The sequence below is a fragment of the Acipenser ruthenus genome, chromosome 14 (genome assembly GCF_902713425.1).
Source record: "Acipenser ruthenus chromosome 14, fAciRut3.2 maternal haplotype, whole genome shotgun sequence".
NCBI lineage: Eukaryota > Metazoa > Chordata > Actinopteri > Acipenseriformes > Acipenseridae > Acipenser > Acipenser ruthenus.
In genome coordinates this window covers 26,870,348-27,014,526 of record NC_081202.1, presented here as the reverse complement: position 1 = coordinate 27,014,526, position 144,179 = coordinate 26,870,348, and the positions used below count along the sequence as shown (strand labels likewise).

Here is a 144,179-nt window from a genome sequence, read left to right as displayed (position 1 = left end):
AAAAAGTTCAAACACTTCATGAAGGGGCGGGAAAGCATACATGCAGGAAAATCAAGAAAAGTAAATACTTGAACACTTTAGTTTGTTTCCCCCCCATCTTAAGGACACCTTCATTAGACATGCTGTTTATTACACATGGCAGTATGAATTACACCACCCACTCGATATATCGCAGGTGTCAGGGTCCAATACAAATCCACTATATATCGAGGGCCACGATATAGCGAGAGACCCATAGAAAAACAAATAGGCTGACAAATACTGTACAACCACTCCCTCGTTTTATTGAGGACGTCAGGGTCCAATATAAGTCCTCTACGCAACCCTCTTTTTCTCATTTTTCGTATAAAAAGCAGCACACTGTTTTAATTTGTACTGCAGAAGGTAATTGCTTCTCATCAACTTCAGTCGCCAATTAATTTCATGAGTATTTCTCTCCTTTCTCAAATGCACAAATCCGCTGCATTGAAAGAATCCATTCCCAACATAGGAGGCTTGTTGCTAGGGAGCTGACGTCACTGCCCTGTGACTTCTGCTAGTGCATTGCTGCCACAAGTGAACGCCTCGTTGGCTACAATAAAAACCGCTTCAGCAAGTAGATATTTAATTTGCTTTGTGCTATTGTGCAATATGTGTGTATATGCTAACAGTACGATATTAATGTTTTGTTTTTAATTGTTTTGTATATTTTTGTGCAGTATGAAGTAAAAACGAACAGTAATTCTAAGTGCCTATGTACAGACGTGCTCAAATTTGTTGGTACCCTTACAGCTCATTGAAATAATGCTTCATTCCTCCTGAAAAGTGATGAAATTAAAAGCTATTTTATCATGTATACTTGCATGCCTTTGGTATGTCATAGAATAAAGCAAAGAAGCTGTGAAAAGAGATGAATTATTGCTTATTCTACAAAGATATTCTAAAATGGCCTGGACACATTTGTTGGTACCCCTTAGAAAAGATAATAAATAATTGGATTATAGTGATATTTCAAACTAATTAGTTTCTTTAATTAGTATTACACATGTCTCCAATCTTGTAATCAATCATTCAGCCTATTTAAATGGAGAAAAGTAGTCACTGTGCTGTTTGGTATCATTGTGTGCACCACACTGAACATGGACCAGAGAAAGCAAAGGAGAGAGTTGTCTTAGGAGATCAGAAAGAAAATAAGACAAGCATGGTAAAGGTAAAGGCTACAAGACCATCTCCAAGCAGCTTGATGTTCCTGTGACAACAGTTGCAAATATTATTAAGAAGTTTAAGGTCCATGGAACTGTAGCCAACCTCCCTGGGCGCGGCCGCAAGAGGAAAATCGACCCCAGATTGAACAGAAGGATAGTGCGAATGGTAGAAAAAGAACCAAGGATAACTGCCAAAGAAATACAAGCTGAACTCCAAGGTGAAGGTACGTCAGTTTCTGATCGCACCATCCGTTGCTTTTTGAGTGAAAGTGGGCTACATGGAAGAAGACCCAGGAGGACTCCACTTTTGAAAGAAAAACATAAAAAAGCCAGACTGGAATTTGCTAAAATGCATATTGACAAGCCACAATCCTTCTGGGAGAATGTCCTTTGGACAGATGAGTCAAAACTGGAGCTTTTTGGCAAGTCACATCAGCTCTATGTTCACAGATGAAAAAATGAAGCGTTCAAAGAAAAGAACACCATACCTACAGTGAAACATGGAGGAGGCTTGGTTATGTTTTGGGGCTGCTTTGCTGCGCCTGGCACAGGGTGCCTTGAATCTGTTCAGGGCACAATGAAATCTCAAGACTATCAAGTCATTCTGGAGCGAAACGTACTGCCCAGTGTCAAAGCTCTGTCTCAGTCGCAGGTCATGGGTCCTCCAACAGGATAATGACCCAAAACACACAACTAAAAGCACCCAAGAATGGATAAGAACAAAACATTGGACTATTCTGAAGTGGTCTTCTATATGAGTCCTGATCTGAATCCTATCGAACATCAATGGACAGTGCTGAAACTTGCAGTCTGGAGAAGGCACCCATCAAACCTGAGACAGCTGGAGCAGTTTGCTCAGGAAGAGTGGGCCAAACTACCTGTGCAGAAGTCTCATTGAGAGCTACAGAAAACGTTTGATTGCAGTGATTGCCTCTAAAGGTTGTGCAACAAAATATTAGGTTAGCGGTCCCATCATTTTTGTCCATGCCATTTTCATTTGTTTTATTATTTACAATATTATGTTGAATAAAAAATCAAAAGCAAAGTCTGATTTCTATTAAATATGGAATAAACAATGGTGGATGCCAATTACTTTTGTCAGTTTCAAGTTATTTCAGAGAAAATTGTGCATTCTTCGTTTTTTGTGGAGGGGTACCAACAAATTTGAGCACGTCTGTATATTGCAGCTAAGGCATACGCAGTTAGATTGTAAAAATGGAGAGCCAACTTCAGGACCGCGATATATCCAAATCCGCAGTATAGCAAGGGGCGATATAACGAGGGATGGGTGTATTACAGTACGGTAATAGAATATGCTTCAGAGATTGAACCCAGTGTGACAGTCATTGGGTATGAGAGATGATGATCCACTTCTTTCCTGTTTTTTGTCAAGGCTGTGCATTAAAACACTGCGTCAAAAGTGGAAACTATTTTTTTTTACTTAAAGGGAACTGCTCGCACCACACTGGTTAGAATAACCACATTGACTAATAACAGCTCTCCTGTGTTCTGGATGATACAGAATTTTAGATGGGTTTTAACATGGGAGCTTCCACATGATGACAGTGACTCGCAGGTCTGATGCTGGCTGTACACAGGAAGCTGCCACCCTGCTGCTGCTCTTTTGGAGCAGACTGCAGGCTGCATGTGGCCTTTTCAAGCATTCCTGGCTACTGGACACTTAACACAACACTGCAACATAGCACTCTAATTATTCTACAATAAAATCTCTTTAGTCCACGCAACACCCCAAATAATCTCTTTTACATAAAGCAATTTCATTTGACTTTTGTTTTTTTGCAATATGTGATTTGGACACCAAATTAAGTCACAATGTACTGATGTTTTGGCAATAGGCCAACTTGCAGCACAAAAATAGAAAAGCAATTGTGTTTTCTAAAAGTGTTCTTTTTTTTTTTTGCATACTGGGGACTGTTGATAGCTGGAATGTGTGATGTCTGTGTAACAAAAAGGAGTTTTGTGTGGCACTGGCCACTAGGCCCTACATCTCCTGTGTAGCTCTATTCAAGTCAGGTAAACATCAAGTACTGATGTCATGTTCTAACCCTGGATTTTGGATGGCATTTGCTTTCTATATAAGGTAGACCAGACACTAAATGGGTGAGAGAGTCCTGAAACTATTTGACTGCCTTCAAAGAGATGCAGCAGCAGCGAAAACTATAAGTAGCATGAATGACTAGTTGATGTTTTTATTCAGTCTGTCAGCTAGATGGAATATGTCTGGCATTGGTTTCTGTCTTGTAGAGTTTTGATCTCTGACTTCTGAGAGATCAAAAGTGTATTGAACAGCATACAGCACTAAATATGTTGTAGCTGTCCTGATATTGATTTAAAAAATATATATATATATATATAATATATATATATATATATATATATATATATATATATATATATATATATGGCTAAAAGAATAAAACTCTAAAGCAAGTCAAATAGTGAGTGATATATGATACAGTTGTTGCAGAACACATGTTTTTGGGGTATTCATTTGGTCAGTTTGAATTGGTACCTTTCTTTGGTGGTATTGTGACAGGCTTCAGATATTACACACAATGTCAAAAGCCCTCCTCCTACTGTAAACAACTAGATTTTTGTAATGCGAATGTTATTAAATTTAAATACCACGTTGCGAGTTGGGACAGCTGCACACATAAAGGTAAGAATTAACGTTGACCTGCCATAGGAATGTATGTACTTGGCTTTTGGGGAATCAAGACTTGGAGGTTAATGGCTGTATGCCTGAGCTAGTGTATGATAGTATAGAGGGAGCTGTGTACAATTCCAAAGGTTCTAAATGGGCTCAGTACCTGGCATGGTAAGCAGTAAGATTTATTTCAAAGAATTGCTTGGGGAACTATTGGAGCCAACAAATTCAATACAGGACTCAGTATTAAGCTGTAAGAGCCATTATACAGTACTGTAGACTTTTCAGCACAAGAGATATTAGAGCTGGGAATTTTCATACAGTACATTTATTATCATATTGGGACCTTGTATGCAGCAGATTCAGTAAAGAAGACTCCATTCAGTTATTTATGAACGCTGGAAATTTAATACAGGGGACTTGGCAGAGAACTACTGCAAATATGTCTTCATGCACTGCAAATATGTCTTCATGCACTGCAAATGTGTCTTCTTGGCATGATTTTGTGTGTGCGGTTTAGTAGAAAGCTTTAGTTTTAAATGGTAAAATACTTGTTGGTAACTGACAGACAAACTAGTCAATGATGCACCTTTTTCGCTCTTGCAGTTTTATGGGGTGGTAATTGACCTTTATAGTTTAATAAAGCAGTAAAAATAGCTCCTGAATCCCTCATTTGCACTATTATGACCTCGCCAGATTAGAATTGTAAATCAGGAGCCTCAGGAGAGGCTTAATGTTTTATTCCACTATCACAAGGCAAGTCTATGATTTTCTCCCCCTAAGTTGTTAAGAAGGCAATCAGGCTGCTATCGTAAAGTAAAAGCAAAGAACGGCAAAAGAATAAGTGCATTGGTCAAATCCTGTCCAGCACGGAGATGTAACCTGTGTTGTGCTGGACTGGTGATCTTCCTAAGTGATCTGCTGAAGAAAACAAATTAACATTCAGCATCTCTCACTGGGTAAATCTCAGTTTGGACTTCACTTACATAGCTTTGGATACGGTTTTGAAAAAAAAAACAATCAAATCTGATTGTAGCTTAAAAGCTGGTGGTTTAAATGCCGTAATCCTTGATAACATTTCTGTCAAGCTGGTATCAAGTCAGATTTTAAAACAAATGTTCATGCAGAGGGAATTTTACTGGTTCTGAAGTCTCTCCAAAATAATAGGATTACAGGACTGGAAACCAGAGCTACCTGTAGTTTGAAGTCTAAAGCAACCTGGCATGCAAACACACCAGAGTCCCTGTCTTTATCTATTTCATTCCATAAGGCTTAAGGATACACCAGGTAGTGAAAGGTGACTACATGGAAACAGTATATCCTTGTGTAAAATGCCATCTCTTCCACAGCTGTCATACTGTGTAACCAGATCTTCAGTGCTGTTTACATAAAAACCTGTAGTAATAAGGTGATACTGTTTCGCGTACTGTGAAGACTGCCTCGAAAGTGGGAATGAATGACCTTAATAGTCATCATGACCATATTAATATTGTAGACAACAAAGCCTAGATGTTTTATGAAAAGTCTCTGTGATGTTCATGAATGTTCCTATTGCCAATTCCTGCTGTAGGTCACAGGGTCTAATTGTAGCTTGACCACTGGAGTAAGTTTGAAATACAACACATGACGTGATTAGGTACCAGGGAGTAGCAGCAGCTTCTCATCATTAACGTCATATTTCACATCTTCAAATATGACAAATTTAAAGTATATAAAACAAGCTAAGAACTAAACAAAATAATAAATCAGCTATTTGCCCTTCTTATTTTTGGGAAAGGAGACCAAAGTAATTTAGTCATGGGATTCCCTAACTTTTTTACCTGAGGCCCACTTGTTCAGCTGCATTAGGCATTAAGAAAAATGACAAATTTAAAAACATTTTTAAACCTGTAACACTGTAAATAAACTTAATCTAAATAGTTTTTTTCTTCATTAGTATTTTATTGTTGCTTTTCTTTATATATACCGTATTCCTTTGAATTTAAGGTGCAGCCCAAATTTACCACCCTCAATTTAAAGAAAAAATAAAACATCAAATAAATATGCATTTACAAAGATACAACCTCAGTTACGCTGTTGTATTGTACAAAACTGACACGAAACAGGGTTGTTTGTAGATTAACCACAGAGCTTGTTTATTGTGCTGCGTACTATAGTACTTAAGATGGCGTCTCTGTCGTACACACACCTGTATGTCATGTTTTGCATAATCTTTTCTCAGCAGTCAGTCACGTTGCTGTTTGCATACTCGGGTAATCACGTCTTTTGTTGGCGATTTTTAATACACTACACTGTACTCGAATTTAAGACGCAGGCTATTTTTGAGAAGCAAAAAGTGTGTCTTAAATACGGTCGTCTGGGAACCCCTGATTTAGTCCCACCTTCGTATTTCTTTTCAGTAACTTCTTTTGAACAGGAAAGAGGAGAATATTGCAGCCTATTAGTTTTATGAGCTATTATCATCCAACAAGGTGCTCTAGTGGCTGGATTTGGAGGCAGGTCACTGAATGTAATCCGCACTGGGCTTTTAGACTTTTAGACTGCTGCCCACCACAGCCCCGCCTTGTCCCTATGTGGCTTTTTCAGGAAGGTAACAAGCCTCATGCCTCTGCTTTTACAAAGGGCAGGGCACCATAAGGAATTAGTGGTTGTTGCAAAACCATCTCCTAGTGAAAGTAAATAGCAATGTTTAGTAGGCTAGTTCCCTGTCATCTAGCATGTGTTCTTCTACCCACTTCTGTGCTTGCTTACTAATTATAGCACACCCCTGCCTCCTATAATATAGGGCTATTTTAAGGTTCTGCCAAGGAATAAGGAGTAACCTGAGTCTATAACTGGAAAATTGATGATTGTGCTTTGTGAAGTCGTAGAGTACAAAGAGAGGCAGCAGGAATCATGTTGTCCTGCTTTTTAACAAAAAGCAAGCCTATTCTCTGCCAAGGTTATTTCTGTTTTCAGTATTAATGTCAATGAAAAGCTACTGAACAGCTCTTCACTTTCTTGTAGATGTAAGCAGTATTCTAAGCGTCTGGTCATATTAAGCAAAACATCCTTTAGCCTTGCTAAAGATTTTTTTAACCAGTGGTGGATAGCAAAGCTGCAGGATAATTCCGATACAATCCTCTCCCCCTCAGGGGCAGTGTCAGAAAAATATTTTGTAGCAAGAGGACCGAGTTTTATGTATTGACATTCTCAGTGATAGACCCTGCAGTTGTGGTGTGGGCCAACAGAAATTCTGTTCTCATATTGATTGTTACCAATTTACCCTTGTAAACAATAAACCAGTTGCCTGATAAAGAATAAATTCAATGTTTCTATTATGCAACAGTTGCTGTACTATCAATATCACCCCTTGTTTACTACCAAAGCAATAAAAAATGTCTTCTTCTCTATGTCTAGTCTGCATTAACTTGGTCTATTTGCATATTTATAACCATGTAGTGTGGCCACAAATGGAGCTACTCTGTTAGAAATGCTATCAAAAGCCAGTGATTTTTACAGACAATTCTTGCCAATTTCCAGCCCATTAGAAAACTGTTGAGTTGCACTTCCCACCTACAGAGCACAAGACTGTCCATGCTTTGTAATCCTCCTTCTCGGGGTCTAACAGTGACAGCTTGTCAGTTCAATTCATATCCTCACCTGTGGGATGGCCTCCATGGAGCAGCTCTGCACCAGCACCTTGTTGTAATTAGTTTTTGGTTAGTCTGCAAAGAGATGGATAATTAAAATCTCAGAGATCCATCTGGGGGGTCTGTGTTCTACAGCAGAGTAGCGATCGGAGAATTGATTTGAAGATTAGAATGGAAGTTTATAAAACATAGGGTGATAGTGTGTGTTTTGGTGTACTCAGCAATATTGCTTGAGAGCTAAAATACAGGGCTTCCATAGTTTCCAAGGTCAAAAAAACCATACAGTGAACTTGTGAATGGAGGTGAACAGTGCTTAAGAGTTGATTCCATTTGCATAGTTGAATGAAGTTTACTAAAAGGGTACCGATCCAACCCAAAAGTTGTTAGGGTTTTTTTTTTTTTTTTTTTTTTTTTTAAAACGCCTGAATACTCCCGTCATAGACGTAGAATCCATGGGAACGCACACATGTTTCTCCACCTCCCTCTCAAATACGCAATATATACAGATACCAGCCTTCTCTTTTAAACCCATTTCTGATGTAAAACTCCCAAGAAGATAAATCAATCACACCAGTAATTCTTAATCTTTTAGTTTCTTTTACATTTCTCGATAAGCATGTGGCAACCAAACATCTGTATTCCAATGGAATTGAGTGCTGTGCCCCTCTGTTCTCCAGACCTGTTATACTGTCACCTCAGTCATAGTACTTTGCATATTCAGGAAGAATACTATATGCTAGTTCTAAACTCAATCCAGTTCTTGCATTAATCAAAATAATGTGTTAGGTCTGCTAAGAATGAACAGGATCTTCACTGAATCATTCTCCATCTTGCATGTCTTCCTTTTTTCTGGCTACCCACTTGGTACTATAGACGCCATTTTATGGTAAAAGATGGCAACAGAACAAATGTTCCACCAAAAGCTTTAATCAAACCCTCCGTTTTTGAATTGTTACCAAGCTGTGCATGCAGAAAGCTTAAATGTGTTCCTACTGGTTTGTAAAATGGAAGTATACTACAACCCCATTCATGTAGTTACCAGTACTTTTGTTCCCTTTTTAGCTGAAAGGAGCCCCTAATGCAAACATGGAGATGCACAAATAAGCTAAGTCAGTGCATGTTGCAGTCTTATAACTCTCCTGGTTCCCAATGGGAGGGTGAGATGGAAGGCAGCTGTGCATTGATGGTTCAGGCCAAGCCAGAGGTGTTGGAAACCGTACATTAATAGGACATGACAAGTAGAGCGGAGACTCCAGCAGAGGCAGTGCTTTGATTTGAAAGAAAAAAATGAGAGCCGAGAGGGTGCTGGGGGTCTAAGAAGAGCAGGGAGTTGTTTTAATCGAAAGCTGGCAGAAGACTGAAAACAGATGTCTCAGCTCCCACAAGTCTTGGCAGGAGAAACAGACGTGTGAGAAGAAAGCAGTGGAGTTCCATATTTTAATTACATTTGGCTTGGAGGACATCTTCCCTCGGTGACAGGACACCCCACTGATAAAAGAACAAGCCCTGGGAGGCAGTAACTGAACTGCTCCTTTGCTGTTCTAAACTATTAAAGAAGCCAACCAAAGTCTGTTTCATGAATGTCTAACAGCACTTCATTCATAAAAACACACTTTCTTTAAGTAACTCATGAGTTAAAGCCTTCCCAAAAGGGCCTAGGTTTGCATGCAGGGATAAGGACAAATGACCTGTTTTAGCTAATAATCTAGGATAGTAAGTTTTCTGAGATGGAAAATATAAGGGTGGAGTGGATAGTTAAACATCAGTTTGTAAATATTAAGACACATGTGTTGCTTGTGACAAATCCAATAACTTTTATATAATCTCATTGAGTTCTAACAGAAAATGAATTTTATTTTGCTAGTACAAAGAGTTTGAATATAGAATGCTGGTGTGCAGATTGACAGCTTTAAAAGGCTGGTGACCTGAAATGAACCTAAAACCATACACATGACCCTAACTCTGAATGTACTATTTTGTGTGTTGTGTGTGTTGGTGGTGGTGGTGGTGGGTTGTCTGTGCACGGGTGGATGTATTCCTCAGTGAAAGTTTTAAAAAGAGTCAAACTCACAATCCTACCTCCACTCCCCTGCCAGAACTCACTACCCCTTTACCCCAATCCATTCCCCCTGTAAATTTGTATTTGTAGACACCATGGGGAATTGTGAATCATTTCATTTCCATATTTCCACTTATTTTCTGTCAGCTGGGTGCCATTTGCAGTAAGCAGATTGGGCAGGCAGTGAAAAGTGTTTCACAGTTCTCTGTCACTGCAGGATGTGAATTGCCTGCTGTAGCCGAACAAAGAAACAGCACACAATTTTATAATGTCGTTTTTTCGAAGAAGCAAGATTAACTGACCTGGCAGTGTTGCTTTCAAAGAATGGCTAAGCTATGTATATTTCAGCATTACAAGAGCCAATCAAATCACCGCGTGAAAGTCGCCTAAAGCCTTCTACATTCACAGCGTTTCAAGTCAAAGCACAGTATCTGCAGACATGTTTCGCCCTGTTTGGGGCTCATCAGTGCAGTGCAACTGTACTGTAAAAACAAGTAGCTTTCGAGTTAAGGGGACTGAATAGAGAACAACGGGTAATTGGGAAATATGAAATACACCATTTGATTGGCTCTTGTTATGCTGAAATCTGCATATTTCCTGATTACCCATTGTTCTCTATTCATTGCTTTCATTCCCCTTAACTTGAAAGCTACTTGTTTTTATATATGTATGAAGCAATACACACAATATTATAAAAATTCCATAACACAATCTATTTATTTATTTTTTTCATTTTATTTATTAGCTATAAAACCACTGCAACAAAATGAGTGACATTCCACCCATTTTCTTGAATATATTTGGGGATGAAACTCCAGAGAACCGGTACAGCACCAACTTTCTAATTGAAGACAGTAATCCACCTGAAAACAAGTAAGTGCTACAGAAACTGTCAACAGTAGGCACATAAGATTAAATGAGGCACAGCTAAATGAAGTAGAAGAAAACAGATGAAAAATAAATACATAAAGACTACAACATGGGCTGTTAATGTATTTAAAGACTGGCTTAAAAAAAAAATATGGACATTAATTTTAAGGAAATAAGTCCAGAAAACCCCAGCGACATTCTGAGGGAATTGTATGCCAGTGCAAGAAGTTAAACTGGCTACCACTGTTCAGTCTCTAGTTTTTTAACACTGCTGATGTAACCGCCTTTTACCTGCACCCACTCAGAGCTGCTCGGCTAACCCGGAACACAAGACCCTACTGGTACTCCTGTGAACTGATGGGAATACATTTACACTGAAAAATGAAGCCTAAACTAAGCAACAAAGCCAGTCTCTTGCAACGCTATAACACCACTGCTTGAGAAGTACAGCAGTGCGCCTACTTTCAGAAGCCAGGCTGACATCAAGGGAAATAATGTCTGTAACTGAAAGTAGTTTGCTAAGCTACTGGACTCCAACACTGTAAAACAGCAAACCGCAAAGTTCGATTTTATCCTCACAATCACATCTAAATCCCCATTCAGCCTCCATTGCAACTGCGCCACTTTATATATTTTACCTTTTTAAAAAAGCGAGTTCAATAGATGAAGACATGTTACAGTCCTGCAAGTATATCGCTTACAGCGAGAGCCATAGAGAAGTAAAAAAAAACAAAAAAAAAAACAGCAGAACAAGAAATGCTACATAATGACACTACATAAAAAAAACTATTTCCTTGCCCCCCTGCTGAGAGAAAAGGCTGTGTGATATACAGCATATAGTGTTGACTGACACATTTGTCAGTCAACAACCCAGCTGCTTATTAGTATGAAATAAAGGCAATTGAAACCAACTGCTCTTGCTGATACAAAATTGTATATCTTTTAGATAACTCTTTCCCTAGGGAAACTAAGGGTGGGTTTAGCTTTTTACAGTAAGTGTAGCAATAACCATAACTTGGTTCCTGCTTGTACAGTTTACAGCAAAACTCTGAAAAGCAGAACATTGTGTTTAGGAGTTCACATCTGTTTTCAGAATTTGACTATGGTCTAACCACTGTCCTCCCTTTTTTCTGGAATTTCTGTACAGTGTTCTACATAAGATTAAGGGTACAGAGTTTATATTCAAACTTCTTGAAATTAATTTTTGGAAATGCCTTATTAACAATTTCACAGTAAGAATTTGATTCTCTAAAAATATATTTTACAATCATCTCCTGGCCCAGTAATGGAGGATGTACTGCATTGAATGTATTTTTTCCTCTTAATTATGGAACAGTGTATTCTATTTAAATGCAGTAAACATTTTATGCTATGATCTCTGTAGTGTCGGTATCTTCCTCTGTCACACTGCAGTACAAGATCTGTTCAGATTTGAGTAATAGTGCCCATCTTTTGTCCAGTAGCAGTTCTGTAGCTGTGGGACTGGTGCTGTGGTGTTAAATTCTAGCATTAGATACTGATACCAGATATTTTTCATTTTGAATGCCTTTATGAGGTTTCCATTTCTGTGGTCCTGCAACTAGAGCACAGCGACACTTCAGTTCTGGGTGTTTACTAGGATAATGACTTCCCAGAGGTTTTATTAAAAAGATTACTCGTATATCGGCAGTACACCACCGATTTTAAAACGACACAGATTGTCAGTATAACAACTATTTCTAAAGAGGGATTTCTGCAGTCAGTGAGGTGAAAATCGTCTGCTAAGAAAGAAAGAAATACTTGATGTCCTGAAACTATTTCCTGATAAACATTTATTTTGCTACTGCATCACTGTTGCTGGTATGTAGTAATTAGGGTATCCCAGAGGAGATTCTCCTAACGCTACATCTGTGCTCAAGTTCACGTGGTATAAAAGCATTTGTTGCACTCATTAGTAAGACCCATTGCTCTGCACAATGAGCCTGTACTCCAAACTTATCCTTATCCTAAATGAAGTACTGCCAGTCCATTGGAATTTAAAATGGCTGAAATGCATACTTTACCCCTTATAAAAGTTTCCCATAGTAAAAGCATAGCAAAGTGTCATAAAGCATAGTGAAATCAGCACAGGTAAGCATTGTAAAGACCATCAAACTAGAGTAAACTATGGTAAATGCATAATACAAAATAACATGCAAAAATACCATGGTAAACCTTTAGAAGGGACCAATCTGTACTATAAATATTTAACAACACAAACAGTGCCTTTGTTTTCTGTATTTATTTATTTAATGAGTGAAATCCACAGGACAAATATTTAAAAAGTTCAGCTTTAAAATCCCCTACACATTGAATTTAGGTAATCATACTGGGACGTTCTTTTCATTTTTTTTTTTTCCAAACATAACATTTGTTTGGTCAGATTATGTATTTGTAAGAAGATTTCCAAATGTGAACAGGATAGCTTGTGGATGACCTCAGACCAGGATGTGTAGAGTTTTATTATAAAGTAAATAATTAAACAAAACACAGAACAAACAAAATGGCATAGTGGCCAAAAATAAACAGACAAAACAGACACGGAACAAACAAGTATCGTGTAGCAATTGTTTTCTCTCTTTCAGTTCTCTTTACTCATGACTCATAGCTAGATAGGAAGACAAGTCAATACAAAGTATTCATAAATAACTTCTTAAGGATATTAAGGGTCAATGCAGAACAATTCTTGACAGCTGTTATGAAATATGAACTCTACTTTGTGTTCTTGATCATGGCTCTCCAAAAGCCGGCTCTGGTGTATATTTCAAGTGTTTTTACAATTCTTACTGAAACTCCCTGCTCCCTGGAACATCTGTGGTTGATCTCGAGGGCAGCTGAATTGGGAATGAGATTACACAACCCATTCCTTCTCATACACACATACACAATAATGCATGAGGGGGCCCATTGTAATGCACCATTTATTGCTGTTTCTTTGTGCAGTACAAGGCACTGGCAATGCATTCAGCTTTACGCATCCATCCCATAAATAAAATCTCATGATATCAAGTGACTTCCCAATGAATCTTCATTAAAGGAATGTCCATTACTACTTTTTTGTATGTTAAAAACAAAATTCAAGGAGACTGAACAAAAACTTAAAGTAGTTGTAGCCCTGTTTTCCCTTCTAGATTTTAGATTATTTTTGGTTAATTCTTATTGTACATTGTATAGCTACCCTTTACCCTGGTCCTTTTTCATGAGCAGTAGTATGTCTGTTAGCCAGAGTTAGTAAATGCTTGGAGGTCATGGGTTCAGACTGATGCTAACTCACCAAATGACCCTCTGAGTCACTTGACCTCCTGTCAGGGAATCCCCCCCCCCCCCCCCCCCCCCCCAAAATACCACTTTTTCCAGGTTCTTGAGGTGCTGATTAATTCAACTGGAATGTTGAGAGATTTGAGTTCAGACGGAGCCTTCAACCCAGCTGCATTTTATTACTTCCTTTTGACATTATTGTTCCAAATCTGAATTTCAATTGTGTTGCTCCCCTCTTCTTGAATACTGAAAAGTCATGTCTGTAGAAAAAAAAAAAAAAAAAGTTTTCAGTTGGTTAATGAGCAAAACAGAACAACCCTTTCTCTGTTCTCCACATATATATTATCAATAATAATGCCGTCATTGACCCATCATTAAGAAAATAGTTTTGAAAAACGTAAATACTGTGCAGACATTTTGGTGTTGTGAGTGTGTGGGAGGCTACATAAAGGCTTTGTGGAGAGCAGCTGGTGGATGGTTAGGATTAACTTGCAGTTCCCAGATAATCCCTGCAGATGGATGCTTACAAATACCGGCACTCTCCGATAACAGAGTATGAAGCAGACTTGAATGCAGAGGTGGCTGTTAGTGAGCAAAGTGGAGCCTGCTGAGAGATACGGTAGACTCTAGCAATACAAATATTTGAATGATAAACCTCATTTATCGTCTTGGCCAGGGATGTTCAGGGTACAGTGGTCATTATCATACGGTACAGATGCCCTCTAGATGACTTTAGAATCTTGAAACTCACCTGATACAGCGACATGAAGCGACCTAGTCCAAAATGTAACCTAAAAACACATTTAAAAAATGTCCTCATACACAAAAACTTTACTTTGGTTTACCTGTAGATAAATTACCCTTTTTTTTAACTGCCATTTTGTTCTCTCATGTCAGTTATCAAGAGAAGAAACCTCAGGTTGAAGGTCTGCAACCTAGACACTCTTCATGGAAAGATGAGGGATTACAAGCAGATTTGATTTACATTCCTCTGTTAAGAGACCCTGGTCCATTCTCTTGCTGTGGCACATGGGTTGTTATGCTAACCAGTGAACCATTTTCAAAGCCAAAAAGCGTTGGGTGTAAAATTCTATTCCTAGGTATTTGGTTTGAAACTGATCTATTATAATGTGACAGAGATAAAATCCGAGTGCTGAGTCTAAAAAATAAGTCTTTGTTACCACTTTTTGGCTCACAGCTATTATAATCTCATCTTCTTAAAGCAACACTATTCTGAGTTTTCAGAAACTACAGGGTGTTTGACTGGACTACGTCCTATTTAGGGCTTCTCAGTTTTAACTGATAATAACCACAAACAAACACACACATTTAGAAAAATTGGATTCAAGCCCTAATCATCTCCACTACTCCGCTCGCTCCACTGGCTCCCGATCACCGCTCGCATCCAGTTCAAGACTCTTGTACTAGCCTACAGATGCCTTGATCAGACTGCACCCAGCTACCTCCAGACCCTCATCTCTCCCTACAGCCCCACTCGACCTCTCCGCTCCGCCTGCACTAGAAGACTGGCTCTACCTCCGCTACGCTCCCCTGCCTCCCGATCCCGCTCCTTCTCCACCCTTGCTCCGCAGTGGTGGAACGACCTTCCTACAGATGTCAGGACTGCCCAGTCCCTGACCACATTCCGGCGCCTCCTTAAGACTCACCTCTTCAAACAGCACCTGTAGAACTCCTCTGTTGTATCCTGGGACACTATCACCCTTCATTTAAATATGCTTTATTTTGCTCTTATCTGCCCCCTAATTTACTGCATTTAATCCTGTACCTCAGAATATTGTAATCTGCCAAGTGTTTAATCTGTAGTATTTTGTACTTAATCATATCCTGATGTAACTATCACTATTTAATCATATCCTGATGCAACTTTCACTATTTAATCATATCCTGATGCAACTTTCACTATTATCTGCTGTATTATTGAATTGTGGTTTGTCACACTTGAGAATGATTGTATTTCTTGTTCTTATTGTATGACTTATATTGTAACACTTGAATGTATTTGTATTTGCTCGCGATTGTAAGTCGCCCTGGATAAGGGCGTCTGCTAAGAAATAAATAATAATAATAATAATAATCATATTCTACGTATACAGAGTAATCGGGCACTAGTTGTAGTAGACCCTCACCTTTCACAATACCTCCCTTATTTAATTGGTATATTTAATTACCTTGCTTTTCACAGGCACAGCATTTTCCACAGGCTGCTGCACGGGGAGTAGTACTGCATTCAGTTCATTACCTTTTATAAATGCTAAATTGATTACTGTTATGAAACCCTCATCACTGGCTGCGGTTTCAGTATCTTTAGTCACCAATGTTCTTCCTTCACCCTTCCCAAATGGATGATTTATCAATCTGTACTGGTGTGTGGAAAGGTGTAGGACTTGAGGCACATTAGTTTGTGTCAGTCTTTCACTTCTGTGCTACAGAGACTAAGTACAGTATACCAGCTCCTAGTCTAGCTGACCCTCCTCACCTGTAGTTAGGCAAATCTGAGCAGCATGGAAACAGGGAATAATTATCTCTTAACTTTTCTAAGTAAGCCGTAGAATAGCCTCTTGACCCCATAGCTCCTGCAGGTACAGGAGACCACCCCATTGAGAGCTGAGGGCTGGTGAGCTGTTGTATGAAAGGCAAGCAGTGGGAGACAAAAGAGCAAGGGAGAATTGTGTGAGACGCTTAATAATAATCAGTGCAACAGCATGTCTGTTCCAGTGTGTAGCACCCTGGCTTCTCTGGTTTTAACAATATGACAAAACTGAGTCGGCTGCTGAAACTAATTTCCGCTTAACTGGGCTCTGCAGGATAGGGGGCAATCAGGCTTCTGAGAGGTTCTGCTTCAATTACTTTTAGCTTTGGAGGGTAATTGTCAGAGATGATCTCTTACTGAAGAGCAATGCAAGCCCGTATTGGCAGAAGACTGGCAATGCATGGCATTCTAATTAAGCTGATAACTATGCCATGCTCTTGAAGGCTTTTTTTCTTAATAAGGTAAGGTATTATTCTAAGGCAGGAGATATCCCACAGATAATTGCTTTCAATTATTTTAGTTTGTGTTGCCTTGTGGAGGGTCTGCGTCTGTTGATCGTTCATTTTCGGTCAATGTAAGCCATCTCCACCTTTTCACAATAAGCCACTGACCATATTTTATATCACATTGGTCACGGGTAAGTCTTAGACATTATCATGCACATTAAGTTATCTCTCACAATACATGTAGTGTGCACGCTATGGAATGTAAATTAGCCAAATAGTGTGCACTATTTGTAAATGGGCAAGTCAATTTTAGATTTGTGCACTACTACATTTAGTGCCCTTTGGTAAATGAGACCCTACAGGTGTAAAAGAACAATTCGTTTTTAGAGTGCTACAGGTATTATCTCTGCTATGTGGGCTTCCCATTCAAATGCTTCTGCACTGCATACTCTTGTAACACAAGCTCATTAGCTGTGAGCTGCTGGCAGCCCACTTCAGTTTGGTGTTTATCTTCTGTTGATATGATTAGGTCCAAGACAAATGGATTGAAGTATTGAAAACCTGCTTCTATGAAGATGTAATCCATCAAATGGGTTGCTAATTTCTTAATTCCTGGTAGCTTTAATATTGTATCAGTGAAGGTCAGGAATAAATCATGCTGCTTGTTCTCATTAGTTCAGTAATGGCTTGGTTGATTAGGGGTGCCAGTGTGGAAATCAGTAATTATAAGTAATTTAAACATCATTTTTTTCTATTTAATGATCCGGTTAGTACTGATGAGCACTTTTTGTTTTTAACTTTTGTCTTTGTCCTTGGCTTGGTGGGATAGGCAGATTCACAGTTAAAAATAGTGTGGACACAAATTTGTATTATGGCATGTCTGCAGAGAATTATTATGCTCCATAGCCCAGTAAGCAAACAAATCGTACTTTTACCACTTCATTACCACACAGTTTTTTGTTGTTTTTGGATCAATGTTTTGCTGAAAGTGGAGGCTGCTTTTATCTGTCCTTTTGAAAACAGTGACAACTAGGGAATGGATGCAGGGCCTAAAATAGTCTGCCCTAGACAGGCTCATGCATCAACTGTATCGTGATGATTTCTGTTTTGAAATAAACAAAAACAAAAAATCTGGGATGTTTTAACCAGGGATCTGGGTTCAAATCTATAGTTCCTGCAATCGTTTCATTGGTAACTCTTTGTATGTAAAACCTTAGCTGAATGTTTACCTTTGTATAGGGTTACCTTGAGCTTTGCTGTGGAATCTTGTTCAGTAATAACTCTGGATTTGTGTTGTTTGTGGGCATCACAGATTCCAGTTTTGAGGGACAAATGATCCAGTACTGTAATTGCATAGTGCTCCCACACTTGCTTGTATTGTGATTTACAGGTACATACAGTGTTTGGTGTTTTGTGTGAAGGTAGATTCTGTAGTTTGCAGCTACTCAAAACAAGCACAATAACAAATTTGTTCTGTACCATAATTAAATGAACACATGACAGTTATCATCCGTACACTGCTTGCAAGACTGTGATTACTGTTTTGAAGCTTGTCTAACCCCAGCACTGTAGCTCGAATATTGTGATTTGTGATAAGGGTATTAACAGTGAGGTGTTGGTAGGCACAATTTCTAACTGCTCTTAGTATCTGTAATGTCTGCTTGTGCAATAGAATAGTAAAGCTGGTAAAACAGGATGAAAAAAAACTAGTCACAGTTAGGCCTTCCCACCTAGATACCTATGGATATGTAGAGAGTTAGCTGGCATTTTATATATACATACACATACCGCTTTGTAGTTTTCCATATACTTAATGAAAAACTAACAAAAATTAAAAATGTGACATTTCTAATCTAACATAAAATACTGTACTACTAGTATGGTTTCCGGTAGACTTGCTATATCATTTTGTAGTTTCTTCGATGACATAATGGTAAATAAAAAGATATAAATTGTGTTCATATATATTTTTCTTGTCTCAAACCTAAAATTGTAGGCGATGCAAAACCTTTGGCCATAGCTGCAAAATCTTGGGACAAAATGGCTTAGACTTGTTACATTTTGAAATAGTTACTACACAGCAAAGCCTTCCTGTTGCGGGTGCTAATGTAAGGCAGTGGTGAAAGAGCCAGTGTGTGTGCCTGTGTGTGTGTGTGTCTGTGTGTGTGTGTGTGTTCCCTGACATGTCTCAATAGAAAAGCATCCAAGACTAAAGGTTTGATTTCATTTAAATGTTATTTTTGGGTCATTTTTATATATTTCAATTTTCCCCAAAAAGTGGCTTCATTACTTTTCTGGAATATTTCAATGTAATTCTATGTACCTACAGTAGATACTGTTCAAACCCCTTGTTCTTGTTTTAGTCTACAAAAGTACTGTAAGTAATTTCAGACATTTACAGTATCAGTTTCATAGATTCCAATAAGTTTATTTATTATCAAGAAAACACATCCTTATTTGAAATGTATTGATATTGATATACAGCTTTATTTATTCTCAACAAAAAAGTGCACAGCCAGATGTAAACATTTAAAAAATTGAGACCATTTGAGTGCCAATGAATAAATACTTTAAAATGTATACATATTGGTACACAATACATTTATAAATACAAAATAAGCCTTACAAAAATAACTGATCAATTATAACCAATTCACCATAAACAAAGAAGCTGAAAATACTGAAAGCTTTGTACCCTCTGCTTGTATCACTGTCATGTACTGTAATATAACACTTAAGATAAACCTTAAACGACAAGCATTAAGAAATATTATACTATTCAGTAACTGCTGTAGAGAGGGAGTTTTGTTTCAAGATATCCTGAAAAGGGGATGATGTTTTAAAAAATGGCATAAAAAAATAACTGTGCTATGAAAAAATGATACAAAAAGGTCTAAGTCAAACCAGTGCACAACAGGGGCTAAAATACCCCTCAAATACTACTACTAGTGATGTAGTTGGCCATTTTAATCTCCACAGTATTCTCATATCCCATTCTCATATTCACATCATATCCCCCAAACTAATCTTTCTTTTACAAAATCTTGTCTAATCTAAGAAGACTATTTCTTTAACATTGTTTGCCTTTACCGTTACTGGCACTGTTTTTTTTTTTTAGTGAGTTACAGGCAAGCTGTTGTATCGTGTCTCCTAAGACAACCTTTGATTCAGATTGGCCCTAGGGAGTCTTTCTCAGTAAATCCTGAACCATCTGAGTAACTGCATAAATAAATCAGTACATGGAAAGTGCACTAGGGTCAAAGCTGATCTTCGTGGGTTTTTTTTGTTTGTTACATGCTTAAGCAATGTCTAAGAAAGGGAGACCTTTAGCCTCATTAGGTTTATAGAGAAAGGACTGAAATCTCACAAAATATAAGCAAGCCCACACTTTTTCGTTTATTTGAGCAAGAGGATTTCCATTGCTCAATTTCCAGAGGAATGGTACATTTAATGAGGTTGTAAATATTCAGGAAATAAAAATGTATGTCTGTGACGAGTTGACAACAGAGGCCTCAGCACAATAAACCAAACTACCATCCACGTTCAGATGTGTTCAGGCCTTCACAAGGGGGCTAATTATAATTATAATGGGGGTGTAATAAAAAAGTGATGGTTGTCTATATTGTTTGTTTTTATTAATATAAAACTGATGGTCTCCTGCTCTCGTCAGGTTTTTAAATGACAATTGAGCCAACAGTAAAATCAATCCAGTTTAAATTAGAAACCCATATCTGTTATGTTTGCGGATTAAGGACGGCACAGTGACCTCTGTTAACTTTTTTTAATTGATTTTCATTGTTGTTTTTCCCCCTTTTCCCTCTTTCAGTAATCCATAGGAATCCATTTGCACCTGACGTCTGTTGTAGGAAAGGCTCACGGAACGCCCTGCAGGAGCTATACAATCCCACCCAGGTAGGTGTTCAATTCACACTTCATCCTGTGTTGATCTATGACCACAACAAAAAACCTAGAATTTGCCACCAAAAGTTAAAAACCTACTGTAAAACAAATGTGTAAATGTGTGACAGGGCAGGGGCCCTGCAGAAGCAAAATGTGTGTTTTGTGGCTGCCTTTGCACAGCCACTTGTTTAATTATATAATTGTTTTATTTGATAATTGAAAACTGGTATGTGGCCAGGTGATTTATTGATTGTCCAATCACCCCTGGCCACACCCTGTGTGTGTGTGTGTGTGTGTGTGTGTGTAGCACATGGACAGCACATCTTTCTGCCCTGCACTGTAGTAGTTTTCATTGTCGTCGTAGCTTGGGGCAGTTTTGTAATAGTTCTGTTTTAAACATTTTTCACACAGACAATTAAAGTGTTGCCTGCAGTGGGGTCTTCTTTGCCACTTTCGGGACTTTTAACAGTCTTGTTCTAAAATGAAGGACTCTCAAAACAGATTAAATGAAAACAGTATGGTGCCTGTGTATTTATTGAGTGAGCAAAATAAACAAAACACAATCCTAACTCCTACAAGGAGTGTTTAGCTAAACATTAACCATTTCTAAGTAATAAACTGGACGGCTAAGCCGTTTACTGGTAACATAACACACATTTTGCTTGTGCAGGGCCTCTGCCCTGTCACTCCCTGGTTATTCTTAATGTGCAGTGTTGTCTTTTGTACGATATGTGAGTGAAAGAAGAGAATACTGTTTTTTATTTATTGTAACACTTTTTGGTCATGTAGTTCATAATTTCATAATGTAGTTCATCTCTAGGCAAGTTTACAGAAGGTAACCCCATTGTAAACATGAATGGTTCTTAATGTAATAATAATAATCCTCTCGGCTGATCTTTTACAGCTGTATCCCTGGGTATGCAAAGAAACCTTTTTTCCTAAAGCCACTATTACTTTAATAATGAGCAGACAACTTTGTTGCATGGTGGCAAAATTAGGAGCATTAGATTGAGAGGATGGAGGGGGGGAAAGTAATGTGGGAAGTCTGGGTCACATAATGTCCTTACTCCTACTTATCCTATCAGCTCTGGAGAGGTTTTATTTAGTTTGATGTTTTTAATGAGAAATATTTTTAGTTTTCTGATATGGTAGCAGTCAACTGAAAAACTAAAAGATACAATTACCAGTGTCAAAAGGTCTGACTTTGTGTAGAAAGACTTTTATCACTGTTTTGTGACCAATGGTAGCCTTAGGAGAAATCCTTTCAATGCCGTGAATCTGACACTGATTTCTCCATCACTTCACATTTCTCCATCAAACACATTCCAGCTTGTAGGGTTCCAGCGTGTAGCCAGGCTAGATAATAGAATCGATCTAATGGGACCCCCCCCAACACACACACACACAGACCTTTTGATTCTGGGGGGTTTAGCCAATACAGCAACAAACTTAAACCTACAATTACCATGTTGCATTAAAGTCCCAGATATTTTCATTTCTCTATGTATGTTTGTAGTAATTAATATTAGCTGGGAGCTGTAAAGGACAGTGTTTAATTAACTCTGCACTGTGTGGCTTTTCATAGGGGTAGCTTGTGGGGCTAGGGGAGATGAATAAATGCAGTGTACCTACACCCCTGTAGCTTTTTTTTTATTCTAAATAAAAAATAGGCTCAGCTGTTTTCAGGTCCCTGCTTTCCTTCTGGGTTTAGCAAAACGAGTGGATAGAATCCGACTTGTTTAACTGAATGCTGTTCTAGTCGCACAGGCTATATTGTGTTTGATATATGAGTTATGATGTATGAAGTTTTCGCTCTGCACTGCCATGTGAAATATGTGTGATGGATTCCTGGAATTGATGCGGGTGGCTGCTTAGTAAGCTCCATTCATGCCTTTAACCCACCTGCTTGATAATACCTAACTACTGCCACTTTCTGCATGTACTGTCATCCTAGACTGGTGATGTCAAGCTAAGGCCTATAACACACAACTCTGGCTACTACTATATCTCCACAGGAGGGCTTCTAGCAGTTAACTTCTGTACAGTATTCTATAACCCAGACCAACTCCATTTTCCAACAGCTCAGCTTGATGGTGTTTTAGAGACATACTAACTGCAAGTACCTGCCCTGTGGGGTGTACAAGCCAGGAATAAGGCACTGATCAATCAATCACTCATTTTCTAAAACATAAATTAAAGGATCAATTGATTAAAGACAGATACAGATATGGTTCCTGAATATAATCAGAGTGCATGTACACATGGGAACAGACATCGAGAGGAAGAACGCTACGGTACACAGCTTGTTTTAGGTAATCAGGTAGCACATGTTTGAAATGCTGGTCATCAGGAAGGAGCTCTGATAAAATCCTGCATTTTTTGGGGAAAAAAGTTTATTCCCAGGTTAATCTCATGTAGGTTGGGCAGTAGCCTGTCTGACTGCTTATTATAACTGCATGCTAACCACGGATCCTGTGTTAGTGCAGTGCCCAGCACTCACCGTGGGATCAGTAAAAAGTAACTTGTCATTCAATGAAGACATTTTTCATTGAGCTTCTCTATGGGACAATGTAGCTCTTGGAAGGGTTCCAACATATCCATACATGAGTTACAGCACTACAGATTTAAATGCAGCTACCCTTTCTCCGTTTCTCCCTCCTTTTCACCACTCAGGAGCGATTCTCAGCAGAAGCCCAGTCCACAATCAGTTCATTCTTTCTACTCAACTTGGTATTTATAGCCTGTTTAATCATATACCCTATTGTAGGACCCCACTGCTTAATAAGGGTTAATAAGGGTGCCTGCTGGGGGGAATTGAGGCTGTCACAGAGCTGGTTCTGTGAGCTCACCCTGAGGCTGTCAATCTCTCCCCCCGGGTCACGCACAATGTGCCTGCTTAACTGGTGCAGGTTAGGTGCAGTTTTTTTGTTTTTTTTTTTGTTTTTTTGTTTTAGCCTTTTTAAACACCTGGTGGTCAACTGTTGACATCACAAAACTAGACAAACAGCTTAAGAATTTAACAACTTATGTGTCCTTCCGATTTTGTAACTTCGTTAGGTGTCATTCTTATTTTTAGGTAAGGCTGACATTTTCACAACACAAAACTGTCTCTGTAAGGTCTCTGTTTATTGTTAAATGTGTAAGTGATACACCATGGTGAACTTAGTAATATATACGGGTGTATTTGAATAAGCATGCAAAATACCACCATTGTACCATTCTGGCTCTTTACACAATTCTGTTCATTGTACTGTATCCCCTGTAGCAGCTTTTCATCCAAGTACCAATTAACTACAATGTGTTACTTTGGTTACCATAATGGGAACAGTAGGAGAACATGGAGTTAATGTTTTGATTGGAGATCCAGCTGAGTTTGTGGCTGACTAGATTGTCCATAAATGGAGAGACTGCTGTCGTTTCTCTTTCATAATTGCCCCTAAATATAGATTTTAAATATAGTTAATTCAAAGGGTGGCAAACACTTCTTTTAGGGAATGAATGCCTAATGATTCTGCATTTTAAACTCGTCTGAGACTAGTCTTTAAAAGAACACCAAAAAAAGGCATAATCTTCTGTGTTGGTATGCTGGCAGATATAATTGAATACTTTTTAATGAAACGCTCTTATTTAAGCACACGCCCCGTTGTAGTTGTTGTGTGTGTGTGTTTTTTTTTTCTGGAAAAGCACTGTGCCTATGCTAAAATGAAAAAAAAATTGCTATTCTCAAAAGAGGAACCGGATGAGGAGAATATAATGAGTATCCTCTAAAGGATACAAAATGTAATTTTATTTTGCTTTGTAACAGAATCCAGCCTTTTAATGTGAGTGATAAACCAAATAACAGCTTGCAAACGGTATATTTAGGAAGCAGGCAGCGTAATGAATGCCAGTTTGTGACTGCAGTCTCTGCATGTTAAGTGAGGGTTAGTTAAACACCAGGGGGTCTTTTAATTATCTACATATACAGCAGTGGATCTAAATAAATCTCCCTGGTGTTTTACCCTAGAGATGATTCACTGACCCTCTTGGAGGTTGTGATTTGGGAGTTTTAGGGCAGTATTTAGACCCACCCAGATTCCCAGAAGTCTGTCTTTTTCAATTTAAAAATGAACTTTTGAGATATATTTTTAATTTTCTGATTAGCGACAGATTATTTTTTGTTTGTTTTAAAAAAAAAAAAAAAAAAAAAAAGTTTTTTGTATTTTAAAACAAGTCTTTTTCTCCTGTTCTGTATAGAAGTTAGTGTGTTACAAAGGCTTTGAACTTGATGAATATTTGCCTCTACATTTCCCATGAACTCTCCACAGATCAAATTAATATGGAAACTGCAATAAAAAGGAGACTGCAGTATGAACTACTAGTTTGTCATTCAGTGCATTTATTACCCACATTGTAAAACTTTTTAGTACAAAATTCCTTTTTTTGTATCAACTTATTTATATTTATTGATTTATGCCCCTACCATTTTAGTCCCAGTCCTAAACTTGATCACTAAGCAACAAAATGCATCATCTTACACTTTAGAATTGCAACCTGAGCACCTATTTGCAGTTAGGTTCAGTAATCAATTTATTACACGTCCACTGTATTTTAAACAACACTTTTTATGGATTGAGTGATGTGAAATGTGCTGTTATGTACTACATCTTATTTTCATGGTTAGAACTTTCAAGTAGAAAGAACAAAACCTTGGTTAAAAGCCCTGCTCCATAACCTTAACAAAAAAAAGAAACATTTTTAAAAAACTAGGCTGGCTTAGTATCCATTTCCCAAACTCCTCAATCAATTTTGAGTTTGAAAAGTAAACTTTTCCCACTTAAAAAACATTTTTATTCCAACAAATTACCCAGGGAGAGTTTCCATGGTGGCTCCCACTGCGATTTGCACTGACCGCTTCAGTAAACACTTACGGACTGATAAGCACTTAGCACCTCATTCATATTCAAGTGTCCTTCCTCGGCCCCCCTAAACACTGTACGCCCAGCTGCTAACAGCCATAGCAAAGGGAGCGCGGGCAGCATTGCTGAGAGGAAGGTGGCTGTGGACATATATACAAGGGGGGGTGGGAGGCAGAGGCGGTGGAAACTTGGGAGTGCTAGATGAGTGTGTGAGTCTCTGGTCTGCATAGTTAGTGTAAACTTTAAATGCAGAAGTATTTAGTTTAGCCTCAACTTTTAAGATTGTAATGATCTACTTTCAGTTTTGGAATATAATGTGCAGCCTGTGTATAATGTGCATGATTGAGCTGCCTTGGGTTACACCAGGTCCAGTTTAAGGTTGTGACTGTAAAATGTCAAGACACCTAAGAACATAGATAATAATGAGTAATGGTATATTTCAATATGTAAAATTCAGTGTTAATGTAATATATCACCAATCACATTCTGCATACAACCTGGTTGGGTAGGGGGTGGAAGCAAATAAAATCTGTAGAGTCAGTTGAAGAGGAAACCTAATAAAGATTAATAGTTGTTGTTAGTCAAATGCACCTAACGAACACTGATGCGTGCACTCAGGAGCCTAGTAATCAACAGATAACACTGAAATGGAGCAGCCTGTCATCCTCAGCATGGGAAGGATTTGTCCCAAAATAGAATTGCTTTTGTCTGTGTCCTTTGTCTAGGTCTATAAAGACTCACCACAGCCCTGTGTCTCAAACATGGTACTCCACTAACAGGAAGTGGTCAAGACACAACCATGCAAATAACACTGGGAATATGTTGTATATTTGGTTGAAGCTCAGTGTTACAGTTCCCCTTTTGTACAATGTATAGGGGCAGAAGTCATTTTTTGTTGTTTTCTGTATCTGTATTATTAAACATAGGCCTAAAGGGTTATTTGTCATGTCTGTTGGGCCTATTAAGCCCTCTAATTGTAGTTAACACCACCATGCAGGTAGAGGTCCTTATTGATCCTGCGATTGCTTCTTGCACACTTTTGCAGCGGAAAGAAATCCATGCAATGTTCATCACACTGAGAAGCTCAAAATAATGGGGTTTTAAAGCTATACACCATATTCAGCAGCTCCTAACCACTCCCAGCTTCTTATATCTGCAGGTTCCCAGCAGCAACGCTTACAGCACAGTTATTGTGCAGAAGTGCAGTCTCTGCTGCTTCGTTAGGGAGAGACGATGCTTGTTAATAGTCTCTTGTGTTTTGGTTGATGCTTGTGTGGCATACAGCATAAGTATATAGTGACTTTGTAAATATTACTTTCTGTACTTAACTGGCCAGCTGCCAAAAGAGTGTAAAATATTGGATTCCTCCTATATGAATTCTAAAATGAACTAAACAGAGCATCGATTCCTCCACAAGCACAGCAGGTTATTGAATGTGACTGTGGGGGAGATCACTCAAATCACAATTTACAAATGCAGGTGGTTCATGGACCCCCACTGCTTTCAAGAGAATCAGACCCTTGATTGTCCCACTGCAAAGCAAAGATTCATAATAACGTTTTTGGTAGATATGAATTCCCCTTTTAAAGTACATTCCTTTGTTCAAGAGTTGAGCTGAACTTCAAAGTGAACATCAATGTCTGATCTTACAGAACCTGGAGGAACTAAGAGCATTTATTATGGGCACTCAAAATGACATTCTCAAAGTATTTAGTTGCTGTGCTGTATTCATAATTGGACAAACGTTTCTGCTAATGTGTTTGTTAGTGTTGTTTTAAAGACACTTGCTGTAATGTTTGCCTTCCTGACTCTGTTGTCAATCCACACATTTAAGATGTATATGTAAAAATGATTTTAAAGACCGTTTGAGACAGTTTCCTGAAGACATGGAATATCCTCTACATTATCGAATGAAACCACTTGACCTGTGACTGTTCAATATCTATATTGGGATTTGTTGTAAAAAAAAAAAAAAAAAAATGCCCCTCAGATACACTCATGATCCATATTTTATACCACTGAGGATGTTCATCCATTTTTTTTTTTTTTTAAACAGATTTCACTTCAGTAGTTTCCTACATACAGCTGGCGATTTTTATTTTTTATTATATATTTTTTTACCCAGCTCATGTATACAACATAGAAATTCTGGTTAGTTGTCCATACACTTCTGAGCTTTGAACCATGCAAGACTGAAAGTGGCGACAGGACTGTAATTAACTGTCATAGCTAGAGCTAGACAATGTGTGATTGTGACAGTTTCAAGTACATCTTCATCCTGTATTTTTATATGTGGTATTGTTATGCATTGGAAAGATCACATGGATTTATACTGCTTGCTATGTGGTGTTTTATGTTTTTGTAAAGCAAGTCCGGGGTCATGCTTTATCATTGTGCTATGTATAAGGTCACAGGCTATGAAGAATGGACAGGTTGCTTAACATGAGAATGCAGGTTGGATCTAAATGTGTATTGATACAGAGGAGCTCTTTGGTTTCACCTACTGACCATTAGTAGGGGTTTACTTCCATGTTGATTTCTCTCTGCTTTCTAGAAGTTATGTTTAATGTATGGATTATTTAAGCAACTACACATTGTCTGCCCTCTTCAAATCTCTGTTCATTCTGTTACATTGATGAAGAGGATGAAGAAGACACCATGGCACAAGAACCATTTCTCCTGGCACGTGTCTCTTTTAGGTAAAGTTGGGAGAGTGGTTGGAAAATGTGCAGCACCTTAAAGGAAAAAACTGCCTACAAAACGGGATTAAAAACAGGATGTGACAAGGAAAGCAAACAGAAATGAAAGGCGCCCCCTTTCCACTGGGAAGCACAGAGCCAGTGGAAATTTCCCCTGGGCCACAGTGCATCCATTCATTGGTGTGTCTCTCTCTTCTCTCTCTCTCTCTCTCTCTGTCTCTCTCTCTCTCTCTCTCTCTCTCTCTCTCTCTCTCTCTCTCTCTCTCTCTCTCTCTCTCTCTCTCTCTCTCTCCTGAAGTGACCTGCTCATTCGCTCCCACGTCTCTTGGTCCAATTCCAATTACGCACCTAGAAGCACAGTGTGTTTTCACACAGAGTGGTGAGATGAAGAAAAAAAGGCATCCTCAGTTTGCAGCCCTGGAGAATGGTCCTTTGCTGCTAACACTTCTATTCAGCAGTGCCAAATACAGTATGACCCTGTATTAGGTCCAGTTACCAGCCAAGTCCAGCTTCATTAGAATTTAGGCCAAAAGAGTTCTAAGAATCATGATTCTGTAAGTGTTGAATCGGTAAAATAATCCACCGTTTCGAGTGCCTTTAAGCACGGGACACTGTGGATTATTTTACCTATTCAACACTTACCGTGGTTTATCCCATCTTCCTAATTGACAATTGTTCAATAATGAGAGTAATTGAACTCTAATTTGGTAATTGACATTTATATTAATAGGCTACATTGTGTATGAGTTTGCTGGTGTGCATGAGTTCCGAGTCTGAACCTGAAATCCCATTGACACAGACAACAATATTGTGTAATAAGTGAAGATAGCAACGAGGACTTTTGTTGTAAATTTAGACCATGAAGGTGGCATTAGAAAAATAAAAAGAATGAAAAAAACAAAGGAGAAAGCGGAAAGTAAGCGTTTTGCTGCACCTAAAACGGATGAAGTTAATATCTTTGCAAGCGATCGATTTTCTGGAAGTACTCGCGCAAAATGTAAATGGGCTGTGAATCTGTTTTGAAGTTAGGTTAAATGAAAGGAATTCAAAAGCTGACTTTAAATCTGAGATACATGTAATTTAGTGGAGAGTTAGTCAATATGGATAATGCTGCTTTGTCATACAGCCTTAGCTGTTTTGTGACAGAAGAAAGCAAATGTAACGGAGAGGAGTACTGTGGTAATGCACTATACAAACTTGTAATGTGCATACAGCATTATGCACATTACATTCAATTATGTTTAAACGGTATAAAAGTTTAGCTAATTGTTATTATAATTGCTGCTTATTAAAAAGACATGCACTTTTTTGTGAATTGTTTGTGACTGGTTTGTTAACGAATCCACAGTTTTCTGTGGATTCGTAGCTCAAAGTGTGGATTCGTTTCTCAACAATACATCTGCCCCACACTCCCCTTCTCTTCAATGCCACACTGCCACTTTAGTTAGACGATTCGTAGATATAATCCACTGGAAGCTCTGCAGAAGATGTGAATTTTATTGACAGACATGTTGTGGTTTATTTAGCCAACTGGAGAGCCCTTTATTTCTAGTTGCATAGCAGTCTGAGCAAAACTCTTTTTTTTATTACTGTAAAATGTACATTATTATATAGACAATGCATATTGCATAGCATTAAAAGGTGAAGCTTATAATGAAACCGTGGCTGAGCTGCTATCAGAATGTGGATTCTCCAGGACCTAGACCAGTGACTTACCCCAAAAGGGAACACGTGGCCCACTCCTTTCCTTGATTTGCTTAGCTGTAATTCCATCCCTGTATATTCTTGAATTGCTGCTTGTGTGGTTAAAGGCCCCGGTGCACAGGCAGCCCTCAGTCCTTCTGCAGAAGTTGGCAGCGTGGGGCCAGCAACACACAGGCCAATTCAGGCTGTCAGAGTCACTGACAAACTCTCCGAAGACACAGGGATTTAGCAAGCTGCCAAAACCTGGGCCCATGTCCCATTTGCAGAGTAAACAGAGTAGTCAGTTGGCGTGTGCGCGGCTGGCCAGGGACTTGAAATGTGCCCTTGTTTCACTGCAGGCTGCCGGGTCGCCTGCCTGCTCAATGCACTGAGGGTGCACTTGTAAATGCTGCGCCTGCACGCACCATTTTCATGAATTCTGTTTCCTTCAGTGGCGTCTGCTACGGGTGGGGGTGGGGGGAGAGATAGTGTGCCAGTTGGGTTGTACTCCAAGCTCCAGAACAATGGAAAGGGACTCTCCCTCTTAGGCATTCCGGCTCTGGGAATCTCATTGGCGCCTACCTAAGGTTGTCTGCAAGGATGTCTGCAGGCAGCCAGACACACCTTGTCCATGTGTTAAACAGGAAGTTCACACATCCTCACAAACTCTCCACATTCACACCTTAGGTGTATATTACTGTTGCTTTATTTAAAAACAAAAAAAACACACCAAAATGTTGATTGTGTCAAACCCTCTAAGCCTATTTGTAAGTGTGTGTTTACTTTCAAAAGGCTTGCTGGTAAACAGAAGTTACAGAGGTTCTTTCCCTTGCTTTTCACTGACAGAGTTTCCACTCTTTGAAAACCAGATTTGTCTTGTAGCAGTTTTATCATTGCGGGAATCTGGGTTCTCCAGAAGGGATGGACAACATATACACAAGTCCTCACACATGTATGCTAAAAGAGTGCCAGCTAAGAGATTCAGTGTGAATCGCAGATCCTAGGATTTTATCTTCTGTCTTATTCAATCGACTCAGAAGAGCCACGTTTTGAATTTTCTTCTCAAAGTAAAATGTATACTATTTTATTTTATTTTAATTACAAAATAAAATCATATGACGATATATAATATGCATCTGTATACATAGGGGGTCAGTTCTATTAACGAGATCAAAAAATAGGCCACGTTTTACTAAACATTTTCACATTATCGTCAGCATATTTTAAGCGATTGGAAGCTGAAATAACTTCTTTTTTTAAAACACATTTTTCTTATACCAATACAGTACTGGTGAGCGATAATTATTTTGTTTGAAAACCGGGCTTTAATCGCTGGTAATACAAATAGGTGCATAGGTGGTGATTCCATGAGTGCTCCGTGGCTCAAGCACCAATGGGCGAAAAATAAGCTCTGGCATAGTACAAGTAAATCACCTGTGATTGTAGTGTGGATGCTTCACAATCAGAACTGTGCTATTGCAGCGTTTATTAAAAAGTAAAAACTTCACTGCTGGCTCTGACAAAACGGAAGGTAATCTTTCACATATTAAAATCCATTTATACAAAGTCCCCCAGCTTTCTTGAAAAGATCTGCATTTCCCTCATATTTCTTTTGTATTTTGTATGCTCTTATTAGTATCCAACCTAGTAAGTTCAGCGTCTGTCAGTTCTGGCAGATTCTACCAGTAGCCACCAAGCTAACAATTTCATCCCGAGGACTACAGTGAAACGTACTGTCTTTAGATTGGGACTTTAGTGAAGACCGCGTGTGTATGTGAGTACATTAATTATTGTAGGTAGTAATTCATAGTTATTTAATCACTCACAGGCTGTAACCCAAAATCCACCAACCAGCTAGCATTTTTGTAAATAGCAACACATGTAATGAACAATAAAATAAACATTTTATTTATGTCATCGGTGTCATTTTCAGGCAGAGCTTCGCAATCGGCAAGATAACGCGGCTGAGAGAATTTATTTCCCCTGTCATCCCATCTGGTGCTGTCAGTGTCAGTTTCTCAGCACACAGTACAGTAGTCGAGGTGCAAACAGGTGATTGATTGATCTGTAGGAGCGTTTACTAAGGTGCCTTTGTTAAAAAAAAAAAAAAAAAAAAAATCTACATTTATAACAGTGTTTATTTTTTAGGAAAATAAAATGTAAGCCTATTTTTAGGGACTAGTAAAGTACCTTAATATTGTTAGTTTCTAACCCTTTTATACCCTGTGACGGTTTTTGAACACTGTGTAGTTTTAATATGCTAAGACTCTTGCTATTCATTAGACCATTTGCTTGTCATTAAACAATTAAGCCCCTAAACTACAACCCTCTTCTCTGGTTCATTTCCATTCTCAGCCTTGCCCCGGGTAGGCAGTTAACCGACGGGGTTCCCCACAGATTTACTACTGCCTCCACTGCCACCCTGTACATAGAATTCATAACATAATATGGCGGCAGCGGTGGTAGACTACACGATTTCAGTGGGTGGGTGTGTGTGTGTGTGATTTGTACCTAATTTTTTTTTTTTTTCCTTTTCATTTTTTACATAACATAGGATGATCTGTCCTTTGAGAATTGTATTATACTATGTATTATACTATGTATTATCTGTTGATAGCTACAATGCAATTGTCATTTAATTAACATTGATTACTAAAATGCAGTGACTAAAGCAATTTCCACTTAATTGCAGTAAATGTTAATTAATGGAAATAAAAAGCTTTCTTAAATGTTTTTGGCATATCTATGCATCACAGACAATAGAGCAGTCATAGACTGTATGGCTTGTATATTTAACAGTGGTTCCTTTTTGAGATTTATTCAGTAAGAAGGTCAGGTTCAATTTGAATTCTTGGCATTTGTAGTAAAATGGCTGGTTGGACATCATTCAGTAACAATGACGTGGGTAATACTCCATATCACCCCAATGGCAGTACATGTATTTTCAACTAAAGGTTTTCTGATGACTGATTTTCAAATAAACGAGTTCTAGACCCCCAGGGGAATATATTTCTGCTGAGAGTCATGCTTGGGAATATCAATCAGCCACTGCTGCATGTACAGATTCACCCTACACTTACAATCCCACACTCTGTCCTTCAGTGTGCCACTGACAGCTGGCTTGCGTTTATCGTTTCCAGGTTTTTAAGAAAGGCATCTTTGATTGAGCAGCAGTATTACAGCTATGTTTCCCATGTTACATTAGGGCAGTGACACAACTGTCTAATGAATGAACTATTTTTATACTTTTATATTTCATTCTTTCCCCATTGTCGCATGAACCATCTTTGAAGAGGGGAAGGGGGTGTTTGTGTTAACTGGCTCACATGACTAATTAATCTGCCATGCAAATGGTATCCATGGAAATGGCATCCTGTTATATGACAAGTGGAATATCGCTGATATTCACTTCCCAATCCTGACACAGTGCAGTTTGGATAAACAAAAAGGGTCTGTAGCAACAGAAAATTGATGTTGAATCACTGATTCGATTAAAGTCTGACTCAGAGAAGATCCAGAAATTAACTAATGTTTTTATTAAAAACCAACATGCGGTGCACCCTATACTTGCTTAATTATATAAATTACATCTCCCTGTTCCAAAAGAGCTCATTGTAATAGCTGTCTGTTTACTGCAGCATCTTCACAAAGAGTATTCATAGAAGTGGTTGTCCTTTTGTGTGATATTTTTATTCTTATGTGGTAAATGTGTTCAGTTCCAAGAAACTCTGCAAGCCAAGCAACTATTTTCACAATTGCAGGGTTGTGATTCTGGTTTTGGGTAAAGGATCCATACCAAGGCCATCACATACAATATGACTGCTCTTGCTTCTCTTGGAGATGGTGTGTCGAGGGTGAGACAGTAAACAGTCCTGTGTCCTCTATAAATGTTCAGTTTCAAAGAGGGTCAGATCTTGGTATCTTGGCTAAATTTCAATAAAACTGTTCTGAAAAATAAAACATTCTGAATAAATGTGTTTTGTTTTTACTGCAGGATTGGACCTGAAAACTAGCTGAAGATCTCTTAATGTATACAAGCAGTACTAACTAGTCTCTCTTGAACCATTTCGTATCCTTATGTTCAGCAAAATTAAACTGCATGACCTTCTTTAAAAGAGGTTTCCTGAATAGTACCAACCAGACTTTGTGTGTTTACTGTCTGTGCCGCTTGCCACAGAAGAAACCCACAGCTATCTCAGAAAGAAAAACACTTCTTTCATAACAAACCGATATCCGGTTACCCTAAGTACACCAACACTCACACTTACCATTGAGTTACAGAATCTATATTGTCCAGGCCCTGTCTTGAAATAGAGCAGGGTCACAGAGCAAGCTTTGTTCAAGGGTTCTATTTCTGTGTATCTCTAACTAAAGGAAGTGTTATGGCCTGTATCACACCTCAGCAATTAGGCATTCCCAATTCTACAGTGGAAAACCAATGCAAATCTTGCTATTGCCTGTGGTAGCACAGCACCTTTACCAAAACTCAGGGTTTTCTTAGGTACTCCTTTTAAATAGGTCTTAGCTGATTTGGTTTTAAATGAACTGTAGCAGTATAAAAGTCTAGTATATTTGCTGCTCTCTGAAAACCCTGTGCAATTATTTAATGCTAACACTGCATGCAATGCCAAAAACTCAATTATCTTCATCTCAGATGTTGCTTGTTTTATTTGTACTTTTTTAAAAGCCACTTACAAGATCTTCTGGAAAATGAAAAAATACTTCAACAGGAATCCTGTATGGTATAATAGATTCATATGAAATTGAACAGGACATGGCTTCTGCATTTGTGATGTTTCAGGTTGCAGTTGAGTAGCAGACACTTCCTCTCTGTACAGAACACCTGTGGCCTCCCTGAAATTAGGGCAGCCAAATAACACAGCAGAGGTTGTGTTCAGCTTGAAGTGATTTTGACAAACACCAAAAATATAACTGGGCTTGCTTTAAAGGTGTTTACAGTAAAAAGATAATCTGATAATCAACCATCCTGTGTTTCAATTAGATAGATCACGTTTGTCCAACTCCAGAGCATCCAGAAATATCTACAAAATATCCAACAGTTTGAGTTCTTGGTTCAAGTCTAATCTCAGAGATATCCTTAGTCAATAGGTATTTGTATATTTTTACTGTAAAGAAATCAATTTTCCACAAGACTGTTACAGTGAGCTAAACTTTGGTTCACACTAATGTACAGTACAAAGCTTACATTCACCAAATTATATGTGTTAATAAACATATACAGTACAGTATATTAAAGGAACATACTGTACAGATACACTTGCATGAACCTATTTATTGTTGCTCTTCAACAAACCACAAGTCTGTCCAAAGAATGAATCTGCCACATGTGGCTATTTCAACACTTTGCAGCCCATTTTCTGAGAGAAACCACAGGGCCTGCTTGTAGCCCACTAGGATATGAGGGAGGCAGGACTCCATTCTGAGTGGCTTTTGAGGCTACAGCTGTAAACAAAGTCCTCCCACATATAACCACTCCACCCTTTCATGTAGGATTTCTTTTTAGATATCTTGTTTTGTATGTGTGCCCATGTGTGTCTCTGGCTGTACTGGGTTCAACGGCATAATGTAGCTAGTTTCAGCATACATACATACATACACACACACACACATACATAAACATGCGTACAGTGTACATATTGTGCTTGATTAATGTCATGCTTGGAGGGAGAAATGTCATGTTTATATACACTTGCATATGTTGATAAACATTGGGGAAAAAAATTATGAAGAAATAGACAAAAATGCAACTGAATGTACAAGGGAAAAAGTTGTGTAGCCTACAACCTGAATTTTCTTCATACTGTAACTCTCAAGTGTTGGTATGGAATTTACACAGTATTACTAATACAGTGATCTGCAGTACAAGTGTTTTGGAGGCGCTAACTATGTAAGGCTCTTGAAATTCAGCATCTGAGTAAAAATGACTTTTGGTCTTGAGATGTTTGGTCTGGTTGAAACGATTTTCTGCTTGACTACAGTTAGTTTGTTTTTGGTCAGATGTTCTGATCGAGTGCTTAAAGGTATGGAACACCTACTGAAACAACTACTCCTCCAATTATGTGTCTGAAAGAGCTTCAATTACGTGCAAACCAGGATGAGAAACTGACGTGTGGAAAGTTTTATAATGTGCTGGGATATTAAACCTACAGAATATTCAGCTGGATTTTGTATTTAGTTTCACAGTAGGACCATAATGTTAGTGTTCTAGTAATTTCAGACTTAAAGCTAGTACTGTATGCGTCCTTGCCTTTAAACCATATGGTTACTGTTGGAGATATTAATAATGAGTATGTAAGGCACTGAAGCATGCTGCAGTGTGTGAGATAGAGGTAGACTGAGGAGTGTGTGAGCTCTTGAATAAAGTAATGCACACAGGTAAGTAGCTGGAGGGGGCATATCTTCACACAACAGCAGTGGAATGGAGCTTTGGAAGCAATGGGCTTCATACAATCTGTTCTGTCATTGTTCCAAAACAGCCTGCTTCTTTTAGTTCCCTTAGTGGGGGAGGCCATCTGTTTTCTGCTGAAGGTGGCCACGGGGAGCCAATGTGGTGGCACTGCTATAACAGAATATCTCCTATTCACTGTTAACCACTTTCAGGTTCCTGCCAGCGCCAAAAATGCCAGATTGGTGCTCATGAGCTCTCCAGCAGGAGCTAGCTTCAGTCTCCTTGGCAATTAACTTTCTAACTGAAAGCCCAACATTAGAAGGACAAGATGCACAGTGATGGCTAGTCACCTGGATGTTTGTATCACAGTGATGGCTAGTCACCTGGATGTTTGTATAACAGTGATGGCTAGTCACCTGGATGTTTGTATCACAGTGATGGCTAGTCACCTGGATGTTTGTATCGCAGTGATGGCTAGTCACCTGGATGTTTTTATCTGGCCTGTAGTTGTCCGTTAGTCGGTCTGGTTTTGTGAATTATAACTTTAATGCAAAGTTGTTGTTGCTGTGCCTCAGCTAAATTGATTGCCAAGCATTTAAGACAATGACAGCTTGCCATTTCAGTTGCTTAATTCCTCCCTACCACTTGATCAAAAAGATAGCTTTTTTTTTTCATCAACAGTCGTTTTATTTATTTGGGTGAGACGCTTTGATTATGAGGCTTTGTTTAGGGTTTCTTGCTTTTCTTGATAGATGTGAGGCATGGAATGATTTTCATTTTGAATTCATATGCTGCCAGTAGGGCAGGTTAAATGACACCTTGTTGTTTTTTTTACAGGAACAAATTAAAGGGTTGTTAGTTCTAAAACCTCTGTAAACTATCACCCATTATAGCCTGTGTTGTCTGGTATTTGGTGGCTGGTACTGTAATTAGGAGCAGATGGCGAAGCTCCCGGATCGAGATGAGGACAATAAAACTGCTAAATGCATGTGGTAGGAGATAGAATATCGTTGTTGTTTTTTTTAATTTAATTGTTTCTTTTTAATAGCTTGGCAATGAATTTAGGTCAAGGACAGCAACATCATGATACATACATTTCCAAAGAGGAAATGGGGTTTCATTCTTCAGCTAGATTTCAACCGCCCTGGATCTCATTTCATTTAGTTGAGGAAAAGGAGCCATGAGATCTTGGGATCCAATCCACGTTCAGACAGTGCTTCACTCACTGCGTGACCTTGTGCATGCCCCCCACTTCCTTGTGTCTCAGGATGGTGCTGCCATTAATCGAGGGCAGACAGCTGAGGTTATATCCTTGGGCCTGACAGTCTTTGGAATACAGATGTGAGGTCTGACAAAGCCATCAATTAAACAGACCCTCTATATTTTATAGGACTCTAATGAACCGGGTCCGCTAATGCCTTCATCAGTGGTAAAGTTGAATTTGTAATCTAGACTATAAAATTTTGTGACAAGCAGGGATTAAATTGCAGAATACTGCTTGTCACAAAAGCAGAATTGAGAAGCAGAATTCCAAGCTGCTCCACTAATTATTTCTGAGAACCGTATTCCACAGCAGTGTAAATGTTAAGAGCTCTGATCAGTATGACACATATTAAAAATCACGAGAGATACTGTTATTGGCCAGTTAGCTACTAAATGAATTCCTAATACTTGGACCAGTAAACAGTTACTCATGAAAAAAAACTGACAGTTTGTAGCTATCCAGTTTTAGTTAATGTTTTTATAGTATTAATTGCATCCCATTCTCTTATTGTTTAGATCTATTCAGTCATGCAGCCAACAGAAGTAACAATGTTCTGCCAATAAGAAGTATGAAAACTAATATTTAGGCCATTATCTTTTTGGGGGTTTGAATAAGAAACTCGAGTAGACAGGCATTTCTGCTGTTTTGTCCCCATCACACCTGCAGTAAATCACAGGTCGTCAATTTGAAAAAGCTCATGCTTTAAGATTCGGATCTGCCACTGTCATCTCGCACTCCTTTTTAATGTCAGTTCTCTCAACTTAACACTGTGCTCAGCTGTATGAACAGTGGTGGTGTTCCTTAATTCCCTTGGAAGGGTGCTCTGTTTCAGTGCCAGTCACTGACACATCTGGAGCTTATTAGCAGCCGAGGGTATGGGGGAATCCAGCAGCATGCTTGAGGGGGAACCTAATGAGGATTTGGTGTAAATCCACAGTGGAAGGGAAATGTCACTTAGAATGAACTGCCGTTTCTCCTTATAAGTTACACCCGTTTTTGTATTGCTTTTATTATTTATTTTTTAGCTATTTTAGCTTACGTGTCATTTGCAACATTTACACAAACTCCATTTCAAGGGGATTATACTACTGGAGGCTCCAACAGTATTGCCGATGCACTGTGGGAATGGCACTCACTACTACTCTGGTAGCTTGCTTCTGTTTGTCTAAAAACTGCACATCAGAACAAATTGCATACCTGTTTTTAAGATAAAAGGGATTTTATTCAAATCTGATACTGGTGGGAAATGTTGTGTGTTTGGAATATGATTCAGGTAGAGAGGGTACACCAGTACTGTTAATAAAACGGCAGTTTTAATAACAAAGATACACATATTTAGGCCTAGACCCTAAAATAGTTACAGTTTCTATTCAAATAGCTAAAATAATTAAAAGTCTGAGTGCTTTAAAAGGAGCTTCAGGAAACTGAAGACATTTTATAAACATTAATTAAAAAGAGGTTAAGCCCTTGTTAATAGGCAGTGACTCGCTAGTGAGAAGCATTAGCTGGGTGTTGAATTAGCACTAGAAAAACACAATGAAAAATAAAGGTAAAATAATGTTAGTTATCCAATCAGTTTTCACGATTTAAAATGTGCTTCTTGAGTAATTGCAGTCTATATATGCTTCTGTTTGTAAGGGGTGTGTGTTTTCATGTACTTCTAACTGTATCTGTGATTTGGGCTATATTTACTGTGCTATAAGTAGTTACTTCCAGGGAGTTTTGACTCATCAAAGCGAAACAGAGGGAAATTAAATTGAATTCCTCACAGTCTCCGAGACAAGAATAGAAAACAGCTAATATATCATTCTATTGTGTTCCCTACAGACTATTTCACAATCCCAGCCCCTTGCTATTACCATAACCACTGCCATTATAAACCAAGGCATGGGCTATTTTATCAGTTCATGTTTCATTTTCTATCTACAGATTAAGGCTCACTGCATGTGAATTTTAATGCTTTATTTCATGATAATTGACGAGCAGTTTTGTATAGGTTGACAGCCATTGTGAACATGATGCATTTCTGGGTTTAGTTAAGGTAATTTGTTTTACAAATTTAGTTCAACAAAATGCAACATATTGAGAATCAAAAATGTCCAGTCATGTTTTGACAGTGTTATGTTACAAAACTGTAATTGCACAAAAAAAACGCCACGTCAGGAATTGCAAGGGGTTACAGACTAGACAGGGATCAAACACTTATCAAACCAGATTGATATCATGTGCCATTGTGTTGTTATAAATGCCTGCACCATTGTCTTAGCATTTCTGACGAAATTTATTTTTGTAACCGATACACAACTATATCCTTGTTGATTGTGCTCTCACAATCTTGAACTACCTGTAAGTTATTTCTATTTCTAAAAACCCACAAACTCTAATGTCTGTTATTTTAATTTCTTTTCCCCAGCTGGAGTATTCAAGCACTGCCATCCTTCACCAGATGCGGAGAGAACAGGTATCGGATACCTGCAGAGCCTACAGCGCCTCCAGCCGCAAGCGGCGTGTTCTGACTCCCAGCGACCTCAAGCACTTGGTGGTGGACGAGGAGCACGAGATGATCTATTGTTACGTGCCCAAGGTGGCCTGTACCAACTGGAAGCGGGTGATGATGGTGTTGACTGGGCGTGGCAAGTACAGTGACCCCATGGATATTGCGCCCAATGAGGCACACATCCCCTCCAACCTCAAGACACTCAACCAGTACACCATCCCAGAGATCAACCACCGCCTGAAGAGCTATCTCAAGTTTCTCTTTGTGCGGGAGCCCTTCGAGAGGCTGGTGTCAGCCTACCGCAACAAGTTCACCCGCAAGTACAACACCTCTTTCCACAAGCGCTTCGGCACCAAGATCGTGCGCCGGCATCGCAAGAACGCCACGCAGGAGGCCCTGCACAGCGGCAGCGACGTCAAGTTCGAGGAGTTTGTGGACTACCTCATCCACCCCACCACGCAGAAGGAGGAGCCCTTCAACGAGCACTGGCAGACTGTCTACTCCCTCTGCCACCCCTGTCACATCCGCTACGACCTGGTGGGTAAGTATGAAACCCTGGAGCAGGACTCCAACTACATTCTCCGGCTGGCCGGGGTCATCGACTACCTTCGTTTCCCAACTTATGCCAAGTCCACCCGTACAACCGATGAAATGGCTGCCGAATTCTTCCAGAACATCAGCTCCCATCACCAGACGCAGCTCTTCGAACTCTACAAATTCGATTTCCTGATGTTCAACTACACCACACCAAGCTACCTGAAACTGGATTGAGGACTCAAGGGACTGGCTGTGTTTGAAATTCTCACGTTGTCATGGGGGCAGGGGTTTGAATGCAGTGTATTTGGCTTAAAGGGACTTGTTTTGTTCTGCTTGAGGAGCTCTTAGGCTCTTGATATGGTTTGTCCCGATAACCCAAATCCGTTGGAGATAGTGAAGATGGCTAAAGTAACTTTTTAGTAATCTGGAGGTGAGGATCATTACTTTGGTCCTGGTTGCCCCAGGAAACCAGTGATGGTTAGTCAGTCGCATTTTCTGTGAAGCAAAGGACGTTGAGTCCATTGTGGCATTAAAACATCCACAGTAGCAGCAGGTATGTTTAATAAAAAAAACAGAATCCCTTTGTGAAATAGGCAACACCTAAAGAGGCCATAAATATGTCTAACCAAGAAGTCATATTTTGCAGTTAAATCCATAAAAAAAAATAACCATACAGGATTTAAAATTAGAACTCCACCCCAGCTGAATGTAAAACGGCTGGGTTTGCCGTTGATGCATCATTTCTTGGATCAGCCAACTGAAAAGAGAGAACTCAGTGTTGGAAAAAACCAAAGGGCAAATCTCAGCTAGAACTGTAGCAATAGAAATTCCATGGTTAGAATCAGACATGCTGAGTAAAGCACCTAACTCAGTTCTCCAGTTAAGATATTTTCTGCTGTATGGTAATAACTCTGTTTTTATTTAGTTCTCACGTGTAATTAACAAACCACCCTCCTTATTAAACATACCTTTAGGCACTCTGGTGAGGATTTTTTTTGTAAATGAAATAATTTAACAGAAATATTTATCCCCTCATTCCTTCAGTCAGGACACATATTGTGGTCCCCAAGGAACACTTGGTAAGAATAGGTAAAGTAAATGAAGCACCTTAATCCTACTACTGTTAGGCTATTTCCATTTCATCTGCTCCTGTGGCACAAGGCCACAGCCATGCTGAACATACTGTACAATAATAATTCCTAAATAAGGATGCTGAAAGTGGACTTTAGTACATGGTGAAAACAATGGCCCCACATATATGTACAGATTTGGGGAGTCCCCTTAGAACAAAATGGAAAGTGGAAGGTGGCAGAGGCTCCCCCCTCCCTCCAGAAAGCCTTTAGCACCCTCCTGTTCCTCCACTAAATATATCTTTCATTGCTGGTACACAAGAGATAAAGCACATGCCCTTGTCTACAGTTAGAACATTTCTCTGATGACTGAAGGAAGGTGCTGAGGGACAGCGATTTGAACCCCTGCTTGTATGACTACGCATTTGTTTTTGTAAATGAATAATTATTATTTTTGTTGGTTTTAAAAAGAGATGCTGCGAGCAGCACACTCCAGAATTATTTAAATGACTTTAAATGTGAGAAAGGACAGATTGCTTTTTTATTTTTATTTTCAGTGACAGAATTAATGGAATTTTGTTTTTAAAATAACTTCTGGTACACTGTTTTAAAGTTGTTGTTTTTTTTTTTTAAGTAAAGTTCTTTTATGATGCGTTCTCTGGAACATGCTGTAATTAATGTTATTTATTTTACTCATAATGGGTCTGGTTTAACTGATGTTACTGCCACAACGTATCACAGTCATTAGGCTCTGTCCCAATGAAACAATATCTGTGGGTCTAAGGAGATCCCAGTCTTATTTGGGACAAACATTTAAAAAAATTAAAAAGCAGCACAGTGATCACGAATAGAAACATTTGGTGACTGTAGAAAAACAATTAAAACCTGCAAAGACAATTGTCCTGCAGAGCTGCAACATGTCCAGACTGTTCCAACACCAAATCATGCTACACAATATCCTGTTCCTGATTAAAAAGTGCTATACTTAAGATATCACAGCACAGAGAGCTTGCAGTATTCTCAACGCTTGCCTCCTCAGTGCTGTTTTGAGACAGGGCCTTTTTAGAATAAAAGACTGATGCTCATAAGCAACTATATTGACAAAATATGCCCATCTTCACCACATCCCAGTATAATGTTCAACAGCTTATACAATTTGGGTGGAGTGGTGGTCCAACAAGCCAAAAGGTGTTCAGGTGTAAAGTACACTTGTAAATACACAACTTAGCTATGGTTTGTGAATTATATCCTTTCGTTCTAATATTATCATAAATGAGTCAAACACTATCATCCCGAGGGAAAATATATGATAATACAGCAAACAACTTCATTTGAGGACAGCCCCATGTTAAAGGAAGTTAGGTGGAACAGCAGTTTAACTCACTGGTCCCCTATGGAGACCGGTTTATGTGAAATAAGTTTGGTTGTCTAAACCTAGCCTGGGTCCACATCTCAGGAACTACCACCACACACCCACACACTTGAGAGACATGATTTAATTTCAAAGGATTTTCTTCTGGTGAAAGATTTCAATGATAGGATTGAGGTGCACTTCCGAGCTATTAACTGAAGCCCTCATGACTGTCCCTTGTCTGTCGTGAGCACTGAGCTTGCACTAAAAACAAAATAGTTTGAGCTGAAAAATGATTGTCAAAATACCGCTGTGTCTCATTTCTCCTCCATGGATTTCTATATTTGGAGACAACACCAACTAGCAGTTAAATCTGGGGAAAAAAAAAACAAAAAGGAAAAAACATGCAGTTGATGTCTTTGGGTACAACAACATAAACACATTTTCAGCACATTTTATGTACAAAAAAAAAAAAAGGCTGGTTGGGTAAATCCCACGCACAAACATTTAAATAGACATTCAAATTAACAGCCACACACAGAATCCTGTAATAAATCATTCCAGTGTTTTGTTTTTCTATTCAGATTTAAAGAGCAACTTGTTATGGGTATGAACTGTCAGATGTTTACTTGGTCTCCGTTTCTGTCTACACATCCTGGTTACTTTGTAAAACGCAGAAGTTTAAACCTCCCAGGTGTCCTCAATAGATCGTGTCTGAACTCGTACAGTGTAACCATTAACCTGTCCCCCTGCCCTTGTGTATGTAATATATACCACATTTGCTCCAAGAGTAGGAAATACCAAGTGTTGCAGGACGACAGATTAATGCACTTCATTCTGAAAGAGCGTTGTGGCAGATAATCTCACTGAACACAGCCCTGTATCATCTGCTAAGGGTGTGTCCTCCTCAATCTTTACCAAACATGTTTCTCTTTTAATTTGTTTTATGTTTGTCTGTAATAGAACATGGTCATGTGATCAGCAGTGGTGAAATCAAATCAATGTTCTCAATTGTTCTGCCTTTCAATTGTATTGTAGTGGGTTTGATCACAAGCCAGTGTTGATGCGAAGTGTCATAAAAAGTTACTACACAGGGTACATTTGTTTCCAGATTTGCTGGAAAGTTAACAAGCAAGTAGTTAGTAGTTTAAACCCAAAGAAACATGCTGCCTATTGAGTAATTAGGGTATGCATTAGTTATGGTTTTTAAGCAAGGAACTGGGATTTAGTATGGGAAACACAGGGACAAACTGGCCATTAACCAGCTCCATTTTCTTACTGCACCTTCCAGTCCTCTTGGCTCTCTTAGCACTGTGCAATTCCAAACCCACTAGGCTCCAAATTGTCTCAGTACAATGTGGGTATTGATATCCATGGATCTTTGTGGGTTTTAGGTATGGTATTACAGTAGTTGTGATAGTTTAAGCTTTTTGCTGAAATTAACTAATGTTACACAGGGAACAAATACCAACATTGACTGAAGAACATACTGCAAAAGTGGGTGGTGGGGGGGGTAGTAGGGTCCTGTCCTCTCAGTTTTTAACTCTTAATCAGCCAGAAAGTCTCTCTGAAGTGCCACACCTTCCCGGCTTTTGCTATGACTGTTCAAGTCCTGCTTTGAGTATTTCTGGAACTGCAGGTTTCCAATAATAAAGCATTTAAAAGCAAAATATTAATTTTTTGATATTTATTTTGTTTGAATGCCACTTATTTAAATTCAAATTTCTGTCTTTTCTATTTATTTATTTATATAAAAAAACACTATGATCTTGAGCATATTTATTTATAAGAAACCTTTATGCACTCCATTTTGGCAGCATGCACGTTAATAATGATGTCATTGCTGTACACATTCTTTTATAAGAGGAAGAAAATGGTGAGTTGAGTAAGGACGGATGTTAGCATTCTTTTCAGGGGGGGTAATTAACAATTATTTGAGGCTGAATTGGGAATGACACTTCTGTGTGACTCAAAGGCAAATTTAAGAGTTAATTTTAGAAATACTTAAAGAAACTTGGCAATATTCAATGACAAACAATTTGACTTGAAGTCATTGCGATAGATGTTTTGTCATTGAGTTTTACAAAGCTTCTTTCAGTATTTCTGAATTTACCACTATTGAGTTTTTTTACAGTAATTGCTCAAACTAAGAGTTAACTGTTTGGTGGCATTGACCTGAGAGGGGCCACAGAGCCTGTGCCTTGTACCCGCTAAAGATTATACACCTTTGGGCCATGTACAGAAAACACTTGCACCAATTTGAAATAAAATAATAAACTTTCTTTAACAACCATGTCTCCAATTGTATTTGTCTTTGTAACTTACAAATAAAAGTGAAGAGGTCCTTGAGGCCTACATTGTGGGCTGTGTGATCTGATAAACATGAAAACCTGGGGATGGTGGCCATAGCATCTCATTACAGTAATGATCTTCTGTTCATTAGGTTGAATGGTAAATAGTACTCCAGAATAAGGTTGTGAATATGTACATTTATTTAATCATGCCTTTAATAATTAAGGCATATTTCTTTCATTATATGTATAAAAACTTTTTTTTTTTAACTAACATACAGTAAGCCCTTAATAATAAAAAAAATAAAAGAAACACTGGCTTTTCATGAAGAAAAGCGTCTCATTGGAAATCCTACAGTAAACCAGTAGTACACACTTGTGACTGTTTCTGTCAAATACAATCTAGAACTTTTATCCAGCCAGGTCCTAAATTACTTAATTAGACAACTAGGTTCAATTAAACAACTACAACCCTAATTGGAACAAGGTTAGGGGCAAGTTTGGAACAAACCCGTTACTGGAATGGACTGAAAAGCATCATGTGAGTCCCATGTCTAAACTCCCTTTTTCCCAATTAACAAATTAGTGCTGTAGTATACAGATATTGTGAGAATTCAACTCTTCCTAAATGTATTTCTGTTAAGATGCAGATGCGGAATGCATTGTGATATTACAGGTGTGGTTTCAAAAAATGATTTGATATTTTCCTTAAATGTTATCAGACCATCCCCAGGGCCTGCTATTTTAAACAGACTTTAAGTAGGAGAGCAGCAGATACATAACCCAATTAAAGTTAATCAGGTATGTGTGTGGACAGCAGCTTGCAGAGGTGTGGGTCAAGGGCTGATAAACTAAACATTGTGCTCAGTCCGTTTAGAGAATTGTTCCACAGGCTGCTTCTGTTTTTTGGGATGGCCTAAATACATGTCATTTGACTTTATAAAAGCACCATACATTACATGACTGGCATGTTTAATCTGGGTTTCAGCAACTTCTAGGTTTCTTAATTATTAATTATTTTCATTTTTCTTAATAAATAATTTGCAGGTGTTACAAAAGCTTTAAAATGTAATATTTGTTTTAGTGCAATAGATCTGTCTCTTTAATGTAGGCTACAGTAGTACCAATACAGCTGCCAGCGCATTTTTTTGTCTGTTTCTTGTATTGTCTGTGTTTTAATATGCACACATCACAGTCATTCTAATCCTGATGCAGCGCTTAATCGCACACTGCCTCTGAACCTTTACTGCATTCCTCATAGACAGACAGACAGACAGACATGGATAGTTGGAGACTCAATACCCATTATTATAAAGTAAGCCTTGTTATGACATTTTTTTCCAGTGATCGGTAAAACAAAATCCACATGTAAACTTGTAGCATTTCATTGCAAAACATGTAGTACTCCTTTGTACAAATGGCTCTTAAATGCATAATTGAGGTTTTATCTTTGTACATGCACCTTTATTTGATATTTTATTTTTTCCTCAAATTGACGGTGCGAAATTTGGGCTGCATCTTAAATTCAAAGGAATACAGTTTAACATATAAAAATGCTCCCACACTAATTATGTTCTACATAATATTTGAATGTTATCACGTCCATTTGATGTCTAATAGCATAAATATAATGTTTAAATTATCCAGTACATTAACCTTAGAAGAAATGCACAACAAAAAAAAAATCTGTAATTGGGCCACTTAAATGTCAGGTATTATGGTGCTGCGTAAATGTGCTATCTGATTCAATGGTAGGGGCTATGAAACTGTCATAAAAGCATTTTCCAGAAAACAAAAAATGGATGCATATTAGATAATATAGGCAGAAGGCCGTTTGGAATAAATACGCATTTGGGAATGTCAAAAGTACAACGATGTCATCAACAGAAGTAGAATATCATCATTTCCAAAGAAAGCATAACTTCCCTGCACATAATCCACAAGCATCCCAGGTTGCCTTTGATTCTTTCAGGCCAAAACAAAATGCTGCTGTCTGAGTAAACCCATTGGAATTGTGTTCAGTTCACTGCAACCTATACTCTTGTTTGGTTTAATTGTGGAAGTAAACACACACTGATATTTAAAGTTGCAATGACTTATAAAACCATTTCTCACCTCACAATACATGTCAGTGAGCTTGACTCACAATGACTCTACAAAGGGATGGGATGGGGTTTGTCAGGAGAGAGCACTAAGAATATAGATAAAACCAAATTCAAGAGAGTGTCCTTGGCAAAAGCTATCTAGTGGCTGGATATTTATGTTACTTCATTTTCATATTCAGCATTCATAGCAGATTTAGAATTGATAAATTAAAAAAGCCATTTTCTGTACCAAACTCATGAAAACTAACATCTCTACAAGAGCAGTATATCTGTTTAGTTTATTTAACAAAACTATATGAAAAACATCAGGGAAAGCCATTTTAAAGATATGTAAATCTGCACTAAATAAACCTCTTTATACACGTGATATCTGGAAAAACAGCCACTTTCACAGTTCTGTTTTACTTTATTGTATTTAGTGAAAATGTCTCATGAAACAGTGATGGGTCCAACTGTGATCAATGGTATTATGCTTACATAGTCTCCTTTATGTGTCCCTTATCTGTTGTCTCTTCCTAGCTTTGAGAAATGTCTGTACACTGTTTACAGTGGTTATGTCAGCTGCTGATGGAACATGGGCTCAGTCTCCAGTAGGCAAAGATGAGACACTGGGAACGACTGGCCTGCTTATAAAATGACTTAGTATGCAGTCATATACTGTAAGCCCTTAATTCTGTACTTCCACCAAACACTGAACAGCACAAATCCCACCATGAGTCACTTAAAATGTGATTTAAAACTACCTGAGCATACCTAAAAAAAGCACAAAATGTTCATCAAGTATAAAATAGCTTAAATATTTTTATAGTACTTTTTTCCCAATTTGTTTATTTTGCAAATGTCATTATTTCACCAGACAGATTGGTCAGCTGGCCAGGATTTTGTTTCAGATTTTTGCACATGGGTAATCATTTATAAAAATGTTTCTGGAACTAACAATTAACTACACTCCAAACTCTCAATGAACTCGAAATCGCCCTATTAGAACCGTAATGTTTCAACCCACAATCGCATTTAGAACCACTGCAGCAGTTATCTAACATACAAATTAAATAAGTGTTTAGATCCTCAAGTCCATCCTCCTGTTTTTCATTGCAAACTTGTCAAGTACTTATAGGTCTCGGTTTTACAACAGCCATTTAAAGCATGACTCGCACGGGACTAAAAACCAGATGTCCTCAGGTCGGTAAATTCAAAATGAAATGTGATGTTGTGACCAGAGAAGGCACTTTTGTGCATGATTTGTAAACGGTGAACTGGGTTCAAATAACTAATTTCATTGTACTTTCTTTTCCAAAGGCTACAATAACCATTTTGTACTTTGAGTGATATGTATGTAGACACACATATCTTCAAATGCAATTATGTTTTATATTTTCCCTAATTTGGTTATGCCCAATCGTTGTGTTTTACTTAACCGTAGAATCTCAGGACAGATCGTACCAATTTTAATATTATATTATGGTTTACTGCAAAGGCTGGTATTGCTTTGAGGCGAATACCTGGAAATGCTGTATCAATTGTAACATAACACTGACACACAACATTCCGAAACCATCTGTTTGTGGTGATTTTTAGTCCCATGCCAATCAGGCTTTAGATTGCACATAGTTACTGGTACACCTAGAAACACTGGTACTTGAAATGAAAAGGTTGAAAACCACTGGTTTAAAGGCAGTAGGACAAATTTAAAAAATCACTGATTTTTTTAGTTTTTTTTCCCATAATGCTAGTATTAGCCAAGGCCATAATTTCTATATTAATCTTCGAGTTCAACGTCTCATCGTCCGTTTGGTACAGTATGTGCACACGCGTTGTCCAATCAAAGGAGTCGAAGGCTGAATCTGGTGTAAAAAATGGCAGGACTCTGCCCAATCACAACAAGATATGTGTTTGATGTTTTTTTTTTTTTTCTGTAACTGTGCTTAGGAGGTCAGAGAAGCAAACAGCTCATGGGTCAGAGCTTACATTGGTTGGGACGGGGGTTTACAGTGTCGCAGGTGGCTGACATTTTTTTCTCTCCCACGTCGTTGAATAATGAATTTCGGGGAGGGGAGGGGGGTTCAAACCCCTAAAACCACCCCTCTAGCAACGCCATTGGCTGCCAGTCTCAGCTCTAACTGAGGAATTCAAGTGCGCTAAGGTTCGGCTGGAAATGATGTGATAGAATGGTGTGACGAGTGTGCGAGAGAGGTAGCACCTGTAGTGAGAACTGGGAGAAAGTGGGCAGCAAAGGACGCGGTGGAAGATGGAAAGGCGGCCCTTTGTATCAGTGATATCATGCGGTAAATACAACAGGGAAGTGGAGGCTTTGGTCTCAGTTTGGCTCCCACGAGATGGCACAAAGCAGCTCCAGCTGAAAGGAGGAAGGTAGTTACTGAAGTCCAAAAGCAGGAGGAAAGGATGAGATGGGAGAATGTGGAACAGCGTAAGATGGTCAGGCAAGACATGTGGACAATGGAACAGAGGAGGATCAACTTCCTAAAAGGTCCACATATGATGTTCATCCATCAAAACAGGATTGAATGTGTGGGTTGGAAAACCCTGCATGTCCTTTGTGTTCATCACCAGCTACCCTGAAGCACATTCTTAAAGGATGTAAGGTGGCTCTCAGCCAGGGTCACTTCATTTGGTGTCATGACCAGGTGCTACGATGCTTGGCATTAGTACTGGAAGAACGGCATAATAAGATCAACAGCTCACCGCCAATATCAGTAATAACTGGCACACAGAAAACAACATTCCCTCGCCTAGGAGAGCAACCAGCAGTAAAGGTTATTAAAACTAAGATTCGCCTGGGACAATTGGAGGCTGCTAGAGATTGAAAAATGCAGGCAGACCTGACATTGTCCTGTGGTCAGTCTCAGCACGCCTTGTTCTCCTGGTGGATCTAACAGTGTCAAGGATTCTGTGTATGAGGCACACAAGAGGAATAAAATCTGGTATGGAGAGTTAGCCACTGAGGTGATACAATGGGGGTGGAGAGTCCGGGTTTATCCAGTGGAGGTGGGTTGTCATGGATTCAACGCGCACTCCATGAGTAATACAATGAGTACTCCTCCTAAGGTTAGCACTCTTAGTTTGAAGCAAGGTCAGAACTGGACACATGTCCTCATATAGTAGCCAACATGTCCTTTAACATATTCATACCCAATGGGCTTCAAATGTAAGCTCTAGCTGCTTTTGACAGAACACAGCCATTTGCAATCAGAGACAGTGAGCTGGTTAGGAGCAGTCTTCTGGAATTACAAAGCCATTGCAATCTATAAAATTACATAACTGGAAATTAATATGTGGTAAAATGACATCAAAAATAATATTTTAACATGCGCTTATAAGTTAACAACTATCTTAATTATATACAAAAACATGTGCATATAAGAAATTAAACATCAACACAGAATGACACATTTTCATTAATTATATAATTCAAACAAAATTTAGACCAAATTAAGACAAAATAAGACCATTATCATCATAGAAATTCTAAAATGTTTAATGAGAGAACGTAAGTTTACACCATTAAATCTAATGGTATAAATTATAGCTAGGTGAAGATTTGCCTCAACAAGCTTGGAAAATCAATTAGTAACAGAAGTTAAAAGCACTCAAAAACACAATTTACTCTGTGTAATGTGGCAGAGAGTAGAGGAAATTGAATTAATGTAAATTATTTATCTACTCACAGAAGACAGATTCCCTCCAGTGCAGTTTTCTCCAGAACTTTATTAAAAACAAAATGCTACGAATCCTTAAAAACTAGACATGCAGAATGTTCATTTAGGGCTTGGTTTTATAGCATGTTGTTCTCCGTTTAAAAAAAGTGGTGCAAACTACAATGGAAAAAAAGCCTAATAAATCTGGCCCATAGATTTGAATGAATTCAGTCTACATAAAGACATGCTGCATGAACAAATCGACACTGCAAGAGATTCTCTGTACCGTAAAGCACAAATAACCTGCATTACAGAGCAAGACAACTGATCCTCTAGAGATACTGTTCAGCCGATGAGCCTATAAATGGATTCCTCTGACAAGATAAAGTGGATCCAGTAATCTCATTAGTGAGTTTAGTCTCCATTGCTTCAGACCCTGATAGAATTATGTTTGGTTCTTGCCAGAGGCGGGTTCCAAATTTTAGGTTATCTATTTATATGAAGTGAATGTTTGCACTAAAACATTTTTCTTGGAACATGCTTATGGTGCTGCTGTTTAGAATTGATTATATTTGGGGCTTCCTATTGGCGCATCCAGTAAAGGTGCTCCGTGTGGAGCGCAGGATGCGCCCTATAGCCTGGAGGTCACCGGTTCAAGTCCAGGCTATTCCACAGCCGACTGGATGACAGCTCCTAAGGTTGCGGCGAATAATTGGCCGAGCGTCGTCCAGGTGGGGAGGCCTTAGGTCGGCCAGGGTGTCCTCGGCTCACTGCGCACCAGCCACCCCTGTAGACTAGCCAGGCGTCTGCGGGCTTGCCTGTAAGCCGCCCAGAGCTGCGTTGTCCTCCGACGCTGTAGCTTTGAGGTAGCTGCATGGCAGGCCTGCAGTGAAAAAAAGCGGTCGGCTGACAGCACGTTTCGGAGGACAGCGTGTGTTCGTCTTTGCCGCTCCCAAGTCAGCACAGGGGTGGTAGCGGTGAGCTGAGCCGAGCCTAAAATAATACAATTGGCAATTTCAAATTTGGAGAAGAATGGGGTAAAAATCAATTGGTGACTACTAAATTTATAAAAAAAAAAATAATAAAAAAAATAAATTGATTGTATTTGAATGTGATTGAGGCGCATCTTTATCAGTCCATTCCTATGGTAATGTTGCTAATAGATGTATTTTAAAACCTTGGTAGACACTCCTTTGCATACTCTTGCTCATGCATCAATGGTTACCAGAATCTTATAGATCAACAACAGGCACCACAGCGTGTTTAAACATAATCATTGTGACACTGTTCAAAACGAAAGGCTTCTTGCTGTAAATCTCCATTATATCTATTCTATGCATTGTTTCCAAACTCCTCGCTGCTTTCTTTCCTCAAGGCCTGATTAATTGATGTCCTGGATTTCATACCTAATATCAGCATGCTACTTTTAATAATGGCAGCTGTGGGGATTATAATTCTCCTCCTGCTTTAGCCAACAGCGATATAAGGCCCTGTACTGACTAATTATTCTCAAGTTGTATTTGTGATTTGAGGCATTTTGCAATATTAGTTTGTGGTCTGTGTTTAGCAGCTTTTAAATTAAAATCATGTGTCATTACACAACATGAAATTTGGCTTAGGTAAGACCACAAATGTGTCAATGTTCACACTTCTACAATGCTTTGCCAAAAAACTATTTTAAACATTTAGTTAAATGCTCATAAACCTTTATTTTTAACTAAATATGTAGTTTGGGAGAAAACAATAGTGTGGCTTTAGCCTGTTCTAAAGCCACACTATTTAATATACCGTCTATACAAAACCTTGTATAGACGGTATATTAAACTGTTTCTTATTTTTTCATTTCATTATAAAATACAACAATCAAATATTGTTTGTTTACTACTGGTGGGTAGATGAGACAAAATAAAATAAAAAAAGATTAAAGAACATTAAGCAAACGAATAATTTCTGTGAACCTAATATCTATAACCATTGAAAGACAGACATGTGTTTAAACATGTATTTGATGTTTAATGGATTTTTTTCAAATACCCATTTCAGTTCAATTCACTTATTTTAATGCTTCACTTCTGTAATCCAGTATTTTTTTTTATTTCAGACCACTTTTTTTTTTTTAAAAGGACAAGTGTTACAATGAGAAATTGTTTCTCTAACTTGTGAATTTCTGAGCTGTTTGAAGAGTTTGGTTAGTGTTGGGTATTTCTGCTTGTCTGCCTTGTCTTTATTTCTAGCCTACAGATGCCTTGACCAGACTGCACCCAGCTACCTCCAGACCCTCATCTCTCTCTACACCCCCACTCGACCTCTCCGCTCCGCCTGCACTAGAAGACTAGCTCTACCTCCGCTACGCTCCCCTGCCTCCAGAGCCCGCTCCTTCTCCACCTTTGCTCTGCAGTGGTGGAATGACCTTCCTACAGATGTCAGGACTGCCCAGTCCCTGACCACATTCCGGCGCCTCCTTAAGACTCACCTCTTCAAACAGCACCTGTAGAACTCCTCTGTTTGTATCCTGGGACACTATCACCCTTCATGTAAATGTGCTTTATTTTGCTCTTATCTGCCCCCTATTTTACTGCATTTAATCCTGTACTTCAGAATACTGTTATCGGCCAAGTGTTTAACCTGTAGTACTTTGTATTTAATCACATCCTGATGTAACTATCACTATTTAATCATATCCTGATGTAACTATCACTATTATCTGCTGTATTATTGAATTGTGGTTTGTCACACTTGTACTTTGCTTGAACAAAAGTTATTGTATTTCTTGCTCTTATTGTATTACTTGTATTGTAACACTTGAAATGTATTTGCTTACGATTGTAAGTCGCCCTGGATAAGGGCGTCTGCTAAGAAATAAATAATAATAATAATAATAATAATAATAATACATGAGACCCCTGTTGTAGGTGCTTACTGGAGAAGTGTTGATGAGGCAGGTTGTAACATGACTTGTATGCTCTCAGCATTGTTCACCTCCACAGGACTAGATCACTAAAGATCTGACCTCAGCATTGTTCACCTCCACAGGACTAGATCACTAAAGATCTGACCTCAGCATTGTTCACCACCACAGGACTAGATCAGTACAGATCTGACCTCAGCATTGTTCACCTCCACAGGACTAGATCAGTACAGATCTGACCTCAGCATTGTTCACCTCCACAGGACTAGATCAGTACAGATCTGACCTCAGCATTGTTCACCTCCACACACTCCATCAGGCAGTGTTCAATACAGCTAATCCTAAACAAGTTTCATGATGTTTCAAATAAGAATCTGAGTTGACTCAAAACAAATACGATCAATGACATGAAAGTCTGCAAAGTCAATGGGTAAAAAAACCAAATGTCTTTTTGCCACCAAATGTGGCAAAGTGCCCCGCCCCTGTGCGTATTTTTGTGTTATATGTTGCGTGTGGTGTGTTAATGTTGGTGTATAGGTATTGGTGCATGGGATATGAATGGGTCTGTATAGCACAAGTGACTTAAAATATATAGTTGTATTTAGGCATGGGGATTGCACAAATGAGTTCACGTGCTGAGGTTCAAGTGAATAATTAATCAGTAATTGAATCCCAACATAGTTGTATAAATAGTTGCACAATTCACTCATTCGGGGTTGGGTGTTCATAAGTGGAGAACAGGTGTGGAGAAGAGATTAAAATAATAAATAAACATAACAAATGCTACTCGTGCGAGAGGACTCGCACGATAATTGTTTAGTGTTTGTCCACTGTTTGTTTTGTCTGTCTGTTCATTTGGCCATTGCACCGTTTATTTTGAGTGTTTTGTTTTGATTAAAACTTTTAATTTTACAATAAACCCAGCAAGCGCATTCACCATTTCTTCTGGGTCTGACGTCACCATTAAGGCCAGCTTGCCACAATCCTGTATGACAACTCAGCACCTGAAGTTAGGAGAATATCCCCACGCTCCATAAGCACATTCAAAAAATGAAAAGTAATAAAAGGAAGAAAAGAAAAAATTACCTAAAACATAAACAAAAACCTTCATTGGTGTATACTAGCAATAATACCCCAAAATGAAAAGTTACCACAACCAAGGACCTGTTTAGGAGATCAGGCCCTCACTTATGTGATACCTAACACACAATACTTTGTGTGTTAGGTATCATAACTGATGTATACAATTTAATTAAATAATGTACCAGTGATCCATACAATCTTGATCCTACAGTACAGTCAAATCACATGGAATGGTTGACCCATTGGTTTATAACTCCATACCTGGGCATTGGTGTCTAAAAATAAAAGTTGGATGTGAAAAATACTGCAACTGTAGGAGGAAATATGTTATGGAAATAACGTGTGCAGTTTAACAGCAGCAATACTCTGAATATGCTCAAATAGGTAACTTGCAGTTATTGTGCTTCGACAGCTGAAGTCCCCATAGTGTAAGAGCTGGATCAGTCTGTTTGAAGTTTGTCAGCATTTGATTGTAATAGGAGTTAACAGCTTCTTGCTCTAACTAGGTACTATATACTGCTCAGAGGGGTTAGATACTTCCATACATTAAACTTCACTTCTATGTCTACCATTTAAACCACTTACCTACAAGACAAGATAGCTTGATATAACTTGCAATGATGGCTTAAATTATGTTACAGTCAATCTGCATTTAAGTTCCGCTTTGCAGTTTTTTGACCCAGTTTAATGCCAGCTTTGGAGGTTTAGGTTGATGCCAAAAGCAATCCAAGTCAATTAAAACAGAGAATGTAAACTGATGCTTCAGCCTCTACCTGCTGAGTGATAATGATACAGCTAGACAGGCATGTTTTGTAGTTTCCTTCAGGGAACCATGAGATTTCGTGTCAGCAGTAGAAAAGGAAAAAAAAAAAAAAGACTTAAAACTATTAAAAAAAAAAACATAAAGCTTTTCAGTCAGATTTAAGTGACTGATACAATCTAAAGCTCCTGTCTGACAGGTGTAGAAGCCTGTAACGACTCAGCACTCTGAGAAACATGTGAATGGACAGACATCAATGCAGCAGACGCATTAAAGATGCATGGGAGAGTTGGCTGCTTGGTCTCTGGGCCCCTCAGTTAGACTAGGTGCTGGCAGCAGGGTATGCATACTGACATTGAAGATGATAAATGATGCTTAGGCCCACAGCTGAAAAACACTTTTGAATAGATACATCTTGCAAGAACAGATAAAGTACAGAAGTGCAGCATGACTGTCACTTTTTAAAGCTCATCTCCGAATTGTTCCAAGGCCTAACTAACTCGGAGAGATAACTGAGATATCCCACTGAGAACCTTAATGTATCTTCTATCTAGATTTTGCTTGCAATGCACAGCTGGTGCATATCCATGTTGGCACTGCAGGGAACTCTGCATAGGGGGTAATTAGTCAGTCAGTCAGACTCCTAGTATACTTGCTGTAGAAGGGACAGGCACCAGTTACAGGGTCCAGTGATTGAGATTGTGAATGTGGCTTAAGAACAGGCAGATTAACAGACTGGTGGTAGAGGCAGGTAACCTGTCTCAGAAGACAGGAAGCTGGTAGGCAGGTAGGCAGGTGTTCAGTCCCCAACGTCACTGTCCTGATCCCCAATGACCCACAGGAAGTGGAAGCTTATTGCCAGCAGGGCAGTTCCCAGGAGGTCCCCCAGAGCAGTCAGGTAGGGGATGGAGAAGCTGTCAGGATCCTTCCCGTTCCTCCATATGCGGTGAACCATCCAGTCTGCCACACACAGGAGCATCAACACCTGGAGTATGGAGAAACATGAGTTCAAGTTAGCTCAGAAATACATTCTGTTTGTTAAAGACAAAGCCCCATTTAGCAAGTAATGCATACTATATTAAAATGACCTCTTTTAAGCTTGGTAAACCTAACTGAATTGTGTACACATTTAAATGTTCATGTAATTAGTTTTAAATATTGTAAAGCAAAAACATTATTAGCTTACCTTTTTTAGCACAAAGCTTGTAAAAAGACAACCCTATTGTAAACAATTAGATAGTTTCAATGTTGATCAGTGTCTAGTGGTGCCTCTTCAGAAGTCTGCAGTGTTTAAATACATTTGTGAATATAAAATGAGCCATATTCTGAAATGAGTGTGCATCTCAACATAAAAATAAGGACAGATGGTACAAGAGCAGACAATTGTCAGTTACCATTTTATATTTTAATGAAAAAAGCACAGAAAGAAGCAATCAGCTTCATAGGACTCCCCTGGAACTCGCAATCTAATCACAATGAAACCCATCTTGAACTTTGACTTTGGCATGGTTACTCAATATGAAGGTTTTTATTGCAACGTAATTATTGTGGGAGTGTCTCCTGCTGGTCTCCCAGGGCAATATTGGAAATGAGCTGTGACATTTTAAAACTAGCCCAAACTACCTTCCTAAAACATAACAATACATACAGAAAAATATACCCATTTATTTACCACTTACAATAACCAACTATCTAAAACCATTCAGTACACTTTCAAACAATCCATCCATTCAATCAACCAAGTATCAGACAGAGATAGGCACTCATACAGAGTTACAATAAATACACTGCATTCCTTCCTGATTTTAGTTCATTTATTCAATGGACTGATTGTTTCTTTGTTTAGTAAATGTATAATCCCTCTGAGGCCCAGCATACTGGACAGTGATACTGAAAACGATATTAAGCCAAAAAAACTGGGTTACCAGTGCTACCAGTAAAGCAAGCCTATTATAATGTTACACGTGGAACCTCTGGTGCAAAGCGGTTTAAGAAATGACAGACGGATGATGTTCAGCAGTCTTAACAGATGGTGCTGGTCCAGGTTTCCTATTCCCAGGCAGGATCTCATGCACATTACAATTTATTTTTAGTTCAGGATAAAAGGAAGGAAAAACAGTTAACTTAATTACGACAGGCCTTCTTTAGTGAGAAGGATGTGTACTCTTGGCACAAGTGTTCTCTGTTCCGATTGGCTGACGGCCACACGAGCAAGGCTGGAAAAACTTTCATTCCGTTCACCACCCTGCATGTAAACTTTCATTCTGGGACAAGTTCATTTTGTCCATATTTTGCTAATATTGGAACAAGTTCAGAAGAGTTCCCTGCTCCTCCATTCATAGCTACTGTATGTCAGTATTACAGTTTCTCTCTCTCATACACACAATACACTTCAACTATCATAGTTTTACTTCAGTTCTGCATTGTGAATGCGCTTTCACTTCTTACTGTTTTCTACTGTGCAGTGAATACATCTCATGTGAGCATACCAGACTGTTGTACTTATGTTACTATATCAGACTTGAGCTTTAACAATGTGCATCGATGGATGATATTTAATATATTTATATATGTCAATGTACTTGTTTTAAAAATAAGCCTCTTCCTCAAGCAGAAGAGCGAAGGGGCTACATTTATTTTTAACTAACTTGCTTTACTAGGATTTTCTTTGCTCTACTCCACTTTGCCAGCGAGGGCAAAATTGAATCTTAATATTTAAAAATGTGTATTGAGAATAATGGCAACTACGGTGACTCTAAACATTGAACTTTGGGGAAAAGTAGGGTATGGTGGTTTAATTACCACCATGACCACTAGAGGGTCACTAATAATTGCCAGTCTCTCCTAGAGGTTTTTTTCCCCACAATTAAAAATTGAAAAATAAATAAATAAATCAATTAATTATTTTTTGTACAGTATAAATGTGTTTTAATAAAAGTTTCATCCATATAAAGATGTGATATCTACAAAAAGAGGACAAGTTGCAAACAAATAAAAACAGAGGTTAACTTGCACCCCTTTTTATTCATGTCGCTAGCAGTTCATGCTGCAATAAAACAGACATGATCCATTTGTTCTATCTTTGCTGTTTCACAGACCCAGATTATCACTTATCTTGGACTAGGTAAAGTAGTCCAAGACAAGTGCCAATATGACCCAATAAATGAAAACAATTAAATAAACTGTGTAATTAACATTTCCTTGCGACTTCCAGATCAAACCAATTAAAAAAGATTGCGACACTGGGACAGTAAATCAGACAGCTTCCATGCAAAACAAATACATGTCACCACCAGATACAACATTCTCATAAAAACAGCTAATTACAAGATGTTAACAGAATACTAATATTTTAAAAATATATATATACTGAAAATCACTGGGAAATAAATTGAATAAATCAGGGCTTGATATTTTATTTCTGTTTGAAAAAAAAAAAAAAAACTCAGTTAATTTTCACAAGGTGTAGAGAGACACCCAGCTGTGAAAGAACTCAGAGTCAAATCATTTCCATTTAACTGACAAACGCCGCCCCCCCCCCCCCCCCCCCGTTTATTCTTGCTAAAACATGCATATATTATTTAGATACACAACCCTCCTCAATAGGCAACTCTGTAGTCTCTGCTGTTTATTTATGAGTAGGCTGTGCTTAGTGGACACCAAAAAAATGTATTTAAGTGCAGGTTGTGTTTTCTTTGGAGAATATAGCTGGAGAATCTGACTTGAGCCTTTCTGTAACACCTCAATGAGGGAACTCCTATTACACTCCAGTCCTTACTGTAAAGAAAGGGTGGCAGTCATGTGACACTGAGCATTTTCAGATGTACAACACATCTTTTGTGTTTCAGCTATACAAAAAAAAGTAATACACCCTATTTACGATTTATTTATTTATTTATTTATTTTTAATCAAAACCTTTAGGGAACGTTTTCATGGCTATTTTTGGTTTTTTTTTCTTTTTTTTTTTACAGCGAGGTGTCATTTTTATTAACAATGCAGGTTAAAGCTCTCATCTTTCTGCCTGGCTTTAAAAATGCTCAACCAAATGTATTAAGTACTACTGTACAGTACTTAATAGTGTCTAAAATTTTGTACATCAATATTGTACAATTCATAGTTTGACATTCACTTCTCACTGTGGGTTTTGACCTAATTTTGTTTACATATAACCATCCAAAGGAACTGATCCTAACCTTATAACAGTTTACCACAGTAAAAGCATAGCAATGTGTAATAAAGCATACCAAAGCATAGGTAAGCATTGTAAAGAATAGAAAGGTATGTTAAAGAACATTAATAAACATGGCAAACCAGGGTAAACTATGGTAAATGCATAGTATAACCATGGGAGTAGTTGGAAACAACACAAAAATATCATGGAAAAATACTGTGGTATACTTTTATAAGGGCGTTCCCACACCTCAATCTTCAATGTGTAATAGTGGTCTGCTCCTAAATTAATTATAATAGACATAATGTCAAAATATGCACATACTTGTATGCTTATAGCCCAAACATTTATAAATGTAAAAAAGTATTCTTTCCAGGCAGTCAACTCCACTTCCTAGAACACAAAATGATGCTGGAGGCCTGCTCTCTGATAAGTAACCAGGTCCTATCTGAGCAGATCAGAATCCAAATGTGCTAACCTGCAGAAGCGCTGCAGCCAGGTAGACCATCATGAAGATGGGGGTGAGGGTGGTGTGGCCACTCTTCATCAGGTGAATAGTGTACAGAAAGATCAGGTGGCCGGGGATGACCAATAGGAGCAACACCTGGGCTGACCGGTGATTGGCGCCTGTGGACAGGGGACACAACAACGTTTCCACAGAGTTTTGGAGTTCCATGCTTAATAACAGAGGCACGGTTTTATGTAGTTAAAGCACTGGGACTTTTGTAACTTTTACTTACAATACCCACTGTTGCTGTCTCATGGTTTTTTCAATATTTGTATCTCCATGTCCTGGGCAATAGATCAACTGCCCACTACCTAAAAGTCTCTAGTTTGCCTTCTGAATATAATTTTGTGTACACAGAGAGCAGGAAGCAGTGAAAAATGTTCCAAAAGTCACAGGGGTGTTCTGTAATGTGTGGATGTACTGCAATGAATAATTCACTTTTTTAACACTTATTTACTCATCTAAGTTGTAATATAATGGCATTCAATGCAATGTCCACACGAAGAGAGGGAGAGAGAGTATTTTAATGAATCTTTGCACTATATATTTATAACCCAAAGTGTTATATTTTTTGCACTATTAAAGTTATGGTCCATTTTAAATAGGTGTACTTTTCCTTAAGTGTTTGTGTGCCTTGGTGACTTGCTGTTTGCCATAGTCTTTCCATAATATGCAATCCTAGTTCACCACAGTGTTCCTGTGCTCAGTATTATGGTTTGGCACAGGTTTATTTCTCAGCCTGTGGTTATTAACTATTAACTTTTTAATAGAAGCATTTTTTTTGTCCAACACACCATGACAGAACCACATTTCAGAATTTAGTTTGTCATAAATAAATAAATAAACTAGCTTTAAGCACTATTTTAAACTATGTACATTACTTTTTAATCAAGAATGAAAACTTTTCATGTTCATGTTCACCACATTCCTAAAACATTGCTCCCAACACTGCTGCTTTCCCCATATAGACAGATTGAGGACTTCAGTCTCACATGTTGGCTGTCCCTCACTTCAACAGCTGTATCTATTCCTACTACTGCAAGCAAAGTGGTACGAGGGGGTATAACACAATATTTCATTTCAAGGGGTTATAGCATTGCCTATGGCCACTTGCAGAACTATGTGTCTGCGAAGCCAACACTATCCCCCAGGAGAACATTGAGGACATGCAACCTCCTGCCAGGAAGGATCAGTATCTAACCCACTTCAATTCAAGATGCCAATGTTTGCCACATCTCACAGCCCCGGAAAAGAAATGCCCATTACCTGCACCACAGAAGGTCCTACAGGGGTAGTAGCAGCCCTTTGACTCCTCTGGAACTTCCCCTGGAATGCTGTGGAAATGGAGGTGGGTAGATATTCGGCTAGCTTGAATAGCCACTAAATTACCACCAATACCTAGAAATCGGGGGAATTGAAGTCAGTTAGCCTTTGATAATGCTCCGTTAATTTGTGAGAGCATCTTGTTGACCACAGAATATCCTTACAACTTTATTCCCTATTTAACATTAAAGCATTATTCAGTTTCCCCCCTGGGATGAAGACAGGGTTTCTTTGGAAACTCTAGCACATGCATGCAACATATAATAGATAAATAAATACCAGGGCACCTATACAATTGCATAAAAGAGGTCTCAAGTGAGCAAGTGAAAATGACTTGCAAAACAAACAAAATACATCTCAAGGGTTTGTTAAATTCTTGGAATAATGTAATTACTTCAGAAATTCCTGTCTATTATGTAAGCTCTCTACAGATGTTTGGTGTTTACGTGCAGCAGTGGCAGGAATAACAAAGACCACTGTTAGACTGCAAAGTGGGCAGTTCATTGCAAAATTGTTACTGTTATTATATAGGTATAATAGTTTAGTAAAGTTCAGTGAAATCATGATGAAAAACATGGTTAACAATAGTACCCTATAATCATATATTAAGTAAACGGTCATGGTAAACTCGTAGGTGTAATGTTGAGAACACGGGTAAATGTTATTTCAAATATAAAATTATAGTTGATCAGTTTCCACTTTTCTCCTAAGCTTTTGGAGAAAATAAATAAATGGCTATACAAGTGAGAAGTCAGTTTGCCTCGTCTCGATATAGTATTAAGAGGACCCTCACATCCTGATGGAAGATACTGTTAATATAACCTAGGTTCAGCATATAGTCAACAAACACGTAATTGGAAAACGATATAGAATCCCATCATGTTCTTGTCTTAAATGTACCTGGTTTGAAAACTTAGAGAAAGTGTGTACACAATATATTGAATGGGAAATGGGGCACTGTTCTCTAGAGTAAATGATAAAATAATAATAATAAAGACCTCCTGACCGTACTATAGCTGCACTCGTGGGCACCAATATAGGTCAGTGGAACGAGGGAGCAGCAGGGTTCCAATCCCAGACAATGGCTCTCTCTCTCGCCATTGCCTCAGGCAAAATGTCTGCGTGTGTATTTGTGTGTGGGTAATTCTATTTTGTATACACACAACAAAATGAGGACACAGAGGCTACAACCAATGGTTTTCACTTAGATATTTTGGAGTTTTTTGTGGTTGGAGTTAGAAATCTAAGTTGTAATATAATGACATTCAATGCAATGTCCACAGAGAGAGAGAGAGAGAGAGAGAAAAACACCAAATAATGCATGCAGGGCTGAATTAGGCCTTTATCCATTGATTATTAACATCCAAAAAAGAGCATTAAAATACTGGATTCATCTAAAAACTAGTGACCCAAACTCACTCCATCATAAAGCCCTGCAATACCAAGAGCTCAGCCCAGAAAAGAGTCCCCCTCAGCCAGCTGGTCCTGAAGCTCACTGAGCTGAGCAACACTGACATCAGTCAGCTTCAGGACAGCACTGCAAAAACAATTCCAATTAGTGTCAACCAAATTATAAAACACCTGAAACACTCCTATCTGGACCATTGGGATACAAACACTAAAAACACAAAACAAACTAGAGTGCTATCGGACCCTAAATAGAAATTACACCCTGGCAGAATACCTGGTAACTGTCAGAAACACAAAGCAGAGGCAGATCCTGACCAAATACCGGCTCAGTGACCACAACCTGGCCATTGAAAAAGGCCGACAGAGCAAACCTGGCTGGCCAGGGAGAACAGGCACTGTGGTCACTGTGAGACAGGAGAGGTCGAGACAGAGATTCACTTCCTGACACACTGTGAAAAATATAAAAACATAAGGGACATTTTCTTCCCCAAATTCTGTGATTTAGTCCCAGAATTCCCAAAAATGTGTGATACCCAGAAGCTGTCAATCCTGCTGGGGGAAGACAAACACACAGCCAGACTGGCCGGTCAATACGTGGAGACCTGTCATAGCCTGAGGACAGACCGTGAACACGTCACACTAGAGAGGGAAAAGAGAGAGGGAGGGAGGGAGGGATTCTGTTTAATATAGAAAGAGGGAGGGAGGGAGGGGAGGGGGTATTGTTTAATTGAGGGAGGGGGATTCTGTTTAATAGAGGGAGGGAGGGGGATTCTGTTTAATATAGAGGGGGGAAGGGGGTACTGTTTGATATAGAGGGGAAGGGAGGGATTCTGTTTACTGTATTAATATAGAGGGAGGAGGGATACTGTTTAGTATTAAGAAAAATTCTTTGTCTGTATATTTGAGTTGGTTATGCCATGTATGTGCTTTGGCAACACAATTATTTTTATTGTCATGCCAATAAAGCCAATTTGAATTTGAATTTGAATTTGAGAGAGAGAGAGAGAGAGAGAGGAGAGAGAGAGAGAGAGAGAGAGAGAGAGAGAGAGAGAGAGAGAGAGAGAGAGAGAGAGAGAGAGAGAGAGAGAGAGGAGAGAGAGAGAGAGAGAGAGAGAGAGAGAGAGAGAGAGAGAGAGAGAGAGAGGAGGAATGGCTTCACTCACTCAGCCACGGGCGACTGTGACTAATATCTGGAAAATAACACACCTCAAAAAAAAAAAAAAAATTCTGCTGTATATGACTGTTCCAAGTACTGATTTTAATGTTTTACACAATAAAAGACAGACTTCTATCCCTCCCCAAAATGGATTTTATCAAACATAAACCTGACAGATTCCTTCATTAATGTTGTGTAGCTGTCATAAATCAAATATTTTCTCAACAATATTCAGAAAAAAAAAACACATAAATAAATCACATTTTCTTTTTTTTTAAATTGGTATTAAAATGTCAAAACATTTAAAAAAAAAAAATCAGACTGAACATAAAAACTGTAAAGAAAAAATGAAGTTCCAAAATAACTAGAGAAATAATATAAGTCAATTGTTTCTACCAGTCTCCTTTTCAAATATAATCAGGCAGTGCTGCTACATTCGATATAGAATTGCTTTGTGAAAGTGACTAGCCTCCATACACTCCCATTCTCGGAAGCCACCTAGTGTGTGTACAGGGAAGTAAGAGGGTGGGGTGATTAGGGAGGAGCCCACTGACTGTAAGGAGTCCTGACAGAACTAAACTGCTAAATCTTGCTGTTAAAACATCAGGATTTGGGATCCTTTTAATAATACTGTGCACAAATTAAGCTTTATAAATCATTTAGCACTGAGGACTGGAAATTTCTTTAAAAATCGGTCAAGTAGGTTAGCACATGGTCTCGGGAGTTACAGTTATAACTTCAAAAAGTCTCTAGCAATTCAAGGGTTTTCAGAAATGTAAACATAATGCTTTGAAATCATACAGAACTCAATCGGTTCATCTTGTCTCCTAGTATAAGACTAAACCCCACATTCAATTACCACCTCTCCCTGAAGAGGTTGACACTGCCAACTAAACATCACAGAAATGGTTCCCCGGTAGCTGTTTATAGTTCTTGCAAATAATTTTTCTTTTGCAAACTTCCTCACCGTTAATTACTGGAGTATAAACAACAATGCGGCCAAGTTTGGATCAGACACAGTTTTGTCCAGAATTAGTCCCCCAATACTGAAAAAAATAAATGATAAAGGATTTAAATCATTAGAACATTTCTGAAATAAGCTTTAACATTACTTTTACAGTTAGCCCTGCTGCTGCAGTTTTCACTGATCTGCAGTAAATGTTTTTTTCCACAACAGCAGCAGACTGAAGCCTCTTTATAGATGCCGATAGATTTTCTTGGATTAATGTTAAAGCAATGCAAGATGGAGATGCAGTGGGACCCCTGAGCACCCAAACACAGACAGGTGACTGAAGTACAGTGGAAACTGAATCCCTCAATGCTCCTACCTGCTAATGATCATGGCTGTGATGACAGGCTCCCACCCAGAGTATAGCAGGGTCCGACTGGCTGGGTGCTTTTGAAGAGATTACGATCCACAGGGGAGTCAGCGCCAGGAAGAAGGCACATACTAAAGAAGATACATAGGGGTGTGGCCCTGTGGAACAAAACATGAGAAAAAAATTAAAAAGTGACCTGTTTTACTCCTATCCACTTCTGAGGAATTAATACACACTGTTACAGTCAAGGGTTTAATAAAATACTTAATTGTGAGCTGACCTTTTTACTGAGGTGGCTTTAAAGTAAAGGTTTTACTGTACAATGATGCATACACTGTTTTTAATTACCTTTCCTTAAAATATGTTTTTTGCACAGTATACAGTAGCACATGGAAGTCAAATGTTGCATTTGCATGAGGGATCTTAAAGGGGAGGGTCTGTGAACCCCATACATCCTTTTGGTTTTGGCACAACAGGTGATTAAAGCAGCAAAACCTAAATTAAATGTGAAGTACGACATGACTGTATAGGTACTGGCCACAACTTTATTTGAATGACAATGGGTTACAATGGATAGAATACAATTATATGACCAATTATGTCTGAAAGACATAATTTTTTCAGTAAAAATATGACACAACTCTGAACATTTAAAGACCAGTGATAGATTACCTTATGATGTAGTGCTTCTGTCAAGTAAATTAGACTACTCTAGACTGTTGAAGTTTTACTGGAGGTAACACTTTCTAACTTTTAAGTACAGTGGGCTGCTGGAGCACTGTATGAAACCAAGGCGCACCAGAGGAGCTCGGAGCAGCAGTGGAAAGCACGCTAGCATCGAAAGAGCCTCCTATACCCACAGAGAAAAACAAAACATATCATTACAGTAGGGCCTGCACACAGGGGGGAAAAAGAGCGAACTCCATCAAATATTAAGGGACCCTAAAACCACTAACCAAACAGTCTTCAAGCACATCAACATTTGGATTTGGTCAATTTCATTACATTAAAGCTGCCTCCTTGATGAGGACAGGAAATTGAAGAAGCTTTACAGACCAGTGAACACAAAGCCTTGAGAAAACCTTTAATCAGTGAGGAAGACGGAATGCTGCCACTTCCGAGCCGAGATAAGACTTGACCATAAAATAAACCTTTATAAAAAAAGCAGAGGAACGTCTCCATTGTGAAATAGGAATGGAACACTTTAAATTGAGAAAAAAAAAATCTGCTGATCTTCCCCTTGGTTTAAAAGCTAACCTCCACCCCCAGCTGCAGATTTAATTACAAACCTTCCCTGAAGATGGTCAAAGCTGCCGACCTGAAAACTAGTAAAAAAAATAAAAATAAATTGTGTCCTAAAAACCTTACAGTTCATTCTTATTCCCTTTTATTTCTATTAACGTTCTCTATTAACTTTAGGAGGTGTGACAGAATTTTTTTTCCCCCTATTCAGTCCTTTCCAAATATTTCAAACATAACCTCTTGATATAAGACTGTCAAAGGAACATGCTGCATCAGTGCAGCGATGTTGAAAACACGTGAGTCACAGAAAACACAGCGCCGAGAAGGAGCGTCACAGCGTGAGGCTGCTGGGAGCTTTAGTTCTTTTAAAAACTTCCAGTAGTGATCTTAATTTAAGCTTAATTTACACAGTGTACTTGGAGACAACAGACTCCCTTGCTAGTAAAACATGCTTGACCTTTATCCACAGAATGAATCAACTCGGAAGTCTGATTTCTCAGTGCGCCCTGCAGTTGTCACTTTACTACATGTGAAGTGTATTGTAGATTTTCCTGCCACTTCCAAACTTGAATCACCAGCTTTCCTTCTGGCAAGAGGAATGAGTAATGTGCCAGAGCACAATACAAAGAAATAATCAATAATAATCTAAATAATTGTAGTGTGTATTTTAAAAACATCTGCTGAGAATTCAGTAGCGGTTTAAAAGTTAAAATGTTATTGTTGTTTTAAAGGATTTTTGAACATGACCTCTTTCACCTCTTAAATGTGCCATATCCAATGGTGCCCTCTTGAGTTTAAAAGAAGTACTGCTTAGAGAGTGTTGCTCCAATTTCTGTACATTTTAGTCCTTGAAGCTATGTTTATCTTAGGTGCTACTGTACTGCAGAACAGCGTAAAGTGCAGTGCAGCAAGTGGTTCGCTGCAGTGCTCAGGGCTGTTAGTTCAGTTCTGGATTCATTTAGTTTGCTATACTATGTAACAATATAAAACAAGTTTCCCATGATAATTACACAGTCATTTTTCAGTTTCCCTTGCTGTCACTACATGCCCCTCCTTTTATTAACTATCCTATACCTTTAGAAGTTGTAAATACTTTTAATTTATAGTTTCAATCTATAGGACCAAAATCACTTGACAGTGTCAGTTGTTTATCTATGCTTTATCATACATCTATGTGCTTTACCACACTTCGGGAAGGTAGGAGCTCTGAACTGCACAGTGGTAAATTGTTGGGAATACTAGTCCAAAACTTGAATCTGAATATTTTCATTCTCCTTTACAAAAATGCATTCATTGCAATTCCTAAATGGGTGCACTGTGTTGGGATAACATATTTTCTCTTATCTTCCAACACCACTGAATGGTGTGTGGTAGTGCTGGCCTATGCGGCTAAGGAATAACCGAGACCTGTTTCATCTCACCAGCATGGTGTCTGCGGTGCCATGTTGTTACAGGCCGGATTTGAGTTGACGGTTTGGCAGGCAACTTTGACTCCCAGATTGGTAAACAACATTATCCTGGAAGAAAAATAGGTGACCATATGTCTCCAGGTAACTGTTTTTTTAACTCACATTTCCTTCATTGTGGTACTGTACTGATAAGAGCATTGGGATGCATGTCAAAGAACCTGAACTGTCCCAGGGACCTGAGGTCATATGGTCACCCTGCCTAAATGGTTATTCCTGACTTGTGTCAAGTGTTTATGCATCTCCAATCTGCTGCCTGCAGTGACTTCAGGATTATAGATGGTAAAGGGCAACCATCAAAAAATCACATGCCAGTCTTTTTCTTTTCTTTTCTTTGTTGTTGATGGAATTGACACTATGCAAGTGAAGCCTTTTATTTTCTATATACACAAGGCAGCTGCAATCGTTAATTACACTGCTTTTCAAAAGCTCTTTTCATTAATTTTAATTACAGACTAACTGATTAACCCGAAACCACAGAGGAGCATTCCCACTAGGAGAGCTGAACAGCAGCGGATTTGCATAACAAGTCTCAAATCGCATTTATGTCATGGGCGGATGCAGCAATAACAAAACGAGCCTTCTGGCTTGTTTGTACCACGAATGCTTAGCCTTACATCAATAAGAACATATTCTACATACATATGAAGTAACACTAGTTAATTTTGTAAAGGACTATATCAAAATTAATTGTTTTTTTTTTTTAGTGTAATGCGGCTTCTGATGTCACCTCACTGTAATTGAACCTGATGAGGATTTACAACTACCGGTAGACTATCGATGTTTTTAATTACAAGTGATTGTATAGGCTTACTAGTCACTAATGAAACAAATACATCTAAAACAAATGCATTGGTTACTTAGTTATTTAACCTATTTTATTTTAATGACGTATGTCATGGTTTCTCATAAATATCATAAAAATACTGTAGCTCCCCAAACTCATTTGAAGGTACTGTACAGTAATCTATTACTTTTTACAAGGCAGTAGTAAAGAGCAGGCAGTACGGAGCTGGTCCCTTCCGACAGGTGGGCTGGGTGTAGAGAAGCGCATTCTTCAAACCCAGTGTTTTTCCAACTCTTTGAAATTCTATTAAAATATCCTAATGTAAGTATAAATGTGATCAAAGTTTACTTCTATCTTAAATATATCGCTTTAAACGATACGCAATATATTGTACTTGCAGTGCTGTGTGTCACAGTGAAAAAGATCTGGTCACTTTTTATGACATGACAAAAAATATGTTCTGGAAATGTAGCCACAAGTACTATAAACTGTATAGATCACACTGTATATATATTCCCATCCCACGCACATTAAATTACATTTTGTCACGTCTCTTCAGAATGTTATCAACCATTAGGGCAGTTGCATTAAAGCAGTGAATGAATTACAGTAAATTAGTTACCAAGACAGTTGTAAAGACCCTGGCTGATCCAAGCCAATATGGCAAGAGTGATGAGATCCCCAAAACTGCTGCAATGGGGGTAGCAAAACATTGTCTGGGTTTATACCCGTCTTCTTTGAGCCGACGATAACGCCGACCATTATAGTACCTGATGAGAAAAAGGGGAAAAGAGAAAGTTTAAATCAATAAACAACTGGAATATATGCTTTCCAAGTGTCTATATTATACCACTCTCCAGCAAGTATTGGGGCACTTAAAACGGTACCTCAAAATGTTATCTATTTTAAGGAAAGCAGAACAACTGGGGGTGGGGAGGCCATATATTGTCTGTGTATCCTAAGTAACACATGTAAAAAAAAAAAAAAAAAAACTATCAACAGGAGAATGTGTTGCAGTGGAACATTCCGTTGCTGGAAAGGGTATGTCTAAATCCACTGTTTGGAAAAATACAACATTGTTGTATTCAGTGATAATAAAAGTCCATGTGACTTTTTACAATGCAAATCTTGCAAAATATTACTGAAATACAACAGCAAAAAGACAGGAAATTCATCTTTGCAGCGGCACACTGAAAAGTGACGTACTTTGTCCTGTAGCTGTTTTAAAAGCCATAGTTGTGGTGTAATATTTGTTGTTGAACGTTAATTTAGCGCTTTGATATGATATAGGCTTGTCCAAAATGAGTATGCAAATTTGCAAGCGCATCTTCTGTGTGTCTATTTATTCTAACAAAGTTTTGACAAAGCCTGTTGTCTTCTTTTAAATCATGCAGTGTTGGATTACTAGGAAAGGAAGTAAATGAGATATGATTAATTGAGAGTGATTTTATTCTTTATTTATTTACGTTTTAACTGGAAACCAGGAATACTCTACACTGAAGATATTTGGTTGCAGTAGTGTATGTTAGGAATATATTTGTGGAGATGGTCAGGTCGGGTCGGGTCGGGTCTGCAAATATTTCAAAGGTCTCGGGCTCGGGACGGGTTTGGATTTTTTGTGGTCGGGTCGGGTTCGGATCAGCTTTTAAATTTAGGCCCGAGCAGACCTCTATGAGGCAGTTCCTGCTAACAGAGCTTCCCGATTGCTGAATTAATTCTTCTTGGTAATCATTCACAGCGAAATTACCCTGGGGATTGTTACAGTCCAAACCTGACTGGGCTAGTCCGACAGGTTCTTCTTCAGTTACCCCTAGGGGAGGGGAGTGCCTTCAACCTGTTTAGACAGCCCCATGCTGGTGAATCATGTTGCAAACAGCAGCTATCATTGACAGGATGTGGTGTTTCTCACCTTGCAGGAGAGAAGCGATGAAGGCTGTGGCCACACTGCTGGAACACAGAAGCACAGCATGGTCCATCTGGAACTTCCCTTCTGGGATCCAGCCAAGGATGACTGCCGCCACTGCAGCCAGGAACCCCACCACGGTCGCCTGAACCTACAACACAATACAATCTGTGATGGTCTGCAACAATCTGTGATAGGCAGTGTGACCAAGAAAGAAAGAGTCTAAGCTGTAAATCTCCCTCCCGACCAGAAAGGGCGCTGTGTAAGGTGGACTGGTCGACTCGACGGTGGGCGGAAACAGGAAGTCGGACAGCTGGGCGGAACTGTGCGGCGCGGCACGTACACAAAACGAATCCCTTGCGATTGGCTACGGGGCAGGCAGCGATTAGAGAAAGGCTGTCGCCGGGCTGATTGCAGGGAGGAGTTGGGTAGTACAAAGGACTGCAAACCCTCTGTATTTATTTACCCAATACCATAGTTGGTATAGGGCCGATTGGATTACTATTTTTGTACTTGTTGACTGAGTGTGTCTGCTGATACCGTCTCGCCAAGTTTGAAATTGCTGGCTGTGAGCACCCAAGATGCCACAGTACGCTGCCCTAGTCCAGCCTCCAACATGCCGATTGCACAAAAGCACTGCTCTCTTGACAGATGTGGCTTATATATTTTTTTTCTGTGATTTTCCTTATTGCTTTTATTCAAACTTGCAATTCAACAGCTGAAATCACGCCATATCCAGTGTCCAATCAACTGTCTCACTAATTAGGTGATTAAGTAAATATGCTTCAGTCAGTCACTCAAGCATGTCATGGTCAAGGATGAATGATCAAAAAGAAACCAAAAACATTTTGTCATTCCATCATTTATATACCTTATTTTTTTTCGAAAATAAATGTGTTATAATAGTGATACGTTTATTTTGAGATTATATATATATATATATATATATATATATATATATATATATATATATATATATAATTATTATTATTATTTTTTTTAACTGTGGTTTTAGAAATTAGGAGGCAATACGAAAAGTTGAGACATTAAGACAAGCAACCCCTTTTTTATTGGCTGGGAAGGCTTCTTTACCTGCTTGAGTGCCAGATTTCCAATAATCAGTTTCCACTTCTCAATAGGAGAGTCCATTTTTCCTACATTTACCTATAAAAGAAGAACAGCAATGTTTTTAAGCTACATAATTATACCTTAAACCTACACATGTCCTTATACTGATCACTTAAACAAGGTTATACAGTATTATTATAATCACACTTGTGCTCTTTTGTCTACAACTGTCTGATCCGCAGCCTTGAGAATGCTGGCTAGAGTAAAGGTTATAAACACATGTCTGAAGCCAATAGGTATGTGTGCAAGCTTGAACCCAGTCTGCAGGCTCTTACAGGTTTTCTTCATCCATAACTATTCAACTCATAACTGAATAGTGCTGGGTTTAGAAATGCTAAATTCAATGACAAATGTTTGGAATAGTTTTTCTACATTTTCTTGTACGGATGGATGTTACGAAGGTATGTGACTCTCAAATTAAAAATGACTTGTTGAATTGTTTTGGAAATATGTACACACTCCTTCATAATGATGGGTTTAGGCAACAAACTTAATTGTAGATTGTAATAATAAAGTGTTCACCCAAAAACATACAAATCACCCAGCATAATGATTTGAGAGCACACAAATGTAAAGTGGGGGGTAAAAATAAACACCTTTGCATTGAAAGTATTTTTTTATATTATACAATTTAAGATTGAAAAAAGTAGTTGAATAAATCCAGCATGTTGGCTTTCCAATAGTTATGGTATGCACACACTCCCGTGAACAAACAAGCCACGTCTCTGATCTTTACTCTCTCATACAGTGCAGGACCACACTGATCTGAACCGGATTGGAACTAGTCTAATCCTGCCCCCACCTAAACAGGGACTTTGTCTGAACTGTTTAGCATACTTTCCATACTTTACTAATTTTCCTTTTTTTTTTTTTTACAGGGTCCCATTTACTGCAAGGGCATTCCTTAGTCATTGACTATTTAAAACATGACTTTTTTGTTTACTACTTGTAGGATGTCAAAAAAAGGTAAAATCCATTTGTCAGGTTTTTTACATTGTGCTACAATAAATATTGCCACTGCCTTATCCAATTACTGAGCTCAGCTGTCTGCACTGCACTCAAACAGGTTTACACACCCTGGGACACATTTGTCAACTCAGGTGGTTAATTTAATAAGTGTAAAGCCTAAATAGTTTTGCAAGATTACAGATAATATCACAAAAAAATTGTGCAAATTGTATTTTTTACTCTCCTTCCTCTCCTGCGATAGCTATGGGGCCGATTCTTACACCTCATTAACCTCATACAGTATCATCTGGAGAAGCTAGAGCCATTAGACTGCTATCACAGACAGCTCAGGGTTTGATTTAAAATAGATGAAATATTGCGATGATGTGACCCACCAGAAGCCCTTGTTATGCAAAAAAGGTTGACTGTTTATCTGCTTTTTGCACCATGTAATTAGCCCTGGGGTGTTTGTTACACAGTTGATATCATCATATAAGTAATATGTGGCACAGACAGAGACAAAGGCTGTTTCCTGTGCAGTTTTATAGTTCCTACTGTAGCTCAGGTATGATTTTTATTTTAATAAGGGCCCTGCATTTGGGGTCTTAAACTGTTTTGAGAGGCAGATCCAGGATGATCTAACCAACATGCAAAGCATTTCACTTCATCCACAATCTTAAGAATATGATTAGGGCTTCTGTTTTTTGTTTTTACTAATTGTATTTTTTGGTGCTTGTTTTTAGCTAGTTTTCGAGTTTTATGTAAATCGTTTTTTTTTCGGGGCTTTCGTTTTTCATATACTGTATGAAATTAGTGTTTTCGGTTACTTTCCAAAATGCTTGAGCGTTTTTTTCTGTCAAAATATGTATAGTAGTAACTCGACAGTACTTGCAGACTTAAGTTGTACCTTCTTTCCTTTGCTGTCTTCCACAATGAAATCCCTATGGTCACGGGCACATTCTTCTGGGGTTTTTGTGTGTAGGTATTTTTTTACATTTTGCCACAATTCTGTTTTAAATCCTCGGTAACTGTAATACAGCTTTAAAACTCGCTAACAAGCTTCCATTCCTGATTGTAATCTCATTTTAAATCTCGCAAGCAGAGTCTCCAATAGAATTGTAGGAATGTGCTGTCACTCAGTAGTTGGGGCTGGGTTAAAAGCATTCAAAACTAATCAATGATAGATACAAGTCAGGAAGGGAGGACATTGCCCAGCAGCACTGGGAAATGTATGTATTATTATTTTTGTAGTAGGTTCTATTTTTTAATGGGAAAAGGTTAAAGTCAACGTGAATTGATTAACCATTTCCACAGTTTTTGAAAATGTTTAATCAATTCACAGTTATTGGCGATCCACTGCTTTAATTTTTTTGTATCGGGTTTTATCGGTTAAAACCGAAAGTCAGAAGCCCTAAATATGATACACTGGCAACTTTTTAGTACAATTGTCGTTGTCAACTCCTGCCTTAACATCTTATTTTGAAAACAAATGCCAATTTGACCAAAATCTGCAACTCCCTTTAGTAAGCAACTGGGCCCGGCAACCGCTAATCTAATGGAAAAGAAATGTTCAAGGGTTTCAAAACAGAGTAGAGGTACAGGTTACTTACAGCAGTGGACAGCCTGGACGCCAAGGTCATTTCAAGGTTACCTTTCAGGCCCAGAAGAGCTGGAACCAAGATGAAGATGTCAGTGATGTTCATAAAGACCTCCCAGTGCTTTTATAGAGAGAGAAACAGCGATTGTTTTACGGTTACTCATGGTAAAATAATGACGGTTTTTGATACACAACATGTATGTTATGAATCACATTGTTAGATGTAAATTTGTATGAGTTCAACATCTACCAAACATCCAACTATAATTAACCATGGTAAATCAGGGTTGATTGTTAGACCATGGTAACAGTTTATACTTTAACCATGAAAACACTACGGCGTAACATGTTTTAAACTAGATAAATATCTGGAACCTATTCTCAAAAAGAAAGGGCAACATTTGGATGGGATTGGCAGCAGTGTGGAGTAGTGGTTAGGGCTCTGGACTCTGGACTCGACTCTTGACTCTTGACCGGAGGGTTGTGGGTTCAATCCCCAGTGGGGGACACTGCTGTTGTACCCTTGAGCAAGGTACTTTACCTAGTTTGCTCAAGTAAAAACCCAACTGTATAAATGGGTAATTGTATGTAAAAATAATGTGATATCTGTATAATGTGAAATAATGTATAATGTGATATGTTGTAACAATTGTAAGTCGCCCTGGATAAGGGCGTCTGCTAAGAAATAAATAATAATAATAATAATAATAATACTAAACCAGTGAAAACGTGTTCACAGTTACCAACAAGAGTGAGCCCCAACAATTCATTACAGATAAGACACCTAGACACATAGTTCTGTCTTTAAGAAATCTACTTTCTGATACTTCTAAACTGAAGATTGATTGCATTTTTTCATTTCAAATCCTGTTAACAAACCACTGCAGTCCTGCCCTAAGCAAATAACAGCTATGCAAGAGAGCTGTGGGATTGCCTCACTGGTGGGTGGTAAGTCTAAAGCTGTACTGTAATTTGGAATTGCCACTGGCTGCCTGAAGGAGTCTACCACGAAGAAGAGCTCGGGCAAATCTTCAGCAGTATTTTCTGACAAACTATTTTAATGTTCTAGGATTTTAATATCTACAGCAGAAGTAAACAGAGCATCAGGTTTTTTTTTTCTTATCTAAAATTGCACAGATTGCCCTACAGAGATTTATAGTAGTGATTTTGTGAGTCATATTCTGCATCTTCACGCTGGTCATCAAGCATTATACATTGTGCCTTGTGCAAAGCAATATTTAACCACAGCATGCTCTTGTTCATTAAAACCCATGGGACTGCAATTTCAAGTGTTGAGCACGGCTGCTTCGTCACCATGCATATTTCCCAATCCAGAAGCATAGAACGTTGGCCTCCCAAGTTAATATATTTCCTTGTTCTAGGATTAATGACTCACCCTGACCAAGATTATGTAAATAAACGAGTTTATCAGACAGCTACACTCTGTAAATTAATAAAAGCAGCTGTAGCTGAGACACCATTGAATCACTGGCATCAAGATACTGTTAGAAATATGGCAAGGACAAAAAGAATATCACACCTTATAAAATGTTTAAAATACCAACAGTATAAAATTATCCCATTGGGGATGAGTAAAGGAATTATTAGAAATGAGCACACAGTACATATGCACCTACCTGAACTATATCCAACACCATGCCAGCTGACACCGTGCCAAACCCTGCCAAGAGGAAGGGCAGCAGAATCTGGAGTGCCATGGCCAGGGGTGACTCCTTTGGCATATTTCTGGTGTTTGATTCCTCTTCCTTCTTCTCTTCCTCCTCTTCTTCAGAGAACCTTTCCTGTGGCAACATGGCGTCCGTCTCTGAAAAGTGACAGTCCCTTTCTTCAGAGTATCCCGGTGACCTCTGCCCCCGCTCTGAATGGCGGCGACTCTCCGAGTGAGGGGGTTCAGACCTGAAGCCAGTCTGCAGCCCGTCCTGCAAGGTGACCTCAGCCATCATCAATCTCTCCTCTTGCACTCTGACAAATCCTGTTGGCACCATTCTCTGCAGGAAGGATGTAAGCCTTGTTGACTGAATCTTCTCAAGACTTACAGTCCAACTTATACTGCTGCTCATGTGCATCACTTGAGTTCCCTTGGACCCCTTCAACAGTGTGGAGGGTCATACTGACCCACAACGCACTGAAGTCAAGTTAATCATCTTCTCAGCTGGAACATGTGACTTTTTGGTGTTAAAGTGTTGAGCATCTTTGGATTTCTTCCCATTCCGGATTACACACCTACTGTCTTATCTTAAATTGGACCAAGCCATTCGCTGCGAAGAGATCTAGAACGACAAACACAGCACCTGTAATTTTTTTTTTTTGTGTGTGGTTGAAAATGTATCTATTTTATTTATCTTTTCTATTTAATTTGTATTCACTTTGTGGACAAACATTATTTATTGTGTTGGTTTGTATGTTTGTACATTTAGATTAGATTAATAAAATTCAAGTCTTAGTGCTTGTCACAAAGACCAGGTGACCATACGTTTCTGAAACATCCTTTAATCCTGTTTTAGTATAGCTTGGACCTGCTTCATCCATGGTGTGTAAAGTTGATACCACCTGTGCCTTGAGCAGGGGTCTTTTATGGTGTATGAGAGTGCTAACCATCTACCTACAGTACTTTTAAACCGCACTACACACCTTTATTTTATGTTACTGCATAGACAAGGTTCTTTTTTTTCAAATAAAATTTAGTCATTGCCAATTATTTTTTATTATTTTCTCCCAATTTGGAATGGCCAATTATTTTATTATGCTCAGCTCACCGCTACCACCCCTGCGCTGACTCGGGAGGGTGAAGACGAACACACGCTGTCCTCCGAAGCGTGTGCCATCAGCCGACTGCTTTTTTTCACACTGCGGACTCATCATGCAGCCACCCAAGAGCTACAGCGTCGGAGGACAACGCAGCTTTCGGGCAGCTTACAGGCAAGCCCGCAGGCGCCCTGCCAGACTACAGGGGTCGCTGGTGCGCGGTGAGCCGAGGACACCCTGGCCGACCTAAACCCTCCCTCCCCCTGGGTGCTGCTCGGCCAATTGAGCGCCGCCCCCTGGATGCTCCCGTCCTTGGTCGGCAAAGGAATAGCCTGGACTCGAACTCGCGACGTCCAGACTATAGGGCACATCCTGCACTCCACGTGGAGCGCCTTTACTGGATGTGCCACTCGGGAGCCCGACAAGGTTTTAAGTCATTGTCATCAATATCCAATTTTTCCATAAATAACAATGCAATAATAAACATTTAAAAATATGAATTTTGAAAACTAACTAAATAAACAGACGATCAAATACAGCAGTTACAGTCCTGTTGCAACGCTGTAGAAGGTGCACAAAATAATGTATTAATGTTGCAGTAGGGTTGAACTTGTACTTTCATGCAGTACCAAAGAGGATTAGAAGGGGACGTACTCTAGCTTCATTAAAGAGGCAGGTAATGATAATGCGGAAGTCATAGGTTGTGAGTAAGCCATTGCAATAAGAGGCACTGTTAATACAAAGTGATACTGCCAGCTCAATTTACAGAAGCACATCCTTGAAACTATTCACACCAAAGAGCGGCCAGTTGTTGTACACATTGTTAGACTTCTGGCTCTGCCTTGTTCAAGGCAGGTTAGGTTTCACTTCTTACTATAGTGCTAATTATACACAGAATCTAATACATTATTACATTATGTCTGCTAAGAAATAATAATAATAATAATTATCCAGGGATGGAAATAAGACTCCCACTGCATAGATGTATGATCCATTCCTGGTTTTACTATGAGTTTAATAAGACTCACTTGAGCTTGTTACCTACCTGCATACACTGCAGCTAATCAAGCTTGTATTAAAACCTGGAATGGGAGAAACTGTTATGTTACACAGTAGGCAGCTCTCCAGATAAGCTGCATACTGTGTGTTTTATGCATTGAAAAAAATATGAATTACACATGATTTAATGCGTAAAGGACATACATAGCAATGTTGCTGCACAGCTGGCGTTCACATGTTATCAAGCTTCCTGTACTTTATTAGTTCCCGGCATCTCAATGGTCAATTATTAATACTGTATACTGCATGGGTCACACAAATACTGGGACTGCTAACTGTAGCCTGCCTGAGAATTGCCAGTAACACGTGACCAATAAGTCCGGGTTTTAAAAAATAATAATAATAATTTAAAGTATGGTTGAATGCACTCACTTGCAATAGGTGTTTGTGTTGTGAATAAACTACTGGATTCTTGATCCAAGATTTCTCAACTCTGTCTTAGTCCCCCTCAACCTAACCTACCAATTTACCTGTCTGTCAACTGAATTTTTGGAAAGTAAATGATATAATAAATACAATACTCTGTGTTTTGAGAGAGTCGGTATGCTTTATGTTGTTAAAGCACGGTGAGCAATAAGGAATACAATATCATTGTTTCTTTATTTGCATTAGTGTTGTGTTCTTAAAATACTTTTGGACATTTTTTATTTATTTTTAGGGAGCGTGTCTGTCGACTTGGAAAGGGAGAGCACAAGAGACTAATAAAGGAACATTTACAGAAAACAAAAAAGCGAACAGTCTTGTACTAGTGGGAGGAGACTCGGTGAACCCAGTAGTTAACTACATCGAGAGTAGCAACTTCTTGGACTATAATATTATTAGGCAGGACTAAATAAGACCAAGTTTTTGTACAGTACTTCAAATAAACATTACAGTTAAAATGTAAGACTGTAGTTAATGCATACCCCATAAGTTAGCATTAAAGTATGTACTGTATTTACTGGAAGTACTTGTGACTTCAAAGTAATGTTGCATTTTAAATTACTCAATGACGCAAAGCCTTACCTGGAGCACTAACAGTAGGAGTCTTATTTCCATCCCTGTTATCAGTACAAAAATACTTACTGTATCTTTTTAGGCATCTATGTCTGTATGCAACGTTGTGTGGCTGTGTACATTTCGTGGAAACAGGAAACTAAACTAAACTTCTGGGTCCTTCAATTGTAGTAAACAGCAAAACATGCACAACACAGCTTAAGATATTTTTTTAAACTTGTCTTTTAAAAAGAGGACAAACTGGATCTAGCTAAACTTATTTTTATTACAGTGATGGTATCGCTAGGCGCTCCGACTGTATATTCATCCTCTGCTACAATTGTTCCCAACTCTATACAACATGATATTGTCATGCCAAGACATCCCATATCTACGTATGATACAGCATCTCTCTCTCTCTCTCTCTCTCTCGTATTTTTGACTGATGCTTTACCGACTTAATTTGATGTGAGATTTTACTTCAGTTTAATTTTTTTCTGTAAAAACTAGAAAAATAATTAAGTATGTCACAGATCAGGTGTTTTTTCTAATGATCTAAACAGTGTTGGATAGAAATATTGTTGAGTTATTTCTTATTTTCTTTAGAGCTACTAATAAAGAGGTCAATAAATTACCTCTTTATTAGCCCTGCACATGTAAATAGTGCGTGTGTGTGGTTTTGAATGGAAGATTGGCAGGGACGGGGTTAAATCCATTCCTACCAGCAATTACATGGGGAATGTGACCGCCTCCTTAAATAAATAATTTTACATCCTTTATATACAGGTGGCCGTTCCCCAATTGGCACCAATTACCTGACTGGAGAATTCAGACTTACAGAAAGACTCCCTACAGGTCTGATTCGCTACAACCAGGTTAGACATGAGGCCCTTATTGGAGTATTGTGCCCACTCAGTTTACCCAGACAGCAATATGGTGTGCTGTGTGTCCAGCTTGTTTCCAAGGCAACGTTAAACTTGTGACCCAATGCCTGCCATCATCTACTGTAGGCTTCCACCCCCCATTATTATTTTCCCAGTTTTAAGAGCCTTCGACCTAAAAAATATTATAAAACCAATTTCTACTGACAAAGCAAAACACGGTCAACCCATGAAATAAGACACACCGATAACAAATTATAGATACTACCATTGTAAAAATGCGCATAGTAACTTTGCATTTACCACACTGTGTGCTGTACCTTGCTTTACTAGCTTTAACAACGATATCATGCAAGTGATTACTTTATCCTGGTTGTTAAATAAAATTACAAATAGCATGGTTAAATAGATACCCCTTAGTCTTCTATTCAACATTCCATCTTGCCGACATATTTCAGATAATGGTACATTATTATAATAATTCCATTCATTTTAAATAAATTACAAAATGCTGTACAATAATACATTATCAGCATTTATAGATTTACTGGTTTAATTATTGTATGTATAAAATAAATGGTAGAGGTCGTGATTAAATTCATTTTGCTGTATCATAAGAGTAGCCGGAGTTTGTTTTCATTATAGTTTCGACCTGCTTTACAGCGGTGGTAACATTCAAACTGAGGCTAGAAGAAGCGCATCATCTTAACCCGCCTTAGTTTTATTCCTAAAAGTTATCAATCAATAAAAAGTGATCAATCAATAAATAAATAATGCTAGGGGGTGTGAAATGAGGCCAAAGACAGTAACTGCCCGTAACAAACAGAAAAGCAACCATGCCCTACCTACCTAAATCGGCATCTTACACTACAGATACACAAACAGATGTCAACAATACAGATAAAGTTAGAGTAAACTGAAGAATAGGTATACACTATATTGTATAGTAAAACTACTTTGTGATATTCAGCAACATTAGCAAACTTGTTCACTGTACCCTTTTGGTAACTATTAGTATTATTTAACCACAGAACCTGAAATAATTACTAAATCTTGTGTCATGGTTTTAAAAAGTACCATTATTAGACAAAAATAACGTTCATGAAACAGACACAGTTTGGAACACTATTCCTTACCTCGTAATGTTGTTCTTTTTCCAGTAAAATCTTCAATGCTGTTATGTTTTTAGCGCTGCCCTCTTCCACTTCCTGTGTTCAGCAGCCTTTTTTACGGGATGTTCCTATTTCTTCCATGTATGACAAACTCATTGCTTGACTGGTCCCCCTCCACCCCCCGCGCCTGCGCAAGAACACACTCTCGCTGCTCTCAATGCTATCCGTTCTCAGCACCACTGACTAACAACAATACTTTGGGTTTGTTATAACAAACATTTATATATATTTTTTTTGCTGTAAACAACCTAAATAATTGAGTAAAAAGGTTTAATCTGGTTGGAAATCCAAGTAATGCAATGACCAGTATGGCCATTTGTGATGTATAAAGATAATGATACCTTAATTAAATTGTTATTCTAGGCTCAGTGATAAATACTGGGAGTCTGGGAGACAGAATTCAGAAGTTGCAGGTTGTGTTGCTTAGTATTACAGAATTAGACTTCCGTGCAGAAAGCGACAGGTTGCAGGACAAGGTAATGGGGTCCATTGTAATGATCTAAGGAACAGCAAATCTAAATACAGCTGGGGCTTTCCCAGGAGTGATTCACTGACCCAGTATTAACATTACTAAATACTTTTTTTTAAAACAGTGAAATGAACTATGTGAATAAATCTGGTTAAATAAAAACAAAATACATATAGAAAAGAATGATCCACCATGGCACCCAGTGAAAAAACTTAGAAGGGAGTTTCCTAACCTTCATCAGTCTTGGATGCTGGTACTCCTTTATACTGACGTACTGTTGGTATAGGTGCCATTAAAATCTTCAAAGGGATATCAAAGACCAAGTGTCAAGTATCTAACTGTACAGTATAGTATTTGAATTATTTGCTTCATGCCCTGTATGTATTTTGCTATGTCAAGTATTTTCATTAAATGACAGTAGGTGTAATGGAATCAAAGCTCTGTGTCTGCTGACATCAATGGATGAGCTCATCTGATGTTTGGGAAAGAAAAAGATTAAATTGCAGCTTTAGGCCTATATTTTCTTAGTTTAACAATGTTCCATCAGTAACTACCAATATAATATACTGCCGGTATTAACCAAGGCTTTGACATAACAACATTGTAAAAAGACACATCCTGTTAATCACTTTATTTTAATCTTGGATTTAGGTGCTGCTTGCCACAAGATATTACAAAATGTTTTCTGTTGATTTCCACAAAGTTAACTCCATATATTTACCATATAGGATTAACATATGTACAAAGGTACATATGGAAACTGAATTGCAGTCCAAGATAAAGTATTGTATTTGATGTTTTATTTTGTTCTTCGTTTATTATTAATTTCAGATTATTACGTACGCATAGACTTTTTGAACTACACACTACTGTATGTTCAAAGGGGGCCTGCAAGTAACAGTAGCAGCAAGATTTAAATACATACCGGTAATGCAAGTTGTATAACCTGCTAGGATGAATACATTACTCTGTTAAAAACTTTAAAGGGAAGAAGCTTTAAACACAAGCTCAGCATAAACCATCTATCTCTGCATGTAAATAATTTGTTGGATTAGCAAGAAAAATCCAAGACTGGAAGGCAGACAATGAATTCAGCTATAATGAGAAGTGACCCTTGCATCAGAATCTTTCCAGCCCAAGTTCAAGAAGCACCAGCTTTCTGTAATATTCTTAAAGTTATTCTTACAAGCTTATGTGACTCTTCACCTTTAACCCTTTAAGGCACAAGGGACATATGCGTCCCACAAATAAAATGGTGCTAACTTTCTTATTTTTGCAATGAGGTGCACAAAACAGGATTTAAAATGTACTGACAGGTTGGAGCTGATCATCCAGATTGTCCTTGTGCTACCTGAGTCACTCTCAAATGTATATTAAGAAGAAACCATTTGAACAACCGCTCAATACCTTTTGTACCTTAAGGGAATGGCAGCAACTAGCTATGAGGACCCCAAGGTTGTGTCCTTGGTTGTTTTTTTTTGCATCATCAATGCTGATGCTCGTGTAAAAATTCTGATAAAGAACAAAAGACTCCTTAATTTTCTCTGTTGGTTTGCCATGTAACATAGATTTGGAGATTGAATAGTAAATACCAAACAGTCATATAAATACTGTCAGCTATAGCTTGAAACCTGAGTTTGACCCTGGTAGAATGTCAGCTCTGGTTATAGCCCTGTTTAAGGGGTAAATCATTCGCTACTTTGGGCAGAAGCTTGTAAGTCGCTGACAGTCCTGCTGTGAAATCTTTAGCGTCTCTGTGATTTACATGTTGGTCTGCTGTCCAATTCAAGAAAGTTGTAGTTCTATGAAAATAGTTCTCAAAAGCTCTTTCATCTCGTAAGCACGACTGACCCATGAAGACCACACTTTTGTAATGTATCACTCTTCTAGGATGTGAATCACTGTGAGTGTCTCACAAGAACATTGCGATGTTTCAGGTGGCCTGAAACAGATGATGATGTTGCATTCCCTTTTCTTGTGTTGCAAGGTTCCAACTCTCTCCTCACCATGAAGATCTGGTGAAATACGGTACCTGTGATTACTGAAATTCAAAATACAGCAATACAGGTTTGGCTAATACATGTTACCCATTTCAAGAATACACAGCATTTAATGTTAGCAAGGTGGCCATTTTTAAAGTCCTATCTTTGTGCTACATAGTACAGACATGTCATAACTAAATACAGGAACTTAATTGGGTTAGAGAGAACAAATGTTAGTGTTTATCTAAATAACATGATAGTGGTGGTTTCAGTTAAAATGAAAAATCGAAAACTTTAACCCATATAATTTCCTGTGGATATAGTAACTTATTGTAAGATCTGTTTTTAAATATTTTTCAACACTATAAAACAGGTTCTTGCTGTGAATGTAATGTGTTATGCTTTCTGTTTATTTTAGCAGTTAATGCCACAACAACTGGGCCTTTTTCAGTAACTTTCCTACACAACTCAGCGATGGCTGGCATTTTTTTTAAATTCATAAATCTGAATTGTTAAAGAAACTAATTAATTTTGTACACTTTACATGTAATGATTTCCATTGGTTTGATTTTTCTACACATCCTTCTATGTTTTAAAGTAATATTATATCCTTGATTTGTATGTGTTTTGGATATAGTGTAAAAAAACTAAATCTGTTATTGTAGGCCTTTTCTGTGGAACCCCCAAAGGAACATGGTGTCAATTTAAATATTTTATTTTTTATGTAATTTATCCCGCCTCCCAGTAGAGGGCGTTCCGCGTTGTCTTACTCGTATTAAACTAGGTCCCTTTCCTTTGTATTTGAACTTTCCCACGTAGCCTGATACACCGACACGGATGTTGTTAGTCTGTCTGTGAAGAACTCGTGTACGAAAGCATGGAAGGCTGCAAGGTTATGAAAGGTGGCGAAGAGAAGGAACCAAAACAGCAGAAAACTATTTCTAAGGAATTGCTGTCTGTTGGAAATGGAGGAGGTATGTGACAATTTAGTTGGAAATCTATCAGTTCATAGTTATTTTCTCGATTGTTTCCGGTATTTCATAACGATCGGAAATTAAATTTATCGCTTTTGTGTACGTAGCAAATACACCACAACATGCCATTTGTATTGAAGCGATAAATGCTTATGCAGGTAACAGACATTTACTTATGTAATGTTTCAAGCATCAAGTAAATGTGTGATATTTTCGTTTTATAAAGTTCATGTTGACTTTTTCTAGGGTGCATATCTCTCCTTGCACCTTAAAAATGTTGCATGTTTCAGTTTTTTCTCTGTTCCACACAGGCATACATGACAAACTGCTCCTAAACTCGAAGCGCTCCAGTAAAAACGGGACTTCCCAGCAGACTGTGAAGGTGCCAAGAAGCAGTGGTGAGTTTAGATTTCGATATGACGAATATCTTCTAGCTATTACCATATAGTCAAAAAGGCTACACGTTTTTAGTCTGTTAGTTGGGGTGTTTGACTGTACTGTGGGGGTGGAGGGTTTCAGTGGCTGTCCATATTGGTTCCTCACTAGACTTGTATTCTTACTCCCAGGAATCATTTTTTTTTTCTAAATCTTCCTTTGGCTTGTAGCTTGTGTTGAGCAGGTTAGCAGAGGTAAAAGGTCAGTCAGTCATGTGATTTGAATGGAATGATGAAGGCTGTTCTTTTCAGGCATTTGGGATCCACAGCCAAGCTAAATGCAAGCTCCAAGCCAGGTTAATGTAGACTGAGTTTCTTTAGTTGTTTCCACTCATGTGCACACTAACACTTTGTACCTGACACAAGTGTTTTCAATTTCTGTACGCATGTCTTTTTAAGGGAACTGTCCATTTCTGTGTTCCAGTATTAGACAGACTGCAGAGTTTTCTACCACAGATGGCCCAGGCTAATGAGAGACTGAAACTGCAGATGGACGAATCTCCAGCTGGCCAGTTCGATATTGAGAACATTGAAGGCAATTCTGGGAAAATCATTGAGATGGTAAAGCGTGATTACAGTATTAGTCAGTATATACACAAAACATAACACTTTAAATAGGGTGTATGGGCAACGAGGACCACACTGACTTGACAGAATCCAAATCTTCCCTTGGTCCATGATAGTTTTTATTTAAACAACTACTTGGCTTGGACAGTAGAATGGTGACAGAGCGGATTTGAATTGTGTGTGATAATGGTATAAGACCCATTTTTAGTTTCTTTTGGACTTTGCTGATAATTGACTGAAAATGGTGTAAGCCTGTTCTGGTTTATAAGACAAATTTGCGGACACAGTAGCTGATGTGAGACTGTACTGTGGTAGTACTATATACAGAGATGAAAGTGAGGAGAAGTAGGGGGGGGGGGGAGCTGAAAACTGGCTGGAATCTGGAATTTTTTGACAAGTCAGGACAGTAAAATAGGGTCTGTGAAACTTGATGCAAGTATTCAGTCAAATAAAGTTGATGTAAAATATATATTTAGTTTCAAGTGAAATCTATTTTAAATAAATGCTTTATTTTCTTTTAATGTTCTTGTTTGTTTTGCTCTCAAATGCAACTTGTTTACATCAGAAAGTCACTCCCTTTTAATTGTTAAAGGTCAAAAAAGAACTACGTACACTTTCAATTGTTCTTGTTAATTTCTTTTTTTGTGGCCCCTTGTTTAAACATAATATATTTTATAATTCGCTGGATCACCATGTTTGTCTCCGTCCGCTTACAAAGAAAAAGCTGTAGTTACTGCAACAAGTATTTATTATGTCTACATGTTTTCTGCAGAGAATATGGCTTTCCAACGCCCTGTATCCTCTTTCATAATCAGGGGTTCACATAACTGGTATTTCGCAGGTACACATGCCAACCAATAAAACAAATACAGACTTAGTTATTGTTGTATAAAACGCAAGCGTACCATCGGTATATATTCAACACAAAAACATTTTTAATAAAGGCAGAGACGGTCCTCACGGTTTGAAGGTGAGCTATACATTCCTAATTTATGGATTATTCCAGGAGAGTGGGGGTTTACAGGCTTTGTCAACAACGTCCGTGATCAACCCCACCCACCCTACTCACTCGCTCCACAAGTAAAACAGAAAATAAATATATATGTATCTTAATTTTTCTCCAGCACCTTTCTTTTGTTCCATTATTTTCGCCATTTTCTGCCATATGAACTGTAGAACTGCACCATAACTGTTTATTTCACTGTACTTGTTTGTGGACCAATGAAATAGCAACTTGCCAAGACAGCCATCTGCAAGCACCAATGCAATGGGGTACGTAATGTAAAAACATCAGTTTTTTCTATTACTTTGCAGAGATCGATTTATATAGTAATTTAGCGGTGGTACACTGCAAAAACACTTTACATCAACTGTCATAAACGTGTTAATAGTTTAGAAAAAACATCAGGAATCCCCCCCCCCCCCCCCCCCCCCCTGCGGATCTGCATTGATCAACACCAGTAGCCCTGGGAGTAAAAGCGGAAATCTGCCAATTAGCGGAGATTTTTCATCTTTGTATATACTACAGAATGGGTTACTGATGACCTCTGTTGCTGACTAAGTTTCTGTTTCCTCCCCAGGATGTGGCGTTAGTGGAACTAGATGATTCTGACGACAGTGAAACAGAAGAATCTGAATCGGAGGACGAAAGCTCTCGGTCTGAGGAAGATGAGGAGGAGGAGGAGTATGGGGGCAGTGATATGAGGGAAGACCAGCTCAAACTACCTGGGAGTCGGGTGAAGAGGACAGGAAAGATTGAAGTGTTGGAGAGCATGAATGGTTAGCCCATGTGGAAAAGCAGTAATTTGCTGAACCTCATTTGTGAAAGACTTGAAAGGGACCCAGGATCACAAAATCACAACCCGCAGGGTTGCTGTTATGTACTTTTCAAAACATTTTTTTTTTTAATATACTCAAGAAAAACTTAAAACAGTCAGTTAGTAGCAAGGAGTGGTCAGAATATGTATTTTGCCAGATGTGTCCCTGAGCCTTCATAAAGCTGTAATTTGTTGTATTTTGTTGGATATTTGTATAACTTAATTATTTTTAGGGTGAACTTTTCAGGTGGTATCCCCAAAGCAGTTCCAGGTCCTAATTAAAAGCCAAATAACTAGTTAATTGGGATGGATCTGGGATATTTAGTGCATGTGGACAGTATTTAATTAACAACTGGAGATTTAAAGCCCAAGTCCCAAGCAGAGACATCTTCACATGTGGCTCAGTTATTGGATTTACCTTGTGCATTTTCAGTCCATGGCATCTTTGTCTGCCTGTTAGACACGTGCTTTGTGGGGCCAGTTGTAATAGCAATTTGTGATGTGAAAAGGGTCTGGGAAACAGTGATTTCACCTTTTGATCAATGCAGAGAGTTTATATTTGTATCCCATAGCATTAGCTACCCATTTATTTAGTTAGCCTACCTTGACTGAAACAAAAAAGTTTTGTAAAGATCATGATGTAGATGGATATCTGTTTTATATACTGTATATACTATTTTGATGGCTACAATAATGCATATATTAAAATTTAATGTATGTCGAGTCTGCTTTTGCGTTTCTAAAAGTAAGGGGAAGGTATTGATTTTATATATTGTGTTTCAGCTGGCTACAATGTCCAGACATTATAATAACACTTTTTTATTTTTGTACACTTTTTTTTTCCTATTTACACCAACACCAATACAAATTATAAGAAGCAGTGCTGAGATCTGTTTTTGTGAACAGTATAATTAAAACATTTGCCAAGAAAAGTCCCAAAATAGTCATACATACATTTTTTTTTATTTACTTGAAATATTAATGTAGGGTAGCCCTTTGTGCAGGCAACAAGGGAACAGCCCTGTTTAGAAGGAGATGCATACATGTTTTAAAATGCAACAAGACAAGCTCATCTGGATATAATCCAAGCATCTCAAGTTTTCTGGAGTCTCATGCTTAAATTTCATGACGCTGGTCAGTTTGAGTGTAGATGAAATATTTGATGTAACATCTTTCCATTCCATGTTTATATTTCTCCACATATCGAGAAATTACCACTTCATCTAAAAGTGGTACTAGTAAATAAGCAGCTAAATCATTTTTGGTACCCAGTCAATATATGGCCTATTAAACCTAAACAAGCAAGCAATATGTTTTTCACCACACACAGCAAGTTTCAGTTACAACTTTTAGCATAATTGCTAGGCACTGGTCATTTAAATTCAAGGGACATGGTTAAATGCATGGCAGTTCTAAAAGTATAATAAAGTATATTTATTTATTTTACTTTTGACACAGTCCAGTTATACTATAACTATTGAGCTAAATCATCAATGTATCCATTGCAGGTTTACTCCCAGACCACAGGGTTTTTAATAGGTATGAGAAGAAACTAGGTTTAATTCATGAAAAGAAAGAATTTAAAGGATCTGAGGTATCATGGGAACGTACTGTATGCCTTGTTTCCATCTGCAACTGGGACGCAGCAGCCTGTTGTCATTGCACGCTGTCAGAAATTGGTCTGCTGGCTTAAGTTACGTAATGAGCACCACATTAGAGCCGGGTGTTAAACCTGCACTATAGAACAGAGGGCTCTCGGTTAGTTATACTGTTAAGAGGTAGATGGAGAGGTTTATAATATGAATTCTACAAAAATGATATATATGATTTTGTGTAATGTTTGGTTACATGCTGGATTATAGACTGCAGCAGCCTGATTTTTATATTAGAACAATGTGAGAGTGGATTCATTGTGCAGATGGAAACTTCATTACTGGTGGGTCTAGAACAAAAGTGGTCTAAATATACCATAAAACAAATAATTGCCGGGTTGCAAATAATTGCCAGTCTCCAATATGCGCCGGGTCTGCTGGCAAATATTGTAAATAAACACTTGGTCTCTGTCATTGCCATTGAAGCTGAGGAAGATGAGGAGGAGCTTGAGTGTAATGAACTGCTAATAAGTGACAGCGATGAAAGTGACTCAGGATTAATAAATAATAATAATAGAAAACATAATTTAAGGTAGGCCTACATGTTATTTGTTTATTTAGCAGGCGACTTACAGAGACTAGGATGTGTGAACTATGCATCAGCTGTAGAGTCATTTACAATTACGTCTCACGCGAAAGACGGAGCACAAGGAGGTTAAGTGACTTGCTCAGGGTCACACAATGAGCCAGTGGTTGAGGTGGGATGTGAACCAGGGACCTCCTAGTTACAAGCCTTTTTCTTTAACTACTGGACCACACAGCCTCCTCATGTAATGCATATTTGTTTAATGTGGTTATTACGTTATTAAAATTTTTGATAATTTTAAGCATGCTGAAGGTAGGCCAGATACAAACCTCTTGGTGTATTTTAATGTGTTTTGTTGTCATTTTTAAAAACATTTTAGAAGTTTGTATTATTATTATGCTGTAAGCATTGCCTACACGCCTGTGTTCTGATATCTACAGGGCTATCCTTTAGTGGATTTAACTGTTATCATTATTGTTATTATTATTAAAAATAATAACAATATTAGATCTAATTCAGTTTTTTAATACACATTCATACTTCTGCTTGTTCATTTTCCAATGTTTTGCATACCGTATCCTTGTTAACCAGTGCATATAAAAATACCGTAATAATACTTTTGCGTTATACTTGAGGGTTATAAAACAAAACTGTTACTTTTTAACAAAATTGCTGGAATGTTTAAATTGGGTCACGATGTTGCTACAAGGTTGTGTGTTAGTGGCTTCTCAATGACCTGAAGCATGTGAAGCTAGTGACGCCGGTCTCAAATAATCGCGGGTCTGCTAGCAAATATTGTAAATAAACAAGAGGCATTTACTTGAAGTTTTAAGGTATACATTCTCAATGAGTTACAGAAACAGCCTAAGAAAGTTTTGGTTGATATAAAATGTAAAATAAAATACAATGAAATAAATGATCTTGTATTACATTAATACTCAAATCATTTTTATAAATATAAAATATGTGCAGTTTGTCAAACACATACTGAATGCACGCAGACCACATTAACTGTCAGCCATCCAATTTCAACTCGGTGGTATGATGTCTTCAGATTTGGTAAATTATCTTGAGATTGCCCATTACCTGTGTTTTTGGGCTCAATTTAAAAGGAAGTTAAGGAAGGAAAATTGTGACAAAACTGTTCTCTGTTCTCAAAAATCAGTCTTTTTCCCCCAAGATTTCAGAATTAAAAATCAGTAGGCACATGGATGTAGTAGTAGCAGTGAATGTAAGATGCATCAGTTCACTCGATGTCCACTTATTTAGTTATTTTCTTGCTGTGTAAATTAACAGAGGTGATTCCTGTTAACAGAATAAGGTGCTTGAGAGAGAAATCTCCAGTTGGGATGGGTGGTTGATTTTTAGCAGCTTCTGAATGAACTCTTCCCTCAGTATTCCACAGTCACTGCTTTAGTCCTGAGGTATTCATGGAGAGCTTCTTCTCCTGTGTGGGGGAAAAGGGAAATAAGAAAATAATAAAGCTTGCTTTTTAATTCTGTCGGGGGGGGTAGAACAATTAATGTAGTTCATTTGAAGTGGAATCACAGTTAAGTCTGAAACAGTATACATAAATGGCTGGCTTTCACAGACTCTGTACATGGACCACCTCACCTTGGGTAACATTAGATAGTCCAAGATTAGTGCATATCGTGGTCTGGGAAAGCAGCCAACAGTCTTGATGTTGTCAAGTTTGACTATAGATTTACTTGTACACCAATCATCTTATGATTGCAGCAGACAAATTAAAGAAAAGTTGAATTAAAATGGGCCTCTGACAAGAACACATCGTCTCACACCCAACACCCATCTCCTAGGTAACTAGCCCGCCATTTGGGGCTATTAACCATTCCCTTTTGTAAAGTTGAATCCACAACAGTCATGGACGGTGACCTTGAAGTTATTATAACAAGGTGTAACAGGAGGAGGTGCGGGGAGGAATGTGGTGCTGATAGTAAGGGTGCAGAGCAAAATCAAATGTTTTAAGTGGGTAAATAAGGCTCACAGCAAGGTCACGTGTGCAGTATTTCATTTGCAGAAGTAGTCTTGTTATGCATATGCTAGCTTGCAAGAAAAAGAGAATCATAACTGTTCAATAACATGCAGTCAACCACACTTCTTGGTGTTGCAGGGGCAGTGCAGGTGTGAATATGTAGAAGCTTCCACAAGATGAAACATCCTTCTAGTTCTGATAAGAGCAGAAAAGCATATATCTCACTCTTTCCTGTTGAAGAAATGTCTGTCAGCCCTCACCAGAAACTAGATTTTGGGCTGATAGTAGACTTACTTTATATTGATACTGATATGTAAATACACACTTGGCGGTGTACCATTTTATCCAAGATATATTTGAGTGTCATCGTGTCAATACCCAAACATGTTAAAAGATAAAATGTATGAATACTAGTATTTTATAAAAGTGGAGTTCAGTGCTGCAGAACATTAATTAGAGTGTCTCTCTTACCAAGGTCCTTCCCAAAGCCAGACTGTTTGAAGCCCCCGAATGGTGAGGCCACATCGGTCTTGTTGTAGGTGTTTATGAACACAGTCCCTGCCTCCAGCCTCTCGCTCACATACATGGCTTTGCTGATGTCCCGGGTGAACACTCCCGATGCCAGACCGAACTCTGTGTCATTCGCCCTCTGTAGAACTCCATCCACGTCCCTGCGGGGAGGCAGCACAATTTAGTGACAGAATACAAATGATTTCCCCTGCAGAACAGCCAAAACCTAGATGTTAACATCTTGTATCTTGTGTGGGGGCCCTGATTCTGAACAGACTTTGAAGGATGTCAGGTTATTTAGATGTATCACACGCTGTTCAAGAAAGCTTCCCTTTAGTTGTTTGCTGCTTAGCCTGTAATCCCCTAGCAGCTGGCACACAAATATATTTAACAGTATATATAAAGTATTATTCCGGAAAACCTACCCATCTTTAAACTTGGAGATGACCATGATGGGCCCGAATGACTCCTCTTTGGCAAGGTACATGTGATCCTCTACATCTGTAAACACAGTTGGTTCCATGAAATAGCCTAAAAAACGAGGGAAATGTTGTCAACAGGGGAAAAGGAACTCACAACTACAGGTTTATAATGGTAAAACCAACACCTCCCACCAGCAACAGACCAACAACTGTAAACAGTATGCAGGACAGAGCTACATGGACAGATTGACAGATGGACACAGACAGGAATGTATACAGCGACAAAGAAATGGACACAATAAAAAGTGTGTGAAAAAATAAGGCAAACAGATGTATTATTTATTTTGCAATTATACTTATACCATGAGAAGTAGACTTACAGCTAGAAAAAGTATGTAAATATATCGACAGTAGACACAAAGAGTCAGAAAAGGCCTATTTTGGCACTAAATCCCTAGGTTGGATTTGGCGGTTGTACCTGGCCTTTGAACCTGCTGACCCCCATACACCAGTGTGGCTCCCTCCTTCTTCCCGATCTCGCAATACTCCAGCAGCTTCTCCATGTGCGCCCTGTGGTTCTGGGGTCCGTGGTCAGTGGAACGGTCGAGTGGGTCTCCGATCTTCATCTTCTTAACCTCCTCCAACTGACACAAAGCACACAAGGAGGCTTATGGGTTTTAGCTTTCAAACCCATGCTACTCAGCTTCTGCTGGTCAGCAGATAAGCTCTGACAATATAAATAAACCAATTAAAACTTAGTGTGGACAACCAGGCTTCCTATATAAATGAGCAACAGAAAAGAGGAAATAAAACTTAAAATGTGTTAAGGGGGCATGGTGATGCAGAAGCTAAGGCACTATTTTCCATGGCTTTCGCCTCTACAGGTTTGGGACTGATCCCCTATGTGTGTCTGTCTCAAGTTACCTCCTATGTAGGTTAGTCCACATCACTAGACCACCAGGACTGAACGACAGGGGGTATTCAGGTCATGACTGAGTGCAAAGAAGCTCTCACGACAACTGCCACTAAAGCCTGCCTATGTGAACTCACCACTCTCCTCAGAAACTCATCGTGTATAGACTCTTCCACAAACAGACGGCCAGCAGCAATACAGTTCTCTCCTTTATTGAAGAATACAGATCCCATACCCTGGGGAAGCAAAACTTTTGTTAGGGCTTGTGGAAGATCCCCCCCCAACCCCGCACCCGCCCCCGCCCCGCCCCGCCCCCCAATGCTAGCAGCCAGTACTTATAAAACAATAGCAGCAACTATTCCATTGAAAATCCGTGGAAATCAAGTACTGTAGTTCTCCTACTACTACTACACTGAGCCTAGCACAATAGTAGTCAAGACAATTTCTCATTTTTTTTCTATTGTTTTGAACTTCAAGTTGATCATCATAGGAGTCATTTCCCCAAAGCACATGGACTTGCATAAGAGCGTGATTTTCAGGTTTGGTTGCTATAATTTCTATTCAGAAATGCCAAACCCATTGCGCACCGCTGTTCTTTTATTAAGACAAAAACTGCTTCAGTGATTGTATAAATAAATAGCTGTTTCTCCAGGAGGCAGCCCCTGGTACTAGTTCTTACCATTCGCACAGCCTTGTCCAAGTCACAGTCTTGAAAGATGATGAGTGGAGACTTGCCTCCCAGCTCCAGAGACACTTTCTTCAAGTTACTCAATGCACAGCTAAAGAGAAGCAATTGTTAGCAGTGCTAATGATTGGTAAATTGGTTCATTCGTCTACCATGTGTGAAAGGATCCTTGCAAAAAAAAAAACACCTACCAAGTGTAATGTTTTCATTCACTTTGCTGGGATGGCCATCAGTTTTCCTTCATTCTGTTTCCTAGATACTGTTTCTACTTCCTACCTTTTCATGATGTGTTTCCCGATGGGGGTGGAGCCAGTGAAGCCCAGCTTGCGGATATCGGGATGATCAGACATGCGCTGCCCAACGAGACCCCCTGGAGCCAGGGAGAAGCACAGGAAACAGCAGCAGGGGCTCCGGTTAGCCCAAATCACACAGGAAACTAACAAAACAGTAAATGGAAGGCAGTTCTCACTGATAAATCCACTCACCTGATCCAGGTATAATGTTTATAACACCCTTGGGGATGCCAGCCTTGACTGTAAGTTCAGCAAACTTCAGTGCCGTCAGTGGGGTTACCTTATGAGCAGAGTACAAAGTATGTTATTTCAATTGTTACTGCAACTCCTCAAGCCCCACAACTACAAACAGCAGGAACATACCATTTTAATGGCTTTAAGATTTACTCTTTTTTTTGTACCCCTATTGCCAATGTACTCATCTGATCTGGGTGGGGTTTCCTGTATCTTCTTACCTGGGCAGGTTTAAGGACGAGGGTATTGCCAGCAGCTAAGCAGGCTGCACTCTTCCAAGCAAGCATCATCAGTGGGTAATTCCAGGGAATGACAATGGCGCATACACTGTTCCAAAACAAAAACAAAACAAACAAAAAAAAATCAAGATCCATTGTGATATGTATATTCTGTAGTTCAACACAGCTGCTGAGAGGCACGTCCGTGTATTAGTGTATGCAACAGGATGTTAACCTGCTGCATAGCTCTATTGCAGTTCCCAGCTATTAACTGCATAGCTAACCATGCACACTCCTCAAGGTGCAGGCTGTGTCTTCAGGTACTGCGCTACTGGCTCAGTTCACAAAAGCAGCAACACTTACCCCAGAGGCTCCTTTTTGGTGAAGGTCAGGTTGTGATTGGGGCGAGCCTGGTTGATGGGTATTGTTGTGCCCTATAGGAGAAAAGGAAGTCTTGTGTTGAACGACATGGGACACAAAGGCTGTCATGCTTTATAGAATTTTTCAGAGAATGCCCAGAATATAAATAGAATGAATATTTTGGGGTATATATGAGATGAAACTAAACTAAAACTGGAACAGCAGTGTGGAGTAGCGGTTAGGGCTCTGGGCTCTGGACTCCTGACCGGAGGGTTGTGGGTTCAATCCCCAGTGGGGGACACTGCTGTTGTACCCTTGAGCAAGGTACTTTACCTAGATTGCTCCAGTAAAAACCCAACTGTATAAATGGGTAATTGTATGTAAAAAAAATGTGATATCTGTATAATGTGAAATAATGTATAATGTGATATCTTGTAACAATTGTAAGTCGCCCTGGATAAGGACGTCTGCTAAGAAATAAATAATAATAATAACTTATATTCTAAACATATAGAATATAACATATATTTCTGCTTTAGTCATACTTAACTAAAAGCCTGCTGTAGCCCCTCAGCAAATTATTAACAGTAGCTGTAACACATGTGTTATAATAGAGTGCAGTGCCCTCACTTGGTCATGTTTAAACTAGAAATAGATTTTGGTGGTGTTTTATATTTAAACAGCTATATCGTGGGAAATTAGTGCTGCTGGTATAAGCCCATTGATCTTGCCTCAGGGCTATGTGTCATGAACAGATAAATACTGTGGCAGTAGCTAAAGTTCAGACCTCTAACAAAAAGCACTTGCCTTTAGTTATTATTGATTCTTTCTAATTTGACTGGATTTTACCAATCCCCTATTAGGATTTTAAATTCCTGATCAGATTTTGCAACTAGCACGAATATAAGTGAAAAAAAATACATATTTCTAAAAAAAAGGTTTATGGAAATGATCACTTGTTCTTAAGAATCTCCTTATCAGTTTTTAATTAACAATGAACAGGCACTCAGATTTTAAGGAGCCATTTTCCTGTATCTGCAGTAGCAAAGAACGTGTTTAAGTTCTTACTTCACTTCATACCTGGATTTTGTCGCACCATCCAGCAAAATAGCGGAAGGTCTGTACAGACATGCCCACGTGAGTCTTCAGGGCCAGTGTGTAGACAGCACCAGAGTCGATGGCTTCTATGGTAGCCAGCTCCTCCTGGTGTTCCTCCATCAGATCTGCAAGCCTGCGAGACACGTCACAACAAATATGAGTAGATCCTGTAAGAAAGCGATCATTGGGAACTACAGGGCAACAACTCCAAGAGGAAATGGAAATAGAGTGAAGCTGCACTACACTATTTAAACTACATTTTGTAAAAGATAAAATCAACTGTTACAAAACTACCGGTAGTAACAAACACAGTATGCACACTTAAATGACTTTTTGGGGTGCTTGTTGCCGCTACAGAAAAATGAGGTAAAAGACATTAATACTGTAAACCAGGCCCAAAGTGCTTACTTGTACAGCAGCCTGCCTCTGTCTCTTGCATTCATCTTGCCCCACGGCCCCGTCTCAAAGGCATCTTTGGCCGCTGCTACTGCCCTGTCGACGTCACCCACTGATGCATAAGACACTTTGCAAATAACCTGGCAAAGTGTTAGAATGTCATGAAATAAGCATTATATTTATTTGTTAACCTATTTACCTGGTTGGGGGGGGGGGGGGTATATAATTGGGGGAGGAATCTTATTTTCAAGGGGGCCTAGGGGGAGTATCACAACTCTCTTATACATTACAGCAAAACCTCCCAGGTATTAAGTTAGATTACTCTGCTCAACAGTGTAGTAAATAATTCCTTGGTAAGCACATATATCGCATTTGGGACACTGAAACTACAAGAGACCTTTGTTTTTCATACATTTGTAAGAGAAAAATTGTAACTCAGCGCTAAGCCCTGTTCTCGTGTTGAGGTTGAAAAAATTCAAGGATACTCTTTCTGGTAGCATGGTTTTGCAGTTTGTCATAGACAACAGTTCCCATTGAACATACAGTAAAACACCCCTCACACACACACTGGTAGAACTGCATTACCCTGAAACTAACTATACATATCAAGGTGTCAGCAGAAGTAATCTTTCATGAATAGGTCATGTTTTTTCTTTTATGTTTAAAACAGCTATGTATTGCCACTGAAAGTGTGGTTTATGTTTATGTCTTATTAAAACTTCAATATTGGGGTTTCATAAAACACTTTCCATTTTCTTTTTTGTTTGGTTAAATTTGGATTACAAAAAAAGTAGTCTAAAATAAAGGCAATTGGTAATTTGTACTTACTTTGTAATATAATTCAGGCAGATACATATCTGGCAATTGCAGATCTTTCTGAATCTCTACTTACTGATCCGTCAGTGGGGTTGACAGTGTCATAAGTCTTTCCATTCTCAGCATCCTCAAATCTTCCGTTTATAAAGCACTGATGAGGCATCTTCACAGTCATGTTATTTATATTCTTTATTACCTGAAGTACAGAGTATTAACAAGTCAGATTCCAGTGCTGCAGCTCCTTTGACTCAGATTAGAAGACAGGTTTCACATCTTAAACCCTCTAAATCTACAATGTCATTACATTTGGTAAAAGGGAATCAATAAATAATTCTTGGGGGTTAATACAAGTGAGATTAAAATAGATTTAATGAACGTTTTCATTACTGTCTGGATCATCCGCGGATTGGAGGAGCGGATGCTCTTGTTGACCAAGGGGTCATGGGAGATGTTATAAAAAGGGGACGTCGTGATGTGATCTGTTGCTTTGTGAATGGTCATTTAACGTAACCATTCACAAATGTGAAATGTGAGTGTTTTGTTTGTTTTTTGTGTGTCGTTAATAATACTGTTTGTAATTATTTGGACGGCTAACGCGATCCGGAGCTGTCGCCAAAGGCCAGCACTAAACCCGGATCAACAACACTGCACTTTTGTTGTCACTAAAGAACTGTATTCACCACGAGCACTAGAGCACGCACTGTGGACTGGTGTTTGTGTTTGTGTTTGTGTTACATGTGGGTGAACTGAAAACGGGACTATTATTATTCCGGGGCAAACCCTCAGATTATAAATAAGCAATACGTGCCGCTGTATTGCATCATTAACATTGTTATTGTTTACTGCTGTTAGCCATCAGGCATTGGATTATAAAATTAAACCTTCATTGCACCTGGATTATCGTTGTTTGTCTGATTACTGACCACCTGTACCTGCACACTGTTAACCACTTTGCCGCAATGATATACCAATCTGAAACAACTGGGTGTTAGTACCATCATCTCCTTGTGGTTTATAAAGACCTACATGATCTACGATGAGCTCCTCCTCCTTGTCCTCCCCACGCAGCTTCCTCACGATCATCTGAATGAAGTCCTCAAACTTGGTGGCCATGTAGACATCCTCATTCTGGAGCTGCAGCCCGTCACACTTCTGCTTGATCTCCTCCACTAACCTGTGGGGCGGCACCCAATGTAAGGGTGTTATATAGAAGAGATTAACATGTATTCCCCCCATCATGGTGCCTCAGCCCCAAGCCTTCGAAACAAGTGTGGGATTGCACCTGCAAGTCTGGCTAAAGGAGCTTTTTTTTATACAGCTGTCAAGTTTGCATTACATTTAAAATAATTTAGAATTATAGGAACGGAAGCTATCACAATGTTTTGAAAAATACCATTAAAGAATTGTGCAAAATTTTAAATATGCATCTTATGTCAGTCAGTCAGAAGTTTGCCAATGTTAGGCACCTTTAGAATCCAGCAAGGTACTACTGAGGTACTAAAAACAACCCTTTAATTAAGACAAAGATGGTTGTTACTTAATATCCATTTAAAAGATCATCCACACCATTGAATGAAACTCACCTGACAACATCCATTGAAGCAGCTCCTGATTTGAAGAAATCAGTGGACTCTTCTACTTCTGGAACGTTGCTTAAAATCCCTTTCCATATAGCCTGTGACAAGAGAGAACCAGAATGAGAAATGGTTAGACGTGATCAACAATGCACCTACTTGCAAAAACATTCATTCTCTTAACAAATAACCACACAGTCTCAAAATAACTAGATTTATATAATTCCAAGTCAAAGGGACTACCCTATATTCCATAACTGCATGAGATGCCTATCATCAAACTAGCAAGCAAGCTGAAAGTTCAAACTCAGTAGAGTGTACCCGGATTTGCTGAGCAGTCGTCTTCTCCTCCTCTGTGAGCTCCACACTCACACTCTCCCCGGCTGAGAAGTACTTGGCTGCTGAGATCATTTTGCCATCTTCAAACTGAAGGTTTCTCACCACGAGCTACAGAGGAAAGAAAGAGATATACATTCAGCCAATGCTGTCAGGAATGTCAGCAGGAACAGCTTTTCATGCCCCCACAACTCACTGAAAAAATGATTTCATCATATGCTTTAAAGCGCTCCAAAATCTATTTTCAATAAACCGATGGAGACCATCCCAGCAAAGTGAATGAAAACATTACACTTGATAGGTGGATTTTAAATCAATGTACTCATTTTTACAAATTTCAAAGGTGTACATCGGATTTGCTTTTGTATTTCAACTCAACAATGTTGTATTCTGCTTAGAAAAGTTGTGGTGTCTAAAGAAATATAAAAAACGTGATGTTACAAAAGCTTTGGCGTTGAACCTACGCATTTGTGTATTTAAAATACACGCCTGCAACACATAATAAAATACAACTTTCATGGTTCAGTCAGCTGGTGGTACAGTATCTTGACCAGTAACAAAAAAATATATACATTTGCAAATAAACAGGAATAAGTAATAAAGGCTTTCCACAACACATTACAAAATAAATTCAGATATTTTTCCATGACGCGTGAACACTTTCCACATTGCTCAGCACATGCCAGTGACAGTGTGAACTATCCAGGTTCTCTGGACAGGTTTCCAAGAATAAACCGGGCATAGCATTTAACAGCTGCAATACTCCCACCAGGAAAGTTGGCATTCACAATTTTCCCAGACTTATCTAGGTTTTCATTCTTTGCAGGTTCATCCTACGGAGCTGTGAGATCAAAATGAATTTGTACTTACCGCTTTCCCATCAGTGCCGAAGAGGACCAGGCCATTGCTGGTGACGAGGCCAGGTTTGGACGTTCCCTCAATATCCAGGGGCTGGCCCGTGGGCACCGAGCCACCAAGGAGGGATGAGCCGTACAGGGTAACCACCTAAACCACACAGATATGCCATCTTTACTACTGATAAACACACTGTTCCTGTAGATACAATGATATAACTACCTCAAAGACAATCAATACACAATTACTAGAGAACACACACTTCGTCTTGTGCATAAAACCTTTACTTTATTATTATTATTATTTATTTCTTAGCCGACGGCCTTATCCAGGGCGACTTACAATTGTTACAAGATATCACATTATTCTTACATACAATTCCCCATTTATATAGTTGGGTTTTTACTGGAGCAATCCAGGTAAAGTACCTTGCTCAAGGGTACAGCAGCAGTGTCCCCCATCTGGGATTGAACCCACAACCCTCCAGTCAAGACTCCAGAGCCCTAACCACTATTCCACACTGCAGCCCTTTACTTCAGAATGTACTTTATGATTTGAGTGTTTAAAGTTATGAATACAGTAATATAAATTACAGTTAAAAAATGGTTTGTCAGACTCCTCTTTAAACTAAATGCATTTCTTTAGTCCTTACGTATATTTGCCTATAAATGGTTCCCTTAGACACCCAAGGTACAGGGGCAACTGCACATACAGTATATAAAATTTGCTTTAGTTAGACCGGGAACTGTTGCAGGTATCTTACCAGCCACATACTGTATGTTAGTTGGGTACTAATGCTCAACCTACAGCTATAGACGTGTAGTAACATCTGTGTCGTTCAACACAATGGCACAAACCTAAACCGACTACAATTGATATGTCTTTGTGACAGAGAGTGAATTAATCCTAGTCAACAATCTCCCTCCTGACCTGTGAGAGCGCGGTATAACAGGAACAGCGTGCCCCGGACTGGATGGTTGGGCATTTCATTCCAGGGTCAGTTGGAAGTTGGCCATACCGAAAGGGGCCAGAGTCACAATACCAGAAGTCATCGCCTTAATGTGGTAGGCGATGTGTCAGTCATGGATTTGGGGACACGTGATTGCACTCGCTACTGAAGGGGGCGTGACTGAAAAGGAGTACTGTGTTATAAAGAAACCGGGAGTTTTTGTGTATTGTTTTGTTTCTCTATTAAACTGTTACGTTTGTCATTTATAGAAGGCTAATATCCGGGAACTGTAGCTAAACAGCCAGCAATTAAACCCGGACTACACTTCACCATTGTGCACGTATAAACCTGTAAATCCCCACTTTCACTAAGAGCACTCACTCTGGACTTGTGACCGTGTTGTGTTTGTGTGTGTCTTGTTTAGTGTCGATTATTATTTTGGTACTGAACCCTGTGGTTTACCTGCGCGATACACATTGTTGTGTAGAGCCAGGTTTTTATTTCTGGCAACCCAGCCAAATAAAGAGTCTGTTTAACTGAACTGTGTTGTTTCAATTCATTCCTGAGCAGTGCATCACCTCTACACCTGCGCACTGCAAACCACTTTGCCACAGTCTTCCTTTAAGAAAAGGCAATGAAAGAGACCACACAGATAATCTAACTCACAAAGAAAATATTGACAGGTACAGATTTCAAGGAACCAGCCACTACCAGAAAATGCAAGACACAGCAGAAACAAACAGCATCACCCGACTGCTGGCGAATAGACTGAAACAAAGTGAGAAAACTGGAATGAGCACCTGCCACAGACTACACTGCACAACTTGCTCACAGGTCAATAGTATACACAGCCACTAACCACCAACTGTGTTTACATTATGTATTGCTAAAGATTTACAGCTTGGTATATTGTTGAAACTAGGAGATCCGTAGATTTGCACAACATAAATATGATTTTGACGACTGGCAGTCTCAACCTACTCCAGTCTCACTGCATTTCAATTGACATGACCACAATTTCAAACTACACATGCGTATCAGTTTTATATGCAATCAAAATGCTCAATGAACAAAAGAACAGAGAGCAAGAAGCCATGGCTCTACTAGTAGCTTTTAGCCCATCCAACAAAATAACACCATTGTACCAGAAAAAAATATTTCCCATTTAATTCAGCACTATTGAGTGTTTAATAGTTATGGATGATTGTGATAGAAATACAGTGATTCTTGGTGGTAAATCTCCCTCCCGACCTGTGAGGGCGCTAAGTAGCAAGAACAGAGTACCTTGGATAGATTGGCCTGACAGTTCTTTCCCAGGGTTCAAGTGAAGTCGGCCAGCTAGAAAGGGGGCGGAACTCCAGTGCATGAACTCATCGACCCAGAAGGGAAATGATGTGGCAGTCGCGGATTGGAGGGGCGGCTGCACTTGTTTACCAAAGGGTCATGTGTGACGGCATAAAAGGGGACAGAGAGATGCACTCTGTTCCTTCGCTTTGGTCTGAAAATAGAACCTGGAAGGACCTGTGAGAATACCTGTGATAACATATTGTGAGTGTTTGTTTGTTTTGTCGCTAATTGTTGTTGTTTGTTATTAGAAGATAACACTTTCCGGATCCATCGCCAAGGGCCAGCACAAAACCCAGAACAACACTGCACTATTGTCACTTATAAACCTGTATCACCCACCACGAGCACTACTGCACGCACCCAGGACTGGTGACCGTGTTAGTACATTGTGGGAAGGATACGCGTGTTTATAATTTGGGACTGCAAAAAAATAAACAGGAGACGTGTATGTTAAGTTACCCGAGGAAATGCATCAGGACTATACTTTGTAATGACAACATGCACTACACATTGTTGTGTATTGCCGGGGATTATTATTTGGTCACCAGACCTGGATTAAAAATAAACGTTTGTTCCAACTGGATTATAACCTCTCTGTCTGTTCATTACGCACCGCATCAGTCCTGCAGCTGTACACAGTAAACCACTTTGCCACAATGACGCATCATTAATTGTGGTGTGCTTTCCCATGATTTCATAAGGCTTTCACTGAGCTTTACTATCACTGCTGCTTTACTACTACTACTGTGCAGTAAAGTAAAGAAGATTTCCTACCTGACCATCGATGACAGTCCATGCACCTGGAACTTTATCATGGCCTCGGATCCAGTTGTGAATGGCCTCTGCTGGTTGGTTGAAGGAGACCTAGTCAAAACAATAAGACATCAGCACACTCTATACCAGGGATGTCAATCCAGTTCCTGGAGGGCCGCAGTATCTTCTGGCTTTCATTCCTTCCGAGCTCTCAGTTACTTAATGGATCTAATTATTTGATTAATTGGACAAATTTAACACTTCTCTCCAGGCCTCACAATGTTTTATAGCTTGCCTTGAATCAAGTGCATTTTTTTAAATCATCAACTGTGAAAGACCTTGAAAAATATTAAAACATGTCCAATTGAACAAATAATGAGATCAATTAAGTTAATTGAGAACTTAAGTTGGAATGAAAACCAGAAGAACCTGCGGTCCTCGGGGACCGGAGTTTGACACCCTTGCTCTAGACCAAATGGCTGGCCATGGCACTACTGTAGCCACCAAGTTGCACAACCTTCTAGAAACCCACTGAAGACAAACAACTGTCCTCTGGCAGCTGCTACAGCGTATACATTCCTGCCATAGCCTAAAAATAGATTTTCTCGTTAGGAATCTGGGCAATGCATTACACAGTTATAAACACCCCTCCCCTCTCCCAACTCCTTGGAACTGGAGGCTGGGATACAGTTTATTCACAGACATGTACGATATCAACACAAGGCAGTCTTTGACCATGTGGCATTACTGAGCTCAATGTACCTGTGGTACATTCATACAAATCAAGGTGCTCATGGACCAATATTGTTTTCTGCTTGCACTTTTGAGGTATACTTGTACAGTTTCAGTTGAACCTATGAAACAGATATTACAAAGTGACTCAATTCTGAAGGCAAGGGCCCAGCTTTGGAAGTCTCCACCTGGACTTCTCAGCTGCCTAAAGAGATGCTCCAGCAGAATGAGGCGCACTAACATCAGATGACTTTCATTCCCTAATTGTGCTACAATGCTGAGGCCAATACAGCGCTCCCTGTGGGGTTTTCAGCCACTTACCTTGCAATTCTCCTTCTTCTGAATTCCTTCATAACTGGCTCCTTCTTCAGACTGTGGAACACGGGGAGCTTTGCCATCTGCGATAAGCTGAACTGCTTCCACCTGAAGGGGGGAATTAAATGAAATATGTGTATAATCATGTTCTATTAATTCCCATGGAGGCTGAACACATTTAATGCTGAGTCAACATTCAATGGATTTGTGCATATACAGTACAATGAAAACGGTGTATTCTTCAGTGCGGTAGTGTCATGGGATCTTTACCTTGTGTTAGAAAAAAAACATTGCACTGGAGCAAAATCTACAGGAATAAAACCTATTGAGATGAAGCATCCTGTTAGTATTACCATGCCTTTGATTCCCTCTGGGAACAGGAAACGATTGTATAGTGTGTCCACAGTGTCATTGGGCTCAACAGGACATTCCCTCTGCAGCAGGATAGGTCCTGTGTCCAATCCATCATCTGCCCAAAATATTGAAAACCCAGCCTTCTTATCTCCATGAATCAGAGTCCTGTCAATAGGGGAGCAGAGGAGAGTTAGTATAACCATCTCTAGCTACAGGATTCACCTATATGATGATATCATATATCTCTCTATTGGTAATCTATTAATCAGTCTATATTCATACCTCCCACTAGTATTGAGAAGGTGAACATCACCAGCAACATATTCTCCTCCCCCTCTTTTGGGGATCAAATAAACTTTAGATTGTAAGTATGACAATTTATTTATATAGTGCCTTTCATACAACAGTATCTAAAAGCACTTTACAAGTCAATAAAAACAAAAAATTACAATAAAGTGAATTAAAACAATAAAAAAAACATGAACATGAAAAAGTTTAAACTTAAAGCACGTCTAGGTACACACAGGGACAAAAAGCTCTTTTAGATAATCAGGTGCCAGGCCATGTAGAGTTTTGTAAGTCAAAAGTAGGATCTTATTAGCAGTTATATATCTTACTGGAAGCCAGTGTAGAGAAGCAAGCATGGGAGCTATGTGGTCACTTTTCTTTTTTTTTACTAAGCACCCGTGCCGCTGCATTTTGAACAAGCTGTAACCGTGAAAAGGCATGGTCTGGTAAACCAGCAAAAAGAGCATTGCAGTAACAGAATCTAGATGAGACAAAAGCATGAATTAGCTTCTCAGAATCCAGCAATGAAAGATCTAATCTGCAATATTTCGTAGATGATAAAAAGACACTTTGGTGACATTACGGATATGAGCCTCAAAACATAAATCAGAATCAAATATGAATCCCACATTTCTGGCCTCTGATTTGGAGTTTGAATTTAAAATTATTCAGCTCTGTTTTAGAGAAATGGCCATTTCCAGTTGTTACCAGTCAGTTCACTGCAGTTGCACTTGTTTATAGCTTCAAGACCCGAGGTGAGGTTTTTATTAAACGGATTCAGTCGTACTGTAATTTGATCCGGATTCCTGTGGAACCTTGTGCCTTGTCAAAGTGACATACCTGTGGGTAAACTTGGGTGTATTGAGAACCAGTAAGCATGCTGTCCTCTATAGAGACTGACAGATTTGAACTATGCAGAGATATCACTCACCAGTTGATAGCAGAAGCCCCTCTGTGTGCAGGCAGTATGGAGGGATGGTAGATGATGGAGCCGTGTTTGGGATGGTCGATCACGTTCATGGGGATAAACTGGCTGCAGAACGGGAGGACGTTGAGCTCAGCTCCTATAGACTTGTAAGCATTGACAATGTCTGGGATCGGCTTCCCTTTCACTCTCCACCGGGGGAACTTGAACACGGGTGTGCCATCTTTCTCTGCTGCCACGGCTGGAAGGGAACAGCATAGAATGTGTGAGATCAGGATACTTCCTGTCTGTCAGATGTTGGCCCTATGAATACCATGCAGGTGCTGTACCAGGTGACATGAGGTCAGTTGTTTATTAAAGGGACTTTAATGAAGTCTATTAAAGTGCTGTATGTAAATAGTGCTCAGAATTAAAATCATTACAATCCAGTTGAACCTACAGTGGCTGAATAACCAACTGCCTGCTGTCCTTTACCAGTTAAACTATATATTTACTGATTTTACACATGGACCTTAACATATATAAGGGATAGTTGAGTGGCATTGACCCTAGAGAAGGGAGTATAACTGTCAGCCATTTTTGTAGTTTAAAGAAGAAGAAGAAGAAGAAGAAGAACCACCACCATCACCCTGCAGACACACCAAATAAATAAAAACATACCCTAGAATTTTACCTACAGATGCCATTAGTCAGCATATTTTTCACTAGGACTAATTAAAATATATATTTCTCTTCCTTTTTGGTCATCTGGAAAAGACGGTTAAAAGAAATTGTTGAGAGCGCAGGAGATGTTGGAAATGTGTTGACATTCAGACAGAAGCAATGAAGTAGAAAATTAACTTTCACAGAACTCATTACAGCTTTTAATGATAGCCAAGGCTATCAGAAAAATACATTCAATATCAGAACAGTAGAACAGGTGATTCAACACTTATGTTGCTGTGGAAGGGACCTGTAATTGGAAAATATGAGAGGGAAAATAATAGACTGTCACAGCTGTACACCCATCTAAGATTGGGACATTACTGACTGGTTCGATGTGACCTTCACATTATCTGCTCCTGGCTGTACAGCTTTGTTTTGTTTTTGAGTTTCATTTTTGGGTTCTTCCACAAACTTTGTCTGGGTGGAATGTATATCAACGGCTGTGTAAAACTGGAACATTTAATATAGGGTTACTAAACACTGCTACTAAGACTCTGATACAACTGGATAGCCACATTCTGCAGAATGGGTGACCTTTTTAGCCTGATAAATCAACAGAGAATCCTCATCTTTTTTTCTGAACTGCTTTCAATCTAGTTAATAACTAGTTAGTTCTCTCAAAATGTGACAGTACAAGATACTGTTTTACTATAAAAATGACATTGTTTCATTTGTCCTATTTTGCAGGTAAAAACGACTCAGCTGTAAAGCAAACAGATGTCTCCATTAAAGACCAGATGGTCTCTTGTTTTACTTAGATTATTATTTTTTAAACATATTTAGTTTGACAATGTGAACTTACAGGGGGGCATCTTTGTAAGACTTTTTCAATACATTTCAAAAGGTCTTGCAGGTGAGATAACAGTAAATCAGGTGTTGTTTTGAAGACGTATCAGCTGCCCAGCCCTAGTTGTGCCCTCTGACTGCTGTTAGACAAGGCTGTACTGCTGAGGATGGTTTGTATTGCTGAGACAGCACTCAGCCCCTCACTCACCCAGAGGATCTGCCTTCCCATCCTTGTCAGGTACTGTGAACACTCCCACCACTTTGTGGCCTTCCTTCCGCAATTGGCTGTACACCTCTTGTCCGAACAGACTCTGGCCAATCAGAGCAAGTTTTAGCTTATTTTGGTAATATACCTGTGTCAGAGAAAAAAGAAAACAGAATTCTCAGGAGTTATTCCATTCCCCTCTTGATCAAGGTGAGGGATCACTTTTGAAACTGTTCCTCATGGAACATCAGTTATTTGGAGTCTGTGTCTACACACAAAAATCTGAAAAACAAATGATGTGTACATACAGTATGTGCACAACTGATAGGTGTCTAATACGAAAATGTTCTTAGCACTCTATTTGCATTACTCAGTAGGCAAATCCAAATATGCTAAATAACTGCCCCTACCTAGACAGACTGAGTGGAATGTGCCAAAGGCATTCAGAAATTCCTGAAATACAATGGCTGTGTAAGAGGTCAGTTGAATTTTCAGAAAGATCAGCACTTACATTTTAACAGGTGGAGTTCAGCTCACACAATGTTAAATATTCTGCTGTGTTCTTTAAACTAAGGGGCTTATTGTTGACCGTACTTTATTGAGTATACATGAGAACAGGACGCTTTTTTTGTTGCTGTTTTAACATATACTTATACACTACCTCGACTGGGACCTTAAAAGAGTCCCCTGAGGTTCCAACATGATTTCCAACAGCATATGTTAACATACTGGGACCTTGAAGTCCTGCCAGGACCGAAGGGGTTAAAAAGGTGAAACACACATACTGCACAGTTCCATTTCAATATTCTCTTTTTATAAATGTTTATCACTATTAATCTGCAGAGTTACCATGTTTATGCTGTGCATTTACCATAATTTACCCTGCTGGACTTTGCAATACCATGCTTTTTCTATGTTTATTACACTTGTAATAATATTTGTTTTTACAGTAAGTATAGTAATTGTATTTAATATGCATCAAAACATCTACATAGACTTACTTTATTGTCAGTATAAAAAAAAATTGCCTAAAATAAAAAAAAAAATCTCCTATATAAAATAACTCTGTATCTGTTTCCATTATCATAATAACCCTTTTACTAGCAGCTGATATCCAACAGTGGCAGCAACCTATATACAGTAAAGAGATGTAGGAGAATTGTATAGCGCTACAGTATTTATCTACTCTTCATAGATAACTTTTATAATCCATGTGCCGGATACAATAAGGCTGCATGCTAGCACAAGGTGGGAGCGTCCCTTTGGCTGGCTTCTGTAACATGTTTACCTTTCACAGCAATATATTTTACCGAAATATATTTTTCCTTGCAAAATTATTTAATAGATTTGATGAAATGTTTCACGAGAAATGCACGGCTAATACTATTCAAATACTATTAAAACTGGATATTGTAAAATACTCAACCGTCAAAAACAATCATGACAATGCACCAGACACTGAAAAACTTTGAAACGTTTGTCATTTCATTTATTTAATTTATTTTAATATTTCCACAATTTCAAAAAAAAATGGTTTACTCAGTAATCGTCGGCTAAAAACTGATACATACAATCTGTTTATTGAAACACAAAATACTTCAAGCAGCTACAACCAAAGCGATAACCTTGTTACATTGCAGCGACAAAGAATCCACTGTAACGATTCCATTGCATATTTTTCTTAGAACTATAGAGAACAAGCAACAAAATCCAGTTCAACCTAACACACACGATTTCTGCATAACTACACATAGCCGTACCGCCCAGTAATATGATATATGCTACGCACTGGCAGATTTTCAGTTCGAAATTTTTTTTTAATCACTGCTGATGCAATTCATTGGCGAAAGGATGACTCAATCTAGGGAGCCACTGTGTAGGCTACAACGTGGCTGAAATAAGACACGGAGAAGTTGATAGGTATTCTAAATACACTGGCTTTAATATAGGTGTCATTAAATGTAATACAAAAATCGTTGGTCGATGTTGCTGTTGTATATATGTGATAATATAAAACAGTAAATTATACAAGGCAACTCGCAATATCTTTTCTAAGCCTAGTTGACTTGCATATGCAGACCTGTCAAATATCCCGTATTTACCGGGAGTCTCCCGTATTTTTTTTTACCTTTCTCCCAGACATCTCCCGGCCACATTTCCTACTGTTTTTTGCTCAAAACTGTACTGTTAACCCCCTTTCTGTCAGCAAACCTTTAATGTCTGCAAAAGTCATTGCCGGTGTGTTGTTATTGCAATCCCCATCTGTACCTAGCACAGTTTAGGACCCAGGGGAGCCCTGTTTCAACCATGCATTCACTGCGCGAGGCAAGTTCACTTAGCCACTCACCTGCCTTGCAGCGCGGTGCACTTACATTTCGGCCCCTGCATACTTGGTTTCTATATCAAAGCGGAATAACAGACCATCCTTATTACAGTTGTAGACATTATGAATGGTGACAGTAACACCAATAATATTCAGCAACAGATTTAAAAAATAAATGAAAAGGAATCGGCTTACTCACAGTAGCGGTCGAGAACTTCCTAATGAACTGGTTGGCTGTCCACAACATGATGACAGTTATCAGATTCTACTTGATGTTTTTTTTCCCTGTAGAATACACACAACGCAGGGAGCTTGAGGTGTCAGACCGTGTTCACCTGCCTCAACGTATCTGCTGTATACTGCTGGTTTTGAGCTTGAGGCGTGCGAGTGTGGCTGTTATCTTCACTCCGTGTTTTCCCTGTAACGCTGTTGCTTTCTCTCGATCGTTTTTCTGTGATTTTTCTTTCTTATCTTATATTTGTGAACTCAATTATAATCCATCCCCATCTCACCATTGCCCAGCTGAGGTATTCATTTTATATATAGTTGCGTCCCATATGTACGTGCTCGAGCCCGCGTACGCATCTCCGCCCACAAGCGCTGGGTCCAGGGCTGGCTCTCTCGATTTGATTAAATAACACTTTCACTGAGCTGCTGACCCCAGGAAAATAACCAGCCCTTGTGCTTATTGCATTTCATTATTAAGCGACAGTCTGTTCATATTTAGGGTTACCAGACGTTACGGAAAAAACTGGCATTGTCCCAGTTTTCAGCCTTAATGTTTTGTCTCTGTCAGAAACAGTTAAATAGTTAAATCTACCCGGGTTTGCTATTTTGTATTTACATTCAAGTACAAAACTGTAGCAGTGTGCTCAGGAAGGTGACAGTACAGTAATGTATTATACACAAATAAAATAAAGAATTGTATGGATTACTTGTTTTATAATTCTGATTATGTGTTTAATAATTCATATTCTGTTTAACTTCCTAGACCATGGCTAGTTTTTTTTTTTAATTTAATTTTATTATTATTATTATTATTATTATTATTATTATTATTATTATTATTATTATTATTATTATTATTATCTTGGACGTGCTATCAGCCAAGTCCTTTTATGTTAGTCCCCATTGTGATTTGATTAACACAGCCATTTTTCACAGGTAATTCGCAATTATACTTATGGCTAGTTCGTTGCAACGTTTTTCCACAGTACAATGACTACCCTAGTTGCGCAGCAATCCTCTGGACTAGTGGACCTTCTTGTCCGGAAGGGGAACTCCCAACCAACGCTCTAACCTCTTTGACTGTCAAGATCTTGAGGTCATTTACTTACAATTGTTGGCTCAAGTGCAAGAACATAATCTAAAAAATTATCAGTTTGTCCCCAACCACAGAAGGCTGAGAATGTTCCTGTCCCTGACGTATCAAGGTATCGAGGTTTGAGGTAATGAAGTGAGTTACGGGTAAATAAGTGAGCATGGCTTTAGGTTTAGGCCTACATGACTTAGGGTGATAATATATTTCTTTAAATCGGCAAACATTTGTTGTTTGTTCTGGTTTAAGAGTCTTGTTACACTCCACTGTAACCATCCGTGACAGTGATCTCAAATCTGTAGACGGTACAAGGGAAGTCATTTTTTATTTATTTATTTATTTAAAGACTAGCATGAAAGGCATTATATATCAGACTAAGGCTCCACTCCTACTCCCCAGTTATTAAAATGATAATTATTTAATGTATAAAATGCAAGGCAAAGATGAGAATGGTATATTACAGAGTAAACTATATGCACCCTGTAGCTATAGCTATTACATGACAAACGTTTGGGTATTTATTTTTTAAGGTCCTAGATTTAAAAAGCAAAAACAAAAAGTGACATATGTGTTGTTTCTGCTCTGGGTCTGGGATAATACAGGATAACAGGATTTGAAATTCCAATTTTATAAAAATAATATTATGGCAGAGAAATGCCACATGTTATATAATGAATAACAGAACAGTCAGCTCCTTGTTGATGTTTGTCCAGACTAACCAAATGTTTGACATCTTTCTTAAAGAAATCAGTTTTACCTTATCTAATCGGTGCAATGTCCCTGTGAAAACTGGAATGAGAGGTCAAGGACAGAGCCTAACTGTAGAAAGAAACAAAAACAGAGTATTCTTCCATTAAAAAAATTTCCCAGCCACCCTGAGCATGCAGTCTTGGAGTATTTTGTGTATACAGTAAGATCTAGAAAATTGTAAACTTGTGAACTTTGTTTTTAGACCTTTATAGCTGAGTTTTTATTACTATCATTAATGATATCCTAATTAGATAATGTGCTTCTGGTATATCATCCAGAATAAATGGAAGTCCAAAGTCTTTTCTTTAAAATCCACCAGTTCTGGATTTCCTCATGTAAGTATGGTACTTATCCTTTATTAATGTGTCTTCTTTCCTTAAAACTTGATAGTTATATAACCCTGTTTCTTTTTCCACCACTCTATTTTCAAAATAAATGACTGTTCTGACACTTTTCAATTGATGTATTTAATCATTATATATATATATAGAGAGAGAGAGAGAGAGAGAGAGAGAGATAGACAGATAGATAGATAGATAGATGGGTTGTTCACATGTTTGCCATTTAAAGAATCACCTGTAATAAAATAATTTACAGCTATTACCGTCAGTGCGCTTATATTTGTTATATTGATCTAATACACCCAGTTTTCAAAGAAACACAGGCTCATCTGTTTGTTCAAGATGTCCGTTATTTTTAGCATTTCAAGGCGTGATTACTTCCTCTGGATTTGAGTTTATTTATGTTTTTTTTTTGTTTGTTTTTACAGTATATCACAATTGCAGTTTTGTTTTGTTCTCTACTTTCATAACTATAAACAATGAAAAACACCAAAATATAGACTCAGCTCTTGAACATACAACAGTAGCATGCTTCTACTGTACATATTTGTTGCTTGACAATGACGAAGAAGCGTTGAATCAGTAAGATAAAACTACAATCCCCACAGCTCCCGGAGAGCGGAAGCAGGAAGTCATGATGCCAATCACGGGACTGAAGAGCCAATCCCTTCGTAGTCGTCGCCGCTGCAGTTGACAGTACAAACTAAACTGGTATTATGGCGGTGGAGGCTGTTTCTCCAGATTGGGAGTTTGACCGCTTTGACGACGGGTCCCAGAGTAAGATATTGCTGTCTGGTTTTAATTCAAAACAACGCTCTGCTTTGAATGCAGTGCAGTCTGTATGTAGTGGTACAAGTGCCAGTGGTGCATAGACATTTGATTTGTTTTTTAATGTATTTGTATTTATACGATGTAACATGAATGCGTTGCTGTGTATAAATCCAGTAGTAATTTGTAATGTTAACAGGCTGCTAGATTATATGTATGACAATGTAGCTCCAAGAACAACAACAACAACAAAGCTCGCGGAAAGTTGTGAAATAATAACCAAGTCATGCTGAAGTAATTCAAGCTTATTTGATTTGTTTTGCTTTCCTTTAGACAGGGAATCGTGTTTTCGGTGTGTGTGTATATATATATTATATATATACACACACACACACACACACACACACACACACACACACACTTCTATATATATATATATATATATATATACACACATATATATAATATATATATATATATATACACATATATACACTTATATATATATATATATATATATATATATATATATATATATATACACACAAACCCACAGTTACCACTAGTATTATAAAAAAACATAACATAGACAAACAGAAACAAAAATGCATACCCACATGCTACGTACACTGCAAGTATGGGGTCAGCAAAATATTTCATATAAAATACACCAGTACAGGCACTGTCCATCACTAAATCGCCCCCTGATAACTTGACCTCTTTGTGCGTCCCCAGCTGTGAAATTAAGCAGAAGTAGGATCCCCCAATGGGAATAAGACGGTACATCTGATTTTAGCAATACAGGAAAATACTATAGCGACGCAGTAGCTGAGCACAGATTCTCGTAGAGCATCTAATATCGAAGATATGAATTATTGTGCACAACATGCTTGACACTTTCTGCTTAGTTTCCATGGGGAGAGAAGGGTTTTGTAATGCCGTTGATAAATCGCTTTGTTTTTTATTCTTAGAAATCCATGCTGAGGTGCAGCTGAAGAACTATGGCAAGTTCTTGGAGGAGTACACATCTCAGCTGAAAGGGATTGAAGATGCACTGGATGACTCCATTGGCGATGTCTGGGATTTTACTCTAGATCCTATAGCACTCCAGGTACAGAAGGACCTCATTTGGGGGGGACCTAAGAAATAGGCCTATATAGCGGAAAGTGGAGAAAGCCGTGTTGAGGTGCAGATCTTATTCTGTAGTATCTGAACGTGTCAGTCACAAGAGCTAAAAGGCCCATTTTTCTGTGTCAGTAACAGTGAGTGTTAACAGTACCAGTGTCTGGTTTGCTCAGACAGTTTTGACAAAGCAATTAAGAATGGCTGACTGATACAGCAAATCAGCATTAGGGCCTTGCAGTGCTGATGGTACTGTAGGTTTAAGTGCTGAACTGTGGAATGTAGTGGGACCAAGCTGCACAGCATGCACATGTCAGTGGTGTTGAATCAAAATGCTTAATGTTTTTTTTTTTTTTTTTTTAAGCAAGCTAATCTTTCAATGCAAACAAAAAAAGTTTTAAGAATACAGGCAGTTGATAAAATATGAACTACTTTTTTTCTTACAGCTTCTACCTTATGAACAGTCATCTCTGCTTGAACTCATTAAGACAGAAAACAAGGTAATCCAGTAGTCGTTTAACCTTTTCCTTTCCCTTGTTTGTAAAATGTGGATTTCAAGGCAGGCTACAGTTCATACAGATTGTCTGTGGCTCCGGTATACCTGTATTCCAGCACACACAAGTTTGGAGAGCTCAGACTGATACTGAACAGTGCACTGTGTACTCTGATAATCTGGTAATAACTCCTTTTTTAATAGGGTCATGTTTGTATCCTGTTTGCAGCTGCCATGTGTGAAGGTACAAGGTTGTAAGTTAGAGGATAGAGGCCTCATTGCTATAATCTTTTTTTTAATTTGTTTTTTATTTCACTTAATTCTCTCAATAGGTCTCCATTACAGGTAGATCTGTTAGAAATGTTCATGGAATTGTAACCATATATTGAACTATTTGATAATTATGGTAATTATATTTTTCGGCTTTTGGCAATATCTTTATTTTGTTCAGTAATCAGTATTTGGCCTGTCTCCCCAGGTTCTTAACAAGGTTATCACAGTTTATGCTGCTCTTTGCTGTGAGATCAAGAAGTTGAAACATGAGGTAAGAGAGCTTGTAAGATATATGTTTTATATTCTCTCAACTGAACATGATCAAATCCAAAGAAGCCAAAGGTATATGATGCTACTCCATGGTACTCTGTGTAGGCTGTAGTATTATTTATTTATTTCTTAGCAGGCGCCCTTTTCCCGGGCGACTTCCAATTGTTACAAGATATCACATTATTTTCACATACAATTACATTATTTTTTACACATTATTTATTTATTTATTTTACATACAATTACCCATTTATACAGTTGGGTTTTTACTGGAGCAATCCAGGTAAAGTACCTTGCTCAAGGGTACAGCACCAGTGTCCCCCACCTGGGATTGAACCCACAACCCTCCAGTCAAGAGTCCAGAGCCCTAACCACTACTCCAAGTTGTCAGACTGCCAACTTTGGGAGCAACCTGTTTTACTAGTTCTCTACTGAGTGGCCTGTGGTGGAACTCCCTTACATCAGCACTTTGGGCTGTGAACTGGTAGAACTCTGTTTACCTTAAGTTCCTAACAATAAACAATGCTCAAATAAAAGCCAATTTTGGCAGTGATACAATCTGATTTCATTGGGGTCACCAAATTCCTGGTTAAAATGATGCAGCTGAGCAGCCTCCCAGTTCTATTATGGTAGAAATGGTCAGGCCATTTGTAGCCTCATTCCACTCTTCTATTTGTATTGTATTTAGAGATTTTAATAACTGGGTCATTAATTGTCGCCCCTAGGGAAAAAAACTGCTAGATTTATATCAAGTTAAAGAGTAGCGGTATTTAGGTCTGCCAATGTTTAGATTGGGGCAGGCAACTCCAGTCCTGAAGTGCTTTGCAATTCCAGGTTTAAAGGGACAATTAAAAGATTAGCCATAGGTGCGTTAGGGCTTGCCCTGGTCAATTGGTTGAATGTAATAATTAAGGACATAATGTAGATTTTAATGCCTCCATGGGGTGGGGATTGGACAGCAAGGGAAGATCACTGCTTGGTTACAATACTAAATGGTACAGTAGACAATACGGCATGGTACTGTAGTCCAACCCTATTAGGAAATGTACTGTATGTTCTCTCTCTTTTTCCAGGCAGAAACCAAGTTTTACACTGGCCTTCTGTATTATGGGGAAGGAGGTTAGTACTTGTTTTGTCCTGCATGTACATTAAAACATCCACAATTGGGGTTCAGATTTATAACCCCTGGAATGGCAGGTATAAACCCAAGTTAACCTGACAGATCCCTTCATTAACATTGTATAGCTGTTATAAATCAAGGATTCCTTCTTAACCAATGATCAGGAAAATCAACGAAGTCATTTTTTTTAATAAGTTTTTTCAATTAAAATGTAAATCTTGTGATGTTTTGTTTTGTAAGAGAATGATATCATAGGACCTGATTTCCATACACTTTGTGTATGTGCAAAATGAAAGCCTGAATAAACCTGTTATTTAAAAATGTAACCCCTATCAGTAATGACTTCCCTTGATTTAAATCCTGAGTTCTAGTGTTGGGAGTAGGGTCCATTGATATATTTTTAAAGCCCTTTCTTGTCTTGATGTCTTCTAGCTTCTCACACCAGTGTGGTGGAGGGGGAATCCCAGATTCAGATGGGGAGGTTTATTTCCTTTTTACAGGTACAGTAATCCTGTTCCTAGCTTTCTTACTGAAGTTTTTTTTGGGATGCAGTGTTGCATTAAATAATTGCACACAGTAATCATAGTTTGTGGTTTTTTGGGGTACTTTGATTTGCTATAAGGATGGCAGAGTCATAGTTAAAATTGAATCCTAGGGTGAGTCTGCTGTTTTTATATACTGACTAATTCAATTCAGAATTTTACATGCTTTCTCCTGCAGGAGCTCTCCTGCTTTGTAACAAGATGTTCTGAAGTGGTGGTCAATGTGGTGCATCAACTGGCTTCCTTTTACAGCAGCAATAAGTAAAGTTTCACACTTTATTTAAATATTATTATTATTATTATTATTATTATTATTATTATTATTATTATTAATAATAATAATAATAATAATAATAATAATAATAATAATAATAATAATAATAATAAAAATAATAATAAAAATAATAATAATAATGTTGTGATGTTTTTAAAAACTTTGAAACATAAATACATTTGGTGTTGTTAAAAAAAGAAATAACTAGGCCTACTGATTCAATTAAAATACCATAATAAAGTTTATTTTGATGATTTTTCTTTCTGCTTTTTTATTATAGGAGTGCAACTAAAATTATAGAGTCCTCAGGAGTTCATTTTCAGGTAGAGCCCTGGTTGTTTCATAATTTGTATTACAGTCCAGGTAACTGCCGTATGATTTTCTAAATACAAATACATGCTTTTATTAATTTTTGTGAACATGCTATTGTTTTCAGTTTCAAAATATTGTTTAGGATTGGCAATGTCAAGCCACAGAACCCCCCCAACTGGTTTAACATAGTTTTCTTTGCTATTTGTTTAATTATTTACCAAAACATTTGTGGCAAGCCTCTGCACAATTTTGTCCTTTTTAAATGTCCTTTGTCAATTTGTCACACAGACAGTGTTTGAACACTTGGGGGAGCTGTTGAGTGTGCTCCTGACTCTGGATGAGATCATTGAGAACCATGCAGCTCTTAAGGACCACTGGACCATGTACAAAAGGTGAGATGACTATCAACAAGTATCTACCCTTATTGACAAACTGTAAGCAGCAATATCTGAAGAGGCTTCTCTCTGTGTGTATGAATTTCAGTTATATATGTGCTTGCTGAACTCCAACCCTTGATTTTAAGACTTTCTCCCTCTCCAGGTTACTGAAATCTGTGCATCATAACCCCTCCAAATTTTCCATCCAAGAGGAGAAACTGAAGCCCTTTGAGAAACTGCTGTTAAAACTAGAGGGGCATATACTGGATGGAATGATATTTCAGGTCAGAAGAGAAACCATTTCTTACTTTTTTAGGTGATACTTATGAAATGGCAGTTTTGAAACATTAGTTTCCCTTTATAACTCTATCATAGCTGTTAAGTGGTTATAAAACATGGTTATGCCCAGGTGTTAGAATACTGGGCTACAGGCAGTGGGTCAGAGTTGCTCAGAGGGCAAAGGGCTCAGGTGGCTCTGTGGTTCAAGTGCTTAACTGCAGTGGAAGGTGAACATGCTGAATGTCGTTTCATGTTTTCTCGATCAGGCCTGTGTGGAGCAGCAGTTTGACGCTCTGGGTGAGGGTGTGTCCGTCTCTAAAAACACCACTTTTGCTGAGGAGTTTGCTCTTAACATTCGCACCATTTTCACCAATGTGGAATCTAAACTAGGTATGTTATTTAATCAGAAGTGACTGCTGTTCATTTTCAGCCTCCACCCTGGATAGCTGTCCTCTAGATATACCGTATGCACCCTGATTCGAGGTGCACTTCTGTGTAAAAACAGGGGCATTTAAACAAACCAAAAACGTGGGTATGAGTACACCACCATTTTTTTAAATTGTCCTAATCGTTCAACGAACATGCATTTGTATTATTGAATGAAGGTGGATGAGACTAGCAGCAACATTGATTCATTCAATATATATTTGTACCCTATCATGGTATTTGTGCTAAGTGTAGAGAGCACCAGTTGCTACAATTACAAATAGAAACATAAATAAAAAAATAAGGTACAAGAATCTAAGTTTGCTTTTTGTACAGATGGAAAAATTCTGCTAATCGCTTTTAACTAATGATAGCATGTTCCTGTCTTAACAACACTGTATCTTGCAATGTTGTCCAGTGTTTTATACTAGATACAATACATACTTAATTTGATTGTTTCATATGAATGATGTTAATTGATTATTTGTGGGAGTTTTCTGAAGCATGTTTACCCTGGCAGGTTGTAAGCATGGTCTCTGGTTTCAGGAGAGCCTGCAGAAATAGACCAGAGGGATAAATACGTAGGAGTCTGTGGTCTGTTTGTTCTACATTTCCACATCTTCAGGACTGTTGATAAGAAGCTCTTTAAATCACTGCTGGATGTCTGTAAAAAGGTGAAACTCTTAAGTAATGAATTAACGGATATATTTACGTTAGTTTGTATTTATTTATGCTGAACACTTTCATGTATTTTTGTTGTGTGTCTTTGAGGTTTAAAAATACAATTATGTATAAGTTTGAAACGAATAAGGAAAATATGCTGGTATTTTGTTATCTGAATTCAAAGCATTTTTGTAGCCTTTGAGTTCAATCCAGCTTATAAAAAGTTGAACAGCAGTAACCACAGTCTCCTCTTCTCTCCCTGCAGGTTCCAGCTGTCACCCTGACCGGCAACATCATGTGGTTCGCAGACGCGTTTCTGGTGGCAAAGGTCCCTGCTGCTGCCAAAATGCTGGACAAGAAGAGTCTGCAGGGCATCCGGACCCAGAGGGACAGCTACCTGCAGCAGAAAGCCCAGATGCTGGTCAAGTGGGTCTCTCTTTCTCTCATTACGTGGGTGTTGAGGAATCTGGGGCTACCACTGAGCCCTGGGTTAATCTATTACAATTATCGTGTCCCTAACTCACTTACTGAACAAATGAGATTAGACTTGTCATTTAGAAATGCTTGGCAGTTCTGATTTTTAGACAACAAAATAATGGTGTTCTGGATCTGGTCAGTTTGGCTGAATTTGTGTTTGTGTGTGTGTGTGCGTGTGTGTGTGTGTGTGTGTATATGTATATATATATATATATATATATATATATATATATATATATATATATATATATATATATATATATATATATATACATATACAGACGTGATCAAATTTGTTGGTACCCTCACAGCTCATTGAAATAATGCTTCATTCCTCCTGAAAAGTGATGAAATTAAAAGCTTTTTTATCATGTATACTTGCATGCCTTTGGTATGTCATAGAATAAAGCAAAGAAGCTGTGAAAAGAGATGAATTATTGCTTATTCTACAAAGATATTCTAAAACGGCCTGGACACATTTGTTGGTACCCCTTAGAAACGATAATAAATAATTGGATTATAGTGATATTTCAAACTATTTAGTTTCTTTAATTAGTATCACACAAAGTGGTGAGTGAATACAGGTGAGTGCAGTGCAGACCGAATATAAAACACAGACAATGATTTCCAGGTGCAAGGGTGTTTATTGATTTAATTAACAATGTCCAGAGCCATATGGCAAACACCTGTAAATAATAATGTTGGAGTGATACAGTGGCATGTATCACTCTGTATTTATAATCCCCAGGTTTGACCCGTAACCAAAAAGTCCAGTTTTACACACCAACACTAAACACAAAACACAAACACAGTTCTTAGTGATAGTGAATACGTGCAAGTGGTGTAATACAGTTCTCCGTGAAATGCAGGGGTGAAAGTGTTTATGCTGGCTTTCGCTACAGCTCCGGATCGTGCAACTGGTAGTCTATTAAAAACAGACGACAGTTAACAAAACACTAACAAACACAAGACAAAACTCACAGTTCACAAAACAGCACACAGACTCCTTGTAGGTTTTTAGCACTAACCATTTACCAAGGAACAGATCACGAATGTATGACCCCTATTTATATCCTCGCTCATGACCCCTAGGTTAACGAGCGCATCCGCTCCTCCAATCCTAGGATGCCACACCGTTTACCGTCTGGGTCATTGGGTTTGGATACCATAGCTGTGCCCCTTTCCTAAATGACCAACTTCCACCTATCCTACGGAATAAATTGTCGTGCCATTTAGTTAAGGGTACTCTTTTCCCGTTACATAGTGCCCTCACAGGTCGAGAGGGAGATCTAACACCAAGTACCATTCGATCTCTGTCACACCGAGGTATGTAATAACCAGGTACGTGCACATACCCGCCAAATCAGCACAAAAATCAAAACCTAGTACAGTACTAATTAATGTACATATCCAATGTATGTAGTGTAAAGGTTTATTACAGAAGAAACAGTATAAAACAATGTAACTAGTAATGTACATTACTATACAGTATGTAACATTCTGTATTTTAATTATTTAATACAGTAATTCTATGTTGCCTTGGATAAAGATGGTCAGCTGTATGAAAAAATAGCAAAAAAACATGTAATTAATGTACTGAATAATACTGTACTGTAATTAGTGAAATAAACAAATTAATAAAAAATACAGTAGTAATAATAATAATAATAATATAGAAGTCAATAAACATCACCATACAAACTGTCATTTCAGGTACAGTACAGTAATCATTGCCTGTATGGTATTTTAGGCCCTGGCCACATTAGCGTTTTAGAACCGAGTTAAGGGTTCAAAACCTGGGTTCACATCACATATTAGCCAGTTAAAGGTCTTTATTTCAACTTTTAATTAAATTAAAGAACGTCTTATACGCCCCAGGTTTTCCCTTTGTGCAAATGCCCATCTAATTTATTTACTATGGCATGGGCTTTTTTTTCCCCATACGAATTATTCCCCTTTTGATTAATTAGGCACTTTCTCGTAGCTCCTCCCTTTTGCTCCCGTGTTCAATGAAAATAAACAACAGTTACGAAGGGGAAAAAAAAGAAAGAAGGTGGTATATACATTACAGTGGTTTCTGGGATACAGTCATCCAGCAAGTGTTTTTTTTTTTCAACAGCTGGGTTAAACTAACCCAGATTCATTATGTCAATCTGGACTCTCTAACACTGTTTGGCTAGGGTTCAGGTAAATTGGTTTTTAACTCGGTTGTCGATTTTTTTGCTCTAATGTGGACGGGGCCTTAGACGACTGCTGCTTTTTAAACTTAAGCTTTTTGACAACATAATTCTGTCTGCTTTCATCCCTTTAAGATTTCTCCAATAATGTAGTTTGTCCTTAAGTGAAACTGACAATCGTTTAGTGCTGGCCATGATAAAACTGCATAAATCACAGTAATAGAGAACAAGGTCAAGTTTAAACAGCAAGAAGTAGGCCTACAAGTACGCAATATGTGCAGCACAGAGCACTGCATGCCATCGCGGTGTGTGCATAATAACAGGAAGTATCTATCGGAGTATGTAGTAAAGGAGATTGTAAACAGGATTTAATACGATTTTATTCGGTTCCATGATACTGGTTCTTTATATCATTGTGTACGTTATATCCCAGGTACGTTGTTAATGGGTTTGACTGAATATACAATTGTAGTCAGAAGTTTACATACACCAATGTAAATGTATAATTTCTAAAAATTTCTCGAAAAACAAATGATAGGAAAAATCTTCTGTAGAAAAAGTTTTGCTTTTGTGGATGAGGAAAAAAAGTTACAAGAAATAGATGTCTACAATTTATTTATTTCAGCAACTCCAAAAATGCTAATTCAGAAATATTCATACCCTGACAAGGACAATGAAATTAATAGCTAGTTGAGACACCTTTAGCAATAACAACATCTTTTAAACAATTAGGTTATTTGTCAATATTTTGGCATGATTCTTTAGTGATTTTTGACCATTCTTTTAACGCAAAATTGTTCCATTTCATTCAAATTCTGAGGACTTATCTTGTGCACAGCTTTCTTCAACTCATACCAGAGATTCTCAATCGGATTTAGATCGGGACTTTGACTAGGCAATGCCAGAACCTTGATTTTATTCTTCTTTAACCATTCTGAAGTAGATTTTGATGTGTGCTTTGGATCGTTGTTGTGTTGGAATGTCCAGTTGCGCTTTAAACCAGGTTTTGTCGTGGAGGGTTTCAGGTGATTGGCCAATATCTTTTGGTATGCTACAGAATCCATTTACCATGTTTTGAAATTACATTTCCTGTGCCATTAGAGGAAAAACAGCCCCATAGAAGGATATTAGGTATGGTGTTTTTTTCTTTGTATGCCTCACCAGACTTTCTCCATATGTAACGACTATCAGCGTGACCATCAGGTTTTTGTTTCATCACTCCACAAAACCTTTGACCAGAACTCATCCATCTTTCAAATGCTGTTTTGCAAACTTTAAGCTATTGACCTTGAGACGTTTTCCTAAGAGTGGCTTTTTCCTTGGCCTGTGACTATTGAGACCTTCACCATGCAATTCTTGACCTATGGTTGAAATGGAAACCCCAGTCTCACTTGCAGCCAATTCACTTTGGCAGTCAATCTCGGATTGTTATTAACCTTCCTCACAATTCTTCTGCTTGTTCTTGGTGAAAGAACCTTCTTTCTTCCAGACCGAGGGAGCGTTGTGACAGTACCACGAGTCTTGTACTTCTTGATAATAGAAACAATAGTTGAAATTGGGATACTCAGATGCTTGGAAATCTTCTTGTATCCTTCTCCAGCTTTATGACAATAAATAAGTTTCGGCCTAAGGTCTTCAGATAGCTCTTTTACTTTTTCCCATATTGACTAATTGGTAATGACAGCAATCATCCTATGCCTAACCCTTTTATACTCTCTAAGAATGTTCACCTACAATCCAGACTTTTCTAGAATTAGGTTCTGTATTATCATATTGAAATTTCTAGCACCTTGTCGAAAATACTATCATAGTATGAATACTTTTGAATTAGCATTTTTGGAGTTTATTTCAGCAAAAAAAATTGCTGAAATAAATAATTTTAGACATCTATTTCTTAATTTTTTTCCTCATCTGCAAAACTTTTGCTACAAAAGATTTTTCCTAAAATTCTTTGTTTGAGCAATTTCTAGAAATTATAAATTTCCATTGGGGTATGCAAACTTTTGACTGTTTATCACATTGTGTGTTTATTTCTAAATTGTGGGAATTTATAAACTAATATTGTTTTTAAATCCATGCTTCCCCTGGTTCCCCTCTGCAGGGATGTGCAGTCTTACTACGTGTTTGTAACGTCCTGGATGATGAAAATGGAGTCCATTTTGGCCAAAGAGAAGAGGACTGATAAATTTGCTGAAGATCTGAGCAACAGATGTACCATTTTTATACAGGTGATTGAAACATATCGGACTGTACTGAGCTCAAAAGTTACAAGCACAAACATATCTTTATGATACTGTTTTAAATAGAGAGGGGGAGGGGATTCTTAATAGAAAACATAGGGTACCGCTCAGTATAGTTAGTGATAATCTGCACAATAGATTTTCCTTAAATAATAATATATTCCCCATGATTCTAAACGCCTATGGTTATCTTATGCAGATGTGTGCTATTCTTTATTTTATGAACACCATGTTTTGTGTCCTAGGGTATCCTTTATGCATACAGCATCAGCACCATCATCAAAACCACTATGAATCTCTACATGTCCATGCAGAAGCCCATGACTAAAACTTCAGTGAAGGCTTTGTGCAGGCTGGTGGAGCTGCTTAAGGTATTTTTTTTATCTGTCTCTCTTGATTTTGTTTAGTCTACGCAGGAATCATTCATACCTGGTGGATTACACACTTGATTCTTGTCTTCATTGCTAGAGGGCTGGTGGCATCTGCACGTTAGGACCAGAAGGTTACAAGGTTTGAATGATGCGTAGGTGTAGCAAGACATACTGCCAAATATAGATAATAACTCGGTTTGGTGTTTAGAATTGACTTGAAAAAATTGACAGAGTCATCCAAAATCAGACTATGTTTTAGGAAATATGTTAACTGTCAAAGTGTTTTTTAAATGTCAATGTTTCCTCAGGCTGTGGAGCACACTTTTCACCGGCGTGCGATGGTGGTCGCAGACTCGGTTTCTCACATCACCCAGCACCTCCAGTACCAGGCCCTCAACTCCATCGCCACAGCCAAGGTGTGTCTGTGGGAGGGCAGCCGACTTCACAACACAGTCTCCCAGAGGGGAATAAGGGCGTGGTGGAAAGGAATAGGCAATGCAGTCCCAGATACTGAATGGTCAGTTAGTACAGCATTGATGGGACAGTATGGGGACAAGGTTTTACCAAATAGACCTATGTAATATCTGTTATGTTTGAATGTTAGAAATATAAACAGTAAGCTCAATGAGAATTTAGCCATGCTATAAAAATGGTGTACTTTTCTACACTCTGACCAGCTAGATCCATACAATACTAATAATAGCTAGTGGGATTAAAGATAGGTAGTCCAGGATTAGTGCTAATTGGGATGTGTCAGATTAGCTGTATAACTACATTTGTACCTTGCTAGATTATCAGTACATCCCAGAGGCTTTTACAAAATTATTTATTATGATTTAAAGTGTAATATGAGATGTCAGTATTGCACCAGAACAGTTGATTACTGTGCCAGATTCACAATATTATATTAACTAGATTGGTATATACAGGGTGTCCTGTTATGTGATTAGGGTGTACTTTGTTAAATTGGATGGCCACATCCTGTTGGCTATCTGCACCTGTTCCTGTACCTGCACCTATCTGTTCTTCTTTGCTTAAAAGACATTTCACACCTGAAAGAAATGGACGAGCAATATTAACATACCTATGATGCCGGACTTCTGGGACACCCTGTCTAATTTTGCCCATGTGTTTCCTTTCATTTTTTCCAGAAGAGAGTGATCTCTGATAAGAAGTACAGTGAGCAGCGGCTGGACGTGCTGTCAGCACTGGTGTTGGCAGAGAACGCACTCAATGGCCCGAGCACCAAGGAGAGGAGGCTGGTTGTGTCGCTGGCGCTTAGCGTGGGCACTCAGATGGTGAGTGAGCGGAACTCATGACTTTGGTACAGTACAGTCTAATTTTCTTAACAAGAACCTAGGAACACTTTTGAAAACAAGATGTTTTAACTCCAGATGCTTATCAAAGTGGCGGGTATTGTACTTGCTTGTGTTGACATTCTATTATATTATATTTTATATATATATATATATATATATATATATATATATATATATATATATATATATATATATATATATATATATATATAATATATATATATATAATCATTTTTTTTAAGAATTCTAAAATAATTAAATAAAAGAAACAATAAGAAACTTTTAAAAATCTGTGCTCTTCCTTCAACTCAATAGAAGACCTTTAAAGATGAAGAACTGCTCCCCCTGCAGTTGGTCCTGAAGAAGCTGGACCTAATTAGTGAGCTGAGAGAGAGGTAATTTCTGCCTTGTTGTATATGTGTCTACAGTATCATGGATTCACCTGTGAATGTTCAGCAACCTCCTGTTCTTTTCCCATTCAGAGTTAAGATTCAGTGTGACTGCAGCTTCCTGTATTGGCACCGGGCAGTGTTTCCCATTTACCTGGATGATGCCTATGACTATGCAGTGGATGCAGCTAGGATACATGTAAGTTTCCTATTCCTTTAAAAAGTAAAACCTCATTTTAGTCAGGAAATAAAACCCATTGCTTGTAAACCTGGGGCCAGGTTCTCCTTGCACTTACTACGCTACAAGCAAGCTAGCAGTCTTTTCTTCTCCCATCAGCTAATCCACAATTATAAAACACTCACTAGTGCTAAAAGTACTAAAATAATCTTAATACACTGAAGGCATTGCATTGAAGAACGTGTTAGTCATTTAATAACCGTATAACATTACTGTTAGTATTTTTAGAAGTCAGCTCAACAAGTCTAAATGATTAGAAGATAAATCTCAATTCTATAGATACAGCAGATTGACACACAGAAATGCCTTGTGAAATAGGCACCAGGCCATAAAGCAGTATTTAACTAATAGTGGAGTGGCGGTGTATAGCTAATCCAGGGCTTGGTTCTGTTTCTGTTTTCTCCAGTATATGTTCAGTGCCCTCAGGGATTGTGTTCCTGCCATGCTGCACGCCAAACACCTGGAGTCCTGTGAGCAGCTATTGGAGAACTACAACCTGGAGATCATGGATGTCTTCAAGGAGGTAACAAGAACAACAGAGTTCAATTAAGACACACGCCTCTACTACTGTGTGTCGCTCACACACTGTGCATACAGTTGGCAAAAGTTTTTTTTTCTCTGTGTTATTAGACCTTTTAGTATTATTGTCTCTGTCATTTTGTGGCTGCTGATTTTCGTTTCAACCAATCTCTGTTACTTAATTGAACCAATTATTGGCTTAATTCGTAAAGATTAACAGGTGTTCCAGATCTTTAGCCACTGATGATGTAAAGACACCTATAAAACCTGCCGGATGGGGGCTCTCCAGGACCAGGGTTGGAGACCCCTGCACAAGAGGAACTAGTCAGGGTATGTTTTCATCCCACCGGAATAGTTATAAAGATCTGCTGTGTTCCTCTCCTGCATTACAGCACCTACTGGACAAACTGTGCAAGGAGATTGAGAAGGACCTCAGGCTCTCTGTGCACACTCACCTGAAGCTGGATGACAGGAACCCCTTCAAGGTGGGAATGAAAGACCTGGCTCACTTCTTCTATCTCAAGCCAATCCGATTCTTCAACCGTTTCATTGACATCAAAGGTACTCCTCACCTCCAACCCAGTATTACAGGAAACTTCTGTTGTGTCTCAGCCCACTTTCAGATTTTCAGATTCTTATAATTCAGATAACTGCTGGCAATAAAAGTGAAAGATTAAATGTTTTTTTGCCCTAATAAGTTAGCAGTGTGGAGTAGTGGTTAGGGTTCTGGACTCTTGACCGGAGGGTTGTGGGTTCAGTCCCCGGTGGGGACACTACTACTGTACCCTTCAGCAAGGTACTTTACCTAGATTTTTCCAGTAAAAACCCAACTGTATAAATGGATAATTGTATGTAAAAAAATAATGTGATATCTTGTAACAATTGTAAGTCGCCCTGGATAAGGGCGTCAGCTAAGAAATAAATAATAATAATAATAATTGGAAAACAAATTTATTATTCATGTGTCGGTTGCAGCATATGTGACGCATTACCTGGACAAGACGTTCTACAACCTGACTACAGTGGCTCTGCACGACTGGGCCACCTACAGCGAGATGAGGAACCTGGCCACTCAGCGCTATGGGCTTGTGATGACTGAGGCACACCTCCCCAGCCAGACCCTGGAGCAGGTGGGTGGAGGAGGGGAGAAGCTGAATTGGGACTTCATAGGGGGAGACATGTAAAGTTATAAAGGTTCAAATGAACTGATTTTCGTCGTGTAATGCTGATTTCAAAACCATGCTCTCAGTTTCAATGCAGTCTACACTCGTAGCCGCATCTCGATTGTCCATCGCACACTTATATATGTCATAGCAGACATCAGTACATGCATTCAGATAGCCGTCACTCATTTAACCAGACCTTGATTTGCAACAGTGGGTGACACATATCTGGCTATTGACTTTGATAGTACTTCATATATAGCTGTAGTGACTTGAGTGCAATAAGGTGTTGTGTTGTGTTCAGTTCAGTTCAAGCAATTGGATAGATAACAGCTACTACTCTTGTTTCAGGGTTTAGATGTGCTGGAGATCATGAGAAACATCCATGTCTTTGTGTCACGCTACCTTTATAACCTCAACAACCAGGTGAGTTTTTTCATTTTCATTTTATGTTTTGTATTCCCACCTACATCATCTTAAGAGTGGACTGTTTGGTCTTCTGGTTGAGACAAAGGACCATTATTATAATTTCAGGATCTGAATCCACCCTCAGTGACTGACTGGCTATGTGACCTCAGTAATTTGATGCATTTTTTTAATTGATATTCGCAGATCTTCATCGAACGGACAAGCAATAACAAGCACCTCAACACCATCAACATCCGGCACATTGCCAACTCCATCCGAACACACGGCACAGGGATCATGAACACAACGGTAAGGGGCTGTTGTAGGGAGGCTATGTGTATTTGCTGTTGAAAGCTTGTGAATTTGGATGCGTGCACAGTGAGTACAGTGATCAAGCCTGTGAACTGCTCTTGAAATCCTCTCAACAGGTCAATTTCACCTACCAGTTCCTGCGCAAGAAGTTTTACATATTCAGCCAGTTCATGTACGATGAGCACATCAAGTCAAGGCTAATCAAGGACATTCGATTCTTCAGGGAAATCAAGGACCAAACGGACCAAAAGGTACAGTATGTATAAAAGTATGTGGCTACATTTAGCAATAGTATGTTTGACTTGTGTAGTGAGCATTAAAACCCTTTGAAGGTATTAAGATTGATGCTTTGTTTTCAGAATGCTACCTGTAAAATGTTGATGTTGTCCTTTCACAGTGTTAATAGTTTGTGAGAGGTGATATATTTTGTGCAACTGACAGTATTGTTGGTGTATTTTCAGTACCCATTTGAGAGAGCAGAGAAGTTTAACCGGGGGATCAGAAAGCTGGGGATCACCCCTGATGGACAGAGTTATCTGGACCAGTTCAGGCAGCTCATTAGCCAAATAGGTAAAAGAGATTTTCAGCTGCTATTCAGTGCATTCCATATTCAAGGAATTTCATATTGAAATGCTTATTTGTTAGCTACAATACAATTATGGAGGGGAATTTATTAACGTAAACTTTATGCAAAGTGATCAGTCACAATTATTAGAATAGCACACTACTAGCCAGCCCAAGACTTCTGTGCATTAGAATATACCAGTAACCATATAAATATATGGCTTTCTATTAATCTGCTATCGATGATTTAACAAACAGTACCATATTTTAACAGAATGTCCCTGGGCTAATTTAAAGTTTTAAAAGTATTTAAACAGACCATGTAAAGTGAGATTTTCATTTTACATGTCATTAATGTTGCCTAGTTTAAGACTTTGTATTATATGCATTAGTATTTCATAAAGACTTTGTAAAAATATTAAATACAATATCTGATGAAAAATATATTGTGGATCAATGCATTATAGAAGAAGCTAACCTGAACATTAACCTTTGCATTCTGACATAGGGAATGCCATGGGCTATGTGCGGATGATCCGATCTGGGGGTCTGCACTGCTGTAGCAATGCAATAAGGTATATAGTTTGTTATTTGTTTTGTTTTTGAGGTCTAAGATGTTTGTTGGTTGTGGTGTTTAGGGATTTCCAGCACAATGACTCTGTACTGGTTAGTAGAACATATGGGAGTAAACCCATTACTTTAATGTAGGGGAGTCAGAAACATTTTATACCAGGTCCCTTGACCATGTGCTTCCTCTTTCTAGGTTTGTCCCTGACCTTGAAGACATTGTCAACTTTGAAGAACTGGTAAAGGAAGAAGGACTGTCGGAGGAAACTCAAAAATCAGCCAGGTATTAAAAGTTGAACTGTTCACATAACATGGGTACCAGAGCATGGTTCAGAATAAGGAATTCCTTCAAACTATGATGTTCATACCAGGACCTATTGGCTCGAACCCACCTGAGTCTAATTAGAATATTTTAGCCAGACCGCTGGCTGAAGCCAAGATCTACCAATTTCCATTTCCGAGATTTCACAAAGCTTCTTTTTAACGCTAAAGCCATTTATTACTGATTTCTTATGGTTTTTGTTTGTGGGTATTTGTAACATGTGGGTATTTATGCTTTAGAGTCCTGGATTCTGTCCTTGGTGATCTGACCAGCAACTCTGCAGAAGGGACAGAGTATTTCAAAAAGCTGGTGGATGTGTTTGCACCTGAATTCCGCAGCACCAAAAACATGCACCTCCGCAACTTCTATATGATTGTCCCTCCCTTGGTAAGAATATGCCTGTACTACTAAACTTCAGTTTCTGGGGTTGGGTGGGAATATCTTTATGCTCCTCTAGGTAGGGCTTTTTCTTTGCACTTTACTGTTACATTTAGGGTTGTGGGTTGGTGTTTGAGGGAAAGAAAGTAGAGCTTGTAATCTTAACCACTAAACTATGATACAACTTTAGTCTTGCGCTTTTATAAAATATGTGGGATATGTGCTGTGGGGATGAGCCAAGGATTGAGTTGATCTTTTTGCTAGTCCGGTGCACAGTCACTTGTTATGAAATCGGTTGCTTTGTGTTCCTTTCAGACCGTCAACTTTGCAGAACATTCCATTAGCTGCAAGGAGAAGCTGAACAAAAAGAATAAAGTAGGAGCTGCCTTCACAGATGATGGTTTTGCTATGGGTGAGTTTGTGGAAATCCTGAGTACTTCTGTGTATGACAGGACTAAACTGAAGCTGTACTAGATGCAGCATTACAATAGTCTGGTAATCATTGTTGTTCCTGTTACTGCAGGGGCTGTAGTTGCTTGGAGGTTGGTTACTGCAGACTGAAATCATGTATTACTTGACCTAGTGCAGGTCTCTTCTTTTCTTATTCCTGTGTGCTCGTTGCAGGTGTTGCCTACATACTGAAGCTGCTGGATCAGTACCAGGAGTTTGACTCCCTGCATTGGTTGCACGCTGTCCGGGAGAAGTATTTACGTGAGATGAAGGCTGTGGTCAAGGAGCAGAATGTCCAGGCCACCAGTCAGGATGAGAAACTGATGCAAACCATGAACCTCACACAGAAGAGACTTGATGTATACTTACAGGTAGAAATAAACGTTCCATTTATAAAAAAAGTGGGCTAAAGTAGCTCAGTGATTGTAATCCTGTGCTGCCTGGATTACAGAAGTTAACTGACAAATTCACTTGGTTGAAGGGCATTTGTCTTCTAATCACTTTTTGCCAAACAGATTTTACAAGTCTAAACTATTCTCTTATTTTCAGGAATTTGAGCTGCTTTACTTCTCACTAAGCAGCGCCAGGATTTTCTTCAGGGCAGACAAAACGGCAGCAGAGGAAAACCAGGAAAAGAAAGACAAGGGTGAGTTACAAATTAGGACACTTACATCAGTAATGGGACATGGCTTAGAGAAGCTTCACAGTCAAACCGGGGTCCTTTCAGGTTCACACCTTGGTTACATCCCTCGATAGCATTAAGAGACCACCACAGTCTTTTTAATCAGAAATGGGGTATATATCTTTATAATGTAAGAGGGTCACCATGAAGTGGAATAATATGACAAAGTTGTGTTGTTGTCAACCTCTTCGGTTTTAGATATTATTGGTGGTAGTTGCCAAAGGGAAATCGGGCTTACCTAAGCTGTGGAAAGGAAGTCTTAAAATATATATATATATATATATATATTTTAAAACATTAAAACAAATCTCTAGATTATTGGCAGGAATAACTTGTGTCTTTCTTTTAGATGAAGTATCCAAAACAGGCAACAGTGACTCATCTAGCAGTTCTTCCACTGATCCCAGTATGAAGTGAAGCAGATCTGAGCAACGTTTAACCGGGAATCCATTCCTCAGATGCAGTGTTTCAAGCCACTACACAGTTCTGTGTTGGTATGTTGACACTGTTAAGCTTCAAAATGACTCCTGTCTAGAGACTTGCACATGTGAGGAGAGTTTGGAAAGCACATAGCACCAACTTTTGGTGTGAATGAAGAAAGTCGGACTTTCAGGTACCCTAAAAAAAAACAAAAAAAAAACAACCAGAATCTGGCATCAATAAGTAGAAGGGTGATCCTGCTGATGAAGATTCTGATCTCTATGAACCCCAGTGCAGTTTCTGTACTGCCAGCCTGTCCCCAGCAGGGGGTGCTTGTGAGCAGAGCACTGTAGGAAGTCCCCAGCAATCAAGGGGAACTGTTTTGACAGTCCCGCTGCCATTGGCCAATTCATTACATCGTCTGTTTTTGCTGAACAGTGCAAATGTCTCTACCCCCTCTCTTTTTGTATTTTTGAATAACCAGTTAAGTTGTATTAACATAAGGGGACGGAGGCTGTGTGGTCCAGTGGTTAAAGGGCTTGTACCCAGGAGGTCCCCGGTTCAAATCCCACCTCAGCCACTGACTCATTGTGTGACCCTGAGCAAGTCACTTAACCTCCTTGTGCTCCGTCTTTTGGATGAGACGTAACTGTAAGTGACTCTGCTGCTGATGCATAGTTCACACACCATAGTCTCTAAGTCGCCTTGGATAAAATAAATAAACAAATAATAATGATGAAACTAACAAAGACAGCACAAAATGGGCAAGTCCTTTGTGATCTGCTGCTGTCCAGAATAGGTTTGCTACTCCTTTTTTTGAGATTAAAAAGTCATCTTGATTTATAGTCAGGATCTCTGCGTTTTATAATAATTACCATCACATAAATATAATCCTCTAACTAAAGTCTATCTCAACATCACATTTTCATGGTTTAATTAAGATTTCTCCAATAAAACATGGTGTTTTTGTAATGGTGTGCATTAAATGTGAATTATTTTTACTTTAACAGAAACATGGGCATTCTTTAAAAAAGAAAAAAAAAGAATAAACAATATTTGGCCTCAAAAAGATGCTATTTAACAACTATATGCTTTTTTCTGCCATCCCTCTGTTGTAATATTTAACACAGCTTTTCTATTTTCATTATATGATTTAACACACACATTGATGTAATGTACATGATTCAATAAATATTATGTTAAAAAAAACTTGTTACTTTTTGATGCATAAAATAATAAACCAGTGGAATCACAATGTATCCTGATTTGAGTGAGAATTTAGAACACTCCACTTTTATATTACAATATCATGTGAACAAGTACTGAAGTATTTTTCAAAATCAAGCACAATAGCATTTATTCCAGGACAGAACAGGCGATTTGTGTTATCAAGAGCACCAGTGATGGATGTCACTGACAGAATAATTAAAAGAGTACAAACTTCACATTAAGTGCTTGAATCTCAGGTATATTCTGTTACAGAAACCGGATCCCAGCACCAAACTGGACACCATCACATATCCTGCAATTAAAACAACATTTTAATTTAAATACTATTTACACCGTATATAATTTAAGTTAAGTTTTCTTTAGTTTGAGATCCAGGACTTAAAATTTGCACCATCCAAACTGAAGTTTTGGGGGCTCAGTGATTTTAAATCGCTTACAGAAAACCTGGACATGTTCCATCTTCTGCTCAGTGGTGAGGAGGCAGAGTGTTACGCCATTCTTTTGAATACAAGTTCAAGCAGTCCCACCCTTTCCTCACCCCATGAAGACACACCCCCTCAGAAAAGAGCATGCATGCTTGGAGAGATGCCCTGGAATCATTACACTTACCTGTCTCCACTCTGCACTCCCATAGGAATACAGTAATTTAACTCCAGTCTTGCAATATTGCCCAGTCTCAGTACTATTCCTGCACCATAGGACCAGCGGATGCATTCAGCAAGTTTCTGGAGATGAGCTCGTGGACCCTCCCCTAAACGTAAAAAGTTTTGAATTATAATTTGGGCAGAAACTGTGTCAACAAAAAATTATCCAAGATGAGAGGGCCTCAAAGTGTGGCATCTGAATCATAAAAGCATACAAGGACCGCTATACAATCAATGTTTAAATTAATCCTTTTTCCCCTTTTTATATTAACCATTAACAGATCGACTAGTTTAGTCCTGATGACTTATCTGAAATTCTAAAATACCTTTCCAGAATAATGGCACGACACAAAGGGTTCCAGGATACATACCGTAGTTGAGATTGCACAGATTCCCTGCGTTGAGGAAGAAGTGGGTTCTGAAAAGATCTCCAAAGCCCCCACGGCCTGGGCGAAAGGGGAGGGGTGTGTAGAGATGCATGCCACCAGCCCAGTAAGCTTCACCACCGAGGTAGTCACCTAGCAAGATATTAAACATAGGGTAAAAACTGTCTCATCGTACAGCCCTGGGGAATGCAGAAGTGCAGAATCATCTTCTTTCTAATATTGCACGACAGGACTTCATTAATGTGATGTCTTGTCACATTGGCATAAATTGTTAATAAAAGGTGTTAAGATTTTTCTGGGCAGTTTTCTCTGTACATTGTTTTGATGAAATGTGGTGCTCATGAAATGACTTTTTAGGTTTGTTCAATCCAGATCTTAAAAGGTTAAGAAGTTGCATTAACCCACTGCCCCAACCTTAGTTGATTTTGCAGATTTCTACAATATGTAAGTTCTATACAATGTATAACCATAATACAACTCCATAATGTATTAAGGCCAATTTACAACTGATGATGTTTATTCCTGCATAAATATGTTTAGCTCAATTTTTATTCCAGTCAATGCATGCACCTTTCTAACTGCGATTAGTACTCTTACAAAGCAAATGTAAATGAATCACAAACCTTCACTCTGAGGTCCAATGCTGTACATACTGAAACCTCTGACACTGGTTGGACCTCCTAAATAAAACCTATTGAGAAATAGGGAGTATAAGCATTGCTACATATAGAGAACAGTACATTATGTTCTACAGCATCTACGTATGGTACATACTGTGAGATCACAGTTTCTCTCAGTACATAACAGTTCACAAGCCAGCTGTGCATTAAAAAGCTGCTGTAAACAGTATGGTAGTAATAGTCAGGTTCCTATTATATCCCCACATTCTATCTGATACTCTGAAGAGGTAAGAAGTGGGCTAAAGAATGTCTAAACCAAGTTTCATGCCCCCAGGATAAACGCTGTCTGGATATACAGTATGTCAAACTTGAAGTCTGACAGGTGCCTCTATCACCAGGGATATGCATCCCAACAATAATGATCCTTACTATTCAAACACATATCTCTGCTTCTCTACATACCTGTCAGCAATGCAGGATGGCTGGTCTCCAATAGGTACCAACAAACCACCCCAAAGGGATGTTGACAGAACCTACCAAATACACAGACAAGATTTGGAAAATCACAATTTTTTTTTTTTTTTTAAACAATAAGAAGTTTAATTCTTAGGTGTTTTATAATAAGTTAATACAGGATGTCCACTTGACATTGTCACTTGGGGTATAAGACCACATTCGTGGTCCTTTGCTCAAGTAGCCAGTCTTAAGCAATATTAGGCAAATTCAACAAGAGAAATAAACAAATGCAGTTTATAAATAGCAGTGTAATGATACACTAATGTCAATATATGATATTGTATCACACTGTGCAGGTTGCGATATGATCATTCTCACAATACATGTGACGGTCCTGATGGGCAAGTATACATGTACGACGCATAGTAAGATCAAATGGTCATTTAATGATGGACCATTTTGTTAAAAGACAAAAATTAAATGGATAGGGAGAGAATGTATTCATACCAACAATAAAACACACTTAAATCAAGGACCGTTTGGTGAACTATAATGAACAATGTTGTGCTTTTGGTCTTGTAACCCGATACAACAATACATAAATCTATTACGATATGACATATCATATAAAAAAAAAATATCATGATTCATTAATACACCATTAATCTTTACACCCCTATTTATAAAACGATACTTTCATGCAGGTAAACTGACTACTTGGAAAGGTAAAACACACAAATCCTTACTGAGTCCCAGAAAAGGCGTTTGTTTAGCTGGATCTCAAAATCCTCTTTCAGGAAGCTTGCATCACCTCCAGTGTAGCCTGCCAGCTCCTGTAAAACACAACATACAGAACATTATATGTATATATATATCGTCAACATCTGACGTGTCTCATAAAATGATTATATGATTACAGTATGCCAGTTAATTAACAGGCTGTATCTTATCTCTAATCACCTCATGTTAATAAGTATTAGGACCTGATTTAAATTCAGCAATCAAGCATAACAAAGATCTGGATTGGAAGAGCAAGAGATTCTTTCCCCTGCTATGGGAAACCTGGAGATTCTTTTTTTTAGGAACTTCTCCGGGTAATTGCATTTCACCTGGTTAATTTTCAGTAAGGCACCTCGTCTGGGCAGGATGGCAGAATTCCGTGTGTCAATGACCATGGCATGCTGTGGATTTAAGGACAATCAGAGAGTTACATGTGTTTGATTCCTAATTCCCCTTCAGTAGTTTAACTCTTACAAAGGTTGTATTAAAATAAATAACACTGATTACACATGTACAGGTTCAATACTTTTCAGTTAAATTCACTATGTTAAGTCCATGAAGACTGAACACACATTTGGTCTTTCTAGTGAATTAATCCCTATAAGCAGCCCCTTGCCTTTTCATGATATTCAGCAGATAAAGGTGGTGGAGTTCTAATACTAACCGAGATAGAGGATTTGATTGAATGTCCACTTTCTTCTCTAACAGCAAAGGATGCAGTCCGAGCCAGCCAGCCCAGCTCTCTCCACACACCCTCCCACTTCAAGGTGTGATTGGTCTTCCAAATGGGGAACTGCAATGAAACACAAGAGAGACAGGAATCAATTCAGCTTCAACACAAGGAATATGGTTTAGGTCCAAATAGGTTTCTAAAATAGGGAGCAAAACTCTTTTTGCTAACACATAATCTGTGCACAAAACCAGAATCGAACTCATGCACAACCTCCAATACAAAGGGTGTTTGTAACTGAGCTATTAAAGATATAGGCTAGTAACGATGTATTACATTTAGAACGATAACTTACATTCATTTCAGTGGAGACTCCTCTGTCAGTCTCTCGAAGTGAGCTCCATGGAAACTGTCCACTTACTTTATACATGTTAATGGATAAACTGGAAACAAATGATAAAGGCATAAAGCATCATTTAAATCTAGCCACTCAATAGCTGCCAATATGTATGGAATCTCCATGGTCACATGGGAAAATACCTAAAACAAATCAGTTTTAGAGCAGTCATCTGTACATATGATGTAACTGTGCAGATTTAACAAAATTACCTATGAACAAAAAAGGGAATACATAAAAAAAATGTACACTGTGATTCTAGGTATCTTGATGATGCAATTAAATGTACACATTATCTGTAGTGAAACATAATTAACAAAACCATGGAAAGCATGTTTTTTTGTTTTTTTTAAACCCATCTATTGGCATTATACAGTGAAGATAAATGTGTTTGCAAAGAGATGTTCCCAGATAATCAATGCAGAGCCCTATGACCACAATTCAATTTTCAGACCAAGGAGAGAGCTATCAGTGTTCCTTACTTTCGGTCAAAGTGTCCTGGTTGAGGCTTGAAAAATGACAGTCCGTAGGAGGTTTCTTTGGTACCATAGGAGAACTGAAAGGTGAGCTTCTCTGCACGGCCTAACATATTAGGCAACTTAAGGCCAAGAACCTAAAAAAATAGATACCCAATTTGCATTAAAACTGTACGATCAAATGCCAATGTACTATGTAGCAACAAAGAAAGCAATTTCAACTTTGCACAATGTTACTGCGGAAATCTCATGTATCACAAGACATTTATTTTGAAAATATCCTTACTTACCATACTCCCTTCATTGTTGCCAACCATTGTATTGTAGCTTCCAGTTAGTCTCCTTAATTCAGCTACTTCGAATGTTACATCTACCCCGTTAGACAATGCATCTTCTCCTGCAAGAAAACACAACAGTTCGTTATTGGGGTAAAAACGCCAGGTGCTCAGTGTTTGGTATTTGAGTCGAGTTAAAATTGCCAAAATGAGTTGATTAAGAATCTGTATAAATAGCTATTTGAAAAGACATGATTTTAATTAATGCAAGAACAGCGAAAGATACAGCCATGCTCTGCTTGAGTAATGAAGATCGCCTGGTTGATATCAGCATGATTGAAGGCGGTCTGTCTGTGAGAGAAGTTGCCTGGAGAATGAGATGTTCTGCTTCAACAATCAGCAGACTAGTCCAGAGAAACCAGGAAACCGGCTCTGTGAGGGAGAGGCCACGTCCTGGAAGGCAGAGGGTCACCATACCGGCCCAAGACCGTTATGCTGACTGTTGCATTGTTTGAGCCAACCGGTGGAAGTGTGATGATGTGGGGAGGAATCTCCTTTAACACAAGAACACCTTTGATCCTGATTGAGGGCAACCACACTGCTCAGCGATACATTGACAAAGTCCTTGAGGCAACAGTTTTTCCGTTTCTGCAAGCCAATCTGGAAGTGTCGATATTCCAGCAGGGCAATGCAAGACCACACAGTGCTAGGATTACAATTGCACGACTTCAAGAAAACAATGTCGAGGTCTTGCTGTGGCCAGCTTTTTCTCCTGACCTGAGTCCGACAGAGCATCCGTGGGACCAACTCGCCAGTGCCATACACAGGAGACAACCGCGACCAGCCAACTTTCGCCAGCTGGCTGCAGCTGCATAGGAAGAGTGGCGGAACATCCCACAGCAGTCTATCCAGAGGCTGATCAGGTCTATGCGTCAACGCTGCCAGGACTGTGTTAATGCTCAGGGAGGTCATACCCGATACTAACTTTGTAATGTTTTCATTTTGACAGCGTGTCACATTTCACACTGAAAATGTATCATGATTCTTATCTGTATATTTGTTCACATTTTCTGTGATTTTGTTTGATATCTATGTTTAAAATATTTGATTAAATCCATTAGACCTGAGTGTTGTGTTTCTTTTGTGCATCAGTATATTTCGCAAAGAATCCCGCAGCATGATGCATATTTAACATTAATATTTAAACAGTGATGTGGTTTTTTGTTTTTTTTTATTATTATTATTATTATTATTATTATTATTATTATTATTATTATTTCAATGTTTCCAGTACTGAAAAAGGTTACACAAGTCTACAGATCTGAAGGGACTAAACGCATGTGTACTATATAGTATTTAAATATATATCACTAATCACTACCCAAAAAAGATCCGGGTACCCGGTTGGGGATTTTCTACCCATGCCGACCTCTAGTATCACTACAGCTCACCTCTATTTGACATGCAACTATTCACATGATTTAACTACTGGTATAACAAAAAGCTGAGCGAGATGGTTAATTGTTTTAAGGGCAGAGAAGTCAAGAAAGTCTGTTAAAATGGTTTGCAGTGGAACAATGCAGTACCATCGGAGGTGTCAATCACAACTTCTACTTGTCTGAAAATCCCCAAGCGCAACAATTTCTCCCGAGCTTCATGGGACTTCTTCATAACCTACAACAAACAGAGAGAGATTTTTATACGATGAATGGGCTGTTGAGTCTGGAACTCATCTTTTGTATCCCATTCAAAGCTGACCGCCTAACCATGTGACTTAACCTTTAAAAAGTGTGTCTCAAGCAATTATGCTTTATGAGTACCAGTACTTACATCAATAAGATTTGTAGCTGTAAAGACCTCAGCTATTTCATACCCAAGGAGGTCATCTTTCGTTCTGCCCAGGCCGTCGATATGAACACGCTGGACTACCACCTAGAAAACAAAAAGTGCAGCATGCCATGAAGACTTGGACATAACTGGTTTGTGTACCTAACCTGTGGCACATGCCGCATACAAACTTGGCAAACTTGCAAAATTTCAAGAGCTAAAATTGTTTTTAATGTTGCACAACTTCCTTCAGCATTAATGACATTTTCTGAGAAATAACCCTAATGGGCATATAATATTTTTCTGGTCTGCTTTGTGAAATGAATCTTTCTCATCATCTATTGTAAAGCTACAAAACATTGTTTGTTTGCCTTTACTCACGTCTTTATTTTCTAGAACTTCTTGTTTAGCTTCAGGTTCCACTTCCACCAGTTCTGCATCATCTCCGTGAACCCCAAAATCAGGTCCACTCATCGGAAGAGGATCCAAGCTCTAATTGCAAAACAGAAATAAGAACGTCATTACTGAAACACATTCATTTACAACAACTATAGGGGTAGATATACAATATGCTGAATGTAGTTGCATTTGCACTGCAACAGGATTCCAAGTATTGATTTCTATTCAATACAGGCACCAATATGTGTACAATTGTTATGGATCTGAAATTTAATTTCAAATGTGTTTTTCCTTTCTTTTCTGAAGTATGAAGGAAGCACCTAGCTTCCATGTGTGTTGCTCACAGAAGTCTGCTTTGAATGCACTGTAAATACAGTATTTTGTTTCCTGCAACAATGTAAAATATGTGGGGAGAAACTGAAGTTCTTTCAGTTACTGGGCAGACAAAATACAGACAACCCCAAATTATACTCGCGCCGTATGAGAAGAGTGAACACTATTGATTATTAGTATTATTACAAAATGGGCGCTTCTAGATTCACCGATAAAAAAATAACATTTATGAATAAATCGTTTTATTTTTTGCAATTAACTATTTCACAAAAACTACTGGAGTTCGTCCTCATTATTTGGGTCCTCTATCTACACACTGACGCTGACAGCGAAGAGTAAATATTTGAGATTGCAGTGTACATTTTACTAGCACTGCGAAGCGTCCATGCTCTTCACGCTTTTCTTCCTAATGTATGGTAAAAAATAAATGCTGTCATTAAACAAACAAAAACAACTATGCCCACGCCCTTAGTCGTTTGTATGTTGTCTGTGTTGAATGTCAGCAAACGGCCTTCCATCTGGTCACCCAATATATATTCCATCGTTTTGTTTACAGCTTTCTGTAATGTCCTTACCCTGGCGTGGACAGTCCCCATGTTGGTTAGTGAGATGTGATATTATCTATTCAGAGAAGGCTGACTTGTGCTTCTTTTTATCGCTGATGAGAAAGGTTGTATTATTACTGTATTTATCGTTGAAATAGAAATTCACCATAGAAAACGCCATGACACCAACAAGCCCCGCCTACCTGCAGCGGGATTGGGTACAGACGAGCGCCAATCCGTGGAGGTGGGTGGGGATTGTTTTGACAGAACGGAGATGTGCATAGATAGCTGCAGGAGGCATCGTAAAGGAATATCTGTTAGAAAGTGTCCTGAGGGCATCAAATGATTCTAGGGCATTTGCCAAGCACTACCACCTTTCACTTTCAGAGCTCGGTAGCTCAACCTTAAGCAACCCCAGCCCTAAAACCTAACCCTAACCGAATACCTAACCATTAAAAAACATCTGATGCCCTCAGGACACTTTCTAGTGGATATTCCTTTGTGCTTCCTGCAGGAGCGGACATTCAGAGACGGTGGGAACTGGGAAGTGACATTTTTACTTCCCTTTCCCAATAGGCTACTGCACGTCATACTTCCGCATTTGAGTTTCCATTTCTGACCTAGCCATGTGCTAGACGGGAAAAAATAGTTTGCAAAATGGAAACATTAGATAGACAAAAGTGGGTCTGCGTGACTGTTTGTAGATTAAAGGTTAGATACATTATTTACAATTGACCGCCCCATGCAAAAACAAGACAGGAGCATTTTCTGCTGCTTTGCAAAATAAAACAAAATGCTGTTTTACTTCATGGAGACCAAACAAGCTGCATTTTGACGGGCACGTGTTCACGTTGTCTAAAAAAGAAAGCAAAAAACGAAATATTTTCTAACAGATTTAGTAAGGATGTGTGTTCATTAGCCTTTCATGCCTTCCTTTATAAAAAGTTTACCACGCTATTTCTTCCAGTGCATGCCAGCAGTGTGCAGAATCTTTAGCCACTGGCACTGCTCCTTATCATTCATGAGCACTACACTCTCACATTTGCTGTTGTGTACTGTGTATGGGCTATTCACAGCACTACATTGTTGAGTATACAAATATACAGATGCCTACTGCTTTGTTTAATTTAATGCTAACATTATTCCTGGTACCTAATTCATTACCTATTACATGTGTTTCTATAGTTTAGCCTTATATGCAGTGTACTTTGTCAGAAAGCAGACCTTGTTGAAAGCTGAGTTTGTTTACACCCAATGGTGTTTTAAAAAGATTAAAATAGGAAATGGTAAAAGCTGTGAAGTGTATTAACATCAGGCAACGCTGGTGAAGTAGCAGCGAGTAAAACTACAGAAACGTGTGCAGTAACTAAACAGTGAATCATTAGGTATTATATTCCAATCTCCAGAGAAAACATTTTTTTCTAAGTGTGTAGAACAGGTGAGAGAGGTTTGAGAGCACTTGCAAAACCCCCAGTTAACAGAGGATTACAGTGTTTCCAGCCAATGCTGACAAATAACGTACAGTAATAGTGGCTTCAATTGAGTGGTGTCACTAGCTTACATACCACAGTTACATGGCATGATTAGTCTCTGGAAATATGTTTAACAGTTTTCCCAGCAAGTGACATGGCAGACTGTTTCAGAAGTATATATATGTATGTATGTATGTATGTATGTATATATATATATATATATATATATATATATATATATATATATATATATATATATATATATATATATATATATATATATATATATGTATGTGTGTACATATACACATACAACATTTTGAGATGCCATATTGCTCCCGCATCAGTGCTATTTCCATGAAGCATTGCATTGAGTGACCAGTGCAAAAAACTTGCTTGCAGACACAAGTGGAGGTGTTGAAAGGGGTGGATAATGCACCACTGTACAAGAAAAAGATAGATGTCGCTGCAGATTTCAAAAAAACGCAAACACTTTTTTTATCCATTCTTAAAAACTGGGATACAATAATACAGGCCTATGAACAACAAACTGTGGATGCAAGTCATCAGTGTTTCCAGTTTGCTCAATACCCTGATGTTGACACATGCCTTGCTTTTGGGGTATTAAATGCCTGTGATCAGAATGGGTCATGCAGAATTCATATTAATGCCAGTTAACTATATATATATATATATATATACTGTATATCTATCTATATATCTATCTATCTATCTATCTATCTATCTATCTATCTATCTATCTATCTATGTATACTGGGTACTTAAAATTCATATTAATGAGGGGTTACTATATAAATATACATTAAACTAGAGTTGCCAACTTTACGGCTTCCAGTACATTTGACCTTTAGGAAAGGTCAGAGGTCACAGGCAATGACATTTTTTATAGAGCATACATGGGTTGCTATA

The 144,179-nt window shown here is 38.6% G+C and overlaps 6 protein-coding genes across 7 annotated transcripts in view; 3 read left to right on the top strand and 3 right to left on the bottom strand.

Annotated features, from left to right (window-relative positions):
* chst11 (carbohydrate (chondroitin 4) sulfotransferase 11) overlaps nucleotides 1-45,284 on the top strand; it is a 55,912-nt gene extending 10,628 nt beyond the window's left edge. For both annotated transcript variants that reach the window (XM_034033449.3, XM_034033448.3), the window contains exons 2-3: nucleotides 20,513-20,598; nucleotides 39,953-45,284. In XM_034033449.3, the coding sequence (XP_033889340.1) occupies nucleotides 20,513-20,598; nucleotides 39,953-40,807 (941 nt within the window). In that variant the 3' untranslated portion in view covers nucleotides 40,808-45,284. The remainder of the gene's footprint in view (nucleotides 1-20,512; nucleotides 20,599-39,952) is intronic.
* A 5,581-nt stretch (nucleotides 45,285-50,865) lies between these two features.
* On the bottom strand, nucleotides 50,866-81,779 carry LOC117419612 (solute carrier family 41 member 2). Its single transcript, XM_034032528.3, is given in 14 exon segments — nucleotides 50,866-56,782; nucleotides 60,448-60,596; nucleotides 61,744-61,875; nucleotides 65,334-65,357; nucleotides 65,360-65,412; nucleotides 65,695-65,768; nucleotides 65,770-65,843; nucleotides 69,803-69,887; nucleotides 69,889-69,950; nucleotides 71,090-71,234; nucleotides 72,176-72,247; nucleotides 74,770-74,877; nucleotides 76,394-77,047; nucleotides 81,574-81,779. Coding segments are annotated over 13 exon segments (1,614 nt in total). The 5' UTR covers nucleotides 76,844-77,047; nucleotides 81,574-81,779; the 3' UTR covers nucleotides 50,866-56,596.
* A 3,086-nt stretch (nucleotides 81,780-84,865) lies between these two features.
* Nucleotides 84,866-88,575, top strand: nopchap1 (NOP protein chaperone 1). The gene is made up of 4 exons (XM_034032471.3): nucleotides 84,866-85,034; nucleotides 85,346-85,432; nucleotides 85,893-86,029; nucleotides 87,616-88,575. Exons 1-4 carry the CDS (start codon nucleotides 84,938-84,940, stop codon nucleotides 87,817-87,819), a joined length of 525 nt encoding a protein of 174 aa, XP_033888362.3. The 5' UTR covers nucleotides 84,866-84,937; the 3' UTR covers nucleotides 87,820-88,575.
* Nucleotides 88,576-90,825: 2,250 nt separating this feature from the next.
* aldh1l2 (aldehyde dehydrogenase 1 family, member L2) lies at nucleotides 90,826-110,979 on the bottom strand. Its single transcript, XM_034032179.3, has 23 exons — nucleotides 110,615-110,979; nucleotides 108,096-108,240; nucleotides 106,403-106,637; nucleotides 105,183-105,348; nucleotides 104,836-104,937; nucleotides 103,804-103,893; nucleotides 100,749-100,883; nucleotides 99,864-99,989; nucleotides 99,552-99,643; nucleotides 98,995-99,142; nucleotides 98,045-98,164; nucleotides 97,165-97,292; nucleotides 96,739-96,889; nucleotides 95,662-95,732; nucleotides 95,302-95,407; nucleotides 95,039-95,126; nucleotides 94,830-94,923; nucleotides 94,548-94,647; nucleotides 94,006-94,104; nucleotides 93,434-93,599; nucleotides 92,959-93,064; nucleotides 92,495-92,694; nucleotides 90,826-91,477 (listed from the first exon to the last, which is right to left on the bottom strand). The coding sequence occupies exons 1-23, from the start codon at nucleotides 110,660-110,662 to the stop codon at nucleotides 91,422-91,424; spliced, it is 2,772 nt and encodes a 923-aa protein (XP_033888070.2). The 5' UTR covers nucleotides 110,663-110,979; the 3' UTR covers nucleotides 90,826-91,421.
* A 2,474-nt stretch (nucleotides 110,980-113,453) lies between these two features.
* Nucleotides 113,454-133,988, top strand: LOC117419888 (WASH complex subunit 4-like). Its single transcript, XM_034033232.3, has 33 exons — nucleotides 113,454-113,601; nucleotides 114,564-114,703; nucleotides 115,161-115,214; nucleotides 115,686-115,751; nucleotides 116,824-116,869; nucleotides 117,303-117,370; nucleotides 117,591-117,673; nucleotides 117,967-118,009; nucleotides 118,287-118,390; nucleotides 118,539-118,659; nucleotides 118,921-119,044; nucleotides 119,627-119,754; nucleotides 120,009-120,169; nucleotides 124,499-124,625; nucleotides 124,883-125,008; nucleotides 125,317-125,424; nucleotides 126,160-126,306; nucleotides 126,643-126,722; nucleotides 126,810-126,915; nucleotides 127,361-127,477; nucleotides 127,866-128,034; nucleotides 128,449-128,603; nucleotides 128,988-129,062; nucleotides 129,249-129,353; nucleotides 129,473-129,607; nucleotides 129,818-129,926; nucleotides 130,429-130,495; nucleotides 130,684-130,770; nucleotides 131,049-131,196; nucleotides 131,503-131,599; nucleotides 131,812-132,008; nucleotides 132,187-132,283; nucleotides 132,669-133,988. The coding sequence occupies exons 1-33, from the start codon at nucleotides 113,541-113,543 to the stop codon at nucleotides 132,734-132,736; spliced, it is 3,519 nt and encodes a 1,172-aa protein (XP_033889123.3). The 5' UTR covers nucleotides 113,454-113,540; the 3' UTR covers nucleotides 132,737-133,988.
* Nucleotides 133,989-133,998: 10 nt separating this feature from the next.
* Nucleotides 133,999-141,994, bottom strand: LOC117419889 (sorting and assembly machinery component 50 homolog). The gene is made up of 15 exons (XM_034033234.3): nucleotides 141,808-141,994; nucleotides 140,882-140,992; nucleotides 140,504-140,605; nucleotides 140,260-140,347; nucleotides 138,689-138,795; nucleotides 138,405-138,535; nucleotides 137,881-137,968; nucleotides 137,520-137,648; nucleotides 137,185-137,256; nucleotides 136,822-136,908; nucleotides 136,082-136,152; nucleotides 135,623-135,690; nucleotides 134,985-135,131; nucleotides 134,579-134,720; nucleotides 133,999-134,261 (listed from the first exon to the last, which is right to left on the bottom strand). Exons 1-15 carry the CDS (start codon nucleotides 141,826-141,828, stop codon nucleotides 134,216-134,218), a joined length of 1,410 nt encoding a protein of 469 aa, XP_033889125.1. The 5' UTR covers nucleotides 141,829-141,994; the 3' UTR covers nucleotides 133,999-134,215.
* Nucleotides 141,995-144,179: the final 2,185 nt, after the last annotated feature.

Bases quoted from the DNA above. Each gene is read 5' to 3' on its own strand.
- nopchap1 (XM_034032471.3), top strand. From the start codon at position 84,938: ATGGAAGGCTGCAAGGTTATGAAAGGTGGCGAAGAGAAGGAACCAAAA. The intron at 85,433-85,892 runs GTGAGTTTAGAT...TCTGTGTTCCAG, and splicing joins GAAGGTGCCAAGAAGCAGTG to TATTAGACAGACTGCAGAGT. The intron at 86,030-87,615 runs GTAAAGCGTGAT...TTTCCTCCCCAG, and splicing joins CTGGGAAAATCATTGAGATG to GATGTGGCGTTAGTGGAACT.
- aldh1l2 (XM_034032179.3), bottom strand. From the start codon at position 110,662: ATGTTGTGGACAGCCAACCAGTTCATTAGGAAGTTCTCGACCGCTACT. The intron at 104,938-105,182 runs GTAATACTAACA...TCCCCCCTTCAG, and splicing joins CAGAGGGAATCAAAGGCATG to GTGGAAGCAGTTCAGCTTAT. The intron at 94,648-94,829 runs GTAGGAAGTAGA...GCTTCTCTTTAG, and splicing joins GGGAAACACATCATGAAAAG to CTGTGCATTGAGTAACTTGA.
- LOC117419889 (XM_034033234.3), bottom strand. From the start codon at position 141,828: ATGGGGACTGTCCACGCCAGG. The intron at 134,721-134,984 runs GTATGTATCCTG...TTTTACGTTTAG, and splicing joins TCTGTGCAATCTCAACTACG to GGGAGGGTCCACGAGCTCAT. The intron at 134,262-134,578 runs GTAAGTGTAATG...TTTTAATTGCAG, and splicing joins GGAGTGCAGAGTGGAGACAG to GATATGTGATGGTGTCCAGT.
- LOC117419888 (XM_034033232.3), top strand. From the start codon at position 113,541: ATGGCGGTGGAGGCTGTTTCTCCAGATTGGGAGTTTGACCGCTTTGAC. The intron at 117,674-117,966 runs GTAAAGTTTCAC...TTTTTATTATAG, and splicing joins TCCTTTTACAGCAGCAATAA to GAGTGCAACTAAAATTATAG. The intron at 126,307-126,642 runs GTGAGTGAGCGG...TCAACTCAATAG, and splicing joins TTAGCGTGGGCACTCAGATG to AAGACCTTTAAAGATGAAGA.